At 33.2% G+C, this 142,137-nt stretch overlaps 10 protein-coding genes and 1 pseudogene across 26 annotated transcripts; 6 read left to right on the top strand and 5 right to left on the bottom strand.

The window, feature by feature from the left end:
• Positions 1–7,572: 7,572 nt before the first annotated feature.
• On the top strand, positions 7,573–13,008 carry LOC130951061 (acid phosphatase 1-like). Of its 2 annotated transcripts, none has more exons than XM_057879672.1 (4): positions 7,573–7,600; positions 9,909–10,334; positions 11,983–12,195; positions 12,743–13,008. In XM_057879672.1, exons 2-4 carry the CDS (start codon positions 9,934–9,936, stop codon positions 12,918–12,920), a joined length of 792 nt encoding a protein of 263 aa, XP_057735655.1. In that variant the 5' UTR covers positions 7,573–7,600; positions 9,909–9,933; the 3' UTR covers positions 12,921–13,008. The 2 variants fall into 2 exon arrangements, with proteins under 2 accessions (XP_057735655.1, XP_057735654.1); XM_057879671.1 differs by having other exon boundaries at positions 9,909–10,349.
• A 153-nt stretch (positions 13,009–13,161) lies between these two features.
• On the bottom strand, positions 13,162–17,793 carry LOC130950883 (uncharacterized). Its single transcript, XM_057879482.1, has 6 exons — positions 17,649–17,793; positions 16,831–17,019; positions 16,611–16,745; positions 16,142–16,258; positions 15,669–15,773; positions 13,162–13,935 (listed from the first exon to the last, which is right to left on the bottom strand). The coding sequence occupies exons 2-6, from the start codon at positions 16,978–16,980 to the stop codon at positions 13,771–13,773; spliced, it is 672 nt and encodes a 223-aa protein (XP_057735465.1). The 5' UTR covers positions 16,981–17,019; positions 17,649–17,793; the 3' UTR covers positions 13,162–13,770.
• Positions 17,794–20,697: 2,904 nt separating this feature from the next.
• Positions 20,698–29,690, top strand: LOC130949148 (xyloglucan endotransglucosylase/hydrolase protein 2-like; annotated as a pseudogene).
• A 4,661-nt stretch (positions 29,691–34,351) lies between these two features.
• LOC130951626 (xyloglucan endotransglucosylase/hydrolase protein 2-like) lies at positions 34,352–38,935 on the top strand. The gene is made up of 4 exons (XM_057880323.1): positions 34,352–34,583; positions 36,327–36,427; positions 36,720–36,913; positions 38,508–38,935. The coding sequence occupies exons 1-4, from the start codon at positions 34,406–34,408 to the stop codon at positions 38,890–38,892; spliced, it is 858 nt and encodes a 285-aa protein (XP_057736306.1). The 5' UTR covers positions 34,352–34,405; the 3' UTR covers positions 38,893–38,935.
• Positions 38,936–42,233: 3,298 nt separating this feature from the next.
• LOC130949147 (protein FAR-RED IMPAIRED RESPONSE 1-like) lies at positions 42,234–45,968 on the top strand. The gene is made up of 8 exons (XM_057877953.1): positions 42,234–42,257; positions 43,339–43,726; positions 43,966–44,080; positions 44,184–44,668; positions 44,760–45,019; positions 45,133–45,210; positions 45,411–45,515; positions 45,801–45,968. The coding sequence occupies exons 1-8, from the start codon at positions 42,234–42,236 to the stop codon at positions 45,966–45,968; spliced, it is 1,623 nt and encodes a 540-aa protein (XP_057733936.1).
• Positions 45,969–61,116: 15,148 nt separating this feature from the next.
• Positions 61,117–67,241, bottom strand: LOC130951012 (uncharacterized). Of its 9 annotated transcripts, none has more exons than XR_009073803.1 (13): positions 67,152–67,240; positions 66,632–66,712; positions 66,169–66,498; positions 65,439–65,714; positions 64,836–65,326; positions 64,549–64,763; positions 64,271–64,348; positions 64,118–64,183; positions 63,971–64,039; positions 63,452–63,517; positions 63,256–63,368; positions 63,084–63,149; positions 62,681–62,999 (listed from the first exon to the last, which is right to left on the bottom strand). XR_009073803.1 is itself a non-coding variant. In XM_057879623.1 (10 exons), exons 4-10 carry the CDS (start codon positions 62,675–62,677, stop codon positions 61,310–61,312), a joined length of 744 nt encoding a protein of 247 aa, XP_057735606.1. In that variant the 5' UTR covers positions 62,678–62,999; positions 63,084–63,149; positions 66,632–66,712; positions 67,152–67,240; the 3' UTR covers positions 61,117–61,309. The 9 variants fall into 9 exon arrangements, 2 of the variants coding, with proteins under 2 accessions (XP_057735606.1, XP_057735607.1); XR_009073802.1 differs by having other exon boundaries at positions 63,263–63,368; XR_009073799.1 differs by having other exon boundaries at positions 63,084–63,368; positions 67,164–67,241.
• A 1,947-nt stretch (positions 67,242–69,188) lies between these two features.
• Positions 69,189–88,125, bottom strand: LOC130951835 (zinc finger CCCH domain-containing protein 65). 5 transcript variants are annotated; one of them, XM_057880576.1, is made up of 9 exons: positions 87,863–88,125; positions 85,400–85,604; positions 84,759–85,002; positions 83,471–84,354; positions 82,831–82,896; positions 82,557–82,688; positions 81,981–82,031; positions 81,716–81,856; positions 80,049–81,163 (listed from the first exon to the last, which is right to left on the bottom strand). In XM_057880576.1, exons 3-9 carry the CDS (start codon positions 84,880–84,882, stop codon positions 80,261–80,263), a joined length of 2,301 nt encoding a protein of 766 aa, XP_057736559.1. In that variant the 5' UTR covers positions 84,883–85,002; positions 85,400–85,604; positions 87,863–88,125; the 3' UTR covers positions 80,049–80,260. The 5 variants fall into 5 exon arrangements, with proteins under 5 accessions (XP_057736562.1, XP_057736559.1, XP_057736560.1 ...); XM_057880577.1 differs by having other exon boundaries at positions 85,400–85,559; XM_057880579.1 differs by lacking the exons at positions 80,049–81,163; positions 81,716–81,856; positions 87,863–88,125 and adding exons at positions 69,189–70,998; positions 71,588–71,728 and having other exon boundaries at positions 85,400–86,292.
• Positions 88,126–97,124: 8,999 nt separating this feature from the next.
• Positions 97,125–99,192, top strand: LOC130951479 (uncharacterized). Its single transcript, XM_057880135.1, has 4 exons — positions 97,125–97,601; positions 98,012–98,146; positions 98,359–98,451; positions 98,901–99,192. The coding sequence occupies exons 1-4, from the start codon at positions 97,304–97,306 to the stop codon at positions 99,050–99,052; spliced, it is 678 nt and encodes a 225-aa protein (XP_057736118.1). The 5' UTR covers positions 97,125–97,303; the 3' UTR covers positions 99,053–99,192.
• A 212-nt stretch (positions 99,193–99,404) lies between these two features.
• Positions 99,405–104,277, bottom strand: LOC130951733 (uncharacterized). The gene is made up of 5 exons (XM_057880441.1): positions 103,726–104,277; positions 101,341–102,588; positions 100,584–100,730; positions 100,328–100,508; positions 99,405–99,785 (listed from the first exon to the last, which is right to left on the bottom strand). Exons 1-5 carry the CDS (start codon positions 103,963–103,965, stop codon positions 99,604–99,606), a joined length of 1,998 nt encoding a protein of 665 aa, XP_057736424.1. The 5' UTR covers positions 103,966–104,277; the 3' UTR covers positions 99,405–99,603.
• A 4,813-nt stretch (positions 104,278–109,090) lies between these two features.
• LOC130951660 (uncharacterized) lies at positions 109,091–118,156 on the top strand. Of its 4 annotated transcripts, none has more exons than XM_057880355.1 (11): positions 109,091–109,244; positions 109,402–109,521; positions 110,097–110,173; positions 110,506–110,585; positions 110,706–110,766; positions 112,084–112,151; positions 112,852–112,933; positions 114,070–114,162; positions 116,299–116,385; positions 117,143–117,262; positions 117,779–118,156. In XM_057880355.1, exons 2-11 carry the CDS (start codon positions 109,428–109,430, stop codon positions 117,953–117,955), a joined length of 939 nt encoding a protein of 312 aa, XP_057736338.1. In that variant the 5' UTR covers positions 109,091–109,244; positions 109,402–109,427; the 3' UTR covers positions 117,956–118,156. The 4 variants fall into 4 exon arrangements, with proteins under 4 accessions (XP_057736338.1, XP_057736339.1, XP_057736337.1 ...); XM_057880356.1 differs by having other exon boundaries at positions 109,097–109,244; positions 109,444–109,521; XM_057880354.1 differs by having other exon boundaries at positions 109,097–109,244; positions 109,421–109,521.
• Positions 118,157–120,742: 2,586 nt separating this feature from the next.
• LOC130951213 (uncharacterized) lies at positions 120,743–125,165 on the bottom strand. The gene is made up of 6 exons (XM_057879847.1): positions 124,619–125,165; positions 122,914–122,978; positions 122,539–122,804; positions 121,888–121,962; positions 121,706–121,768; positions 120,743–121,097 (listed from the first exon to the last, which is right to left on the bottom strand). Exons 1-6 carry the CDS (start codon positions 124,726–124,728, stop codon positions 121,053–121,055), a joined length of 624 nt encoding a protein of 207 aa, XP_057735830.1. The 5' UTR covers positions 124,729–125,165; the 3' UTR covers positions 120,743–121,052.
• Positions 125,166–142,137: the final 16,972 nt, after the last annotated feature.

The raw sequence follows: 142,137 nt of genomic DNA, 5'->3' as shown, positions 1-142,137 counted from the left end.
ACACCCACATCTTGAAATTAAAGAAGTGAAGGCAATCAAGGAAAGCACTGAAAAGGGGATTGTGACCAAGAAATAGAAGAAAATATCTATGAAGAAGAAAAGGTCAGTAAGAAACAATCCAACCTCTACCCTAACAAGCAAGGTGAATCAAGCTAATCACAATAAAAGAAAGCTTGTTATGAGGACTTTATATCAGGGGGCACTAATTTTCACCTCTCCCCCCTTGGAGACATTTCTTCTAACCAACTGGAAGAAGAGGAAGAAAATTCAACAATCAAGTGTCAAACTAGTGACATTAAAGAAGCGCTTGCCAGGAGGCAACCCGATAATTTCTTATCCTTAGTTATTTTTCGTAGTAGTAGTTTTCTTATTTATTTGATTTTTATTGAGTTTCTACTGTTTCCTTTCGTTTTACGTATATTTTGATCATGCAGCTATTTTAGAACAGGAACCGAACACTACAAAAAAAAGCACACAACGCGCAAGCGTCGCTGACGCGTACGCGTATATGTGTGTGCGTGAAAAATAAAAGTGAACAGAGAATTGCACGGGAGTGGCGAAGGAAGTGTGCCTTGCACACAAATATGCTCACGCGTACGCGTCCATGACGCGTGCGCGTCAATTGCGATTATGGCACTCCACACGTACGCGTAAAGCACCCGCACGCGTGGATGAGAAAAATCGGCATAAAAGGTGTTTGGCCAGAGAGTTATGCTGGTGTGGGGCTGGAACTATGCTGGGCGCACAAGCCCCACCACGTGGGCGCGTCCCTGACGCGTTTGAGTCGTTTTTCCCATCCTGGCCGTCCACGCGTACGTGTCACTTGAAATTTGAGCGATCCACGCGTACGCGTGCCTTACGCGTGCGCGTCGCATACGACGCCCAATTAAACCACCTAAGCGCCTGATTTCAAATCATCCACCCCTCAATCCTAATTCTCTCTTTGTTCTATTATCATTTTCTTCTTCTTTAATCATACTATTTGTTTTTGTTTTTAGTTCTTCTTTACTTGAGGACAAGCAAACCTTTAAGTTTTGTGTTGATGCTTCGCTTATGGCTTTTCTGTTTAGCACCAAAGGGAGATAAATGTTCTTCATGGAGGAATGGGATGGCCACCAGCATAACTGAGGTGGTTGAGTTTCTTTCATTCTATATTATTTTATCCCGTTCTTAATATTTATGTTCCGATTTTCTGCTATTTTGTCTCGTTTATTGCATGATCCTTTATTAGATAAATTCCTAGGTCCTAGTTTAGTTTTTTCTTAATTGCTTTAACTCTGAAAGATGCCTCATGTATTGCCTACTAAGCTTAAATTCAAAAAAAAAGAAGTGATGTATTGCATGAGAAATTGAGTTTACATTTAAGACTAGTCTTATTTACTTAAATGTGGTGGTATTATTTGTGATTTTGAATGCATGACATGAACAATGTATATTTGAATTTGAATCAAAGAATGTTGATGTATAAGGAACATGAATTTAGAGAATTATTATGACTTCTCTGAAATAAACAAAAATTTAATCCTTGAAGCAAAAGAACCAGCAAAAGAAAAAAATTATATAATAATAAAAGCAAGGTCCAAGGCTCTGAGCATCAATGACTAGGGAGGTCAGACATGATTAAAAGTTCAAAGAGTTGTTTCCCTAGTCATATGCTTGTGGTGTGATTGTGTCAAGTAATCCTTGAAACAGAACACTTAGAGTCAAGACCAAGTGCGTTTAACAGAGTATGCCAAAGGCTTTGAGCACCAATGTCTGGGAGTAACTGAAAGAAAAATCAGAACTTAAAGAGAGTTTCCCAGTTAAGTGCTTGTGGTGTTTCTGTGTCAAGTAACCCTTGAGACAAAATACTTAAAGTCACGGCTAGGCTCAAGGTGCAAAGCACCAAAGAAAAATGAATTAAAGAAAATTATGCTGTGTTCAAGGATTAAACTGGAGTATAAAGATCAGAGAATTCATAATATTATCCAGATTCTAATTCCGAATGACAATGACATCCTTCTGATTCAAAGGAGAGTGAGATGCTAAAACTATTCAGGATTGCAGTTGTCAACCCCATTATAAGAAGAGACATGAGCTTAATCGAACTCTCATTTTCATGCAAATTCACATCCTAAGCCTATATTAATTTGGTTGCTTGAGGACAAGCAACAATTCAAGTTTGGTGTTGTGATGCGTGAGCATCTTTCCTATCTTTTCTTAGTGAATTTGCATTTAAATTGTTGAGTTTAATCAAGAATTAATTATCTTTTAGCCACTATGGATGCTACTTTGAGTCTCATGCAATTTTGTTTATTTTAGGTAGCATTTGGCTGGATTTGATGGAGTTTCTGCAGCACATGAATTAAAGGAGGGGACAGCGAGGAGCGACGCGTGCGTACCTAACGCGTGCGCGTGATTTGGAGCTTTTCATGGCGACGCGTACGTGTGACTGACGCGTACGCATGACATGCGCCACGTGCAGAAAATGCAAAAAAATGCTGGGAGCGATTTCTGGGCCCCATTTTGGCACTCAAGTAAGGCATAACTCTTTGCCAAGTAAGGCGTGGATCCAGTGAAGCAAGTGGTCCCCATCCATCAATTGAAGACTTGCTGATTGCCATAATTAATTCTGATTTAAATTCAAATTTGATTTTAAATTAGGAAAATATATTATTTTAATTTTAATTTTAGAAAATTGATTTTTAAATTAATTAGGATTAGATATAAAAAGGGGAAACTTTTCTTCTAGGAGGGGGAATTTTCTTTAGGGGATTCTATTCGATTTTACATTCGGGATTCCATCTCAGACAATTTACTTGAATCCTTATTTTCTCTCAGAACCATGAGCAACTAAACATCCACTGTTAAGGTTAGGAGCTCTATCTATTGTATGGATTGATACTATTATTTTTCTATTTTAATTCATGTTTTGATTTATATTTCAAGAATTATTTTCGTTCTTTATTTTATGAATTTGGGTGGAACAGAAGTATGACCCATGTTCTAATTGAGTTCTTGTATAACTTGGAAAAGATCTTTACTTGAACAACAACTTGAAAACATATTATTCTAAATTTCTAACTGTTTGTATTTAACGGGATACGTGACTTATAATCCTCTTATTTTTGGATAATTAGGATTCTTGTGGCATATAAACTGGAATTTGATCATCACCCTCTAATTAGAATTAATTGACCAAGAAATTGGCAATTGATGAATTTTAGAGGAGACTAGGAAGGTCTAAGGAATTAAGGTCTAATCACATATAGTTTGCCATGAATTAAATCTTGCATGATTAAAATAGTTAGTAAGAAAAGTCAATCCAGAAAATAGATAACTCTGAAGCCTTAACTGTTTTCTCCCATATTTTATTTTCAACTTAATTACTTGCGTGCCTACCTTATGATATTTTGAAGTCACTTTTTAAACCTTTTGAACATCTCAAAACCATTTTCTTCTTGCCTAACTAAGTAAATCATTTAACCATTGTTGCTTAGTCCATCAATCTTCGTGGGATCGACCCTCACTCGCCTGAGGTATTACTTGGTACGACCCGGTGCACTTGCCAGTTAGTTTGTGGGTTATAAATTACCGCACCAGTGTACGCGGCCTTTGTCTGCATATGCGAGTTCCCCTGGATAAAAGCAATTGGTTGTGTCGCGTGTGTACTCGCGTACGCAAGTCCTCCAAAATTGTTAAAAAACTATTAAATTCTGTAGAATTCACTTTTACACACCAAACTTCCGACGAACATAACTTTTTCATAAAAAATCGATTTTTATTCCTAAACCATCAAAATCACAAAATCTCTCAATTAGCAAAATCTAAATCACAAATTGAAAAGGGAAGAACTGGATGAAAAAACGTGATTTTCATACCAAATTATTTAGTGAGTTTTGTAGAGAATTTCAAGACAATTGCGTGGCCGTTGACGGCTCGTCAATCAGAGCTCTAAATTGAAAGTTATGTGAAATAGAAATTTGAGTGGGGTTTAGGTGTCCCCCCTCCCCCCCCCCCCCCCACCTTTCCTTCCCCAAATGTTTCCCGCGTGTTTTCCTTTGATTTGGGAAAGAAAAAGAGCTTATGCTCTCATGTGTTTGTGAGTTGGGTTGGATCTTGGGCCTGTTATAGGTATAGTTTAACCGACTCGGTCCGTTCGACCTAATTTTAAGTCAAAACTTTTAAAATTGGTGTTGAAATTCGTATTTTAATTATTTCTTCCATTCAAAACTATAAAATTTATTTTTTTTGTTTTTTAAATAATAATTAATTTATTAGTTAATTATTTATTAATTCTTTAGAGTTTACACAATGCATTATTTGTAATGCATAAATGAATGGTGGAGAGAGATTTTTTTATCAAATTCTTTCTTGTTCTACATCATTTTTTATAATGTTAAGTTTATTTTATTTGCCATGAAATGATGCCCTAACACTTTGTTGTGTAAGCATTGTTATTATACAAACTTTTTACATTCCAAAATTAATACGATCATTAAACTGTTGAATCTCGAATTTCATGAAAGACATCTTTAAACAATTGGCCCAAAATTCAACCTCGAGCTCTGATACCACTGTTAGAAGACAGAACATGCAAACAGAAGTGCAAAATTTACACAATTGACACATATTAATATCAAATATTTTACTAAAAAAAATATATGATATATAACAAAGTTACAAAATTGGATAACCACTCTACCTTAACTAAATTTCTAATACATAAATATAAGGTAGTAATTTGGGACATTCCACCCAAGACTAAGTCCCAATTACACCAAAAATACTAAAGCAAATAATGTAAACATTCAACCTAAATATAAAGAGAAGATACTAAAAAAACAAAACTAATCTTTTTTAACCAAAAGAGTGACTAATGACATGGTATTTAAAACAAATGTGAAGATACAATACACAAAGAAAAATTCAATAATTTTTTCTTTAGCATTTACTAATTATGACTCATAACTCTTAGCAAAATGATATGTATAAATTTAAGATCAAGCTACCTATTTATACTATTCTTGGGAAAGTAAAAAAAAAAATCCAACCAAACTATTTGCAAACAAGTTGTCAATCCTAATATAAAAATTAGTTAATATTTTTAACTATATTATAATATGATACTTGTAACTAGATACTTGTAAATTATAATTTGGTTCATGATGATTTTATTATATTCTTCAATTCAATATTTGTTAAACTTATGCACATTTATTTTCAATACATTGACAAATTAAAATTAATTTTGATTTCTTTATTACAGGTAAAACATGGTGACAAAAATAAAAGAAGAGGCGAAAGCAAAAAAAAAGAGATATGGGTGAAGGTCAAAAGGAGAGTGACCGCAATGACAAGAGGAGAGTAGAGAAAGAAAGACAAAATACAGTGATAATTTTATTAAAAGTTTTGAGAAAAAAAAAAGATAGTTTGATTAGGTGTATTAAAATGAGGGTAGATTTAGAAAGATGAATTGCAAGTAAAATTGAAAATTAAAAAGATATATCATTAAAAAATATAATTAACTAAAAAAAATTATTAAACGAAAAGTATATTGAATTATTATAAGTGATGAATTAGTATTTGTTTTTGTAATAGGTAATAATAAGCTCTTGAGTTGTTGATAATTGTATTAGTTTTGTTATGTTTTGTTAAGTGTTTTTGGATGGTTATTATATCAAAGACAATGCTGAAAAAATATTTTAATCACACGTATTTTTTTTCTTTTTGTTTTTTTTTTAACTTTTGGAGTCGAGTCTATATTGAACTATATAAAAATAAGAAAATTTATTTTTGATACATTTTTATATTATTGATGAATGTAAATATTTAGTAGTTCACGACAAAAATAAGTTAAAAGTCCAAAGTGATATTTGAAATTGATAACATACAATAAAATTATTTTCGTGATTCTAATTATACTAATTAGGTATCTAAAATTGACAAAAATGTATTATATATTAATTTTTAACGGCATAATGAATTACTTGATGAAAAATAACTAGAAATTAATATGGTACATTTTTCTAATTTCAAATACATATTCAAAAATTATTTTAGTATGTACAGTAAATATAAAAAATTATTTTAAAATATTTTTTCATAATATCCTCCTATTCGTTAAGTTAAGAGAATTTATCAGTTCTAAATTTTATTTAAGTTTATTGCTGGTTAATGAATTATTATACATATAAGACAAAATTTAAATTATTTTTTAATAATTAATTAAACAGATTAATAAACTAAGTACTAATTCTATCCAAAGTAATTTTATTTTGGAGTTGACGTAAATATCAAATTGGTATTCGAAAGATTTTGACGCTGACAAAATAGTACCTGACTTTTGTTATGACAAAATGGTCTCTAAAAAATTTTAAAATTTGACAAGTGTGTCCCCAAGTTTGTCGGAGCCAATTTTTGGCAAACACAATACTGACATGGCCACTACGTTTTGATGACATGGCAAAACCCCTCTCCAATCCTAATCCTTCCCCTCCAATGCACTTCTCCTTCCCCCTCTCCAAAGCACTCCCCCTTTTCCCTTCGTGAATGCACTCTCCCCCCTCCCCAACCCTATTCCCTCCCTACCCCTCCCCCTCCCTAACCCTAATCTCCCCTCCCCAACGCACTTCCTCCTTTTTCCAATCCAAAATTCCCTCTTCTGAACCTTAATCCCCTTTCTTTATCCCTTTGAACTCTAATCCCTCCTTCCTAACGCACTGTCTCACACTCTCAACTCATTCTCCCTCAAAACAACAGTGGAGCTCAACTTTCTCAGTCTTACAGAGTCAGTATCATCGACACCGCACGGTTGTCATCTCGTCACCGGGTCTTCTGCGTCTGCCAGCGTCGTCTGTCTCTTCTGTCGGCATTGCATCGTCTGTACGCCTTCACCGCTATCGTTTTGCCTAAACCCATTTTCCGTCATTTCTGTATTTTTACTGTTGTGTTTTGCGGTGGCTCGTTTTCTTTCTTGTGGTCGAACAATAAAACAGACACACATAGTATTTTGGGTGAGTTCAGGGACACGCTTGTCAAATTTTAAAATCATTTAGAGTCTATTTGTCAATAATAAAAATCAAGTACTATTTTATCAGCGTTAAAATATTTTAGATACCAATTTAATATTTATTTTTTTTAAAGTCTAACTCGAAAAAAGTCGAAGTATAGTGGAATGTTGCACCCACTAGTACTGCTGCCATGTGGATTCTGACCTTATTTCCACTTAAGCTTTGAGGCCAAAATTCTTCCCAATAACCTTGGCGGTTGAACCCTTTTCATGGTGGTGGGTCATGGGGACCAAACATGTTATTTATTTTTTTGCTTTAATTTCTATCATATATTATTTTGGGGGTATCCACCTTATGAAGCAATTTTGCTCTCTGACGCCAAGCCCACCCATTTTCTTGAATATGCTCACATTAGTGTCTTCTATGAAAGAGAACTAGTGCCTTCGTTCCATAACCTTATGTTTTTAATTTTCCACCCTTTTATTTATTTATTTATTTTTCTTATCCTATGGCCTCTACCTACTGACTCTACTTCACTATAAATAGCTTAGCAACTTCATTGATTTACATGGTGCTTGGACACAATTTTCTTAGCTTCTCATAGTAGTGTAAGTGCATTTCTAACATTTTTCTCCTAGAGTTTAGGCAAGTTGGATCTTGCATTTTAATAATATAGATGACATATTGAATCAAATACGTGTTTTCTTCTTAAATTACTTTCAATATATGTGCTGATTCTAATTAAGATTGCCTCTATATGAAGAATATAATATAAACATAATTGTTCGTCTATCCATTATTAGCATCATACGTTATACATATATATTAATTAATTTATTATTATGTGGTTATTATATACTTCATTTAAAATAAATTTAATTATTTTATTAATCTCTATAATTTCACCAATTAAGTTTTTGTATTTTTTTTTCATTTAAATTTTAAAATTTTATAATTAAATTCTTATTATCATGACAAAAATATTTAGGTTAGCGAAATATTTCATTTTCAAATTTAAAGATACTATAAATATTTATTAAATTTCTAAACGTGACCCAACTTTTTTTCTAAAATGACAAAATAGCCCTCTTTTTTCCTTGTCATACTTCAGCCAAAAATTCTTTTCTCCCTCCTTTTTCTATGCTGTTTTATATCATGGGAGAAACTCAATTCCATCACTCGTTTTGTATTCTATGTTTTTTTTTTTTTCCATCGTAACCACCGCAAAGAATGGGTATAATAATAAATGAACACTTTATAAAAAATGTTTATCGTTAGTAGGAACTTAAGTATAAAATTTAAAATTGGTTTAGGAATCTAATTAAAAAATATATATAAAGACTTAATTATGAATTTAATAAAATTATAGAAGTTAACAAAAATAACTTAATCTTTAAAATAATACTTTTAATTTAATTATTAATTTGAGTGGTGGAAATATACCTACGAAAATTATATTATCCCCAATTATAATTTTACTTCTCTTTATTAGTAGAAATGTCAATTTATTTCAATAATTCGGATTATGCATCACGCCAATTATACATATATCGATCAAAATATAATACATTCAAGGGCCGGATTCAAATAAAACTTTTTTGTTTTAGATATTGCATTCAATGTCCTGTTTGGTTTCTTTTTTTTTTTTTTTTTTTACTAGTAATTCACTCTTTTGCGTAGAAAATATTATTAGCGAGGGTTAGAATATTAGCACTTGAGAATTCACGATCATTTGCTAGCTCATTGATATTTTCAAAAAAAAAAAAAAAAACGGGTTTATCACATATCTGAATATATTTTAAATATATAAAAACTTTGGAACCAATTTTTAACCAACTTTAATTTCTCCTTCTTTCTTTATCGCTCTCTTGCTAAAAGGAAAAAAAATTGTTTGAATTTTTTGTTTGTCGAAAAAAAGAAATTCCCTAGTTAAATTGAGGTTTCTAATATACACCCTTTTAACTATTAGGAGTAAATAAAGTAACAAGTAAATATTTTTAAATATGTAAAATCTTGAAAAATCATTACTAATAAAAAATATTTCAGAGGATTTATGAATAAGATAACTACTTATTATTTCTCAAGTTTTTCATCATAAAATTAAAAATGAAAAACATACATCCAACATACTTTTCATATTGACCTTTTATTACATGCACTTTTGTATTGGTTTTCAGCAAAAGAAATCATGTTTCTCTTAGCTTTATTTATTTGTTTATTTATTTATTTATTTATCTTCTTTTGATAAATATAATAAAGTGAGTGAACTACTGTACATAGCTTATAGCCTATGATGTACAGACACTGATACGGACACAAGATATGACACGACACGGGACACGCCGATACATGAATTTTAAAATCTTATATAACACAGGAACACGTATATATATAAAATATAAAGTATTTTTTAGATAAATCGTAGTAATATTTTTATATTTTTCTTGATATTAAAACAAAAAAATTATTTTTTATGTCTTATTTTAATTATATAAAGTATATAAAATATTTGTTTTTTTAATAAATAATAATATATACTATTTTTAAATTTATTTTAAGAATATATGTTAAGAATAAGATTGGACATGCTGACACATGATGATATTTAGGTCTGTCAAAGCGTGTTCGAAAAATTTTTTTATTTTTTATTAAGATACGGTTGGATACAACAGATACGCGTGTCAAACAAATATCGATGAGTATTGTCTCCAAAAATGTGTTTGACATGCAAACACAACAACTCAAGAAAGTGTGGTGCTTTGTAGCTTATAGCTTATTTATCTCCTATAAGTTACAAGCCATTAATTCTTTCAAGCTAAGGAAGCACTAAAGGACTTTCTTTCTCATTTATCCTATTTCATATAAAATCCACTATCCCATATAATTCACTATATAATTTAATTTTCTCTTCTTTAGACATAAAGTATAATAAGGATTAAAGATGGAGCAAGGATATAGGTTTTTGGTGCTTTTCTTGTTGGCAATGATGTTCTCAAGGGCAATGTGCATAAGACACCACAAAAGCACCAATAACAATAATGGTTCTTCTTCTTCTTCTTCTTCAAGCTCTTCTATTAATGGAAGCTTTTGCTTGAGTTGGAGATTAGGAGTGGAGACGAACAATGTGCTGCCGTGGCGAACGGTCCCAACAGAGTGCTTGCAATATGTGGAGAATTACATGATCCATGGCCAATATGAGCAAGACTTGGATTTGATCATGGAACAAGCTATGAGCTTTGTGAGCACCATAACACTTGCTGGTGATTCTAAAGATGCTTGGATTTTGGATGTTGATGACACATGCATCTCCAACTTATTTTATTACAAAAGCAAGAAATATGGGTACGTTTTACTTAGGTATAATTACTCTATTATTTCTTATAATTTTATTAAATTTGTAATTAAGTTTTTATAATTTTTTTAATGGGTTCTTATGCCATTTTAAATTTTATAATTAAATTTTTTTACGTCAAAAATATTAAAATTAATAGAATTTTTTTAAAAATATGTAATTAAAGATCTAATTAAATTCTTAATTATAGATATCTTTAATTTATATGTTTTTTATACTAAAAAATATTTAAGTAGTATAAGAATTCAATTAAAAATATATATATATATATATATATATATATATATATATATATATATATATATATATATATATATAATAACTTAATTGAAAATTTGATAAAATTATAAAATATAAAAAAATAAATTTTTTACTTATATTATTATTCGTATTTTTTAAAAAATTTTTACTTTTGGTATTAAAAGTAACTAATAAAAAGTGAAGAGAAAATAAAAGATAGTACAAACATCATTTATCTATACTTATATTAATACTCGTAATATTATAATATTAACTAATAATAACTTACGAGTATACTACATGAAAACCAGAAGTCATCACCTATCAGTAGTTCGTATAGAATAGAATAATTCTGTATTCATATTTATAATCGAATTCTATAAAAATTTAATCAAATTAGTAGTATATATAATCAAATTTCAAAAATAATACAATTAAAACAGATTTGTGTTTGTAATCAAAATAGGAAAAAATATATAAAAATACACTAATAGTCGGTAATTTATTGTATTTATAAGAATTTTAATTATTTTTCTACGAAAAAGTTTTCTTTTTTATCAAAAACATTTTCATTAAAAATTATGATCAAAACAGAGATAGACATCAGGGCCAATAGCAGTAATAAAGAATGGAATTTTCTAATAAAACACGAAATTATTTTACCATAAAAAATGGTAAAGTTTCCTGTGAGGCCTGCATTAACAAATCACACATGCACTGTCGGCATTGAATTAAATAATAGTAAAAGTATGTTTTTTTTTTTTTATGTTTGTAATTTTTTTAAATATTTTTAATATTTAATTTTATTTTTAATATTTTAGATGAAACTAATATTTGAAGATAATTTTAATACAAATAAAAAATATTAGAGATAAAATTAAATAAAATTAAACGTCATAAATATTAAAAAAAAAGACAAAAATCATAATTTATCTTTTAAATAATTACATCATTTCTTTACTTTATTGGTGTTGACTCACATCACGTCATCACTCTTCACATTATCTTTTTTTTTTCCTTTATTCATTCAAAAGTTAATTATTTATACAAAAATGTGTTTTAACTATATTAATATCTTAATAAATTCAAAAAATTAAATAGCCCATTTTTTTAATATAATTTGTTCAAAGCTCGACCCTCTGCGGAGAGGAGTATGAAGGGTACAAATAAAACAACACTTAAAGCATGTTAAGAAAAATAAGAACTTACTACTTAGTTTAAATCTAACCCTCAGTATCATCATCTCGTTATTATATGAAGCAACCTCATTGCTCCTTTGCCATATCACATAGCCATCGGGGCAAAAGAGAATTGATTACGTAGTTTTAATAATAATAATAATAATAATAATAATAATAATAATAATAATAATAATAATAATAATAATAATATATACAGGTGTGACCCATATGATCCATCAGGGTTCAGGGCATGGGCAATGAAAGGGTGGTGCACTGCAATTCCATCAGTGTTAGGGATGTTCAACAAGTTAATAGATAAAGGATTCAAAGTGATTATGCTCACCGGAAGAGACCAAGAGACTCTTGGTCAAATCACTAGGGACAACTTGCATAATCAAGGCTTTATTGGCTATCAAAGACTTGTCATGAGGTAACTAATAATAGTGTTTAGCTGATATTTCCTAAGGACATGTACCATTAGAATAGAAGTTCAAAATTGAAAGAAACTTTATTTTTTTCTATTAAAATGAATTTAATACTAAGTTGAAGGAATGATAAATATAAAAGTATGGACTTTTGTTTGTAACATTTGTGAAAAATGTCCATTGAAGGTAGACAAGGTAGATTTATAGTAATTATAGGAAAAAGTTCTTGATTTTTATTTTATTTTAATAAAGATATAATAAATATAGAATTTAATTTTTATATATTAACAGTGTAAAATATTTTATATAATTGTCTATCAATAGAAAAAATAATTTTTTTGATGTGACATACCTGATTTGATATACGTGTAATCCTATTTTACATTGATAATGTATCAAAATTAAATTAATAAATATATTAGAAACTTAAATTTTGCAAAATGTTTTATAACAACGACAACAATAATAATAATATGCATCAATGGATCAGAGCGAAATTTTCTCTTAAATGGATCGATTGATATTATACATACACATTTTGACCCTTTTCAGGACCGCCGCAAATAAAGGGCAAAGTGCAGTAAAGTATAAATCAGAGGTACGGAAGCAATTAGAAGATGAAGGTTACCGGATATGGGGGAATGTGGGTGATCAATGGAGTGATCTTCAAGGAAATTCTCCTGGAAACCGCACATTTAAGCTCCCTAATCCCATGTATTTTGTTCCTTAATGTTTTGTTAATGCACGGTTAATATTATTATAAGCAAATGTTCAACTATGTTATATTCAGCTATCAATTCAAAAGGCTGTTCCCTTCTCTTGTTCTTCGAAATAACATACAATTAGTCATCTAATTATATAATTCATCCATTATTTGAAATCATTTAAGTCATTGAATTTGACTTTTTTCTTTTTTAATTATAATATTAGTGCATACCAATTAAATTTATAAAATTTACGCCTAGAAAAAGTCTACCAAATAAAGGGATGAAGATTGTTCTCAAATTTCTATACTATGAGTTCAATGTCTGGGATTGAAATTTGTGTGTAGAAAGTTGATATTACAATTGATGTGTTTGAATTAGAGCATGAATCACACAAAGAAGATGAAACATATTCTGATATGAAATATTTAGTGAGTACAAGCAAAGATCAACAATCTTTGTGGAGGGTGACCTAACTAAATTGTTATGCCACAGCTCAAACTCATTAGCATTTGCAAAAATAGTAGGTACAAAAGCTTTGGATTGGGATTTTGATTCCCTAATTTTTCTCAAACATAAAAGTTAATTTGTATTGTCTTTTGATTCACTAATCATTAAACTTGTACCTAGAATACACATTAAATATCCTCTATGAAAATTAGGCATTTCTCATAAATTGGTGGTAACGGAATAGGAAGATGGTTGAAAAAGTATCTGCAGTTTCAATAAAAGATTTGTCTTCCTCTCAAATTGGTTATGAACATAACCATGTGATGCTCGATATAAATGATGAATTAATCTCAATACATCAATCCATCATCATACACCAAAACTGTCAAGATTTATTACTCAGATTCAACAAGCCTAGTAACTTATCTACTTACTCCTAATTTTAACCTTCAAAGTCCAATTAAGCTTGCCCTCTGGCAAAGGAATGGACCTTGGTAAACGCAGCGGCACCTCATATTCTCCGAGTGTTGCTAAAGGCACTGGGAGATGTAGGTTTTCAGGTGCAATGTTCACACATAGTTGTCTTGCCACCTAAAATTACCATAGCACTTAAGAGTCAGAAGTAGAGGGGAAAAAATGAAATTAAAGGATGAAGACTCAAAATTGGTCCCTGAAATTTGGGGTTCAGCTGAAACTGATCTCCCAAATTTTCGATGACCCAATTTAGTTCACATAAAACTTGTAACTAATTTGGTCCCTCGATTACTATTTCGTAACGTTGTTCCCTCATAAACCTACACCACCACCGCCTCCTCCTCTTCACCGCCAGCACCACCTCCTCCTCCTACTCTTCAACCCCAATCACCAAATGACACCAAGATGGGGTCCTGAGGGTCTGAGGTGAATGGTTAGAACTAGGTAGTGGTTATGGTGGTCAAGGTGGTGGTGAGAAAGAGAGAGAATGTGTACAAAGATAAAGTGAAAAGGAGAGGAAGACACAAAATGATGTCATTTTGGCCTTTAGTCAATAACACCACATCATCACTTCCTCAAAGGAATAATGATTGAGGAATCAAATTGAGTCACATTATTTAATTTCAGGGATTAAATTGGTCACCAAAAATTTAGGGAAAAAATTTAATCGATCCACAAATTTCAAGGACCAAATTGAATCTTTACTTGAAATTAAAGTTTGACATATATACATGTTTATAATCTCAAAGTATAAATAATTAAATATGGATGTAGAGCTTTTTATTCATCAAGTCGAAAGTAATACAATAACCCCATAACTTATGCAGATCCTAATTTTCTTTCATAAGAAACTAACTTTTTTATCAGTCATGTCTTGCAGCAGAAACACTAAAAACTAAAACTAAGAGAGTTCTTTCAACTGTTGAATTAGAATGTGCAGAGACTGAGAGTGAGAGAGAGCACAAGCCTGAGCTTATGTGATTAGTGTTGCATAGGAATAGATGGAAGTGACGAGGTTTTAATAGGTATCTATATTGCTGACGTATATATAGTTTAGTATACCATTCTCAAACAGATGAGCAGATAGAAGTGGTAATCTATCCAAGCAAGCATGGACTTCTTTCAAAGAAACTATTTATTACCAAGTGTCCACAATTTACTAGAGTAAACGAAATAAAATAGGTCATAGGTAATAAAGGACAACGGAGCAAAGGAAGGAATTGGACGTCAACAAACTTGCCTGTGTGGCAAGGAGGGAGAAGAAGGGAAAAAATCGTAAGAAACAAAGATAAGTGATCAGATTGGTAAGAATGAACAAACTCTCAGACCTCTTTAAGATTTCAATCTTTTCCAATTTTTCAATGAAATCAATAGGGATTCCTGCCATAGTATAGAGATAGACTCTATTTTATCTCACCTTCAATCACACCACCACCATGATAGCACAATGAGGTCTACCTATTTTGTTCTCAATTGAAAACGACGGGATTTAACATACCTAACCTAACCCAACCCTCTTTTCATGGATGGAAAGAGATGTTGGAGACTTGGGAGTACATAATGGTTTTAATATCACATCAAGATGATTAGGTACACAGGAATTCTGCAGCTATTGTAGTTCATACCAAAGACACAGGCAAACTAAAGTGAACCATTGGACAGACCAAGTTGCAAATCATAATGGTAGGAAACGTATAAAATATCCAAAATAAAATAAAGGGAACCATCAATACTAACTGCATTTTGTTTTTGGGGATAAAATAACTGGATTTTTTTGTTAACATGCTATATTCATGTTTCTTATTTTCATGTTGCTATCAAACATTTGACTAGTGCAGAGAAAGCATTACCTCAGCCACAAGAGCATCTTTTGTCATAGGTGAACGTAACTCCAAAGGGTCATCTTTTGATGCACGGGCCTTTGCTTTTTGAACATCAATTAATCTCCGCAAGACCTATCAGTACACGCAAATCCATATCAAAATGCCATATATCTATCTACATGAAAGATTTAACATGATAGAAGTAAATGTTTCTAATTTACAACCTTTACGAACTATGTACTTGGGAGTATCATCACAATACCTACTCTAAATTTGAAGTTTGAACCAGTAGCACATAAAAAGAAAATTCTCAAAATAATTCCTTTGTAATCAGTTTAGCCGACCCCACCTAGTGGGACAAGGCTTTGTTGTTGTTGTAATTCCTTTGTAATCAGTTAAGCTAAAATCAAATAACTAGAAAAGCTAAATGATAACCTTAAAAAGAATTGTGCATTTGGTTCCAAACAGCAGTAAAAAGCTTTTAAGAGTAAACTACAAACCAGCTTAGCTTTATCAAGACGAAGCGCAGCCCTTTCATACTCTTTCATCATATCTTTCTTTGACTCTTTAATTACTGTAACATCCTTTTGTTCTTCTCCTTCAATTGGCTGACAGATCTGAAGAATGGAAAACGCAGCACTAATGACTGTTGATGGTAGAGAAAGTTCAAAAGAGTTGGCAATATGAATATGCAATTGTTTACGTGCCAAGGTCAGAAGCATAAATCGTTGACAATGTACACAAGACATGCATTTACATAAACACAGATGGAAAGGGAAAGGATGCTGATATTTTAACAATGCCATCTGACAATATTATCGTCATGCTATTCGAGTAGATAGCAATGCATAGAATTGAAAAAATAGAAAAAAATAAACACGATGATAAATGGCATTGACCAAGTAATCACATAGTTGAATAAAGCAAAACTGAGGTCAAAGTGAAACGGGGTAAAAGCCTCTAAAAAACCTTGCGCTGCTCGCTTATGAGATGAGCAAACTTGTCAATATTAGGGACAGCAAGGAGCTTTGGCATTAGGTGGTTGCGAAAATATCCCGGGGCAACTTTGACAGTATCACCAGCCTTTCCCAGCTTATCTACGTCCTTTAGATAGGAAATTGGATATGTCAGTAAATCGAATTGAATCCATCAAGAAAACAAACATCAGACCCAAGAAAGAGACAATTACAGAGGTGAGGATGACTTGGAGCTTCCTCATGTATCGAAGTCCTTGAGAAGCATACCAGATTGGATTTACGGCAGTACTATCATAACTAGCATCTCTAAATCTAAGGACCTGCTTAACTCCATGTCTGCCATATCTAAGATAACAACCCATTTAGCTTAAGACTGAAATTCACAATCACCGTCTTTCTCTCTGTCAAAACCCAGAACAAATAGCTATTAGTATTGAAACAATAAAGTCCATTTCTTCAAAACAAGTTTGTTTGGTTTTCTGTAGACTAAAAAGAAATCAAATTCCATTTATGAAATAACAAAAGTTTCTATTAAAATAACACAGTCCTAAAATCAAACTTAAATATAATAATACAAATATCAATCACAAATTACATTAGAGTGCAATACATATCTCAACCCCAAAATACAGTGTCTTAATCACAAATTAAAGTAAGATACAAATCTGAATCCCAAATTACTGTATACCAAAAGAAGAAAACATACTTGACCACTTAAAATATGTAAAATGTTTGTAACTTATATTGATTATCCATAAGAAGCCCTCTTCCATGAAGTCTTAAAACTAGTCAATTGAAAGTATCAAAAACACAAAAATCATTCGTATTACATGACATGAATTCTAGTTATAATGTTTCTCTAATTGAAAAAACTATGGCTAAATACTTCATTTCTTTCAAATTGTCTACAATTAGTGAACTCGGTTCCCTGATGCATGAACGTGATCTTTACATACACAATAAAATTACCTCAAACATAAAACGAAATGAAAAAAAAAAACAGATATTAAAAGAAAATTATCAAGCTCACCTGGAAACAACGGAGACGATAAGGATGCCGGCGTCGGAGGGGATACGCAGACGAACGCGGCTGAGGTGCTGGAAGCACACCTATTGGCGTTTGATGTTAGGGTAGGGATATTTTCGGAATTCTACTTCGGTTAGCTATTCTCACCAAATCCATGTTGGGATTTACTTTTAATTTTAAATATATAAATTAAGGGAAAAGCTCTGCATATATGCTTTACAAGTTCATTAAACAATAAAATCAAATTACGCGCTGCTCCACGTACGACGCGCTACATCCCTTCTTTTTCTCCTTCTTTTTCGATCGTTCTTTTCTCCTCCGGTTTGTTCTTCGTCGTTGACGTTAGTTTTTCCACATACTGTTACGGCACATTTTCATTGTACCTTTTTCTTCTTCTTGCTGCACGTTCTTCTTCCTCTTCCTCTTCTTTTTCTTTTCTTTTGTTTCTTGCCTTCTCTTTCTCCTTCTTCATTTACGTGTTTTTCTCTCTATTTTCTTTCTTCGTTATTCTCGATTTCTATTGTTTTTTGACATCAAGCTCTGAAATCGTTTTTGAAGAAGAAGTAGCAGAAGATGAGGAGGAGAAAGAGAAAGAGTTCTGAATTATGCATGATTTTGGGTGTATTTCTTTAAATCCTTTGGGTGTATTTTCTGTAATCTTTTGGGTGTATTTCTATAATCGTTTGGGTGAATTCCTGTAACCGTTTGGGTGTATTTCTGTAATCTCTTTGGTGTATTTTATGTAATCGTTTGAGTGTATTTCTGTAATCTCTTGGGTGTATTTTATGTAATCGTTTGAGTGTATTTCTGTAATCTCTTGGGTGTATTTTATGTAATCGTTTGGGTGTATTTATGTAATGCTTGCCATTTTTTCTGAAATGAAAAATACACCCATAGATATCAGTAAGATACACCCATAGATATGAGTCAGATACACCCATAGATATCAATCAGATATCACTCAAATACACCCAAAGGGTTACAGAAAATACACCCAAAGGATTTAAGAAAATACACCCAAAATTCGTTGAATTACATCTTATGCATAATTCAGAACTCTTTCTCTTTCTCCTCCTCATCTTCTGCTGCTTCTTCTTCTTCAAAAACGATTTTACCATGAAAAATCGAAAAAAAAACGAGAAAACAGAGAGAAAAGACGTAAATGAAGAAGAAGAAGAAGAAGAGGAAAATGAGGAAGAAGAACGTGCAGAAACGAAAGAAAAGGAGAAGAAGAAGAGTAAGAGGAAGAAGAACGTGCAGCAAGAAGAAGAAGAAGAATTTCAGAAACTATGAAAATAAAAAAAAACGAAGAAGAAGAAGAAGAGGAAGAGGAAGAGGAAGAGGAAGAAGAAGAAGACAAAGACGAAGAAGAAGAAGAAGAAGAAGAGAAGAAGAAGAAGAAGAAGACGAAGAGGAACCGTTTGAGTGGGGCGCGTGTAGTTACGCTCCATTCAAAATGAGTTAATGCGCGTGTTAATGAAGTTTGGGCCGATAACTTGTAAAATTTGTACAGCCTTTTTACTTGTATGTGTAGCAGGCCCCATAAATTAAATTTCTTGTATTCAATTATATTTATAACGACTATAAAATTATTTTACATGTAAATCTAATTTACATCTAATTTTACATAATATCACATAAAAAATAATTATTTTTATATTAATGTAGCAGATACGAGATGGATTAGCACTCTCCTTAATTGAACAAGATAGTTGATAAATTTAATAATATGTCTAAAAGGATAAAATTGATGTCTCCTTAACTAAATAGGCAATTATTTACAGAAAAATAAAATTTCAAAAGTGAACGTTTAATTTTAGAAAAAAATGTCATTTTGAATTTTTAATTCAAAAATAAATAAATTTTTAATTAATTAAAAATATAAAAATAATTTTTATGTTTTAAAATATGAAATATTTAATTTTTTTATTTAAAATATATAAAAATAAATAAATTTTTACAAAAATTTAAATGTTTATCTTAAAAATTGAAGAATATTTTTATATTTTCAATTAGTTAAAAATTTATTTATCTTTCAATTAAAAGGTCAAAACTTTTTTTTCCTTTTAATTTTAAATGGAATGAATATTTGTATTACCTCGAAAGATTATATTCACTTATTAAAATGAATATTGTGATCTATCAATATTTATTTTACAGTAATTTTTTATTTATATTTAATAAAATCTAACTATCTATAAAAATATAACACATTTAATAAATATATAATTATTGTTTTTATTTTAGAGGCTAATTTTTTTTATATGAAAAAATTAGAGTTTGATATTAAAATAAATCTATATAAAATAATTACACTGATATAATGTCAGTACAAAATGTAAGTAATAATTTGCTCTCTTCAATTTTTAAAATTAAGAGCATGCAAAACGCAGGTTATATTTGGCGTTTTTTTTTTTATTTTTTAAACGAATAACTTGCAAAACACAGGTTGCATTTTATTCATGTTTTTTCTTTTAAAAACAAAAAACAGGTTGCGTTTTATGTTTCTTAATTTATTTATTTATTTATTTTTGAAAGTTGCAAAACTCAGCATGCATTTTGTATAGAAGAAAATATTTTAGTTGTCTTGCCTATAAATACTTTTATTCATTTTTCATACCAAACCCCATTCCTCTTTCTTTTGTACTTGTGTATTTTTTTATAATTAATAGCGTCAAAAAAGTTGGGTTAGGTAAAGTTGACATTATGGAATGTATTATAAATTTGTGGGTGTATTATAACGGTGAGATTATACCAAACACATACGAAAGGAGTGACTTTTGTTTGTAAAAGTCTATTTTCCTTTGCTATTCCATGCACCATGAATTTTATAGAGTTGTAAAATGGTCTTTGTGAGAACATACAAAGTCACGTTTTAAAGAAGGTGAGCAAAATTTTATACAGAAATCATATACAAGTATTTGGTGGGCTGATTTAGTTTCAAATAATGTCCATCACTGACGACGCATGTATCCAGCAGAAGTTTTATGTTTATCAATAAACCTGATTTCACGTGCCAACGATAGAGTTATACATTGAATTTGAACAGCATATGGGGCTAGACGTGGTTGGCGAGGAGGTGAATATGGATGAGCTCGAAAATATAGATTGGGAAGAAGGTAACAACGACAGTGAAGAGGAGTTCGAAGCCGACTACGAAGTCGATGACGAACACAATGACGGAGACAAGGCAGGCAATCTAGCAGTGAAAAATGAAGTGGATGCACTTGTAAACCAGCACCCCTTTGGTGTTCCGTCGTTTATGAGAATTTTGGATCTCGTAGCCATGCATGCTCGAAATTTTTTTGAGTATGCGAATATGGGTATGTTATGTTTATTAATTAAAGTTACCACTACCATTTCTTTATTTAGGTTTGACTGACTAGCGGTGGTTTGTATGTCGTAGGTGAAGGCAATGTTGCGGCAAAAAATGATAAATTTATTGTCGTAATAGAATTTGGTTCTAGAGAATTGGTGATCTTTGCAATCAAAAGCTATACTATCTCTAGAGGAGTTGATTACACTATGTATGAGTCCAAGCCGAAGATATTCTATGCAAAATGTAAGGGGTGTGGTGTAGGATGCGATTGGCTTATCCGAGTTAGCTTTACTCGAAAGAAAGGTTGTTAGGAGATTATGAGATATAATAGCAAACACACATGATGAGGACAATTTCACAAGATCATGCCAAGTTGGACTCATACACAATTGCAGATGCTATTAGGTTGTTCATTGAAGCAGACTCATTGATAAATGTGAAGTCTATTATTGTAAAAGTTCAATTCAAGTTCAACTATATTGTAAGTTATTGCAAAGTTTGGTTAACAATATATTAATAACATATTATTATTAATATATTATTTAGAACAATAATATATTACTTATATATTATTAATATTATTCTACTACTACTACTACTACTACTACTACTAATAATAATAATAATAATAATAATAATAATAATAATAATAATAATAAGGTTTAATTATTCTTTCGTTCTCTATAATTTTATTGAATTTTTAATTAGATTTTTTATTTTTTTTTTTCAATTGAATTTCTATACCATTTCAGATTTTATAATTAAATATCTGTCGTGACAAAAATGTTAGAATTAATGAAATATTCTGTTAAACAAAACAAATATGTTTAATACTTGACTTAATATTTTGTATAATTTAACAGAATATTCTATTAATTTAAATATTTTTATTACGATAGAAATTTAGTTACAAAATCTGATCTAATATAGAGATCTATTTAAAAAATAAAAAAACTTAATTAAAAATTTAGTATAACTATAAAATTGACCGAGTAATAAAACTTAATAATAATAGTAGTAGTTAATAATATGTTAAGAATAATAACAATAATAACGGTAATAATAACTGTATGTTCCGGTTACTTATACTAACAATAACATTCTACTAATTAATCATCATCATCATCATCATCATCATCATCATCATCATCAAACTAACAATTAACTTATATACCAAAAATTTTCTAATAACTCTAATAACAACACAAATAAATAAATTTATTCATAATTAAAATACAAAAAAATATTTATTTTAAACATATCCATTAAAAATGATCCAAATATTTAATAATATATTTTTAGATAATAAAAAATTACGAACTATTATTTAAGTTTTAAAGTGGTTCTTAAAGTTACACTCGAGCCTCAAATTGATCATTAAAATTAATAGTTACTCAATTTTATTCTGGAACTTGTACTCCGAGACTCATACTAGTCCCTAAGGTGCTTTCCATTCATTGAAATACTAAAAACGATGTCGCTTTGTATTTATTAAAAAAAGAAAAAGAAAAACGCGCTCCCCTTCTCCTTTCCCAACCCTTCCCCAATTTTCCTTTCCTTTTCTCTTCTCCTTCTTCAATCTGAGACCCTTCTTCTTCCTCTTCCCCTTCTTCTTTCCCAACCAGAGGCCCTTCTCTTTTCCTTTCCCTTCTCTAACCTGAGACCTCTGCCACCGCTTCTTGCCGACTTCCGTTATGGTGCTACCCCTTTCCCAACCTAGTCTCTCTTCTCTACCTTTTCTCTTGTATGGGTTCTTTTTTTCAATTTTTTTTTACTGCAATAGAGTTTATTTTGTTACTGGTTGCATAAAATTTTGAACTTGATAAATGGATTTGTAGTTTAAGTAGAAGATGACTTTAAATTGAGTTTGTTGAAATGGTGTGTATTGATGAGTAATGAGAATGTTTAGTTAATTCATCTATGAAAATTGATAATTGATTGTGTATGAAGAAAAACAGAATAAGGTAATTGAGGAATTAATTTGAGATCAGGGAGACTGATAGGAGACAAGAGAAGAGGGAGGGGCAGAGAGATAGAGATGAGACAAGAGTGTAAAAGACTAGGTTGGGAAAGGGGGCGTGCGACAAGGTGCAGCGCGGCATCATGACGGAGGCCAGTGAGAAGCAACAACAGAGAGAAAGGGGAAGGAAAAGGAAATGGGAAGGGGCTCGGGTTGGGAAAGGGAAGACTTGGGTTTTTTTTTTTATAAATATAAAACGGCGTCGTTTTCAGTGTTCTGATAAATGGAAAACGCATTAGGGACTAGTATAAATCTCAGAGTGCAAATTCGAAGAAAAAATTGATTAACTATTAATTTTAGGGACTACTCTGAGACTCGAGTGCAATTTCATAGACTACTTTAAAACTCAAATGCAACTTCATAGACTACTTTAAAACTTAACTCCTAATTTTACTCCACACTCACTCAACCTGCTTCCTCTTCCTAGGTTTTCTTCTTTTTTAAAAGCAAAACGTAGAAATGATACAAGGCTAAAGTGTGCTTACATGCCTTCTAAGCAAATGCAACACACGTTATAAAGACCCCTATCACCCTTTTCCTTACACGTGTCGCACATGCAAGCTATTTTTCTGTCAAACACAGGTCATGTTTGGTATCTCCCAATATGAACAAATTGCGACTTTAGTCTACATGCAGGAGATAGAGGAGACGTTTTAATATTTGGTTGTCCATCCTTACAAAACGCAAGCAACCATTTTCTGTTTTTCTTCCTTCGAAGCCAATCGTGACCTACGTTTTGCAAGTGTATGCACTTGTAGGTCCATATCTGTACATAATATACCATACAACAATATATTTAAATTATTCTATCTTTTACTCCATTATTAAATTAATTTATGTATTTTAGACATACCCGAGTGATAGTATCACACAATTGCTTAGGCTGCTTAATGAGCAATGGTGGGAAAAACAGTGAATGGGTATCGCTGGAACTCATTTAATGACTAAGGGATGAAAGACACGGATCAGAAGAACAGGGTAGCGTTGATAGCTTTAGAGGGAAGACGATTTTGAAGAGCAATGTCGAACGCCGAGAGACAATGGCGGAGGACGGCGAAGCATCAAGCACGACAAGGGTCCATTAGCTAACATCCATGGAGCACCGCCCCAAAGATTCAACTGAAGATGTCGTATCGGGTGGCGGGGCTGGATGTTTTGAGTCGAATCAGCTTGTTGACTTGGCCCATAGCAAAAAAGAAAGGATCCGAATGAAAACCAAAATAATTGTTTACTATAAACATGATAAAAATAACTCATTCTAAGAGTTATCCTTTTTCAAATAATGAGTAAAATATCGTTTTTGTTCCAACGTTTGGAGTAAGTCTCAAAGTTATTCTTAACGTTTTAATTGTCCTATTTAAGTCCTTAACGTTTTAAAATTGGCTCAATGTTGTCCTGCCGTTAGAGATCCGTTAACAGAATTGACGGCGGGACAAAATTGAGACGATTTTGAAACATTAGGGACTTAAATAGAATGAAAACGTTGGGAACAAAAACAATACATAAAAATAAATTTTAATTTTATCTTTCAATAATATCACTTTTTTATTGTATATAATATAAGTTAATATAAAAATATAAAAAAATTTATTTAGAATTAAAGTAGTGTGATTAAGTGTAATTTACTTAGATGTGATTAAAAAATAATTGAATATTATATACGGTAAAAAATTGATATTATTAAAGGCAGGGACGGATTCACTTATGTGGGTGTGGGGTGCAAGTGTCTCCACTACAATTTGAAATTTTATTGAGTAGTATATAATAATAATGTTTATTGCCCCCACTAAATTATTAAATTTGACCCGATTATAATTTTTTATTCAACTTTCGACACTTGATAGCCAATTTGAGAACTTCATATAGATATTCATTATAATGATCAATTTTCAAATTTAAATAAGATTGGTGTTTTTTTTAGAAATCGACTCGAAAGAATATTATCTATCCATTTGTGTTTCTTCTTTTAAAATTAGCTTTAGTTTTTTTTTTATAATAACTACACTAATTGAATGAACTTTTTCAACTATGAATATCATCAAGAGTAAATTGCATGAAAGTTGAGTTTTAAATAATTGTTTAACGATATATACAAAAAAAGATATTTTAATTATATTGTCAAGGTTTTTAAAATATGAAATACAAAAAATTAAATTTTAAATTATATGTTATTATTTAAATTATTATTTTAGTATTTTAATTTGTAATTAGATTTTTTGAAACATAATCATATTTTACAATAACAAAATATAATTATAACAATAATTATATTATGTATACATAAAATAATCACTTGTACAGAATAAATCTTAAAATATAAATTTTGAAATATAAAATACATATTAAAAATGAGTTAAATGATATATGTATTTATACACAAATTTATAGTAGATTATTTGATAGCTAATTTTTTATATAAACGTAATATTTTTATTATAAAAATTATTTTAATGTTATATATTTCGCCCCCACCATCAAAATTTTCTGAATCCGTCACTGATTGAAGGATAAAATTAAAATTTATTTTTATGTATCGTTTTTGTCCCCAACGTTTTCGTTTTATTTAAGTTCCTAAGTCCTAACGTTTCAAAATCGTCTCAATTTTATCCTGCCATCAATTCTTTTAACGGATCCCTAACGGCACGACAACATTGAACCAATTTTAAAATGTTATGGATTTAAATAGGACGATTGAAATGTTAGATATAACTTTAGAACTTACCCAAAATGTTGAAGGCAAAAACGATACTTTACTCTTTTAACATTATTTTCATGTATTTAAGATAGTGTTTGGTTAATATCTTTTAGACATAAATACATATATACATACATAATTATACACATACAAAGATATACAAATTTTTTTTATTGTATTTAGTAATGTTACATAAGACACAATAGTCTAAATAAAATATCAATTTTACCTTTCAAATTATAATCACTACTTCACCACCATCATCACCAATTCACCATCACTCTCATTTCTTTCCACTATTATCATAATTAATTTTCAATCTCAACCCAAAATACTATTATCAACCACTCTAATTCAATTATCAACTCAACAATTAATTAAAAAAAATTAAAATCAATAATTAATTAATCAATTATTTTTAAAAGAAAAAAATAAAATAAAAATCGAAGAAATTGAAACAGTGAGAAAAGGCCAGTGAACGTTCGGCTTACAAATATAATCTGTAAAACAAATGAAAAGATAGAGGGAGACAAAACGTAAAGGAAAAATGAAAAATACGTGATGAAGATAGATAGACACACTAGAACACAAGATGACAAGTACACAGAAGAGAAAGTTCATAACAGCACACGGCTAAGTGTGAAAATAAAAAGAACAGAAACTTGCGAGAGAAAAGAGAATAAGAGGTATTAAGTTTAGGTTGAGGATAAAGTTAAAATTTTGAAAAATAATCAAAGATAAAAAAATAAAAATTTATAACTCATAACTTATGTCTCATGTGTCATTAGGGGTGGTAACACTACCCGAACCCGCGGGTACCCACCCCGACCCTACCTGTTCGGGACGGGTAATTACCCGCACCCGCACCGGGGCGGGTTTTAGCGAGGCGGGTTCTTGGGCGGGGCGGGGCGGGGCGGGTTTAGGTTAAACCCGCCCCTACCCGCCCCGGTATATATAATAGATATATAAATATATATTTTTAATATATAATATATGTAATATATATAAAATAATTAGTAAAATGATTAATAATATTGTATCATATTTAAATTTTTACTTTAATTTAAGTTATGAATGTAAATAATGGTTATATAATTTTTAAAATTTTATTTTATTTTTTGGATTTAATAATTATTGGGGCGGGTAGGGGCGGGGTGGGTACCCGCAGGGGTGGGTTAGGGTTTAACATTTTACTACCCGCGGGTAGAAGCGGGGCGGGTTCGATGCGGGTTTTTGTTGAGCGGGGCGGGGTCGGGTAGAGCAAAAACCCGCCCCTACCCGCCCCGTTGCCACCCCTATGTGTCATAAATTTAAAGAGATACACAAAATATATATATTATGTATTTCTGTGTACTCCCATATTCATTCACATTCCGTGTTTCAGTAAACAAATATTAAAGCATTAAACAGTGATAACATGCCTTACTTAATTAAAAATTAATATATTATTAATTACTAATCACTCTTGTTCTTTGTCATGATTAGCTTTCCACCCTACATCGCTCCTACAACTCCATTTTACACGCGTTAGTTTTATGGTGAATTAAATGGAATATGTTTACGTAGTCAAATTGCATGTATATATAGATGAACTAGGTAAGGCCAATAACATTCATAACAAATTAAACCTTACCTGACAATTTCATAGATATGAGTTCTCTAATATTTGTTTTTCTTATTGTGCTCTTTACCGATGGTGTCCTTGTTAGAGGAGGAAATAGCGAAGTAAACTTTGATCAAAATTATAAGGTGATAATCATGTTGTGTCTTTAAATCAAGGGACAGAAATTCAGCTCTTAATGGATAATTCTTCAGGAGGTTAATTACTTAATTATACTAATAAATCATGCATATTTTTTTTAATTATTTAGTTTAAAATATATTTTTTTAAATTTATTTTTATGCTTCCTAACCCTCTTTTATATATATATATTGCATATATTTATATTTTTTATATGTAATGTGATTTGTATTTGTATTTGCATTTTAGACAAATAAAAGCTACGCCATTAACATATAATATTACGTAAAAAAATTAACAACTAATTTTAACTTCTCTTATCAAATATTTAAACCGGTCTAATACTTTGACTTTTGTCTTTATTGATTAATATTCTTGTCCCTTTTCCATGTCCTAAATAGATAGAGTACATCCCTTCAACTACAAATTAATGATGGAATTTATACTGCATTTTTGTTATTTTTTAGCAATATTATTACATAGTAAGTAATAATTTACACTCATGTTTATAGAAATTTTATACACATAAATTAATACAGTTTACATGTATATTTTTTAAAATTTACACGTATAAATTAATAAATTTATTTATTAAAAATTATTTAATATTTATATTAGTCAAATAATAACGAAAAATACTAAAAATTACTGTCTAACATTTTGTCTTGTTTGCCGGTTTCAATTTAATTTATTAAACATGAAGGAGCTGTAATTGGATCCAAGATGGACTATGGCTCCGGATTCTTTCATCTAAGGATCAAAGTACCTGGAAACGATTCTACTGGAGTTGTCACGGCCTATTATGTAAGTTTTGTAATTATATTTTCATATGTTTTTTTCATAGTAATTAAAATTCTATGATTTAACCAATAAAAAAAAGTGATATTTTAGTTATTAATAATCAAATAAATTTTATCAATTTAAAAACAATCACAGTTTTATTTATTTATATATCTTTCATAAAGTATAAAAATATATGTCACCAAAAAAATAAAGTATAAAAATATATACTACTTTATGGTAAAAACCACCTTATAACAGTACATTATTAGTACTGTGGCCACAATATATTTGAATTAACATTAACCAATTTTGTCTTTTTACAATAAAAAAATATTGGTTATCTAGCGTTATCATAGTATACTTGCGACTTAAAATGCAGATGAGTTCACAAGGAAGTTCAAGCAGTCACGACGAGCTAGACTTCGAATTCTTGGGTAACAGAGAAGAGAAGCCGTATATATTACAAACCAATGTATTTGCAGATGACGGAGGAAACAGAGAGCAAAGGTTACACCTTTGGTTCGATCCTAGACAAGATTTCCACGACTACCAAATTCTTTGGAACCAATATCACATTGTGTAAGATATAACCTATGCTATGCGAATTTGAAATTTGTTTTAAGTAAAAAAATATGTAAAATATTTTTTTAATATCTTGTTTTACAATTTTTTATTTTAGAAAATAACATTGATATGATATTTTTTTAATAGATATTATTTTGAAATTAATATATTTTTAATAACTAAGATTTTTTTGTTGTTAATTAAAAAATAATTTAAATATATAATTAATTGATAACAGTTATTTTAATACAAATTTTACAAATATTTTATGTAAATTATTTGTTATCAAATATAGAATTGTCAAAATAGGTCATCCGACCATCTAAGTATGTGGATTATACAAACTAATTTATTTATTTATTTATATACCTTAATTTTTAGGCTCATACTAGCTATTATGGTTAGTTCAACAAGTTGTATAGATTTTTTTTTTTGAAAAATATTTGAATAAAAATTTCTAATTTGAGAAAAAAAAATTTAGCCATATATATTATGATGTTATTTGCCAATAATAAAAAAATCTTGCATATTGTAGCTTTTTTGTGGACAATATCCCCATTAGGGTATTCAAGAACATGAGCAATATTGGCGTTAGCTATCCAACAAAGCCAATGCAAATACAAGCATCTTTGTGGGATGGAGATAGTTGGGCAACGGATGGAGGCAGAACCAAAATAAATTGGAGCAGTGCACCTTTCAAAGCATATTTACAAGGCTTTGATGTTAAAGGCTGTGAAGTTCAAGACTCATCAGATATTCAACATTGTGATTCTGATAAGTACCAATGGAATACCCCAAGCTTTTGGCAACTGGACCCTATAAGACAAAGGCAATATGAAGATGTGAAGACGAGATACATGATCTATGACTATTGTACTGATAGGAAGAGGAATCCCACACCTCCTTTGGAGTGTCAAAATTGAATTATTACAATTAAATTTCTAATTATTATTGTTACGGTTCTTAATAAATAGGGCTAAAATAATGAATTTTTTATTTAAATAAATAAAATAAAAATAATATTTACAGATATACATGTACTCAGTATTCACAAAAAATTACGTTTTTTTATTATTTATTTTATTGGCACAGAAAATAATATAATTATGAGTGCATCTCACTAGACTGTTAATGGGATGAATAAAGAAAATTTTCATGCATATCTTATTTGTTTAAGAAAAAATTTGTATCTTTTTAAAACATATCATTCAAACGAGATGCTTCATAACTATTTTGTTTGTATTGCGAATGACATAAAATTAGATTTTACAGTATATTTAGATAGATTTAGAAAATAAAAACCAATTTAAAAAATAAAAATTAATATTATTTTTATTTTACAATCTAATTTAATTTTATTAAATTAATTATAATTTATATTGTATCAATTTAAATTTTTTCTAATACAGTTCAATTTTAAATTTCTATTGGATTTTAAACTTATTTGCAAACAAATCCCTAAGTTGGTTGACCTTAGGAAATTCCCCTATGTATCTTAACTTGAAGTATGCTACATTGATGAGTTTTTTGGTTTTTTCAAGTAGTATACATGATGAACACTCGGTGGTTTCCATCCACTTCCATTATCACTTCACTTGTGCCTATTAAAAATTACTAAGGATTTCTTTTCTTTTGTCTCTCTCCCTCCATTCTTGCAAATACAATTGACAAGATGGGTTTCATCAACAAAGTCCTTCTATATTAGTTACGTTGTACAAATAGGATTCATCAATAGAGATAAATGAATTGCAAAACCTAAATGCCTTTACACCGGTTAGATCATTAAAGCCTCCATTGCAATATGGTTGAGTCGCTAATTGCACACATATATACCTTAAAAACAAAATGACTTGGTACAAATATAAAAGGGATGGCGACAGTCGGTATCGGGGGCGGGTATTCTTGCCTCGCTCCATTCTTATTTATAAAACAATAAAATTCTATCCAAATTTATTATCCAATCAAGTTGCTATAACCTAATTTATCTTTACATACTATTTTATCTTTTCTATGTGGATTTTAACATTTTTTTTCAAATTTTCTCAGCTTCACCCTTGTCATGCAAGTTCTCTTTCTCCTCCTCCTTCGTAATCTTTTTCTTTTATTATCGTCATCACCACTATCTTCTCTTCTTTCATCACCATCATCATCGTTATTATCATAATCTGTTATTATGTGTTTTCTTCTCATCATCGTTCTTTTATTGTTGTTATTATTACTGCATTTTTTTTCTCCTTTTCTGAGTGATTTTACAACATTATGTGTTTCTTCTTTTTATTTGAGTTTTTTTATTTCTATTTTTGTTAAGAGAATAAAACAAGAAGAATTATGAGAAGATAAAACAAAAAAATAAACAAAAAAAAAGATGATGATAATAATGAAGAAGAAGGATGAGGAGGAATTTGCTTGTGCGTAGTTATTATTAATTAATTTTTGTGAATTCTGGATTTAAATAATATGTACTTAGTCTGTGTTTATTTTGAATTGAATTTGTTTGTATGTCGTTATCATTAAGTAATTTTGGTATATTTTAGATTTAAATAAGTGATTTTGGTATATTTTAGATTTAAATAAGGTACACTTATTTTGGTCCGAGTATATTTGTGTATCGTAATTTCAGTGTATTTTGGATTTAATTTTGGTACATTCTGAGTTTAATTTCGATGCATTCTGGTTCTAATTTGTTTTAAACTGAGTTTATTTATGTGTCTTTATCATTAAGGAATTTCGATGCATTTTGGATTTAAATAAGGTGCATACAATTCAAAACTCTTCTTCCTCCTCCTTCTCATTTTCTGCTTCATCCTATCTTTTTTTTAATCTTTTTTTCCTTCATCTTCTCCTTCTTGTTTCATTTTTTCATAATTATTCTTGTTTAAATTTATTGAGAAGAATAAAATCAAGAAAAAATATTTCGGTCTATTTCTGCTAAAAATTTAATCCAATAAACGTGAACCTACATTCATTCAATTAAATAAAATTACATACAATATAGTACAAACATGTTCATTCAAGTCTAATATGAGAAGTAATGCTACTAAAAGAAGAAGTAGAAGTAACAAAAAAAAAAGAAAAGAAAGAAAAAAAGAAGAAAAAAATGTAGCATTAAAAAAGATATTTTTATCTTTTTGTAGCAAAATTTCGGTGCAAAAACTAAGATATTTATGTGTTACTGTTAAAAAATTTTGATGTTATTTTTCTAATAAATTCTACACAATTCAAAACTCTTCTTCCTTTTCTTTCTCTTCATCTTGTGTTTCATTTTTTCCTTCATTTTCATATTTTTTTCTTCATCTTTTTCTTCTTTTTTCATAATTTTTTTTGTTTTACTCTTTTAGAAAAAATAAAATCAAGAAAAAAAAAAGAAAAAAATAAGTGACGGCAATAAAATGAAAAAGAAGAGAAGAAAAAATAAAAACAAAGTGCAGCAACATAACAGTAGCACTAATAGAAAAAAAAGGAAGAGACGCACAAAGATAGAAACTGATCCGTCACCTTATAACTCGGTCTTTATTGTGTATTAAAAGTTATAACTCGGCCTTAATTATCATTCATTATGTAACTGACACCTTCGTCATACTATAACTGCTAGAAATATTATACTAAATATATAATTCAATAACTATTATATATCTTATTTCTTTATTATCAAATTAAAGTATGACCTACAAAACAAAATTCAGATATTCACATTTGGCATGTATGACATTCATATATGTTGTCTTCTTCTCTACAATTATCAACTTTCAAAGTATATTTTTTTACTTTGAACTATTTTACTTTTACAATATATATATTACTCAATATATTTTGCGACTTTATACCTATTCATTTTCTCAATTTATCTTATTCATGCCAGACCTTTACTATAAATTGTAAATATTTAATACCTAATTGCTTTGAGCGAGAAATTTATCAATAAGTTGTTGTGGGCCGAAAAAATTTCCAAGACAATTAACCATTATATCCTCGGATCATACAATCAATTCCGTCAATGGATATCTATCTCTGAACTTTTCAGTTCACATACAATCAAATGCTAAAATTGTTCTTAAGCAGAGAAGTATCCCCCATACAATTATCTTGATTGAATGACTCTTATCACTCAATTATTTTTTGAATAAGTGCCGACATAATAACCCGACTAAGCTTGGGGCTCACCATATCATTATTCACTTATCTTTTAACCGAGCTATAAATCATTTTATTTTCTAAGCTTAGCCTGAATCATATGATCGGCAGACAAAGCTTGGGTGCTATGATTCGTCACCTTATAACTCGGTCTTTATTGTTCATTATAAGTTATAACTCGGCCTTAATTATCATTTATTTGTAACCGACACCTTCATTACCGACTTAATAACCATTATTCTGACTTAATGATCAACAGTCATATCATCAACTCTATGCCTATAAAAAGGACCGATTTTTATATACACCGGACATTCTAGTTATATTCTATATACATTCTATATTCATAGAATTAGTATAATATACAACACATGATGATTTCTATTTCATGTCTTACATTCTATATTCATAGAATTATTCTTATATCTCTTAAACACTTATTGACTTGAGCGTCGGAGTGTCTTTCGCAGGTACTCACCCCTTGTTCTCTTCTTGCCGACGTATAACTCATCCCGACGAGAAGTTTGAAGACATTTATCGACAGACGAGCTATATACCGGCCAAACTCAGCAAGAACAGGAATCATTTTTCATATTTTTTGAGCGCGGCACGCAAAACTCTGTGAAGCAGGTGTTTCGTTTACATTAGTGAAGTGTTGAATGAAAGTAGTTTTTATTAGATTTAGATAAATTTAATTGGATTTGATAGTCAAACAAGACAGCTCAGTGTTTTCCATCAAATCTCTTTGGAGAAAAATGCACAGGGACCATTTTGTGTGACGGAATGGAGACAGAGACCGAAGCAGATCGATTTTATTTTGAGAAATCACGTTGTCATTCTTAAAAATAGACAGGGCCAAGTTGTTAGTTCACTCTATATTGGGCAGTATATGAAAAACTTGAGGGTCTAAATGTGGCATGATATTTTCATAAGACACAGCCCAAATTCTGTATAATAAGCTTCCACAATATATAGACATATTTTGATATTCAATGTATTATTCTTTTGAAATACATTGTTTTCCTAACAAACTAAAATTATTGTTTTTGAAGTGCCGCCATATGACCCAAAAATATATTTATATGTAGTAGTATAATGATTGACTTGACTTTTTGTATAAATTTATAAAAAAATTAATATTATCAACCTTATACATTTTCAGGATTTTTAGATGCTTTAATTTGATCATCACTTGCATTTTAATCAAGAATTTAACAGAAAACTAATGACTATGTGAAGGCACTTGAAGTCTCTACCAGCGTTCCTTCCAAAGCAAGCTAAGCCATCATAATGATGTGGTTTGTTATGGAGAATATTATTGATAAGTCAATAGCTTATTGAGAGGGCAATTATGGGATTCATGGTCTTTTATGCTTTTCTATATATATATATATAGAGGAACTAGGAAAGGCCAATATATTAATATATATTCATAACTAATTAAACATCTATATCTTGAGAGTTTAGGGTCCAAATTAAACCCTAGCTAAGGCAATTCCTTAGATATATGAGTTCTTTAGTATTTGTTTTTCTTATTGTTCTCTACTTTAATGATGGTGTCCTTGCTAGAGGAAGAAGCAGGGAAGTAAGCTTTGATCAAAATTACAAGGTGATATGGGGTGATAATCATGTTGTGTCCTTAAACCAAGGGACAGAAATTCAGCTCTTAATGGATAACTCTTCAGGTTAGTTATTATACTAATAATAAATCATGCATTTTCCTATGCTTTAGTTGCATATGCATCATTTTTTAGTTTAGATTTATTATTATTTACATTTATTTATATAATTCAGTACCTACAAAACATATATAAAATTAATAATATATTGTGATTTTAATCGTAAAATATTCTTTTTTACATATATAATGTGATTTGCATTGAATTTTAGATAAATAAAAACTACATAAAGGTATTAAATTCCTTACATAAAATTAACTATTAATTTTGGCCTCTTCATCAAACAAGTCTAATACTCTAACTTCCTTCTTCTTGCTTATTATTTCTTCTCACAAAGGGTAATATATATGAAACTTGCTTTTACTTTTGTGGTTTCTTTAACTAACGAATTTATTAGGGCGACAATTACTATTATAAACCGCAATTTAAAAGACTGCATGCTGAGAAATTGATTATTTAAAAAAAAATTGTTGATGTTAATTGCATTATTGCACTAACGGAAGTTTTTTGCATCTAGGTGTTAATTGCACTAATTGTATCAATTTTCTTATATACTTCAATTTCAATTATGGAGAGTGCTATACTGATTAAGTTCCACTTGGAATTTAACTTTCCAAGCTACAAGTTATGATTTAGCTGATGAGATATCAACATCTTATTACCAAATATATATATATATATATATATATATATATATATATATATAATCCATCAATTGCTAATTGCAAAACTCAATTGCTCTTTATGTGTTGGTAGTACTTTTTCATTGAACTGATTATTAAGCAAGAGTTCATAATGAAAATTGTCTTTATTAGTACGTTCTAGTCAATAAATTATTATGATCCCATAGATTATAGACTCACAAGCTAGAACTTTCATAGATTATAGACTCATAAGCTAGAACTTTAACTATACCTTCTCTTTTTTTTTTTTTTTGTTATTTACCAAACCATAGTAATTATTCATTATTCAACTGCCTTGCCATTATTTAGGGATATATACAAAGCAATTATATACTTGCATGGTAAGATACCATTACATACCAATGATATATATAACTAGAAAATAGGTTAAAAAGTACATTGATTTTCTTAAAAGTTTAGATGATACAAACTAATTTTTTTTCGAATAATGATAAAGGATCATCAGAATTTATTGTTTGTGGTTAACAATATTTAAAAGTGTTGGCTAAAAGTATATTATTATTAAACTACTAGACTACAAATTTTGAATTAATAGATAAAAATGTTGGCAAAAAAAATTACTGATTCTCTAGTATTATTCCTAAAAATCTTAAATTAATGGCTAAAAATATTAACAAAAAAAATTTTTTGTTGATCTTCTACCATTACTCTCTTTTTTTTTCTAAAATTAAAAATAAATGATGCTACACTTCATCTTTTTGTTGCAAAATGTAACTCTAATATGTTCAATATTTTATGCAATTATGTATATATTAAAAATTAATTATTAAATTAATTATTAATATAAAATATATATTAAAATATAAAATATACATATATATATATGATAATTAATTTAATAGTCCATTTTTAATATGTACATAATATTATTTAATGATATACAACATTTTCCTCATGAACAAAGCATTAAGAGAGGCTTGTGTAAATATGACAAAAACAATGAATGCCCTTTGTCATATCACATAATTTCAGCTAGAGATTCACCTTAGAAAATTACTAGTAAACTTTTTTTTGCTGATTTCAATTTAATTTATCAAACATGAAGGATCTGGCTTTGGATCCAAGAAGAACTATGGCTCTGGATTCTTTCATCTAAGGATCAAAGTACCAAGAGGCGATTCTGGAGGAGTTGTCACAGCCTACTATGTAAGTTCTGTAATGATATTTTCATAATGTCATTCTTTATGGGAATTAAAACTCTATGATTTGAGCAATTAAAAAAAAGTAATATCTTACTAATATTTAAATAAAGTTTACCAATTCAAAAACAATATTCTACATATTACCTTTGCCTTGATTAAGTGCTAATAATTTTAAGGATATACTCAATATAAATATACTTACTGTAAAAGATATAATTATTTATGTTACATATTTTTTTTATTAATTTAAATTTTTAAAATGAATAATTTTACGACACTTACGATTTGATGTGCAGATGACTTCGCAAGGAAGCAAGCATGACGAGTTAGACTTCGAATTCTTGGGTAATAAAAAAGGGAAGCCGTACATATTACAAACCAATGTATTTTCAGAAGGCCAAGGGAACAGAGAGCAAAGGTTACACCTTTGGTTTGACCCAACACAAGATTTCCACCATTACAGAATTCTTTGGAACCAACATCAAATTGTGTAAGATATAACTCTCTTAATGTATATAAAACTCATATCTTTATATAAAGTTGAGAGTTAAAAATAATTAAATAATAATTTAATTAAATTTATTAAATCATCTAATAATTCTTAAACATTAACTTCATACAAAAATAATTATATGTGAGATTTTACTATGTCATCTATGCTATGTGTGAATTTGAAAATTTTTTTGAAGTAACAAGGTTTGAAAACCATTATTTTATTTCTTAATGTATAATTTTTTTATTTTAAAAAATAATATGACATGATATATTTTTGACAGAAATTCATTTACAGTTAATTTCACATGAAATTATTTTTAAATTGCTAACACATGTTATTACTTAGTTTAATAAAAAAATTTGGTTTATTCTATATAAGTGGATTTTTGAAAAAAATTAGATTGGATAAATCAAATAACGACCTTATAAAGATTTTTTTTTTTCAATTTTTTTTCGTACTATCTCTAAACGATGAATTTGGTACATTTTTCTTCATCCTTCTTAACCAAAATTCTTTCTTTAAATTTATCTTTTATTTCTTTTATTTATTTAATTCTCGTGAAATAACATGGATATGGATTGTTTGAGAAGTAAAATTTAGTATTCTAAAAAAAAAAACTCACGTCTTTTTGTCTATCCTTGACAATAAAGATGTAAATGGTAAGATTCTTAAAATTATTGTCCAACGTCCAATAATCTCATCCTAAACATAAAATGGTGTGATGAGATGAACAGTTACATTACGTATTTATTAAATAATTTTTATAATTTATAAAAAATTGAATAAAAATAAAAATAAAAAAATACATTTGAAATAAGAAATTATATTAAGAAATCTTAATAAAAAGAACACACCCAATTAAAAATTTGACATTAATTTTGAAAAGTTGAAAGAGAATGAATTTTAAGAGTATAACAAAAAAATAATAAAATTAACTGTTTAGTATAACTTAAATCAGTCTTTTATTTTTTTAGGATACTTATTTATAATATATTTTATGTTTTTTTCTATTAAGAAAGACATAAAAATATTGGACAAAAATATAATTTATTTTATTCTATTTTTTACTTTTATGTAAAGTTAAGCACTTGAGGATAAGCACTTCAACAAATTTGGAAAAGCCAAATAAATAAATAAATAAATAATCATTATTACTGACCTTGACTCTTTTTTAAGTTACATAATTTATATTTTTTATGAGAATGAAAATAACATATTTTATATGGTGCCAACAACAACCTGATTGTCAACCTTCATACATAATTCATCGCTGGAAAGATCAACTCATTATTAATATTATTTGTAATTTAAATTAATATTTATTTTAAACATCTTATATTTAAATATGGAGACAACTACTAAATATTTCATTGCAATGAGAAATAAGTAAACGTGGTTGTGCACGCCATAATTTAATCAATAATTATAAATGATGTTATTAGACATTAAATTAAGGGTTCAAAACATATTATGGCTTTTAACACTAAATATTTACCAATAAATGAAAATAAAATAATCATAAAAGACAATGTTTTAAATTAATCGATCACTCTATATACACTATCTAATTATATATGGAATATTGTAGATTTTTTGTGGACAATATCCCCATTAGGGTATTCAAGAACATGAGCAATGTTGGAGTTAGGTACCCAACAAAGCCAATGCAAATACAAGCATCTTTGTGGGATGGAGATAGTTGGGCAACAGATGGAGGCAGAACCAAAATAAATTGGAGCAGTGCACCTTTCAAAGCATATTTTCAAAGCTTTGATGTTAAAGGCTGTGAAGTTCTTCAAGACTCATCAGATATTCAACATTGTGCTTCTCATAAGTACCAATGGAATACCCCAAGCTTTTGGCAACTAGATCCTGTAAGACAAAGACAATATGAAAATGTGAAGACAAGATACATGATCTATGACTATTGTACTGATAGGAAGAGGAATCCCACACCTCCTTTGGAGTGTTAAAATTGAACTATTACAATTAAATTTACAATTTGCAGTTCTTAATAAAAAGGGCTGAAATAATTGCTTTATGATTATCTTATTTCTAATTCTTTAATTTTATCAACTATTCATATTGTAATATTCTTTGTAATAACAATTCATCAATTTGAGTATTTTGTTTTTCTTGCACCTTTGAAATTGAGGTCAATGAAATATATCAGAATAAAAACAATTGGCAAACCGATTTGTTTTTGTCTTATTTGCCAATTATTGTTCGTTGAAATGGAAAAAAATGAATAGCAATCATATCCTAAGACGGATCTAGCTGAGAAAGACGGGATTTTTTTTTTTACCAAAAATAAAGAGATTCAAATCTGTAATTTCTAAGAACACTTTTAACGGTCGGTTTCATTTAACTTTTTCTGACACTTTGGAGAATCTATCATTAGAGCATATCATTATTGAGTTTCAGTGCACTGTTCAAGAAGAAAGAATTCCTATCTAGAGAGACTTATTGTAATAGCAAGTTATTATTAAAAATAAATAATTATATAAAAATTGAAATAATTAAATAATTATATTAAATAATTAAATAATAATTAAATTAGTAATAATTATAATAAATAATTATATTTCTATTTAATTAATAATTTATATTAATTATTTAAATAATAATTAATTAAATAATAATCAAAGAAATACCTAAGTTTAAAATAGGCAGCAACATAAATAACTGAAAGAGGACTTAATTGAACACATATGGCAATTTCACAATGCTTGTCGTCAACTATAGTGCTTAATTATGTTTTTTTTTTGTATTAAGTAATTTTACAAATTAATGTAATCCCAAATTATATATTGTGTATTATTATCATGTATGAATTTATTTAATATTAATATCTTTTAATAGTGAATTATTTTTAAATTTATAAATTTAAAATATTATTGAAAAATTAAATACATTAATTTTAAGTATTTTAATTAATTAATTAATTAAGTGGGATCACAACAGGGACTAAAGTTAGTTCCTCCTAATGAGGAAGAGAGATGCTTTGAGTTTCTATTTATTGTTTATGACGTAAAAGCTGATGTGGAGTTATTTTTTATGACAAGTGGGCCATAAATAGAGATTGGGATGAGTTCCCTGCTGGAGATGGTCTAAATAAGTATGGAAAAATTATGTCGTTTGAGCTATAACTCATTGGCGAAAAAGATGAGGGGATACTTGCGCCACTAAAAATTTGGAAACAAATTAACAAGTACATATAGACAAATATATGTTACTTTCTTATATTATCTTTGCCCCATTAAAATTTATGTTAAAAGAAATTTTATATTATTAAATTTAACATGAAATAATATTTACCTTATTTTAAATGTCAAAATTATAAATAGATACATAAACAAATTTAACATTAATAAATATTGGTAATATATTTTTTAAAACTAACCAAGTAATTAATTATTAAGTTGAAACTTAATTTTCCAAATATAAGTGAAATTATTAATTTTTTGTTTGAAAAATTGTTTAAGATAAGACACAATGTTATTTATCTATTAATTAATATTCTTTAATTTCATAATATATCAAAATTAAATTTAAAAAAATATATAAAATATAATATTTAATTATTTAGAATAAAGAGAGGAAACTATTTCAATTGATTTTTTATTATTTTAAATTAATATACTTTTCGGTTTTTATATATAGATCTAGATTTTTTGGATAGTTATATATAATTTTAGTTTCAAAATATAAATATAGCAATGTTAGTTTAATAAAATTTATTTTAGTATCTTTTTACTTTCATAACTAAGATATTTGGGTTTGTCACTAATCATATCACTCAGGGAAGATAGAAATTAAACATAGTTTTTTTGGAAGGTCGTTTCAAATCCAAATAGTTGTCATCCACAGAATTCTACAAATGTGACTACATAAAGCATCGGTAAAACAGCGCTGATAATTTTAACTAACTACCGTTAGAAATTTACAATTTTTCACAAAGGTTTATAACTGCTGCTATTAGCAACAATAGATGATATCAATATTTTGCAAATCATTACAAAAAGGATAACAGAAAACGATTACGATTTCAGTAGCATTAGATTTTTTAATTAGATAAATTATTCCTTTATAAATAATAACTTATATATATATACAAATATTTAAATATCAAATATTCACTATTTTTTTAAAAAATTCCCACCAATTCTAACATTGCATTTCAAAACATAATATATGTAGCAAATTTTACACAATTATTATCTTACAAAATCATAAACAAAACTAGGTTTTAGTATGTTTCTATAACATGTAAATTCAATAACATAATCCTAACAAAAGGATAAAATCACAATAATTTCAACTACCGAACTCCTTTTGAATGTTGAATGGAAATTATTCCTTTATAAATAATAACTATATATATACAAATATTTAAATATCAAATATTCACTATTTTTTTAAAAAATTCCCACCAATTCTAACATTGCATTTCAAAACATAATATATGTAGCAAATTTTACACAATTATTATCTTACAAAATCATAAACAAAACTAGGTTTTAGTATGTTTCTATAACATGTAAATTCAATAACATAATCCTAACATAAAGGATAAAATCAACAATAATTTCAACTACCGAACTCCTTTTGAATGTTGAATGGTCCAATTTATTGAGGTTTTACTCTAACACAACTGATATTTTACGGCGGTTAAACTAAACACTAGAAGATAAGTTGTGGATAAACAGTTAACGGCAATTTTAGCTAATCACTAGAATAACCACCACGTAATAAAAGGAAAAAGTTTGGTAACCAAAATTTTTCAGCCATAATCAGCCAAAACTTTCCATATTTTACTTCATTTATATCACTTAATAACAGTTTTATTTTTTACTTCACTCTCTTATCATTCTACTTATCACCGTTCATTCTACTTATCACCGTTCTTATCAAATCGCTAATTAATGATATTAATTAGAAAATCATATCCTTTTTATTAGGCACTATTGTAATCAATACTTAATATTCCTTTTTATAATTTGATTTTTATATATAAAAATACAATAAAGATTAATAATAATTATATTTAAGAACGGTAATTATAATATCAATTACATTAAATAATTGCAATTGATTCTTTGTCCGTTATGATATTTATCATCAATTATTTGAGATATGAAACATGAAACCTATCCTAATATATACTTTATGTTAATTCAATCATATTCATTAAAAAATCACAAGAATAACACCATTGCAAGCACAATAGTGTATAAGCCAAGAAATTTTACAAGAAATTATTTTTATCATTGTAATTTGTATGGCAATTGATTTCGACCTTAATACAGTACCTATGACAGAAGGTGTTGAAGAATTTGTACAATAGACGGACTCACCCAATGAAATTGTTGCCAGTCAATCAATTTTTGAGAATATAGAAAACTACACTAGCTCTGATGAGGTATGGTAATAACTCGGATTATTTTTTTTATGTATTTTTTAGCACTTTAGTTATATGCGTAACATTCTTGATCATTATTTGTTTGCTATTTATCTCAAAAAAAAAAATATTTGCACCGGCAAATAAGTTTTAGCATCATCACAAACAATATAACCAAGACTATCATATATCATCACGCTTTCATACACATAGCATTCATTGATATTTTAATTAATTTAGAATTTCATTCAATTCTCAAATTGTAAATTTTACCTTTAATTTTGCCAAAGAATTACAAAATAATTTTTTAAATCAAAATTCGAGTTAATAAAAATATTGAAAAACAACTTTGGACTTATTCTATAATCTAACTATTTAAAATAAAATGCTTTTTAGAGAAAATTTATTTGAAAGATTTTAAAACAAAATCTGGAGAAATAGAAGCTATGGTCCGTATTATGTCTTCCGTCTTATTCCTCTTTCATTTTCATAAATATGCCTTTTTTTTGTCGTTTATGCCTTTGATAATTGATATCTTTTATTATTATTATCATTATCATTATTATTATTATTATTATTATTATTATTATTATTATTATTATTATTATTATTATTATTATTATTGGAACACATAAGCAACCATTGCGCCTGTTCTCCAAAAGAAACGTTAGGACATGGATGTTTTCATCCTCTTGTTTGTGTTTTAATTTAAATGAGAGATAAATCATAGAAATAAGTATTTTGATGAACAATAACTTTTTTATGATATTTAATTTTAAATTACTTAAAATATAATAGAGAATTTAATTAAAAAAATAAAAAATATACGTAAATCCAAAAATAATTACATGAAGTTAACATCTACGTTAACATACATAATAAAACGAAATTAGGACCTAAAAGTATAGTATTGTGTTTTATTTGTTATACTCGATAGTGAAATTAGCCACTTTTGTATAGTTAACTATTATGTAGAGTTTCATTTGTTTTTTTTTTTCTTTCTTTGTTTTTTTTCCAGGTCATAAACCAAGCCATTGGTGACGAGGAGGTAGATCCCGAGGAGGGAATGTGCTTCGGCACATTAGAAGATGCGCGTGCATATTATTACCGATATGCGGCTAGGACTGAATTTGTCGTCAAAATAAGAACCACCGGCTGGGAGACCATAAACGATCAGAGGGTGGTTGTTAATCAAGCTTTGCATTGTAACAGAGATGGATACCGCACATCCCGTGTAAAGGCACTCCAGAGAAGGAAAACAGTGGCCTCAACAAACTGCAAAGCCCGTTGCTATTTGGCATTAGATAAAATGACAGGGCAATGGAGAATTTCTCGAGTAGAGGTATCCCACTCACACCCGCTTAATCCGAAGCTATCTGGAATGTTCTCAGCAAACCGTCAGCTAAGTATGCATGTGAAGGACCTGATATAGCAAAATGACCAAGCTGGCATTAGACCGAGTAAGACGTACCAGGCACTAGCCAATGCAGTTGGTGGCTCTGCCAACCTCACCTTTACAGAGAAGGATGTTAGAAATTACATTAGTCGTCACTTACGCATTTCCGGGGATGAGACGGATCCAAAAGAGTTACTTAAGCACTTCTCACGGATGAAGGACTCAATCCAAACTTTTTCTTTGAAATAGATGTGGACGAAAACCATAGCATTAGAAATGTGTTTTGGGCCGATGCTCGGTGTAGAGCTGCATGGGAATATTTTGGTGATGTCGTGACGTTTGACACTACTTACAAGACTAATAGGTATGGAATTATTATTTTTCTGTTGTACTTAATTAGACTTTTTTCCATCCACGGCATTTGGAGTTTCCACTACATATCATGTTTTTATATTTTCATTGTTCAGGTACGACATGCCGTTTGGGTCTTTCGTAGGTGTCAACCACCATGGGATATCTACGCTTCTTGGGTGCGCATTATTGCGGAATGAGGACACTCGTACATTCGAATGGCTTTTTCGTACTTGGTTGAAGTGTATGGGTAAGGCCCCTATATGTGTTATAACAGACCAATCGCTGCAGATGCGTTCTGCAGAGACCACATTACCACACACACGCCATAGATGGTGCATATGGCATATCCTAAACAAGATACCAAACAAGCTGGTAGGTTACCGTCATTTCGATCAGCTCATCACATGCATGAAGAGGATTGTGTTTGAATCCAAATCTAAGGACTCATTTGAGAGAGATTGGCACGATTTTATTGAAGAGTATGACCTCCACAATTCTAGGTGGCTAAATGGTAGTATAATCTTCTGGTTCCTTGCTGCCTCTGTGTGGCTACTTTATAGATGTTATTTTATAGTCATTATGGATGTTGCACTTAGAGGTTAACCGACGCTATTTTTGTTTTTTTGCATTTTTTGGTTTTTCCTGTTCATTTACAGATATGTTTGCTGACTGACACATGTGGGTGCCAGTATTTTTCAAGGACGAATTCTGGGCTGGCATGAGGAGCACACAGCGTAGTGAGAGCATGCATTCAGTTTTTGATAAGTACTTAAACAGTAAGAGCTCTTTGTTGCAATTTGTTCGCCAATACCAAAACTGTGTTATAGACAAGGAGCAAAAGGAGCTTGAGTGTGACGCTGCTGATTTAAGGGGTATTATCCCTTGTGTTTCCAGCTCACCAATAGAGAAGCAGTTCCAGAGAGAATATACAAACTCCATGTTTCGAGACGTTCAGGATCAATTTATAAAAAAGACCGATTGTGACATCTCCTTAATCAACCATCATGGCACAAGTATAGTTTGTGAAGTTGACCAACAAAAAGATGGTGTTTGACATGTCAGTGTACAGCAGATACCAAGTCGTGTATTGCTCGCAATCATCAGACGTTCAATGTGATTGCTTTATGTTCCAATCGAATGGTATTCTATGCTGCCACAGTCTTGCTGTTCTTCTACATTTTCGTGTGACAGCAGTGTCCTCACAATACATCCTATCCCGATGGAGTAAGAATGTTAGTCGGAGACACACATACATCAGGAGTAGCATTGACATGGACCGTTTTGATGAAAGCATGACAATTTTTAGGCAATTATGTTTTGATTTTTACAACATCGTTCAGGATTTTGTGGCTACTCCAGAGGTTGCTGCTATATTGCGTGATGCCATGGACAGTGCTCGGGAGAAGCTCAGAGAACACAAGGAATTCGAGCATCAAGCTGCACATGTACCAAGTGCGATTTACTCACATACGCATGATGAGTGTCCCGTTAGTATGGATGAGCTACATGGCCCACGTCGTGTTCCTACGCGAGGTCGTCCAACTTCCACCAGACTTGGGGCAGATCTGGAAAAATCTATTAAAAAGAGGGTACGCAAAAACAAGAACACTCACAATCACAACAAGGTAAATATGAGATCTACCCCCCTTTTCACGTTATTTGTTTATTTTAAGTTGGTTGAATGGATAATAAGTGATGATGTTATCTTTCAATATGATTTGTGTGTTAAGAGACCTAATGGTAATGCACAACCATCTCCTACAAATGTGGCAACTTCCTACAAAGATACGCAACCAGCTTGTTCAGAAATGACAGACAATTTGGCTATGCACTCTGGCTCCTTCATATCACTATTGAATTCATTCCATAACGCTGAACAATTGTGTATGTGTACCTAGTGTATTTTTCATAGCATTAATGTCATGTCCATTTACTAATTGTTCCTCTTTTGTTTGTTTTTAAATTTTTTTTTCACAGGAAGCATTCTTGGAGGATTCGAGTTTAACATCACTACATATCATAAGCATTAGAGTTTAACAACTTTGTACCGTTATTATTTGTTACTAATATTAAAAATAATAAATGTTTAGTTGATAATTTAATCATTACGATAATGTGGTCCAATACATGAAGTTTAAATTTGAATATCCAAAAGCATCTGTACATAATAAGGTCTTTCTTTTATTATTTAAAAAATTAGACATCAAAAAGTCATATCCAGACATGTATTTTATTTACATCCAATAACATCCTTTAATTTATTAGAATAACATCCACGATCGAGCATTTTTGCTTGGCATAAATATTTTTAGCTGCCTAAGCATGGATAATTGTATATTGGAAAGATAATTCAAAATTCAGTCAACGTGTTCTCGATTTGAGCAAAAACAAGCCAAACATGTATAAAAAAATAAACTAACAATTTAAAAACAATTTTTATACATAAATATTAACTGGGATATTGAATTATTGTATTTTTTTTATCCAGTCCAAATCCAAAACCTTTCGCAAATATTTTATGATAAAATCACGTAAATTCTGCAAGCATATCAACCGTAAATACACATAGCAACTCTAGTCCTAATCAATTGTTTGTGAATATATTTAACCTGCTACCCAATATAGGTTTCCCTTTAAAAAAGATGCACCCGGTTTTGGTTTATATCCGATAACATCCATCTGTATATAAAATACACCTCTAAATCCTGAAATCAATTAACAAAAAACACACACCGACCAACTCTAATCTCAATTTATGGCTTATAGTTCCGTTTAGCTTTCTTAGCCAGTTTTGCCCTTCGAACCAGTGATCTTGTCCGTGGGTTCGTCCAAGGATCTTCAAGAGTTTTTTTCTTTCCCCTATCCTCCACATGACGACATGGTACATTGAGTACACCATCTACCTCACTCCTAGAGACGTTGTCTTTGCAAATTAGAATGTCAGTTACAATTTCTTTCCGAATTTGTTGCAGCTGGGCCTGTGGTCACATACAGATGTATTTGTGTTTGGTATAGAATACACTAAAGAAGCAAATATAAATCCAGCCAGCATAAGTAGAATTCATCCAAGAAGAGTTATTTATCAATTATTAAATACGCAAATAAGCATCAACATATGTTTTGGATTTCACTAACCGTCGTCCAAATAGGCATATTCAATTCATCCTCTGTCAAGCTCTTTGGATCCCACATTTCCATCCATTTAATGACGTATACACCACAGTCCCACCTATGCAACACAAATGACAAAAAGTCGTGCCAACATATTTAAATTTGTGTGGGTTAATTTTTTAATCCCTTCTTTGTTTTCACCTCTAGACTTACCCATTAGGCTATTTTTGGAGCCTTGTTTCATAGCAACATTCATAGCCCTCAGCTGTGAATACTACATTCGAGTCTACAGTTGCTGCCAACTCTTGGAGAAGAAAGCCCTTTGACAAGCCAGAGAGAAAAAATTAGGGAGGAAAATAGAAGAAAAAAACATGGAAGGCAACACCTAACACCCGAAAAAATATGCGTCATCAAATCTATTCTCACTTACTACATATTTATCTATTTTCTCTCGGCGCTCCGAGTGTGGGCCATTGTGCATAGAGTCTAACACCCATAGGTTATCAGTCTTCCGGTGGAGTACATATAGCCACCAGTGATCATCTCGGCACACTGGAACAAACCACTTCATCGTTGAATAAAGCATGTTAGTATATAGTTATTTTTTCCATATTCTTGTAATGAAAAATAGATTTTGTGTGTGGATTAGTAAGTATAAATTACTGACATAATCAACTTTTTCGCTTTCTCTGCATCGAACCAGTGCTGCCCGCGGCCCATGAATTGCTAAGAACAGGGGCAAAACCAGTGTTTGTCCCGCAAATCGTTCAATGTTATCATCAGTCAATATTATGGCCTGTAAACCCATTTTGCATTAGTTAAACACCTAATAATTTAGAGTATCCTTCACCGAGACATTATGGTATTAATTAATATTAAGTGGGTAAGGAAAGATTGTACTAACCATTAGTCTCGGTGGAATACAGTAAATGCGTGCAAAACCTTGCGTTGCTCGAAGTATTGAACATGGCACAGCAGTCAACCACCTGAATAGAGTAAATATTACATTTTCATGGCACTTTAATGCATAACACACATAGCAATTTATTACAGTTTTTGTTTGCTCTTACCGTATCGCTTACTCTTCTACGCCATCCCAGTGATTGAAGATCCGCTCGCTGCAGCTGAACATCATCGCCATTGCGAATCCACGCAAGTGTGGTATTCTTTGCACCCCTCCAATCTGTCACCCACTTGTATATCCTGTTCATGTCATCACCTGTCGGCCGTGCAACACCCCCAGATGGCATTAGTGTGTCCACCACAGCTTTTGTTTTTATGTTTTCTGGTGATTCAGGTTTCGGAGTCGCATTTTGATCATTTGTTACCGGAGATCTGGGCAGTGAGTCTGGTATGTGCATCTGAGTGATGCCAAGTGAGAATGACGGGATTGAAAAGTCTACTTGAGCTGGGTCCTCTGGTGCAACATACACTACCATTGCAAGCTCTCCGGATTCCCTGCACAGTTATTAACAATTAAGTGCTCTTATCTGAGCCAAAACTAAAATAAAGAAAGTTGTGTAACCAGCATAAGATTATATGGATAACATCTATTATTGATTAAACATTTCACCTCAAAAGAAGGAAAGAGTCACAAGTAAAAGAGTCATGCAACTACTATAATCTTCAATAATTCGTATTATTGTTAAAATCATCTATCTAACTTGCCTCTTTGATTCGAAGGTCCTTCATCAACATTATCATCTATTCCGTTTTTCAACAGGTGTGTCAGACATTGTCTCATCCCCTTTGGGCATTTCAGGACATGTCCACCTCATACTCATAGTATTCCCCCTAATGGACCTGTTTTGGGACTCTTAAATAAATTAGAAGTTGAGCACCTATAAGTGATAATAACAAAAGACACCTGATACAAATATGAGTTAATCAAGTAAATGTAGTACGCTTAAATTCGTAAATGATGTTAAATCTAAAGTTTACCCAAAGCTTCTTCGTGCAGAATAAAGTAAAGAATGGATAGTAACATCCACATTGCCAACCAGTTAGCAACCATAATGCTAGAAAGATAACATCGGGTATGAGGCACGCATAACATCCGAATTTAAATGATAAAATATTAGATAATCAAACTCCAATTCAAGATAAATATACCAGTTACAACCCCTAATTTTGCCATTCTTCTCAAATAAGCACAATATTATACGTAGGTAACGTATATTAAAATTACTTTATATATGGTAAAATGTTATATGCAAACAAATATAATGATAAATTATGTCAACGCAGTTGCCCAAAAAAAATTATGCTAGTATATTATTACAATGAGGCACGTTAAAGCATTAAAACTTCATACGATAACTAAAAATTCAATAACTTGCCTTTCCTTTGAATGCCCGTCCTTAACATTATCATCTGTTGCATTTACCAGTGGCATGTCGGCCAATGTCTCCTCCCCCATAGGCATTTTGATACATGTCTTGTTCATAAACACTTTATCCCCCTCAATGCATCCGTTTTGTGAAGCTTGGCTACATTTTCTGTTTAAATAAATTGAAAAATGAACAACTATAAGTGATAATTAAAAAGGTCACCTAGCACAAATATAATCCAACCAAGTAAATCTAGTATACCCAAGTATAGTACAGAATGGTCAATAACTTCCGTAATTTAAATCAGTTAACATCCAGAGAGCCACACGAATAACATCAGGAGTATTATATACATAACATCCAAACTAATGAGACAAGATTTAGCTATTCGTAATACTATTTAAAGTCACTAGTATTGGCATTACTTAACAGGAGAGGACACATAGTCATCAAATTTATTATGTTATGGAATTAATGCTAAAACAGGAAAAGATGTATTTACATGTGTAAGGTCTATTGCCATGCTCAAAATAAGTATCTCCAACAGTTTTTAAAATATAGATTTACCAACTACAGCATCAATATCACACTTCTAAAATTAGATAAATAATGAATTACTCTATACATGGTAAAATTTTATATATGATTAAAAAGACACAAAATCTAAAAGATATTTATTTATACTATAATAATATTAAAAAGACACAGGTTAGAACAATAAAAGTTTATAACAAAAGTAATAAATCTTTGAATTGCCTTTTTTTGGAAGGTTGTTGATCAAATTCAGCAAGTGATGCATGGTCAGCCGGTATGTCGGTCTCGTTTTCATCTACCGTGGGAGCTTCTTTACGAGTCTTTCTATCAGACTTTGTTTTTTTCTTTCTTGATGCATCTTCTCTTTGATACACGATTGTGCTTTTTCGGTGACCCATACATCTTTCCAATTAAATTTAGAAGCCCCTACAGTGGACAACATATAAGTTTTATTCACGTTAGAGCTTAAAAGCAATGATCCGATTAACATATCTTTCACACTTATGTCTCACCGAGTGAGATGTGCTTTCCTCTTCATCCATCTTCTTCAGATCAACAAGCGACCAGTCTCTGATCCACGGTTTTCTCCCATTATATCTTCCTAAATCTCCATGCTTGTTAGCATGGAGATATATAATCTAAAAGTTATAGTAATTGCTATAAACAAGGTATACTATAAAATAACAAACAACAAATCAAAAGTTAGGGATATATGGCTCACCAATAATGCGAACATACATCCATCAACTGTTTTCTTCCTTACATCCTGAAACCTCAGAACTCCCTCAATTAAAAAATCATAAATGTACCTCGCCCAATACATCTTCCTTGGGTTCGATACATCAATGGCAGCGCGTATATGTATGTCTGAAACAGTGGCTTTCGGCGAGGGAAAGAAGAAACACTTGGCTATCAACATGATGAACTGTCTCCGGAAGTTGATTCTATCGACATCGGACTGCATCGAGCATGTGATAACATCCCTTTTCAAATCTGCTTGTGTCTTTCCTGTGAAGCTGTTAACAAGTCGATGCCCTGCTGCTGTTTTTGGACTTTTGAAACTATCCCCTGTCAAGCACAAAATTGAGTCGATGCAGTCCAAATATTTAATGACTAATTTAACCGAAAACATATAGTCAACGAAAGTACTGTGGATAATTTTTTCCCTTTTCTCCCTATTTTATTTGAGAATTGCGTACCATGGTTCGGTAGTCCAAAACACCGTGCAATTAATTCAACTGATATGGGAATTTTTCTTGTTCCGACGATCAAGGAATTCTCATCCCGACTATATGATGATGCTAATGCAACCATCATATCTTGGTTGACAGCCCATTCAGGCACATATTGCAGCCAGCCAAGTCCCATGTTCTGCACCTCCATTAGTTTCTCTCTGCCCGCGCCTGAGTCTAATTGCTTCATAACTGAAGTCATGCAACATGGCGAGCACCTAGATACTAGTGTTTTCTACACAAAAATTCATAATCAGCACAAAGTAACAACGAAGAAGAATGTGGGATTTAGCATTTACTATCAAAACACAATATCCCAAGTTTACAGTTAATTCACCGCTAACCATCCAAGGTACCTTTTTTGGTCCAACAATTTTTTTTTGCGATCTTCTTTCGGGATTGTTATTCTTCTGTGTCTCTTTTTTGCTCCTGGTACGAGCCATAGCTACTTCTTGTTTTTCGAACACCTGTTCACAAACAACTGCTATATATACTCAAATAACTCACTTAAATTAATCATTAACATACCAACATGTTTATCAATAGCATAGATACGCCAATATTATTATTGTTTATAATTTATTAGACATCACGATGCCCAAACCCATTTGTCAGATCCCTTTGGCACACTTCAAACCTGCTCTTTTGCATACAAAAAAATTTAAATAGCTGTATTCTTTTTCAAATTCTAATGTATAGAATTGCAAAGAACACAATTTAGGTGTATAATGAATATATAAGTCATAAATTATTAATTACTGAACTTATTATAGGGAGTTTTAAATTTCGTTGACAAAATCTAAGTCATCTGTCCTAGTTAGTACTTAAAATAAATATCAGATTCAAGTTTAAATGTTTTAACATTAACGCTAAGCAATGTATAACAATACAAGGGTTAAAGTTAATCAAAAATAAAAAATGAATAAAAAATAATAAAAAGTAGGAACGAAAGTAGAGTAACTAACATCATGTAAATTATTATAGAGAGTAAATAAACTTTATTTTATTTCAGAAGGTGTAATTATATATTTTGACTATATATATATATATATATATATATAACTAATAGTAATTTATGTTATTTAATTTGAATGGTCCCAAATTACACAACCCATACTTTCATATAGGAAAATAAACAACGTTATACGTACCATTTACAAGTACTGTATTTTTTCTGTATATTTCTTTTTATATCTAACATTAAAAATAATTAATAAAGAATAGAAAATGATAAAAATTTTTGTGTTTTATTCTATGCTGATGGATACAAGCATTGATGGTGGAAGAATAAGAAGAAATATAGACAACAATTTTTATTAGTCCCCATCATTGTCTATTATATTCTTCCCTTCCCCAATTCATTACTGCTCTCTGTCTCTCTCTTTGGTGATCGAGGGTTCTATGATTATTTGATTTTATTAGTAGTGGAGATAATTAAGAAATGGATGGAGGTCTAAAAATATTTGTTTGGAATTATAAGTTAGGAAAAGTGATTGGACTTGGAGAGTTTTGATAAGGTTAGAATTGCTCAAAATTTATCAACCGGTCATAAAGTTGCTATCAAGCTCCTAAACCGTCACAAGATCAACCAAATCAAAATGGAAGTAACTAATCAAAAATCAGTTTAATTTGTTTAACTACATACCATTACTTAAATAGTCATATATGTATGTATGTTCACACTAAAAAATTCCATGCAAAATTCCAACTCAACATTTTATAAAATTAAAGCAATTCAAACTAAAAAAAATCAAGGCATAACATCTCTATTGAACCGTATCTAGAAGGATTTTTTTTCTTTCACATGAATAAAAAAATTAATAAATTACCAATAACTTTAAGTGCTCCTAATGTACTCCCACCATAGTTAACTACCATAATTAGTCAACTACTAACAAATACATAATCTAAGTGACACACATGATAAAAAAAACCCCTTTTTTGGTGCCTTCTCTTCATCTCCAGCCCAAAATACCATCTTTGCAAGTTTTTCCCATTTTCAAAACCCCTCAAAGTGAGATAAAGAACAAAAATTTCATCGTTAACATCGTTAACACACATGAAACATAATTAATAGCAAGATAAAACTAGATAACATACCTAGAGGAGTCGGAGATAAGGCTATGAGATGCTCAGCTTTTCCAGTGGAGACTTTTGAACTATGGAGGCAACTTGAACGAAATGGCTGCTTCGTATTTGTCACTGTATTAATTTCTTGAAAGAAAGCACAACACCAAGTATGAAAAATACTTATTCAAACCACATAACATATAAAAAATCAGGGAACCATGACACACCAGAAAATTAATGTCTACTTATCACGGTTTGACTTAGCCTGATTTTAATGCTTAATCACAATGCACCCAAACAAGTTCATAGCATTTTTTTTCAATTGTTAAAAAAAATATTCATAGAAAATGGGGAATTAAAATATTGATATAAGGTCTTTTCATAAATAGATTGTCATATTGTATAACATCCATGAAAGATACACCAAATCCCATTGAGGAGTTACGACAAGAATTTTTGAATGGTGTCTTGCAATATCCATAATCAATTAAGAGGAAATATTCTCTTCTAAAATAAAAACAAAAAAATATACAACTCCACCTAACACACAGTATCAAGATTCAAGAGTAACATATACTGTAACATATAATCAGAGCATGTCATTCACATTGCAAAACGATTCAATGAGTTTCACAGAAAAAGCTTTCAGATAATCAAAGTCCAAAGCTCAAAAAGAGAAACCGAGTGAGCAAGAAAAGGGTTTTACTTACCGAGGAAAAACGCCAGTGAATGCGAATATGGTGAAGATGAGATTGTGAAAGTGAGAACTGGAAATTGCGTTGAAACCTTGGGTGCGAGAATGGCGCAGAAGAAAAAGGGATTAGAGGACGAAACACGAAACGGCGTGTTATTGCAGAACAGACGCGCCGGGAAACAACGAAAACACCCCTTTTCTGCTACCTTCCCTTCATCTTTACTCCCAAAACGTGATCTTTTTTCGGCTATTCCCTTTTCCCTATTCCCAAACCCATTACCATGAGATAAAAATCAAAACTTTCATCCTTAACATCAACTCCAACCACATGCAACAACAGATACTGTACTCTCAACATGCCAATTAACGGAAAAATTATACTAAATAACATACCTATATGAATCGGATACAGTGCTATAGAATGCTCCGATGATCTTGCTGCTGGGTTTCTCCTCCCTGCATCTTTTCGTTTTCCTGGTTTCTGGGGTTATGGAAGGAATGAGAAGGGTGAGAAAAGTTTTGATCTTTAACTCTATGTAATTTCTTCGTATATTTGGATGTTAATTTACTGGACTGAAATTGCATTTTATTAAAATTAAATGTTGATGAGAGATTTTTAGGGATTTGATTGAGATGAGGCATAAATTAATTTTAGGAATGAAATTAATTACTATAGGAATGAAGAAGAAGAAACGGTGATAAGTATGTTATTGATAAGCAAGTGGAGTACACTCTCTTATCATGAGAGTGAAATTTAGTTTGTACTATATCTATAATATACTCTTTTTTTTGGCTACGTAGCACTCCCCGTAATAAAAATGGTGTCACGGCAGTTACAAACCGCCACTAAATGACAGGAATTGAAAATGACATTTGTTTTGCGGCCGCCGCTTAATGCTGGAAAACATACAATATGCTAATATTGCAACGGTTAGAAACCATTACCAAATTCAAAATTTCCATTAAAATTCTAACTTTTTTTTATTATTTTGTCTCTTTTAAAATAGCATGTTTAAAACAAATAAAAATTCAAACCAAATTATATATATGCAAACAAAACTTATATAATAAAATTGTCACAAACAAAACTTATATAATAAAATTGTCACAAGTGCATGATTCTATATAAAGTAAAATTTCATAATTTAAAGAAAATATATATATATATATATATGCAAATAAAACTTATATAATGAGATTGCCACAAGTACATGATTTCATATAAAGTAAAATTTCATAATTTAAAGAAAATAAACATAAAGTACTAAACCAACTTAAATTCAATAATGTCTGATAACATTAATTGAAAGTCATTATTTTTGTTGCGGATCATGGTTGACAGATGAAGATGGCCTTGCGTGCAACAAGGTCGGTGTACTGCCTAAATAATCCAGCGCTACAACGTCAGCTGACAAATTGCCTCCATGCTGTTGGATTATATATTCCAAAACCTTCTCTATCGATGGTCTCTTCGCCTAGTCTTCTATCTTAAAAGTCAAATTGTCAATCCTCTACTCATACTCTTGATTTGGCTCACTAGAAACCAATGGTTGTCTAGCAGCGTTACCAAATACTTGGGTAGGACATAGTCTAATACCTAAGGCACGAACTCGTCCTGGATACTCCTTTCCAAGAACTTGTACTAGTGAATCATTTTGTGAAAGTACTTAGAAGATTCATCTTACCTCTCAACATTCGCAGTTCTTCCAACAAGTATACAAAAAATTGGAAAGGTATGATTTAAAATTAGCATAATATATACGGTAATCTATGTTTAAAATATTCAGACATTACTTACACTAACAATACGCGTATCGGGATGGATATACAAGCCCTTCTTTTTCTTATGATTGATGATAAACAACTCTCCTCTACCAACGGGCCTTCCTTGTTCTTTCTCCTATATAATTGATATCGACACACAATTATGTAAATAACAACACCATATTCAGGAAGATTAATCAAAATCTCAATGCAAATATAATTACTTATTACCACTTCGTCTTTTTTTTCTTGCCAATGTTTTGGAGCTCCTAGTATGTGTGTAAAGTTGCTTGCTCCAATTTAAAGTGTGTTGTTTACACTATTTTTATGAACAAATAACAGAACAAATATAACTGAGAATTGAACGTTGAACATAAAATGTAAGGGATATAATATGTATGCACAATATGTTTTTTGTGGAAATAATAAAAATTACCAATGCTTACTTTTGTTCTTTCCTTCTTACTTGAATGATGAACATAATGCATGTGTAAGAAAAAAAAAAGGAAATAATACTATAAAACACATAATCATCATAAAAGTATAAGAGCATCATATTGCAGCAATATAGATGATAAATAATAAAATAGAACATAACGCATACCAAGCATGCAAGTAACAAAATATAATTCCCTATTTTTTTTAAGGGTGACTTTTGTGTTTGGATACAAAATATGGGAAGTTCTACGGTGCCTATTAATTATTGCCTAACTTTTGTCTATCTTACCTTTTGTGGTAAGTTTTGAATTTTTAAAAATAATTTATTTTTATATTTTTTAAATTAAATATTGATTTTTAACCTTTTTTAGTAAATAGACACCACTTTTTAAGCATCATAACATTCGCCACAAAATATTTTTATAGAAAGAGAAGGAGAAAAATTAGTGTTTGAGAATGGTGATCTTCTATTTATTGGTATATTCTTATCTATATATTTCTGGTAATAGGTGTGACTGAGTTATTTTAAAATCAAAAGAACGACAATTGTTAAATTCCTATCCGTAAATTTAAAATTTTAAGCCTATCTCTTTAGTTGATTTTTAAATTTCAAATTGATTTTTTTGAAAAAGTGAGAGGCGGTTGTTACAGGTCTCGTGTGAGGGTTGTCATGTAGTTGCCATCTTACATATCGAATCACGACTCTGCCTAAGATGATAACACAATATATAACTATAGAACGCCACAAAAAAAATATTTTGCTAAACTAACTAACCTATTATTTTCATTTCAACCGGTGAACCAAATAAGTTTTTGCCATTTCGGTGCCACAAACATGTCCCGCATACCGAATCTGTACCGTTAATGAGTCACTAAAACATAAAAAAAATTCTGAAAAACTTCTATCTAATGTAGAAGGTAAGAGTGTGTCGATTTTTTTGGTTCAAATATTTAAAAAAAATCAAAAAGGGAGGATTGAGACGGGCAGAAATGAGAGATAGAAAGGGGACAAAGGTGACAGAAAAAAATTAAAAAGACAGAGACAGAAGAGCCCAAAGACAGACGACAAAAGGACCACAACTCAAATCCACATTGACAAAAAAGGGAAAAGCTCTGCATACAAGCCATTAGGGCTTGTATGCTTTACAAGTTCATTAAACAATAAAATCAAAATACGCACTGCTCCACGTACGTTGATTACACGCGCTATATAACATCCAGCGTATATCTAACTACCAAATTTAAAATATTTGTTTCCTTCTTCGTTTTCGTTATTTTGAGATTTGGTTGTTCTTCTTCTCGCGCGTCTTCCCTCCTTCTTTTCCATCGTTCTTTTCCTCTCCTTTTCTCACTGGTATGTTCTTCGTTTACGTTACCTTTTTCTCTCTCTGCAACTCAAGCTTCGTTTTCTATTTTGATTTGTTGTTTTCTGAAATCAAAGTTTGAACTCGTTTTGAAGATAATGGATCATTCAACCTCAGATTGTCAGCTGAATCCAGGCGAAGTGGATTATGAATTTGAATCTAACGAAGTTCCTGAGGTTTGATTTACATAGGATTAGTATGAATTTTCTTTCAGTAATTTGTATAGCATTGTGTAGTTGAAAAATTGCTGAACATTGACTGTGAAAGTAACACGTTAACATGAATCTGTCGATTCAATGTATTAGTTGTGATTAATTACCTGGAATTTATAGCAGACGCTCGGGTGTAGATCAATTCTTCTTTGGGTGTATTTTAGCTAGAAGTGTGAGTGTATCTACACTTTACTGGTTTTTTGTTATTTTAATTGAGTTGTTGTTGTTCAGGTGTATTATATCAGACATGATTGGGTGTGTTTTTAGTTTTTGACATGGTGTATTTTGCAGCCTGTGTATTTACAGTTTATGGCTTTAAAGGTCATTCTGTAGTTGAGTTGTTGCGGTTCGGGTGTATCATATTAGACATGATTGGGTGTATTCACAGTTCTGACACGGTGTATTGTGCAGCCTCTCTCGGTTGTTGATGACGAGCTTGTTCCGAAGGTCGGAATGACCTTTACCACCCTTGAAGATGCTGGAAAATTTTACAGGAACTACGCCAAGGCTGCAGGTTTCTCTACAAGAGTTCGGTGCACAAATAGGAAGGGAAACGAGATTAAAAATCAACTGATTACATGTAGCAGAGAGGAAAATGGAAATCTAAAATATCTCCGACCGAGAAGACCAATCCGATAGCCGGTTTAAACTGTCCTGCAAGAATTTATATACACACATTGAAGGATGTCGGTGCTTGGATCATTTCAAAGGTTGTGCTGGATCATTCACACCCCTGCTGTCCAAGCAAAGCAGAGATGCTCAAACAGCACAGGGAACTAAGTATGTCCATTCGTCGTACGATAGAGAATAACGAGGAGGCCGGTATCAGACCAAGCAAAACCTACCAATCATTTGTTGCGGCTGCCGGGGGTCACCACGAGTTAAATTTTATCGAAAATGACGTGAGGAATTACATTACCAGGGAAGTGCGGAATGTTTCCGAATAAGAAGATGCAAAGGAATTCGGGAAATATTTCTTAAGAATGAAAGAGAAGAATCTGAATTTCTTTTTTGAGCTCGAACTCGAGGAGGATCAATCGATTAAGCTGGCTTTTTGGGCCGATGCAAGAAGCAAAGCCGCCTTTGAGTATTTCGGAGACGTCATTTCATTCGACACCACCTACAATACAAACAGGTAACAAACTGTCCCTGTTTATGATGCTAAATTAATTTATTTTTACGAATCCACAGCAGAGGTGTATATTGGCTGTTTCATTGGGTGTATTCGAAGCATTTGTTGGGGTGTACCTAATGATTTTGCATTCTGGACCATGGTAATTTGTTTCAGGTATAATTTGGTCTATGGTTCCTTTGTTGGGGTGAATCACCACGGTTAGTCAACACTTCTCGGATGCTCTTTGATGAAGAACGAAGAAATTGAATCATTCAAATGGTTATTTCAATGCTGACTTCGTTGCATGGGAGGAAACGCTCCGAAAGGGTTTCTCACCGATCAGTGCGCATCAATGAAAAGGGCTTTAGAGGCCTGTATGCCAACAACAGTTCACCGCTGGTGTATTTGGCACATCATGAAGAAGATTCAAAGCAAATTAAACGGGTACAAGGGACATGCCGATATCGAACAAGAAATGAGCCATGTTGTTTGGAACTCTCATAGCGAAGACTCATTCGATAGGAATTGGAACGATTTTCTACTGAATTTTGGTCTTGCAGATAACAAGTGGCTTTCAGGTAATGTGTTTTTAAAATCTACAGTAGAGGTGTAAATTGTATGTTCTCTCGGGTGTATTTTACAGTCTGTGTTTGGGTGTATTATGCAGATCTGTACGAAGACCGTCACATATGGGTTCCTATCTATCTGAATCACCACTTCTGGGCAGGGATGAGAAGCACACAAAGGAGCGAGAGCATGCATTCATTTTTTAACAAGTACATCACCCGGAACAGCTCGCTTATTCAGTTCGTCAAACAATACGATAATTGCCTCGGAAGCAGGGAGCAAGCAGAGAGAGAATCAGATGTTGCAGATTTTCATACGATCATACCGTGTGCAACCAAATCCTCCATTGAAGCTCAGTTGCAAGATGCGTACACTCATGCAAAGTTTAGGGAAGTCCAAGTGCAATTCAGAGGAAAGGCGAATTGCATCACCAGATTAAAGAATTCCGCTCTAGGCTATTCAATATACGAAGTCAGAGAACAAGTTTCCAGCTCAATATTCAACAAGTTCGCGGTTACCTACGACTCAGTTGCAGCCGAGGTAAAATGCCAATGTTTATTATTCGAGTCGAGAGGGATACTGTGCCGTCACGCACTAAGCGTGTTAAGTTTCGAACAAGTAAGCCAAGTGTCCCCTAGATATATACTGGAACGATGGAGCAAGAAGGTAAAGAGGCGACACACACACATCAAGAGCAGCCACGACGAGCCACTAATGGAGCCAAGAAGCAAGAGGTTCGACCAATTGGTTTTTCGTTCGCAAAATATTTACGAATTTGCCTCCGAATCGGAGGAGCTGACTACATTCTGCACCGTGCGTACGATAAAGTCATGGCCGAGATGGAAGCATTAAAAGCCAAAAGGAAGGGGACATCTTCTTTATCCCACGAAGACGCCAACTTGGAATCCGTTAACGAGCTTCAAAGCCCGCCAAGGATTCGAACAAGAGAACGTCCAAAAAATAGGCTAGGTTCAAAGCTGGAGAAACAGATTGCAAATGCCACAAAGAAGAAGAAGACGAAAGTTTTAAGCGAGGTAAAAGTAATGTTCTTTAAATTTGTGGCGATTGAGTTTATTTTTCTCGTTAATAGTTTAGCTAATGTGTGAGTGTTATATTCAGATAAACCTGTTTGATGCTGCATCAGCGACGTATTCAAATTCCAGCCAATATCAAGGACACGTTATGAATTATCAGTTCAGGGTACCAGCAGCAGGGGATAACTCTTTGGGTGTATAGTTTTATAGAATATGGGTGTAAAAGCACTGTTCTTTTGGATGTATTTTTGTTAATTCACAATTTACATATAGACATATATATAGATACATATAGAACAAAAGCTGTAAAAATTCGCAGGTTATGAGTGTATATTTCATTTGATGTTTTTCTTCATATTTTAGTACATGTAATTCATACATTTTGAATACAGCACAGACAGTTGGATGTATATTTTATGCAATCTTGGGTGTATTATTAGACTTGCGTTGGGTGTAACAGTTTATAATTAGCGTTTATATATGCCTTGATTTTTTGCTTTATATTTTACCACCTGTAATACAGCTTTTGAATATATCACAGACAGTTTACCAGCACAGATAGTTTAACTATGGGAAAAAATATACATGGAATAGAAGTTGTTGATAAATGGCAAATATTTACATCATTTGTTCAATTTACAAACTACCCAGCAGTTGGATTACCCAGTTTCTATATCAGCAGAATTAATCTGACAAAACGGACTCAATAATACAGAGGATGGCTTCGACAGCCTTATAGCACTACTCTCTCTAATTGCCCGATCTCTCTGTTTATTCATCTCACTGAATAGTATCCGGGAAGCATACTCCACTCTATAGTGGTCCACCTCCTCCTACAATTAAAAAGTATATTCTGTTTAAACAGCAATATTAATTCAGTAAAGTAATACAGAGTTATATAGTTCTAAAGACAGTTACCTGTGGCCAATTATCCCATTCATACTTCCCCTTTTGATGTTTTCCGGCTCAATTAACTCAAGCCACTTCATAACGTAGATAGCACAGTCATAGCTGAAAACGAAAAAAATAAATTACAAATCTCATTTAGGAAAGTTTAATGTTCAGAGTCACAAATTTATACCTTGTTTTTTGGCCTGATATTTTAACATATGATGCTTTAATTTTCTTCTCGTTCTCCCCTTTCTCCAGAGGTTCCCTGCCGGCATATGTTATCAATCTTGAAAATACATATCCCTTAAATACCAAAACAAATCAGTAATACACTCGAATGAATGGACAAGATACACCCAACTGAATGGACAATATACACCCAACACAACTAACGAAATAGACCTATCTATTAAAGTAAAGAAGACAGAGACAACTTACAGTGAATTTATTAATGTCCTTTCTCTCATTGCTTGGAGCTTTTTTGTGTAGCGGGTCAAGTATTTGACATTTTCGCTTTGTTGTATTTATCAGCCATAACCACCAATGCTCCGAGTGGCAAACAGGAGCAAAAATCTGAAGGATTGCCACATTTCAACAGTGTGTTATTTTATTTGGCATATAAGTAAATAAGCGTACTAACAAATTTAGCAAACGAAAACTTACATATGGATGCGAAGTTAATTTTTTTCTATCTATGAAGGGAATGAAACTCGGGTAGGCTTCCACCCTGAATTCTTTTTTCATTTTCGGTGATATGAATTCCCCCTTTGGGTGATCCGAAAGTGCCATGCTCTGCAAGAATTGCGAAACAAGAAATGAAATACTGAAAATACACAACTTACACCCAATCGAACCTAAAAAATACACCCAAATCAATACAGAAAATACACCCAAAGTTCGTAGAAGTAACACTTACCACAATATCGGCGGGGAGACAGTATATTTGTTCCTGAAACCTCTTTTCATTTTTCTGGTTGAGGATGAGGCAGATGGCAGATACAATTTAGAAATATATGCCGAAATCAATTTTACATTAATAAACATTGTAGTTGACTTTGGTGTAAAAACATTAATGTTATTCTAATATTACCTGAGATTCTATATCACTTTTTGCCTGGAGGGATGCAAGGTGCATTCTCATCAAAATGTATTCTCCTTGGCCAATCAGAGTGCACATCTCCTCATACTCGTTAGTATTGCCATCTGCGTCTTCCTTCAGTCTCGTCCCCCAGATGTAGAACTTTTGTTTCATATCATCTGGAATTTGATTTATTCCCCCAGGAGTTTCAAACTTTGCAGAACTTTCTCCCCCAGTCTCCCTCTGAATTTGTGGACTTTCATTTTTTTCCCTTCGCCACACTGCTTGCTAATTTTTGGACCAAATTGTCTAATTGTTCTAGCAAATTTGCAGTTTCTGGAGATTTTTTCCTTTCTGTCTCCTGCGTTGACGCCCCTCCTGGCTTGAATCAGTCAATCCAAGGCTGAATGATGGCATCCCTGGATCTGTTTTAGGAACATAGGTTGCTGTCCGTGCCATCATCAACAGGGCAGCAGCGTCTTCTGCGGCTGGATGACTGCGTCATGATGTATAAGAATAAGAGTAAGAATAAGAATATACGGATGATAAGCAAAGATTGATTTTAGTCTGATGAACTTACATTTTAGTTGGAGCTGGGGGAAGCGTGGGTGTGGTTTCTTGAAGTTGTTTGGGGGGTTCAGGAGTGCTGCACAGTTACACAAAATTAATCATGGCGTAAAAAAAATTAATCAGGAACAATATACACCCAAACTGTTAGCAAATATACACCCAAACTCTAAACAAATATACACCCAATACTATTTCTTATATTTCTGTAGTCCCTTCAATCCGTAGCATAGGGGTTGGTTCAAAATCTGTCTCAGTAGTTGTTTGGGATGCCGGCACAAAAACCTGGATCGGGACTCTAAACAAGAAGAAAAATGAAAGGTTAACAACGTATTTGAAAATAATAAGGTTATAAGGTTGAAATATTCTTGGAAAACTCACACTGCAAGCGCTTCCGACGGTGTTTGTTCCCTCACAACCATCATATTCGAATTAGTCGGACTCAACCTAAAATACACCCAAAGAAGGTCAAAAAATACACCCGAACAATTCAAAAAGAAGACAGGCTTTGTTTTTTGAGAACTTACATACTTGCAGTTTTTACTTTTTTTTTGCTGCCTTTTTTTTCTTGAATAAAATAATAAAGGGCTTTTTTTTCTAAAAAAATATATACAGAATTAGAAGTAGAAGGTAATAGAAGAACAAAAGTAACGGTTATTTGAAAGAGAAATTACATGCTCTGTGACGGCTGGTTTACACTACTCTATTTTGTGCGTCCTTGAGAGGAATGATCATCACTTCCCAAGTTCACAGCCGATAGTCTAAACAGATTTCATGTTATTCAGACAAAATAAGATACAGGTATAAAATACACCCAAATGAATACACAAGATACAACCAACCGAATGGACAAAAATAATTACGATGATAGACCGTAATATAGCTTACGAGGTACTGTACCCGTCAAAGTATTGATCTTCTTCAGGAGGTGAATCCTCCACAATAACTTTTTTCTTTTTTTGTTGTGTTCTGGTTGAAAAAAAAAGAGTACCAATCAGAAATAAAAAATTAATTTTATCACAGAATATTATCCAAAGAAGTGCTTACTTTTTTGGTGTTTTTTTTGTTTTTTTCTTTTTCTTCTCCTTCTCCGCAGGTGATGATTCTTCGCTCCTATAAGTTAATAATAGACACTTCAGTTAATACACGAAATCTTTATAATGAAGCCAAAATAAATGAGTAATAATTTCAGAACATTACTCATCACTTGGTTCAGATTCAGATTCTGAATCAGAATCTGACTCCTCTTGCCTCTGCTTTCTTTTTTTGGAGTCCATTCTGGAAGGCAAATAATCATCATTTAGAACATACTAAAAATACACCCAAATGAATTCACGAGATACACCCAACTGAATATACAATATATACCCAACGCAGCAAACGAAAAACACCCTGCTTAATAAACTACATACACCCAACGTGATCAAACAAAATACACCCAACTCGAAAAAGAAATTACACCCAAGTATGGTACTTACTTTTTCCCCTTTTTGCTGGGGTGTTTTCTTCCTGAATCCTCTGAGTCTTCTTGAGCCTCAGACTCAGAGGTAGAAGTGTCACTTTCAGTAGTTTCTATCTCCAAAGACGATGTTGGACTCGCGTTCCTTTTTTTGTTTTTCTGATTTCTTGTTTTTTTCTTTTTTTTTCTTTTTTTTTTCATTTTTTCTCTTATCTCTACCATCTTCACAATCCCCTGAAACATGAGATATTTTAGTTAGCAGCAATCAGGTAAATAAAATACACCCAACTTATTATGTTTACTTACCAAAATTTCCTCTCTTTCTGCAGTCATTCTTTCCACCAACTGCTCCTTAGTCCAGTTGGCAATTCAGGGCTTTGGTGGTCTTTCAGCCCTGTTCTTGCCTTTATTTTTTGAAAGATGAAAGTAGATTATCATCAGGGCGAAAAGGCAGCCATTAATTGTCTTTTTCATCTTCTTCTGGTAGTCTGTGATGCCCTTGACCATGAAGGTCAAAACATGCCCCCTCCAGTTTCTCTCCGATATGCCGTCCATCTTAAAAATTGGGGCCAGGTGCACGGGCGATATTTTGTTTATCGTCGTTGGCAAAAGGAACGCCATCTGTATGTAGAGGATGAATATCCTCTTGAACATCAGGCGTTCCTCTTCGTTGCCAACGCCGATTTCCATTATTTCATCGGTAAGACTTTTGAGGGTCTTACCCTAGAATCTTCTATAAATTATTTTGTCATCATCAGAAAGTTTCTTATACTCAACTTTCTCAGAAAATAGATCTCCTACAAAAAGGAAGACAACAAAGTATCCAAGTCGGTTCAAATACACCCAAGCATCAACTTAAATACACCCAAGCAACAACTTAATATACACCTATAATTTTAAGCTAATTACCTGTTGCATTGATGCCAAGCGCATGACCTATTTTTTTTTGTGTTATTTGGAAAGAACCATATCCTGTCTTCAGTCTGTTCTCCCCAAGTTTGAAGTTGTTTGCCAGCTCCCTTAAGAGTTGGTGATTCACCCTTAGTGGTGGGATGTGCATCAACCCACCGAATCCGAGATCCCTCACAATCACCTTCTTCTCCTCAGTCATGTTTCTGAACTTATCACTCAGGAGATGTGTGGCACACTTAAGGTCTTTTGTTTGGTTTCTTGCTGCCATTTTCTCTGAAATGAAAAATACACCCAAAGATATCAGTAAGATACACCCATATATATGAGTCAGATACACCCATTAATAACAATAAGATACACTCATTGATAACAGTAAGATACACCCATATATATGAGTCAGATACACCCAAAGATATCAGCAAGATACACCCACTGATAACAGTGAGATACACCCATAGATATTATTCAAATACATCCATATAGATATCAGTCAGATATCACTCAACCATGCTTCAATATCAAGCCACATTACAAGGTTAAGCAGTATACACCCCCAATCTACGGAATAAACCCCCAAAAATCAACAACAATAGCAGGAGAACTTAGAACAACAACATAGAACGACGTAGAACTTAGAAGAACGACGTAGAACTTAGAACAGTGTAACAAAGAAGCAAGAATAATAGTAAACCCTAGAAGAACAACGTAGAAGAAAAGTAAAATATACAAGAATCTTAATGAACTTATGTTGAGTATTGTTGCTTTGTTTTCTCTTCAGATTCTTCACGGAGAGTTTGATGGTGTTTTGATGGAGGTTTCGAATAACGATTTGTATATTTTGAACTTTAATTTTCGCTCGAAAATGAGAGGGCTTCCTTGTTTTCAAAGCGCTTTGAGAAGTGGAAGAAGTGGAAGAAGTGGAAGAGTCTGCCTAACCGTTTGAGTGTTGAGCGCGTGATTTTGACGCGCCATGTTATCTCTTTTCATGCGCGTGAATTCTATTTGGACTGGGCCAATGTGTAGCAGGCTCCGTAAATCTAATAGTAGGTATCGAAGTCTGAAACATCATTCAATTAGATCGACATTATACTAAGATAAACAACATGCTATTCAAAGAAACAAAATACATAATAACTAAATAACACATTTTTCAAACAAGATATGAAATATTTAAAAATAAAAGTTCTCACCTTTAATCAAAGAAATCACAGTTGTTGGATGATCAATTATTGCCAACTATTTCCATCATGAAAAAGCTTCCGCAACCCAATCTATGCACCAAATTAACAGACAAATCCAATTAGACAATTTCTAAAAACAAAAAGAACATTCTAACCTGTCATCAACGTCGGGCTTAATAGAACAAAAACACTACAGGAAACGAGCTCTCGACGTATTATACATGAATAAAAAGGTATGCTTTTATTGGATAAATCAATTAAATCCCAAAAATTATCATTAACGCTGTCAAATTTACTAAAAAAAATACAAAACTAAAGCTAAATTTCATATTCTAATTGATAACTTATATAGTATCAAATGCTTGAAGGCTACTAGTACAAGGATGAGCAAGTTCTTTGACTTATAAGTTATGACTTCACTTTTTATTTTTTAACAACAGGAATATTCATCATAGACACAACATCAATGGACTAAGAAACAGTAAGAGTCGAAGAGAGAAAGAAAAGGGTAGAATGGGACAGTACGAACCTCACAACTTACATGAAAGATATGGCAATGGATGTGAGAACACAGAACGGCGCTGCCGATCTCACAAGAATGTCTTAGGGTTTGTTAAAGTCTTCATTAAGTTGCTTTTATAGCTGGTGGAGTGGAGGATAAAATTGGAATTATAAAATACAGTAAAAGATAAAATTTAAAAAAATTATCCATGATATTTTTAATCGGACAGCATGCCTAAGATGATATTTAAATTTTTAACATTTATTTAATTAAATTAATAAAATAACTACTAAATTAATAAATTAGTTAATTATCTTTAAAGTTAACACTAATAACAGTATAACAATATCATATAAAAAATGTTTTTAATAAATATTTCTGTAATATTAATATTTAAGTAATTTTAATTATTATTTTTAATTAATATTATATATTTTATAATCAAGATCAACACTTAAAATCACTAAAACAATAGACAATAGTAATAATATTCCAAGAACAGTTAAAATTCTTCCTTATACTATAAAACACTATCATAGTAAGAGTAAGAAACACTATGTATTAGTACTAGGGTCTCAACTGCACATCTCTTATTGTGTCGTTTTCTATTTTTGTATGATCATGTAACTTGTTAAATTAAATTTTGAAAATATGTAATATAACTGATAAAAAAAGTAAGCACCCAAAAAATGGCTTAATACTAGTGAATTTGTAGCTGAAATATAAATATCCTATGATTTATTACTTGTGTAATTGTTTACTTAAAATTCAAAATTTGGAAAAAAAATAAAAAACTTGAAAATCTTTTTTTTTATTAATGGACTTTAAAATCATTAAAAAAATAATTATTTCATAGCAATATAAATTAGAGTAGTGAATTCTATTACACAAACACAGAAAAACATTTTTTGTATAGAAATACAAATTTAATATTTATAAAAATCATTATTCTATTATGACAAATTTTATTAATCTATTATGAAATATTTGATGATTTTATTACTAATTTATATATAGGAAGAATTATTTGAAGCATCATATATAAATATATAAATATATATTGGCTAATTTTATAACTAAATTTTTATATTTACGGAATATCTTTATAAGACAATAGCATATAATAGGATTTGGGGAAAAAAAAGTATTGAATAAATATAAGTTAGATGTTGACATAAAAATAGGTTAAATGAGTTAGGTGAGAATAGATAACACCTAATAATTAAAGCTGCGTTTGAAAGAGAAATTGAAATTAAAAGATAGAAATATAAAAGTAGAGACTAAATTAAATTTTTGTATTATACTTGGCATAAAATTTACAAAATTAAATTATATCTCAATATCCTGTTTAGTTTAAGATAAATATAATTATAAAAATAAATAAAATTATTAAAATACTTTTTTTTCTCCTTTCTCCCTCTTTTATTTTCTCCTAAAATTTCTTGGTTGTTAACTTGTTATTAACATCCTTCAATTTTTAAATATTTTCTCTTAAAATAAAGTAAAAGGCATAGAAGAGCTAGTTTAGACAACACAATTCAAATGCCTTTTGTCCCAATTCTAATAAATCTAAAAGGTCTCCATCCATCACTACCGTCAAATGGAATCTTTGAATCAATGATCAAACACATATTATACCTATCATAAATCTGAAGTTGACTTTTCACTTTGTTGCTATATGCTTTTTTCTTTCTTTTTTTGAATATCCTTTGGATCAAAGTTTCAGTCTTAACCACCATGCATAGGTGGAAGTGGAGCAATAACGGCAAAAAAACCCTCTTATTTTTCACCATTTGTGTTGTTCTTAGCGACTATCATAGCTTTCTCAACCCTTCATGGTGAGTATAGCATTTACCAAATCTATGATAACAAATTAATATAATTTTTCATGCAAAAAGAACAATATAAGTTCTTATTGAAGTCATAAAATGAAAGGCTTCTCATATTTGACCAAGGTCACCCAAATATCTGGGGAAGAGGAGGGGAAAGAAAACCAAAAGCAAAGAAAAACGGGAATGAGGATAATTTTGAAAATAAATATTATTAACAATGTAAGAGTCTAAGAGTGTATGTGCAACGCACCTTTCTTCATAAATCAAATCCATACAATCCTAACAAAAAAAACTACCAAAATTTTTTAAAACCCTTCTTCTAATTCTAATTTTATTCCTAAATCCAATCCATTTCTAACCCTTGGTCAACTCCACTCTACTGCCACAAAGTGATAAATTTTGCTTTTGACTCTCGATGCCATGTGAGAAGAAAGAAAAACACGAAAAGTCTAGACTACATGAAGAAGATTAGTTTATACAAGCATGATGAAATATATGCATATAAATTACATTATATATACAATTAATTATCATATCATTAACGGATTATTCAATACGGACAACTTTTGGACAAACCACAAGGTTGTTACCTTGGCTAGAATCACCGCCAAAAGACTTACAGGTTTACAGAAAACGAAACAATACCTTTAGGTCTCTCCGAAATTGCCTGTGTTGGGAACTACCGATAGGCAATAGTTTTAAGTTAATTGTGATGCAAGCTTGTATCTGGACTCAAATTTAGCGAAAATTGGGCGTATTATTAGAGATTCTAAGAGAGATTGGATCTCGGACTGCTCTGGAAGCATTCCCCCCTAGTCTATCATCAGATGTAAATTATTTGCTGCTTGGAAGGGGCTGGTTTTAGCTTGGGATTGCGGTTTGAAGGATATTATATGTGAAACGGATTGCCTTGACATTCTGCCAATCATGCATGAGCTTACAAGTGGGTATACATCTGAACTAACAGATTTGGTTCACAAGATTCAAGAGCTTTTATCTCGTCCTTGACTTGTTCACGTTGAGTGGGTATCCCGAGAAGCAAATAGAGCTGTGGATTGGATGGCTAGATATGGTGCCAAGAGTAACTCCAACAAATATAGCTTCTTTGTTTCTTTCCATATTTAGACACCAAAAAAAAATCATTAACTGATTCTATAATATCCTAAATACACTTAATGAAAGGAGCTAACAACCTTGAACTGCTATTATTGTATTCCTTACTCTCAGTTCTCACCCAATTATGCAGGTTGAAGTGCCAGCAGAATCTTTCATCTTGATACCTGATTCATGCGCTGCTGCAAATGACAATACAGTTCACAAGATCTCCTTTCAAGATGGTAGCTGTTCTGAAGATGAAGGAGAAACCAGACGCATAAATGGCGATGGTATTACAGTGGGAATTTGACAAGAATCAAATTCCCCTCTTGCCTCTTGGACTGGTGTTTACTTTCGTTGTATCCACATGAGAGCTACCTTGTAAACCAGTTGAAGCATCAATCATTGAAGCTTTCCTGGAAAACTCAATTTTATACTTCCTGACCAAAAATCTCACTGGAGACTAAATCAGTCTGTGGTACCCTTCCTTTTGTTACATCTTTTAAGGTTGAACTAGTATGATCAAACAAACTGAAACTTAACTGCACACAGGATCTTTCCCAAAAGCAAGAAAGTTAATTTCCATTGGAATCCTAGCTGGCAATTTCTTTGGAATTTCCACCAAGGTTTGATTTGTTCCAGATGTACTTTGGTCAGAAGAGGATGAGCCAACTTTGGTCGTTGGTCGTGCCTTCCTTTGGCGTAGTAGTTGAAGGCAACGATAGCTTTGCAACATCAACAAAGCTAACTCCTTTAGATGCAAGCTTAAGCTGTTTCTGTACTGTGTTGCTTTATGTTCCGAATTGATGTCAGAATGAACTCTTGAAGGATTGATTAAATGGTTTTGTAGGAGGCATGTTGGAATTTGTGTTTCCTGAAAAGTGTGGAGATTTCATTCCTAGTTTGTGAATCCTTGAAGGCATAGCAAAATTTTCTTTGGCTGGTGACTGCATCAATAAAACCCATTTTAAATGAGAATAATTAAAATTATAATAATACACATACATGCATCTGAAAATACCGATTGATAACAACTGAGATTCAAAAACGAGAAAGGCTTTTAAAATGCGTGTTTCAACTACAGAGAGAGGCTAAATTACATAGACACTAAGTATGAAACAAATATATATATATATATATATATATATATATATATATATATATATATGAATATACAGTTTCACTAAAAACATAATGCAGGAAACCACAAACACACAGAATAGAAGTATTATAGTATCATCCAGACTCATGAGTCTAGAATCTTAGATCAACAGTTGAAGAGAAGATAAAAGAGAACTAGAAACAAGCAAAGGGAAACAGGGCACTCAATTCTCCCACTTCCTGATTCTGCTTAATTACAAAACCATCCCTGAACCTCTTGCGCCTATATACCTGCTGCCCTTTGGAAAATTTTCCTCAAAGTTAACACATAATGCACAACCTAATTATCCTAATTATATATGCTAACGAAAACCTTTGTATTTGGATTGAAAACACAAGCATTTTACAGGAAGAGATATAGAGTGAAAATGGTACCCGGTGCGAAAACAAGCATGCATCACCTCTGACACAAAAACCTCCAGACACTGAGCTAACACAAGGATACTTGGAGAGTTGATGATCAAAAGGGCAGTCATCCCCTTTCATGCAGGAGTGACGAGCGAAAAAGGAGCATGACTGCAATTTCAAAATCAATATCGTTCAACAGCAATTAGAAAGCCTATTCACAGGATATTTCTCAAGTCCTGAAATGTCTTGATGAAAAATCAATAGTTAGTAACTTATAGATAAGAATAGTACATTTGATTTGGTAAAATGGACTGTATCATGTGAAAGATGGCACTTGTCGCCCTGCCAAATTTTTGTATCAGATGAAGCAAAGGATGCGTAAATAATATGATAATTTTGAATATAAAAATATAGCAAAGGGCAGTCATCCCCTTTCATGCAGGAGTGACGAGCGAAAAAGGATCATGACTGCAATTTCAAAATCAATATCGTTCAACAGCAGTTAGAAAGCCTAGTTCACAGGATATTTCTCAAGTCCTGAAATGTCTTGATGAAAAATCAATAGATAGTAACTTATAGATAAGAAAAGTACCTTTGATTTGGTAAAAGGCACTTCTACCAAATTCTCTAATTGTTCTAACAAATTTGCAGCTTCTGGAGATTTTGCCCTTTCTGCCTCCTGCGTTGACGCTCCCTCCTGCGTTGATGCTTCTTCTTAGCTTGAATCAGTGAGGCCAAGGCTGAATAATGGCATCTGATCTGTTCTAGAAACATACGATGTTGTCCGTGCCATCATCAATAGGGCAGTAGCGTCTTCTGCGGCTGGATAACTGCGTCATCATGTATAACGTATTATAAGAATAAGAATATATGGATGATAAGCAAAGATTGATTTCAGTCTGATGAACTTACATTTTAGTTGGAGCTGGGGAAGCGTGGGTGTGCTTTCTTCAAGTTGTTGGGGGGTTCAAGAGTGCTGCACAGTTACACACAAATTAATCATAGCGTAAAAAAAAACTATTCAGGAACAATATACACCCAAACTGTTACCAAATATACACCCGAACTGTAACCCAATATATACCCAAACTCTAAACAAATAATACTATTTCTTACGTTTTTGTAGTTCCTTCAATTTGTAGAAGAGGGGTTGGTTCAAAATCTGTCTCAGGTGTTTCTTAAAATTCCGGCACAATGGTTGTTTGGGACACTGCCACAAAAACTTGAATCGGAACTCTAAACAAGAAGAAAAATGAAAGGTTAACAACGCCTTTGAAAATAATAAGGTTGTGTTATTTTATTTGGCATATAAGTAAAGAACGGTACTAACAAATTTTACAAATGAAAACTTACATATGGATGCGAAGTTAATTTTTTTGCATCTATGAAGGGAATAAAACTTGGGTAGTCTTCCACCCTGAATTCTTTATTGGTTTTAGGTGATATGAATTCCCCGTTTGGGTGCTTCGAAATGGCCATGTTCTGCAAGAATTGTGAAACAACAAATATAATACTGAAAATACACACAAGTGAATACTATAAATACACCCAAATGACTACACAATTTACACCCAATTGAACTTAAAAAATACACCCAAATGAATACAGAGAATACACCCAAAATGCGTAGAAGTAACACTTACCACAATATCGGAAGAGACAATATACTTGTTCTTGAAACCTTTTATCATTTGTCTGGTTGAGGATAAGGCACATGACAGATACAATCTAGAAATATATGCCGAAACCAATTTATATTAATAAACATTACAGTAAACTTTGGTGTATCATGTGAAATGGCACTTGTCGCCCTGGGAAAGGATGCGAAAATAATATGTAATTTTGAATATAAAAATATAGCATGTATTGCATTAATTACAAAAATATACTACCCATAAAACAATCACAAGCATGCTACTGCACAAATTTACATGGCCATGTTGCCGTTTTTTTCTCAAAAATTAAACCGCTATCACAGATAATATTTTGTGTTCCATTCACAATCAGTTCCAACTCGTCCATTATTTTTTGTTGCTCTTTATCTACATTGCTACCACGTATCCTCAACTTCTCCTACGATCAACATTAAACTAAATAAAATGACAAAAACAATGTCAAATTCATTTTGTCAATAAACTGAAACTAACATGTAAATCTAACCGTAAGTATCAAAGTACGAAACATCATTTAATTAGATTGACATTATACTAAGACAAAAACATGTTATGCAAAGAAACAAAATAAAATAATATCTAAATAACACATTTTTCAAACAAGATATGAAATATTTAAAAATAAAAGTTCTCACCTTTAATCAAAGAAATCACAGTTGCTGGATGATCAATTATTGACAACCATTTCTATCATGAAAAAGCTTCCACAACCTAATCTATGCACCAAATTAAAAGACAAATCCAATTAGACAATTTCTAAAAACAAAAAGTACATCCTTAACCAGTCAAAAACGTCGGGCTTAATAGAACAAAGTCAGGAAAATCAACAAACAGTACGAGCTCTCCACGTATTATACATGAATAAAAAAGGTATGACTGTACTGGATAAATCAATTAAATTCCAAAAATTTTCATTAGAATTTCACTAGGGAGTCAATAGAATATTTGTACAATGTATACAATAGGCTATTTATTTGGTCTAATATGAGTTAAAAAATAAACATCGAGAGTAAAATACTAATAATTTTTCAAACACAATATATCCATACTATCTATAATAACCATTTAGATAACATATCCTACTGAATCGAACATCCCTAAACTCCCATTGTATACATTATATAGATACTCCATTCGCTCCCTATACTTCCTCTTTTCGTTAACGCTGTCAAATTTACTAAAAAAATACAAAACTAAAGCTAAATTTCATATTCTAATTGATAACTTATATAGTATCAAATGCTTGAAGGCTACTAGTACAAGGATGAGCAAGTTCTTTGACTTATTTATGACTTCACTTATTTTTTAATAACAACAGGAATATTCATCATACACAGCCAAATATATATATATATATATACAACAACAATTACATAGTACAACACAGTGAAACCTAATCTCCAAGATAAAGTGCGACATTCAGTTTCTTTTTCTTTTTGAAAATACAAAACGCACTCAAAAGACACAATATCAATTGACTAAAACAATAATAGTCGAAGAGAAAGAAAGGGAAAGGTAGAATGGGACGGTACGAACCTCACAACTTACATGGAAGATATGGAGATGGATGTGAGAACACAACGGCGCTGCAGATCTCACAAGAATGTCTCAGGGTTTGTTAAAGTCTTTATTAAGTTGCTTTTATAGCTGGAGGTAAGGTAAGGCCGTAAGGGTGTACACGGTCGAGTGAAGCTGCCTTGACTTGATTCGGATTTGATCTTAAATAATAATTAATTTGAGATTTTTATTTGGTCTTAGATATGATAAAATTATATTATTTTTGGCTCACACTAAAATGGAATCTAAATTGATGGAGTTCGAATCTTAATAAATTTTTATGTCAAACAAATTTTGATATATTTATTTATTAAAAAAATATATTTATTATCGAGAAGTTAATATTTATATTTGAATTTGAATTTGTCTATAAATTTTAATTTCATGCTTCTTTGATCTATTTTCTAATTCAACAAGTGTAATTAAAATAAAATAATAAACTTATAATTAATATAACATAATATTGAAATTAATTTAAAGTATATATACCATTTTTAATCTCCTTAGGATACATATGAGTTGGATGAAGTTAGGTTCGCCTTGATCCGGACTTAGTCCTAAATGATAACTGAGTCTATTTTTGAGACTCTTATCCGATCCTAAATTCTGTAAAAATCATATCAAATTAGCTCTTAAAGTGTTTGGATTCGGATCGAACCATGTACACACCCCGAGCTGGAGGAGTGGAGATAGGGGTGGCAACATGTACCTTAAGCACAGGTACCCATCCAACTTGCACATTATATATGTATATATTATATACTTATATAAAAATATGTTTCATGTGGATGTTGAATCAATGATCTCTCACTAAATATAAAATATTATTAGCCACTAAGAAAATTATTAATTGATAATTTAATACGCTTTTCTTTTACATAAAAATCAATTTTATTTTAAATTATCATCAAGTTATAATAATGTTACATCTTTTTTGTCAATTGCAAGTAGAGTCTGGTATCTACGGATAGGATTAGATACACGCGTATTAAGAATGATAGAGTTAGAGTTGGGATATTCTCAACTTACGGGTAGAATAAGATTGCATTTATATAAAAATTCATAATTCTAAAAATCAGATCAATTATTAAACTACTTTAATTATTGATTTATTAATTTATTGATCTAATTGGTCCAATCGTAATTCAACAAAAAAAACTATTTTAAAATAAAATAATAATTAAATTACAAATAAACATCCTAATACAACAGGCACAAGCACAACTCACTTTTTATTTCATCATAAAACATTAATGCAAACCATGAAGAAATATGGCTAAAATGTAAGCTCATTCGAGGATAGAAATATATCTTGGTATTGAGTTTTGTGTCTCCACTTCAACTCATTCGACCATCCTTGTTCACCTCTAATGGATCTTAAGTTTGTTTCTTTGTCCTTGCAAAATGGTAAAGATTTCAACAAGTGACACCTGTATATATTTACTTGCTCTAGAAAAGACCATCTCAATGTCATGTCTATAGTTACAAATATAAGTCTTGACAAGTTAGCTGGCAGTAGTACCTCCAATTTTGGAAGAACATCCTCATTGGTCTTTGTGATTGGAATAAGTTCTTTTAATTTAAAGCAATTATGAAATTTCAATTTCTGAGAGATATTGAATAGTCCCATTGTAAAAAATGGTTCTTAAAAAGGGCAATTTTTTAATGTCAAAACCTTTAATTTGAAAAAGAATTCAAGATTCAGAGGACTTTGAAACACACAATTCAGTTCAAGCAATTTGTTTAACAATAACAAAAGTTAAAAAACAGCAATAAATAATCACCCTAAACCCTAAAATTAATAAATTTATCAACAAAAATTTAAAAATAGTAGACTCAAAAATTAAAAAACAACAACAAAAGCATAGCAAAACCATTTTTATCAATAATTTTAACAACACAACTTATCAATGATTATTCAAAAATCAAAAATTCAAAATAGAGTACAAATGATGCATTACAGTGCCATATTACATGTGTTTTGTGCATAAAATTTGATTGTGACCATCTTAGAGTTAGAATTATTGTTCACATTACAAGACGCTATTATATTATTCTGATTTGAAGCTTTGTTGTTGTCAGCTACTCCACATTCTACAAACAAATGCAATTGCAAGATATTATGAACTAGAAAAAGGATAAATAATTAACTTACAGTGGTGATATCACTCATATACATGTTAATAAAAAATAAAAAAACACATAAAACAGCAATACAACAACACACAAAACAACAATTCTTTTGTGAACTCTCTCTTCCTCTAATTCTAATTCCCGACGGCACGGACAGCGTCCCCCCTTTTCCCTCTTCTTCTTTTCCCTGATCTTCCCTTCTTCCTTTTTCCTCTTTCTCCCACCCCCATTCTTTTTTTTATTTTATAATTTTTTATTAAGAATAATTTAATAATAAAATTAAAAATTTTATTAAAAAAACGATTTTAATATCAAACAAAACGTTAAGGACGATTTTAAATCCAAAATAATGTTGGGGATAAATTCGATTTTAATCTTAAATCTTAAAGACCAAAATAATACTTAATAAAGATATTTTTCTAAATTAGTATAATTATGTATTATTCATTAAATATTAATTATAATATAATTATAATATTGTAATATAATTATAATAAAAAATTAACACCTCATTTTTATTAGTTGATAATGCATTAAATATTAGTTTTATTTAATTATAATAAAAATATTTTTTTAAATTAGTATAATTATGCATTATTCATTAAATGCTAATTGTAATATAATTATAATAAAAATATTTTTTTTAAATAAATTTAAAAGAGAGAATAGTGCTTTCATTTAAAAAAAAAAAAGAGTTCATGAAAAATTGACATCTCACTTTTATTAATTGGAGAAAAAATTCAATTTTAATATATTAAATAGATTGAGATCAACAACTAAAATCGCTCAAACAATAATATTCCAAGTTAAAATTCTTCCTTATACTATAAAACACTATCATAGTTAGAATAAGAAACATTATGTATTAGTACTAGTGTCTCAACTGCACATCTCTTGGATCGTTTTCTATTTTTGTGGGATCATGTAACTTGTTCAATTAAATTTTGAAAATATGTAAATATAACTGATAAGAAAATTAAGCACCCGAAAAATGGCTTAATTTAGCGTATTTGTAGCTCGAATATAAATATCCTATGTTTTATTACGTGTGTAATTTTTTACTAAAAATTTAAAATTTGAGAAAAAATTAGAAAACTTGAAAATCTTTTTTTTTTAATTAATGGACTTAAAAATCATTGAAACAATAATTGTTTCATAGCAATATAAAGTAGAGTAGCGAATTCTATTACACAAACACAGAAAAATAATTTTCTAGAAATACATATTTTAATATTTATAAAAAAAATTTATTATGACAAATTTTATTAATCTATTATGAAAGAGAAAGTATACGGAGTCAATGAAATATTTGATGATTTTTATTACTAATTAATATATAGGATAAATTATTTGAAGCATCATATATAAATATGTATTGAGTGATTTTATAACTAAATTTTTATATTTATGGAAATTCTTTGCAAAATAATAGCATTTAATAGGATTTAGGAAAAAAAGAATATTGAATAAATATAAGTTAGATGTTAATATAGAAATAGGATAAATGAGTTAGGTGAGGATATATAACACCTAACAACTAAAATTGCATTTGGACCAGAGACAAAAACATCAAGGCTACATTTATTTCTGAAAAAAAGACAGGACAAGACACTGATGGACATTGATGGACAGAAACACAAAATTTTATATTCTTATCTTTTGTTTGGTGATAAACTAGAACAAATTATAAAAATTCAATTTATTCTTATTTTTTTTATTCAAAAAATTTGAGATGAAAAATATAATAATAAAAAATATAATTATGAAAAATCAATAAGAATAATGAAAGAAAAATTGAAAAATAAGTTGTATCCCTTGTTAGTGTTTCTATGTCCTTCCTGTCAAGATGGACACAAAATACACTAATTCAGTGTCTCTAAACACATTGTCTATGCCCATGTCTCTTCTGTCAAACACGATTTTGTGTCTCTGTGTCTCTATCTTAGTGTCCTGTCTCTATAAACAAACGCAGCCCAAGAGACAATGACTAAATTAAATTATTGTATTATATTTGATATAAACTATAAAGTATATAGAACTAAATATATCCCAATAACCTATTTAATTTAAAATAAATACAGAGACAAAAACAACTAAATTATTTAAATATTTTTTTTCTTTTTTCATTCTCCTCTTCCTTTTTTTCTCTTCAAATTTCTTCGTTGTTATTAACATCCTTCAATTTTTAAGTATTTTCCATTAAAATAAAATAAAGGACATAGAAGAGCTAGTTATGACAACACAACTCAAATGTCTTTTGTCCCAATTCTAATAAATTTAAAAGGTGCCAATCCATCACTACCGCCACATGCACTATCTTTGAATCAAACACATATTATACCCATCATAAATCTAAAGTTGATTTTTTCATTTTCAGTTGTTATATGCTTTTTTCTTTTTTCTTTTTGAATATCCTTTGGATCAAAATTTCAGACTGTACCACCATGCAGAGGTGGAAGTGGAGCAATAGCCGCAGAAAGAAAACCCCTTATTTTCCACTATTTGTGCTGTTCTTGGTGGCGTTCATGGCTTTCTCAACCCTTCATAGTGAGTATAGCATTCACCAAATCTATGATAACAAGTTGATATAATTTTTCATGCTAAAAACGAACAATAGAATATCTTATTGAAGTCATAAAATGAAAGGCTTCTCATATTTGATGAAGGGCACCCAAATATCTGGAGAAGAAGAGATCACAAAAAAGAAAAGGAGAGGGGACCGAAAACCAAAAGCAAAGAAGAAGAATGGGAATGAGGATAATTTTGGAAATAAATATTATTAAAATTTCAGTTTTCTATATTTTCAAAATATTGAAGAGGCTGAAATTTTAATTCTAACCTTTGTTACCAAATACAATATTAAGTCCCAATCTTTCAATTTCAGTCTCAGAAAACAATGGCTACATAAGAGTCTAAGAGTGTACCTGCAATGGACCTGTCATCATAAATCAAATCCATACAATCCTAACACCAAAAAACTACCATAATTTTTTAAACCCCTTTTTCTAATTCTAATTTTATTCCTAAATCCAATCCATTTCTAACCCTTGGTCAACTCCACTCTACTGCCACAAAGTGATAAATTTTGCTTTTGACTCTCGATGCCATGTGAGAAGAAAGAAAAAGAAGAAAAACACGGAAAGTCTAGACTACATGATGAAGATTAGTTTATACAAGCACGATGAAATATATGCATATAAATTACATTATATATACAATTAACTATCATATCATTAACTGATTCTATAAGATCCAAAATACACTTAATGAAAGATTCTAACAACCTTGTTACCTTGAACTGCTATTACTGTATTCCTTACTCTCAGTTCTCACCCAATTATGCAGTTGAAGTGCCAGCAGAATCTTTCACCTTGATAACTGATTCATGCTCTGCTGCAAATGACAATACAGTCGACAAGAGCTCCTTTCTAGATAGTAGCTGTTCTGAAGATGAAGGAGAAACCAGACGCATAAATGGCGACGGTGTTGCTGTGGAAATTTGAAAAGAATCAGATGCCCCACTTGCCTCTTGGACTGGTTTACTTCCGTTGTCATCCACATGAGAGCTACCTTGTAAACCAGTTGAAGCATCATTCATTGAAGCTTTTCCTGGAAAACTCAATTTTATACTTTCTGCCACGGATTGATTTTTACCAGAAATCTCACTGGAGACTAAATCAGTCGGTGGTACCCTTCCTTTTGTTGCATCTTTTAAGGATGAACTAGTATGATCAAGCAAACTGAAACTTATATTCTGGAGAAAATCAATACTATTTTCCCCAATTACAAGGGAGTTGACAGAACTCTTAAAACTGCACACAGCATCTTTCTCAAAAGCAAGAAATTTAATTCCCTTTGGAATCCTAGCTGGCAATTTCTTTGGAATTTCAACCAAGGTTTGATTTGTTCCAGATGTACGTTGGTCAGAAGAGGATGAGCCAATTTTGGTCGTGCCTTCCTTTGGCGTAGTAGGAGAAGGCAACGATAGCTTTGCAACATCGACAAAGCTAACTCCTTTAGATGCAAGCTTAAGCTGTTTATGTACAGTGTTTGTCGCTTTATGTTCCGAATTGATGTCAGAATGAACTCTTGGAGGATTGATCAAATGGTTTTGTTGGATAGAACTACTGCCATGAATGTTAGGTGGCATGTTGGAATTTGTGTTTCCTGAAAAGTGTGGAGATTTCATTCCTGGGTTGTGAACACTTGAAGCTGGAGCAAAATCTTCCTTGGCTGGTGACTGCATCAATAAAGCCCATTTTAAGTGAGAATAATTAAAATTATAATAATACACTTACATGCATCTGAAATTACCGATGATAACTATTGAGATTCAAAAATGAGAAAGGCTTTTAAAATGCGTGTTTCAACTACAGAGGAGAGGCTAAATTACATAGACACTAAGTATTAACTATTAAACAATGGAATACATATGAATATACAGTTTCACCAAAAACATAATGCAAGAAACCACAAACACAGAATAGTAGTAGTATAGTATCATCCAGACTGATGAGTCTAGAATCTCAGATCACAGTTGAAGGGAAGATAGAAGAGAACTAGAAACAAGCAAAGGGAAACAGGGCACTCAATTCTCCCACTTCCTGATTCTGCTTAATTACAAAACTGTCTCTGAACCTCTTGCGCCTATATACCTGCTGCCTTTGGGAATTTTCGTCAAAGCTAACACATAATGCACAACCTAATTATCCTAATTATATATGCTAACAATAACATTATTTGGATTGAAAACACAAGCATTTTACAGGAAGTAATAGAGTGGATGTGGTACCTGGTGCGAAAACAAGCATGCATCACCTCTGACACAAAAACCTCCGGACACAAAGTTAACACAAGGATACTTGGAGAGTTGATGATCAAAAGGGCAGTCATCCCCTTTCATGCAGGAGTGACGAGCGAAAAAGGAGCATGGCTGAAATTTCAAAATCAATATCGTTCAACATCAGTTAGAAAGTCTAGTTCACAGGATATTTCTAAAGTCCTGAAATGACTTGATGAAAAATCAATAGATAGTAACTCATAGATAAGAAAAGTACCTTTGATTTAGTAGAAGGCACCGTATCATGTGAAAAATGGCACTTGTCACCCTGCCAAATTTTTGTATCAGATGAAGCAAAGGATGCCAAAATAATATTATAATTTTGAATATAAAAATATAGCATATATTGCATTAATTACAAAAATATACTACCCATAAAACAATCACAGGCATGCTATTGCACAAATTTACAAAGGTTCATGTCAATTCATGTCACATAAAAGAAATACTGGAAATGAGGAAATTTTACAGAATTTCTAACTCAACTTTCTAATATAGAAATCTTGCATAACAAAACATCTATTTCATCATAGGATTTTGTTACCATGTAATGTGTTTACCATTAGTCCCAAATATAAATGAACCTCGAGCAGGTCGCCATGTTATAAGAAATGAATATCAAAATTATCATCTAGGATCACAGTTAATTATAGTATCAAAACACATATAAAATTTTCTCATGCTCTCATGCAAAGTTTGACAGTAAAATATGAAAAACGAAAAAAAAATGAAAATGGAAACAACTCGATGCAAGTATAAGGGGGAAAAAACATTTTATTGTTACACAACAAACCTCATAGCATCTTCCAACAAGAAAATGGCGACAATAAGAGATGGTTTTTGGTTTCTGTTGTACTAGAGACAACTTCAACCTTTTAACACCAAGTTGTTTGTTCTTTTTTGCCCGTTTTTTCCGCTCTTTTCTCTACATAATTAAGTTCAAGAAAGAATGGGATCAGTCACTAGTTAAAAAGACAGGTTTATGAATTATTCTATCCAAATAATGTAAAATTGACTAACATTGAGGTGACATAAAAGGATGGGAACTCAATATATTAGAAGAATACCTTCTTTTTCGCTTTCTTTTCAACAGAACCAGGGCCACGCTTTTTTTTACAGCTGACATCAACCATCTGTTGATGAAAAAATTGAACAAAAGAGAAAACTGAATAACCATAATCTTAAGCCAATACAAGTGCCTATTAATCTACCTTTTTTATTTATTTTATTGTTAATGTGTAAAATAGTAATCAATATGAGAATACTCAAGATGGCAAGATCTTTAATGTCAATGGTATTGAATTCAAATCCTATTTATATATAGGTATAGAGAATATCAGTTTTAAATTAATAATGCTTAATATCCTAAATAGTTTCAAAAAAATCAACAAAGTTCATGATAACTGAGAACTGGAACCAATTTTCGGATACACACATTACTTTTTGAGGTTTATGGGAATGGAATGGAGATTGAATCACATTGTGGTCCGGGCACAAACATAACTTGTTATGACTTTCTTTGAAATTGCTAAACTTAAAAAATAATAACGGAAGGGTGATCATGTCATGATTGTTGTCAAATGAGATTCGTTATTATCAGTGAAAACTAAGAAATTAATTGACATTATCAATAAAAATAAGGAATGATTGTCATTTAATGCCGTAGAAGTGGGCTTAAGCGGTATTGCACCCAGGTAAAGATCATACCTCTGATGCAGCAGGGTTTCCATGATCTTGGTCAGAGTCCTCTTCCAATATGGATTTGTGCAAGACTGGATTTTGAACATAATTTATTGGCACGTCAGTAACCAGTTTACTACCTATTTCTTTGCCTAAACCTTCTTTTTCTGTATTCCCCATATTAATACTTTCGGGGTTCTGAACCTCATCAATGTTTGTTTGAGGAATAAAGGAATCTGCAGTAGGCATGTCAAATGAATTACAATCCACTCCAAGGTCTCCAACAAGCTCTCCCTCTTCTATGTCCTCATTTTCAATCTGAATATTTGAAGAAATTGATGCATTGTTTACACAAGTTGACTTTTCTAAATTTCTTTCATTTTTCATTTTACATTTATCTTCCAAATTATCATAATCCAGCAGCCTTTCATCTTCATAATCCAGCTCTACCTTCTCAACTTCAGCTTCTTTAGAATTTGGAAGAGAATCCGTTGAGCCTTGTACTTGCATCTCAGCTGCATTGCTGCCATTCTGTTCCTCACCTGACACTGCACTCAAAGAGATTAAACCACTATCACAAATGATATTTTGGGTTCCATTCACAACCAGTTCCAACTCATCCATTATCCTTTGTTGCTCTTTATCTGCATCGTTACACCTGTCCTGCAGCAGAGTCCTCGAAGTATCCTCAACTTCCTCTATTCCCATCATCTCCTCTATATCACCCAAAACAATATCATTGACAACACACACCCTGCCCTTGTTTCCAGTCCCTTCAACAGTCTCGTCAAACTCCTGTATGCTTTTGATCAGGACAGCATTCTTGGGATGTATAAAATCAGAACCAACAGATTCAGGGAACCCGGGTCCCTTTTCCTTTTTTTCTGGCTTCTTTCTACCGTTGCCATTATCTTGGAAGAGAAATAACCATAATTTAAAACAAATATGATAGGGGCAAATAAATTTGAAGAAGTGTATAATCAAAGTGAAACCAACAGGAAATTGATCCCTATCCACAAACAAACTTCCATGATTTCTCAAGCAATAGGTAAGCTAAAAAAGTAGAGACAACACTTGATGAGTAAAATGTACACTTTTGGGTTCAATTTACCAAAATTCAGATTGGATTAAGGGGGAAAAAATGTGCAAAGAGGTTAAAATAGTATCAAATTAAGCAAAAAAACATAACAAAAAAAGAACAAATACAAAAACCATATGATCCAAAGCACAAGAATAACTGCAAATTTTTAAAACACAACTAATACTTGACCAAAAGAACATGCTACAAGAAACATTTTGATTTAAAATAACGTACCAGGTGTGGCAGGAAGATGAGAGAAAATTCGAGTAAGAGTGAGGTATGTTTCGCTGCGTAAGTGTGATCGGCGGTAAGGAGGAAAACTCGGTAGTTTTGAGGTATCCAATTCAGCTTGCTCCATTGGAACCGACAAAAAGGTTTCAGAGTTGCAAAGCTCTTATTGTGGATTTGGCAAAGAGGCAAGAAGCTGGCTCACCACCTTATAGGGGATGGTGTTGTGGTGTGGCACTGCAACCAAAACCTTGGATAAATCTGAACGAGTCAATATAAAGAGTAAACCCAAAACCTGAGTAGTTATTAAGGGAGAAAAGGGAAAAGAAATACCCCCCAAAAAAATAATTAACGGAAAACCAAAAAATTATTAAAAGTTTTTTGAAACACAATAGAATTGAAATTTATTTGATACATATAAATAAAAATAAAGCTGTGAAGCCAAATATTAAATGGAACAGAGAACTAGCCATTTTTAGGAGATCCATAAAATGTGTCACTTTGAACAAAACATAAACTTTATTTGGTGTACTACTCCATTATTAATGATCAACTACATAATGTATCAGAAAAATCAATGGAGCAAATGAATAAGTAAATAAAAAGATTATATAAATGAAATACAAACTTGCAATCAATCCATATACCTGTGCTGAGAAGATCCGGTTTTTATGAATAAGCAAATGGTTGAAGTTTGACCTAAAAGGTCTATGAACATCAAGAACTGAGGGAACAAGGAACTTGAACTGTAGCAATATGCTGCGCGTAGCCAGGTACAATTCCCTCGCTCCACCGGAATTCAAAGAGCTACAAGGTACTTCAGTTACATACATGTACAAACAAAATTTCGCACTGTAACGCAAAAATTCAAGTTTAACGCATCAATTTGGATAAAGTTTCACAAAAAATAATTACTTCTAAGAATATACACTCAAAGCAGCTCCTGAAAGGGATAGATATCCTATAACTAACTTCTCTTTACATTACTACTGAATACTGATGCACCCTAATATCAATTTTCGAATTACTTTCATACGCTCCTAAATTCAAATATCTTAGCCATATGCTAGGAAAATTTGAGCCTTGAAATGTAAATTTTATACGAAGAAAATAAATAATTTTGCCTTTTAACCAAGGTTCTAAACACCGGATCGGTCATCGAACCATTTTAATTACTGGTTCACTGGTTTATTAATTTAATCAGTTCAACCGTAGTTCAACTGGAATAACCGTTTTAGAAAGTAAAATATAAAATATAAATAAATCCACTAAACGTAATTATAGTTTAATTTAAACCTCAAAATGTCATACATAATTACAATTCATAAACTATATTAATAACTTTTGTTCTCATCAATTATTAATAATTTATCACTCATTATATCACACTATTGAACTCATCAACACAGTGACAATAATTTATGCACAATTTTTATAAGATTGTCAGCACAAAAATTAACAAAGATTAATGAGGATAAACTGATTACAATGAACAAGTAAAAGCTCAATAAAGCTCATGGAATATCATCATTGTACAAATCTCATGAAAGATTAACAAGCTTTGCCAACTAACTATACACCATCGTAATTTTAACAAGGATTTGAGCAAAAAAAAACACAGCAGTGAGGGAGACACAACACAGCACAAAAAAAGCACATCACAACATAATTTTAACAAGTTTTTCCAACAGCACAGCACAGAAAGCACAGTAGTTAAGAACACAGAGTACTAGCAGTGACCAGAGAAGGATGAACACAGCAGCAGTGAGCAGAGCTAATCAATAATCATTCAAAATGGTTTCTGAGCAAAAAATTAAAAAAACAACGAGCACTAGCAGTGAGTAGATAAGAACGAGCACAGCAACAATGAGCAGAATTAATCAATAATCATTCAAAGTGGTTTCTAAACAAAAAAAATGAAGAACGAGCACAGAGGCGGCAATGATAATCAATAATCATTCAAACTGGTTTCTGAACAAAAATTAAAAAGAACAAACAACGACCACAGCAACAATGAGCAGAGTTAATCAATAATCATTCAAAGTGGTCCGAGCCCAAAAAAAAAAAATGGAAGAATCAGGCAATCAGGAGATCTGAGCAAAGTATGAGGGAAAGCGGTTGAACGCGACGGAAGACGGCGACCAGGCGACGAGAGCACAATGACGGAAAGGGGGCGAAGGGCGGCTGAGTAGGATGAGGGGTTGGAGCACGCCAAGCTCGAGGAAGCAGCTGCAATTGGTAAATGAGGAGAAGGGTTGGAGCCAGATGACGATGGAAGGTCCTGAGCGTGACGGACAGTGGTAGTGAGAATAACGGCGGCAGCGGTGGTGGAGGCTAGATGGCTAGGGTTTCTTTTGAGTTTTGAGGGAATTTTGTGCAGAGGAGAAATGGAGAAGGGTGTTGGGACTTGGGCGTATTCCTCACAAGGTTGCGAGAACCGAACCAGTCAGTGAACCGGTAGAGTGACTGGTTCAATGGTTCAAGGGTTCAACCAGGATTCAACTGGGGTTCAACCGAGATTCAACCGGTTTAATTAAATATAAAATAAAAATGATTAAAAATTTAATATATAATTTAAATATTTAAATTAATGATTTTTAACTTAATAAAATTTAAAAATTTACAATTTTACCTAATAAATTATCCATAATTTATCATTAAAAGTTCACAAACATCTTCAAACATAAAATTTATAACTAATAAAAATCAAAATGCGCATAAATAACAAATCGGAATAAGAAAAATCAGCATAAATAAGTCAATCAGCAAAATCAAAATAAATAAAGAAAAATTCCAACATAGCTCTGCACCACAGTATCTTCAACAACTCAGATCAGAAAAATAAACAACCAGAATCAACAAATCAGAAAAAATAGCATAAACAATTCAAAATCAGAATCATAGCATAAACAACTCGGAATTGATTCCAGCACAGAAATCAATGAATTGAAAGGGCTAAGTTACATGTGTATGCAATCTCTATCAGTCCAGTCCCACAATATCTGTTTGCAACATTTATAAACCCTGAAATGATTAATTAACTTAAAACATACATGATTGGTGATTATCAATTGCCACCAAATTAAATAGCACATGAGAGCCACACTAACCTGAACTAAAAGGATTTTGTATGATATTGAGCAGTGCAGCATAGAAATCAATGAATTGAAAGGTAGAACCAGAAAGTGCGGCTTGCAAAGAACTAACAGTCGATGCTAATTGACCATTGAATAATTGAGCTTCTCCATTGACAATATCAGAACACAATTTTAAAGATCCTCCTACTGCAGTTCTACCTCCCGGCAAGCACGCCAATGGCAATGTACTCAGAAGTCAGAACCCACACTTTTCTTGCTCCGGCATAGTATAGTTGCTTCATCATATAATCATCAATTAACCAATTATGAAAAAAATTAACTAAACAAAATTAACTATTATCAGAGGGAGCTCATTTATTAGTAACAAAACTCCAAAGTAAAACCAGCAACACAATTATTAGTTGGAGAAAGGGGGCACCGGATAAAGAGGGCCACAGAGGAGAAATGGTACACAGATAACTAATTAACTACTATCACTGGCTTACCGGCGGCGAAGAGGAAGGAAAGTGATAGCGACGACGGAGGAGCGAACACAGAGAGAGAGAGAGCGCTCGAACAGAGGAGAGGAGATGCGATGGCTGTGGGTTCTGCGGGGAAGGTGGGTGCGCGTGCTGCGGTGGGTGCGGCGGCTGCAGTGGCTGCGTGCTACGGGGCTGGCGGGCTAGTCTGCTAGGGTTCTTTTTATTTTTGTTCGTTCTATCAATTTTGAAATTTTGAGAGGAGAGGACAGGAGAGGAGTGGGACGCGGGTGGTAGAATATTTAGGTTTTTAAGGTGAAAACGGCGCCATTTAGAGGGGATTCCCAAAACCGGAGACCTCTAAAAAACCGGTCGATTCACCGATTAACCACCACTTCGACCAATTTTTGACCGATTTTTTGCCAGACAGATTTTGAAGCTAACCGAATTGCTCTGGTGACTGATTTCCGGTTAATCTGATTGAACTGGCTGGTCCGATACAGTTTTCAGAACAATACTTCCTCAACCCCTATTGCTGGACCGGACCACAAAGACTTTCGGTTCCCGGTTCAACCGACTATTGTTAGCACTAGTAGATTGTTATCAGCAATTGCTTCTTAATTAATACAATTATCCATAACTGAAATTAATAAATTATTCACAAAATTAAAAACAGCAGACCACACTAACAACAGCTCTCAAAGGATAAATCCAATCAAAAATACCATTACCAACAGCATTCAATAATAAAAATTATCATTCAACAGCAAACAACATTTGATTTTATTTTCATTTTTAGCATTCAGAAACAAACATTACAAAACAACAACAAATAATCCCAGCAGCAAGTAATCCCTAATCATATTAAACCTGAAGTTTCAACAAACATTACAAAAGAGCAACAAGTAGTCTCTAATCACAAGTAAACTTGAAATTTCAACAAACATTACAAAACAGCAACAAGTTATCCCTAATCCCTAAACAGGAATTCCAATAATGATTTAATTTCCATTTTTTGTAGTAGCAAGAAAATTTCAGGAATTAAAAAAAGAGCAGCAGCACAAAATTAGCAATTTAACAATTTCACATTAAAAATCATCAAACAGAGCATAAAAGGAAGAGAAGAATTGACGAAGTGAAAGCAGTGCCACTAACCTTCAACAGAGACACGAACGGCGACCTGGGAAATGACGGCGAGCAATGACATGGCAGTGAGCTGCTCCAAGCCTCGAACAAAGAAGCCACGGAGGACGGAGACAGGGACAGGGGAAGGGGGATGCCGAGCTAAAAGAGAAGGCCTGAGCTTGAGACAACAAAAGGAGGAAGCCGCGGAAGCGCCAACAACATGGACGGCGGCGGCATTGCGGCAGATCCCTTGTAGGGAGAACCTGTGATTTTAAACTTTGCTTCAGAGTTCAGAGGGTCATAGTGTTTCACGATTTGGGGGGACCCATAGTTATTAAAATTGGACCGGCCAGTTCGACCAAAAAACCAATGAACCCAACCCTATACCAATCCGATACTTGAATTGTATAAGACAGAGAATTGATACAAATGGGTCAAATCCGGAGTGAAACGGTAAAAAATCGGTCAAACTCGGTGAAGATCGGTCCGACCGAACCGTTTGAAATTTAAAATTTTCTCAAAATGCTTGAATTAAGTGGGGGTTTGAACCCCTATCCTCAATGAGAGGAATGCCATTCACAGCCACCAAATTGTCATGCTTCTTGTTAATATATTTGTAAATTATAATACATATAGATATCTTTCATCAAATATTTTATTTCTATTTAATTTATTTTAATTTTAGCTATAAACTCACTCATTCTTAAATTAATTATATTTTTATTTAACAATAATTATAAACTCACTTATTTTTTTCATAATTATATAATATTTATTAATATTATTTTTCAATAAATACTTATAGTATATAATAGTATAATAGATATAAATTAATTTTTAAATTATTAAAATTTAAAAATAATAGTTATTTTAATATAAAAATAAAATAAAATATTTATGATAGAGTAAATTAATAAAATACTTATTGTTCCTGTTCCATATTATTTTATAATAGTTAGATATTCTTAAAATGTTAGTGAGAATATGTATTATATTTTAATTTTAAAATTTTGACTATTTTTTATTTTTTATTTACATAGGACCAGGTCAACCGGTTCAACCCGTGACCCACCAGTTGAATCAGTGACCATATAATCCAGTAGCTTGACCAGTTTGATCACTGATTCGGTTCTAACAACTATGGCTGAACCATGATTTTTTCTTTTTTTTTTTAAACATCAAAACGACACCGTTTAACAAGAACAGGCCAGTTACTGGCCTGGTTCAACCTGTCGGTTCACAACCGATTCGGAGGTTTTACAGCAGTTCACGAGGGAGCGATAATTAGTAGCGGACCGGACCGTTTTCATCGTCGGTTTTTTGTTCAACCGGCTGGTCCGGTCCGATTTTCAGAACATTGATTAAAATATAACAAGACAAAAGTAGCTTGTCACGGAAAATTTTAGAACGTTAGATTTAACAGTGTTTGTATAATTTTCTGGAGTGTTTGAGAATGCTCTAGATGGTTCCAGAATGTTCTAGAAGGTTTCGATACCCTAGAAGGTTCTAGAAGACTCTAGAAGATCATAGAGTATTCTAAAAGAGTGTGGATGTATATAGGAGTATGAAGAGTAGTATGGAAGAATCTAGAATTATTTAGAAAGTAGTGGTAGGATAGATATTTGTAAAGAAGGTTCTAGATGATTAATCTGGACCGTTGATTAGATATAATCCTAACCATCCATTGAGGAGGTGGAAGGCTATAAATAGGAGGTAAGAGTTAGTGTGAGTCATGTGTGAATTATTTGTAACAAACACTTGAGCAATAAAGTGTTCTTCCACCAAAGCTTCATTTCTTTTGTGTTCTCTTGTGTTCTTAGCTTTCTTGCTAAGTATTGAGGGTTAAGCTGACTTGGTCTTAGCTCAAGAGGTTGAGTAAGTTCAAGTGTCGGCACGTTAGCGTTGGAGAATGTCCAAGGCCGTGACAAGTTGCTTCTTATCATGCTTTCGCTTTTTATCTCTAATTTTTATTTTTTAAAAATATTTATTCAATCACCGCCATATTTCACAACAATAATGATAATTTAAAAACAATAATGGACTTTTAGAATTAAAATCAAGGTTTACCAAATTACCAGTTACCTGCTAAAAGGCTTTTCCGCTAGTAATGAACGACGACGGTGATTAATGGAGAATCGTGGTGGACTAGTGGTGACTTGTGAGGCTGGCGGGCAGGAGAGAAAGAAAGGGAAGAAGGGAATAAAGGCTGGCTGGCTGGTACCAGGTGGCTGACCGGCTGAAGAACGAACAAAGCAGTGAAGCACGAAGAAAAAGAATGCAGGGGAGGCGGGAGCTATGCGGACCTGCCTTAAATTTTTTTCAACGAATTAGGTGACATGAACTCCGAGTTAAACCCCAAAATGGTCCCTGAGATTGGCGTCGTCCACTGAAATCGTTCCTAAAATTTCTATTGCACTAATCACGTCCCTGCGATTGACAAAAGTGCACTACATTAGTCCCTGACCCATTTTCTATTAACGACGTGATGACATGGCTAGATAGGGTTGTTAGTGACACGTGTCACTCTATGATTTGGCCACGTATAATGGTAGGATGACGTGGTGACCAGTGACATGTGGCATGCTGATATGGATGGTTGTACCATGTGTCACAATGCGATTTGACCATGTGTCCGTTTGTGCCACATATCGCAATAGTATTCGTCCACATGTCGTCCATTATGTCATCATTGTAGATGCACTAAATTAGTCATTTACTTTATATTAAGTGACTCATTTTAGTCCCTGAAATTGAATGTCATACACCAAATTAGTCTCTTCACCAATTTTTTCTCATTTTTTTTCAAAATTTAAAATTTTCAATATCTTAAATGCACTAATTTCAATTCTATTTTTTCATATATTGTTTAAATACAAGTGTTTTCATAAAAAAATTTAAATTTTAGTTTTAATTTTATAATTTTTTTCTATAATAATTTAACATTGGTAAATTTGTAATATATAAGTATGTTATTATAAAAAAAAAGAATTATATGATTGATTATATACATTTTTTCATAAAAAAATATGTATTTTTTAAAAAGAAATCAATAACTAAAATAAATATTTTTTTGTACTTATGAAATACACGTTTCCATTGTGTGTAATGGGTTAGACTGAAGGCACTTCAAGCACCCTCACTATTATCTCCGATCTCTTCAGTCCAGACGAAAGAGGTCGGAGATGGTAGTGAGGGTGCTTGAAATGCCTTTGCGTTAACTCCAAGACGGCAGTTAGGGGTATCCGCAAGAGAAAAAATATATTATAAAAACACTCGTATTTGAATAACATGTGAAAAAATAGAATTAAAATTAATGCATTTAAAGATATTGAGAATTTTGAATTTATAGAAAAAAATGAGAAAAAACTGGTAAAGAGACTAGTTTGGTACACGACATTCAATTTCAGGGACTAAAATGAGTCACTTAATGCAAAGTGAGGGACTAATTTGGTGGACAAATACAATGATGACATAATGGACGACATGTGAACAAATACGGTTGCGACCCGTGGCATAAACGGACACGTAGCCAAATAGCATTGTGACACATGATACAACCATCCACATAAGCATGCCACGTGTCACTGGTCACCACATCATCATACTATTATACGTGGACAAACCATGGAGTGACACGTGTTACTAACAGCCCACGTCATCAAGCCATGTCATCACATCGTTAATGGAAAATGGGCAGAGACTAACGTGGTGCACTTTTATAAATCTCAGGGATGTCATTGGTGCAATTGGAATCTCAGAAATGATTTTAGTGCACGATGTAACGATCCAATTCCCAGTAAGTCATGATCATACTAGAAATCAAGTGTCACCAACTTGTTCACATGAAACCTTTACTATGTATTATTAAGCCTGTAATCGGGTTAGCGTACTATCGAGTTTTGGATAAACTTTTATAAGAAAACTTGCAAGGACAACTAATTAAACATACACAAGCATAAGCATACAAGTATTGTCGTGTGTATATATATATATAATATATATATATATATATATATATATATATATCATAAGTTAGCATACCACCCTTTAGAAATATATATGTACAAATCAACACTCTGGGCCCTGGTTCATACAGAAAACCCCTAAGCTGGCGCCCGAACTAGCCTAGTCAAATGTACAACCTACTCTCTCAGTGAGTCTAACCAAAAGTGAGAGAATAACACAAAAGCTAGGCTAATACAAAAAAAACTATCAAAAGGCACAACTGCAGCTCCCAGGCCTCAGGTATCATCGTCAGAGGAGATCACAACCACATCAGAACACTCCTCAGGGTCCTCGTCCTCGTCATCGGAAATCTCTATAATCTCAGGAGGGGCGCTGGCACTCGTGCTACTGGTTTGACCAGCACTCGCCGGTCCACTAATAGAGGCGATAAGCGGCTCCTCAAAAGATGGCTCGGATGAAGATACTGAGATCTGCTCCACTGGGATGTCCTCCTCCGGTACATGCTCTGGAAAATGCTCCTCCATGGACTCAGGCTCAGGGTCTGCCTGATCCGCAGGCTGATCGGGATGCTGGTGAGGCACCGGCCCATCATGAAACGGGTGAAATGGAGCATCCAGGTAGAGCCACTGCAGTGGAAACTCATAGGGCATGTCGGGGTTAAACTGTGGAGTGTCAATCGGGTGATGGAAAGGATGATCACGCAGAATGTACATACGAGTCCTAATCTCCGCAGCTACTACATAAAACCTATGCTGTACAATATCCTCGTATATATAGGGAGGGTCCATCTCGTAAAATATAACTCCGGTCTCCATCTGAAGGGGAGGAAGAAAAGGGGTAAGAACTGGGGGGTTCTTAGTAGGATCGAGGGTAGTTAGTTTAGTCAGGGTTATCACAATTCAAGTAATTCACAATGAACTATACAAGAATTACAGAGAAGCATCTAATTACCACAATTCAGAGTAACAGTGAGGAATGCAAACAGGAAGACAATCACAGATAATTTCACCATATCAAATAAAATGCAAATGCACAACAAGGATGATGCATGTCTGGTCCTATCGCAGGTAATGAGCTCATTTGTCGGTTTCGACCCGCGTCCGACGCAATCCGACTCGCAAGTCAGATAAGGCATTCCAGCGGCATAACCTCTGCAAGTTTCTACTTCTTGCAGGCGCTGATTCTCCAGCTGAAGTATGCCGAACATGACCTCTGCAAGTACTTGCAGGCGCTGATTCTCAGCTGAAGCATGTGCCACTTTCTCCTGGAAGCATTCCATACACGGGATTTCTGTACAATTACTCACACATCAAGCCCACGGCTTAACTTTTTCACAACGACACTATAACTATTTACTCTCCGTCACCCTCTTGTGACCTTTTAATTATTTCATAGTCACACGTGCCGGTTTATCTTCTCTCTTTCTTTTAAACCAAAACTAATCCCCCTTTTTATTTTCAAATCAAACTTAAACATAGTATTTTTTAAAAATAAATCAAAAATCAAATAATACCATTTCTCGAATCCAATCTTTTTCTTCTAAATAAATTTCAAATCAATTCTTAAGATTTATAGCAAAATTTCGACAGCACCTCCCCTAAAATTCGGACTCTGCCACCCTTCTCGGGTTCCATCCAAACTATTTTCCACATTCTTTTCAAATCATTTTCAATAAATCAAACCGGCAAATTTTAACATTTTCAAATTATCCTACTGTAATCCAGAAATCACAATCATCAGAATAACTCAGTTCCTGGCTGCACTTAAACCCTCCAAACCTCAAACTTATCACAAATATCAATATAAATTCAACCGACAAGTAATCACGACATCAATTCACTTATCAAATATCAATTTAACCGATGAAAATTTACCAAAACCCTACCTTCGTACGTAATCGAAATACTCGAAACTCTAGAGAAACTTTCTGACCGTGCTGCTGAAGGAAAAAACGTCTGGAATCCTCCGTACCTCCTAGAATTCCAGTTGGCCAAGCTCAAGGGGTAGGGGAGCTACGTCACCGTCAATTTCCATCGGACAAAGGTAACGCCAATACGTAGAGGAGGAAGATACGAACACTTTTATCGGATTAGATTTTTTATTGGGGTTACGGATCGCAAGAAATCGAACTCAAAAGAGGTAAGGTTCCATGGTTTCTGATTCCTCTCACTCACGGCTTACTCTCTCTTTTTCTTTCAAAGTTGGTTCGGTGATGCATGAAGGAAAAGAAATATAAGCCACGACCCTTTATTTCTCTTTTTCTTTCTAAAGAGTTCGGCTATAATGAATAAAAGTGATAAAAGAAAATGATGCTAATGAATGATAGTTTGTAGTGTGAGGTATTATTAAGTGTCATGAGTATATAAGTATAATAGCATGCAAGCCACGTTCTTTTCTTTCTTAGTCCTTAATGACATTATTATATATATATATATATAATACTTGTAAATGAGCCACATTTGGCTTTTCTTTATTCTTCTTTTTTTTTTTTAATGGCTTCGGCCAAAAGAAAGAAGTAACTAATAATAATAATAATAATAATGATAATATAATATAATAATAACTATAAAAAATTAACTTAATTTTTGTCTATCAAAAATTTTAATAAATAGTTTAAATTAATAAAATAAGTTATATTTAAATTAAACTTCAATAATCATAATTTTTATTTAATTATCTTGTTATAAAAAATAGATTTCTTAAAAACAAAATCTCAATATAATATGATAACTTATAAATAACTAATTACTTAATTTAAAAAAAAAATCCGAGATGTTATACACGATGCTATTTCAGGAACCATTTTGAAATTTAATTTCACGAATTCCTATTAAATGCTGATAAAAATATACTAAAAATTTAAAATGATAAAATATTTAAATTTTTTTTTAATAAATGATAAACGGATTTTTATTTAGTAAAACATTTGTACATTTAATTTTAATTTTGGTAAAATATTTAAATATATGTATAAAAATCAAAGTAAAAAATTTGTTTTAACTTTATTCTTTTTTTTATAAAATTATCAACCATTTAAATAATCGTAAAATATAGAATTCATTTTGTATAAAATTATCAAATTTTAACTATAAAATATCTTTTTTAATTAAATTTACAAAAAATACATCATATTCCTATATCTAATTTTTTTAAGTACATCTAATATTTGATTATATTTTTTATATTTTTAAGTCTGTTTATCTTTTAAAAAAAACCTTACCAATTTTTGTATCAATAAATTAATTTCTTAAAATTTAATAAATTAATCTCTTATCTTTTGAAATTTGAGAGAATTTAATCTATAAGAGAAAAAATTAAGGACTTTGTAATTAAAAAAAAAATACTGAGCTAATACAGTATTTTAAAAAATAAAATTTAATTTTTAAATAATTTTATTAAAACTAATTTATCTAATATAAAAATTATTACAAATTATTTTAAAGTAAGACTACTTATTTTAAAAGGGAGGATATATAAGAGTAACAATTAAGAATACTTGTTCATCTTTTTAATTATCTATTTAATTGTTTTTTTAATACTTAACATATAATATTTTTTAAAAACATAAAAAATAAAAGATTCAAAACTTTTTTCAAGGAGCTAAAAAAAAAGAATGAATTAGGATATTCACATCATTTTTTAATGTATGATAATAAAGGACCCGTTGGCTTCAAAATTAAATAACAAAGTACCCGATCCACATAAACCGATCCACGCATGGCAGCTTTAGAGTTTTAGAGACTTCCAGAAACAAACAGAAACCTTTGGCACTCAAAACTGGAAACAATTGCAAGTTAGAACTTAGAACACACTAGTGACACTACCACACACACTAATCAAGTCAGAAAATCACTCTCAAACTCCTTCAGTAACATAAATATCACATTTGAGATTGCTTGTTGCGATGTCGAAGAACCCCAGAGAGATAAAGCTTCTATGCCCTTCATTGTCAAAGGTAGCAAACATAATTGCTTGGGACGAAAACAAGATTGATCTTGGGGCCATAGCAAAAGCCTTTGGGATAGAGCCGTCAACGTTGAAGCTCAACGGTCACTTCATAAGCAGAGGAGTGGACCTTATTTCTTGCTCTGTTACTTGGAAGTCTCTCATATCTTTTTTCTCTTCTAAAGGACTCTCCACTGGGAACAACCTCGGTGATGCTCTTCTTGTCACCGGCAAGTTCTGTAAACTTGCCAACAAGCGTATGTTACTTTCCTTTTCCTTTTCTTTTTGATAATAATCAATTCGTTGCTTGAGTTCAACCGCTAATCGATTCGGTCTACGAGGTTTCAAACCGATCAATTTGTTTAGTTTTATAACCATAAATCAAATTAATTTCTTATAAATTCTGTCTTGACAATGTGATGGTGACGATGTCTTTTAGCAAAAATGCTACGTGTACATTAAAATTCAGCTGATAATTAAAAAATCAACTACCAAATCAGTCAGCATCAGTTTATTTGTGGATAAATACTTGTGTAGTTTATTATCTTTGGTAATCTGTCTGTTTAACTAGGATCTGCATTGTTATAAATTGAAATTGCAATCCATAAGTATGCTTTTTCGCCATCGCTCCATATTTCTGCTTATATACTCATGTTGTGACTCGCAGGAGAACATGAACCTCAAGATTTTGAAAATGGGAATGGTAAAGTGATTGAAAGTGAGAATTCTTGTAGTGGAAAAAGGACTCGATTGGAAGCTTTCAACTTGCAATGGAATAAGAAGTTGAAAGATGGCAACTCAGGTATGTCTCAGGAGACTTGTGGAGAATAATATATGACTAAGAATTGGGTTGATCTTTTCTTTTCAAGAACCAAAGAGCAATTGAGTTAAGTAAATAAATAAAATATTTGGATGATTAGTTCAGTACGAATTATGTTTGACCATGTGATGGTATATTTTCAACTTTTCTTGTGACTAATTTTGTTTAAGCTTTTCTATTTACTTTACAAAAAGGTGAGACTTTGGATGACCTATGCTGCAAGAGAAAGCAACCGTTGGAAGGTTTCAATTTATTTAAGAAATTGAAGAGCGATAACAAGAAGTCAGGCATGTTCTTGTTCTGATCTGCTTTCTCCTCTCTGTCTTAACTGGCTTACTTTTTCATAAAGAGAAATTCACCAGGGTTGGTCATATCTAAATATAGGGTGCATTTGTTTTCGTTTCATATGGGCAAAATATCAATCTTTTAACCAAGAAACAAATGTCAGTTTTTATTTTTATATTTGACCCGTAAAAAAAATTCTGCTTTTCATGTCTCCACCTTTTAGAACAAGTAGTACACTAAATTTGTGTCTTAAGATACATTATTTCGTAGCTTCAGCTCCAGACATAGTTTTGTTTTTGTTTCAATGCTTATATCATGCCTCAACTACTAAACTTGTAGCATTGGTTTCTTCCCCAAATGTCTAATAATGCATTGTCTCATACTCTCATGGTTGTGGCAAGCTTCATCTACAAAAGCCTCAATATTAACACATTTGGAGGACTTCCTGCAGGACTTCCCCCAGATACTCAAGATAAAGGGGATAACCTCTCCGGCGGCATTTCTCGCAGCCCATTCACATGCAGTCAGACGAGCAAGAATCAGAAGCGGATTAGAGATGATGATGATGCAATTGTAGCAGCTCAGTGCAAAAGGACGAGATAAATTCTGTGGGTTTCTATACCTCTTGATACAATATATGTTTATTAGCAGTGGACTGTTTTTGCATAGTCATTTTTGGATGCTGCCGTTGTATTTTGTTACGTGAATGCTGTAAATTCTCTCTCTCTCTGAATGGTGTATATAAATAGATTTTATTTTAATTAGAAAGATTTTAAATTAACATCTAATGGTGTGCTTCACATCATTTGTTAATTTTGTGACAAAATGTGAAATCAATGGAGATTAAACATTGATTACTCAAGCTTTCATGATCATATTTAAGAAAAAATTGCTTGCCAGATATGGGAAACATTACCCATGATGAATGACAACACTAGTACAAAGAAGCAAAACAGCAAAAAAGGTAGTGTGACTTCTACTTTGTCATAATAATCAAAATTAACATCAATCGTCAAAATTTTGATACAATCAATTTGGTGATGTACAAACGTTAACTTGATCAAACAGAAACATAGATATATGAATGAAGTACATTTAGCAGTGGAAGTAAAGGCTTGTAATGTACATAATTTAACACCGAAAGTAGTACCTAGTTATGAGTAGTATTGCCATGCAACAGCAATTCCTGCAACTAACAGTACTCTAAGAATCAATTTTGGGCTAACGAGGGATGATGACGACGATGATGATGGCTGAGAGGACACTGATGATCTCCCTCTGAACTTGGAAGATAATTTACCTAGTACTCGATTAAGAAGCGCGTCTTTCTTTCCGCCTACAAATAGAAAGATACAGACACATCAGAAACTTTAAGCAATAATTACACACAAAAATAAGAGGCGGATTGGGAGAAGTAATATAGAAAGTTAGACATGTAAGCTGTAAAATGCAGTATGAATATAATAAAAGTGCAGGTGTTGCAATATTTAAGACGGGTTTCACTAATTATTACGTTTCCTTATAACTAAAGGTTGGCACTGATCACTGATTCCAGTCACAAACACCTTCTCTATCAATGGCAGTAAGCATATTACATCCGTTTGATCCTTCCAAAACCCAAAATAGCAGAAGCCTCATGCTCTAGGGCATCATTCTTTCAAAAAAAAAAAAAAAAAAAACGCAACCCTACCCCCCCCAAAAAAAAATTAAAAAATAATAAAAGGAAAAGCAAAACCCCCGCATTTTGTGGCTCTTAAGCCACATCGCCTATCATTTTATCAATTACACAGGCATGATTTGTAGAGGGCTCATCCATAGTTATACGAAATTACGTTACTTGTGTCTTAGGATGTAAAAACTAGAAAAGTTGAGTGTTACCTTTATCATTCAGGCGCCTTTCCTCCTCTCCAACACGTCTCCGGAGTGCATTTAACAAAGATCCAAAATACAATGCAAAAACTGTGCATGTAATTGTTATGACATTATAAGGCATACTGAAGTCCGGGGTTGTCAAGGGTACAAGCAAAACTTCCGTGTATGAGATAACAGGACTCCTTTCCTGCATTATAGATTCAGAATTAGATATGAAACAAACGTTTTTATGTACCAGAGTCAAGAGTGCAATTCAATTAACCTGTAACTTGGACAACATTGGGGTCTTGCTTAGAGAGTTATCAGAAAATTGCAGGCCAGCATTGAAGTCAGGAAAGCTTATTATTGCTGATGGAATGTCAAATCCTTGATTAGCATCTGGAGGGTACTCATCAATGTGCAAGAAGCCCTATTCACACCAGAAAAAAGCAGTCAAAGACCAAGTTTATCTAACCATGAAACTATTGTTTAGAATTCATCCATCCTAGAAGTGTCTAAACTGAAAAAAAAATCAAGTAATAGCTTCTACCAACTTCTGAAGTCAATCAAGGGGGACACACAAAATACACTACTTATGCCCATAACCACTATGTGTTATGCTCTACTTGAAGTATATTTAGGTACTTTTGTTTATTTATATATTTTTCATGCGCTACAGCTATCCCTACTGATTAAAGATTCAATCAATTATAGAAGTCGGACATTTTAACCACCCAACTGATCGGCTCCTACAGAACATTGCACAAATGCATTTGATGACAAAGCTGAGATAAGAGATCAGTTCCAATTATGAAAAGTTACATTATTAAAAGCACATAATATATTGCATTCATTCATTACATTCCGGAAATCCGAGCCTAATTATTTACCAAGAAAAATAATCATTAATTGATTTCCATATTACAATTTGGGTTTTTTTTTTCTAATTTAACTTGCAAGGAGGTTGATGTATGTCAAACAACAAAATGTGAGGCAAAAACTCAGAAGAAAAATAAACATTAATAAAAATATGAGCAAACCTTATCAAACTCTATATTCAATACTGCTGACTTAACCTCACAGGGCAATTTGAGGACCAGTTCCATCAACCCTGGTGATACTTTGTCTTCAGAAGGTGAAACACGCATTCTCTCAACAAAGTCTGTGAGTACTTGAGGCTTTTCATCCACAAATAATTGTAAAGTGTGATAATACACCTTAATATACCAAGGCACAATTTGAAGAACATTAACTTGAAAATTACATCTCTGGTCAACATAATTGGCTGCAACTAACCCTTGAGCAGATTCTGTTGACTTCATGCATATTGCAATGGCACCCCTTTCGTTTCCACTGCCCATTAGAAACCTACTGGCATATAAAGGCGCATGTGGGGTTGACCAAATAACAGGATGCTTCCATGTAATGCCTAAATCAAATTGCTCACTGTCTTTGTGCACTTTGATTGGATATTCATACAGAATGGAGGAGCTCTTTTCCACCTCTTTAAGTACCCTGTCAGGATTAACAGATAATTCAAAGCCAACATTCCTTCCAAAATCATCAAGATTTGTGCCATTGGCAGCAAATGTAGCAGTACTGCTCTGGAGATTCTCAAGTTGTGTAACCAGACCTCTCTCAACTTGGAGATAAACATTACTTGATTTGGCAAGAACACATTTTCCATTGATTTTTCTTCCAAATATTGAACTCAGAGACCAACTTGGTTGCATCTTTGCTTCACTAACATAATTAGTACCACCAGTCAGAATATTGGGATGAAGTACAACTGTAAGTGTTTGCTCTAGAACAACTCTTGAATTTTTCGGATCTGCACCAGTCTTGGCTTGTGTTAAATGCAACCGCTGGGAGTGATAAAAGCTTTTGTATATAGACGGTCTATCCATTAAGGCAGAGAGTCCAGCTTTGTCTCTACAAGGGAGGAGTTTTAACCAAGGTGTAAGGTTCTCAGTGCAGACAGCTTCTCGTGGCAGAGTCCCATATCTTAAACTACCTAAAGCTGACTGAAATGTCCATTTTGGAGCAGAATAAGTGGTGGAAGACTCTAGGAAGTTGATTGAAGCACAAAACAGACCTGACAGTGCATGGGTTAAATCTTTCCAAGAAGCATCAACTTGATGTGGAGGAACATCAAAGACTGCCCACAATTCAACTCCAGGAGGCTTTGCATTATGGCTTGATATTGGATCAAATCCACCCCACCTTTCATAGTTCCACCGACCTTGTGTGAATGATAACTCCATGGCTTTAATATGAAATTTCTTAACCTGTCCATCCAACACTAATTCGCATGTTATTTAGTATAATCAGAAAAATAAATTGAAATCAGAATGTAAAAATAAACAACAGTTGGTAGAGACATGCTTCTGAAAGGAACAAACAAAAGCATTAAACCATAGTATAACCAAGGTTCCTTAATATGATGTCAATTGCTTTAACGCTTAATGTTTTAGCAGGTAAAGTTTGTGTTGTAGTTAGAGGCACAATACTTGGTATCTTACATTACATGCATTACTACAAAAAAAATAAAATAATAATAACCATCAAAATGAACTTAAATGGCCTAGAAATAGAAAAAACAAAAAAGCATACAACTTTAAGCTTGTACTTTATATATGTAAACGTTTTTGTACTAATTGAGGGGCTATCTAAGTGACTCTCAGCTCTTCCACATAATGACATGATTCTTCAATAACATTGCAGACTCAAAGGCACTTCTAACATCAACAAACTCCAAAATTTCCCTCTGCTCCACCCAAGAAATGTCCCATTAGTGAATTTTCTGACTTATATAACTATGTGGAGCATAAAACACAGGGCACTCACATCTTACTATACTTAATATTACAAAGACAATATCAAGCAACTAAAACTTTATTCTCTATCCTTAAAGCTAAGATAAGTCGCTGTCATTGTTCTCTCCCTCTTGATTTTCACCTTCCAAGTCTCTTTGTCAAATGATCACTCATATGCAGGGCATGTTCTCATCGAACAAGAACACCGGAACAGTAGAAGCAGAACTCTTGATTCTCTGCACACTCTATCAGATTATTGCTCAAGTTATTTGTTTTTGTTACTCTTTTTTTTATCATAAAGAAGCTAATTTGACTCAACACAGAGAAGATAAGGACAATACATAACCAAAAATACAGCTTTATAAATAATCACCAAATCAATTATTCACACTAACGAAACGAGTAAGCTTGGCAACCTTTACATCAAGCATTTAATTTTTGACAAACTTCAACAATAGTTACGTGACGTAGAAACTTTCAATAACTTGAGTCATCAGCATCAGTATCAATAATTCAATATCAAAATCCCAGCAAAAACTCTCAAAAAATAAATTTTTGTTATATCATTATAGAAAGAAAAGGTAAAGAGTGGAAGAAGTGAGCAGGCACCAGCTGAGCGATGGATTTCGGGAAGAGGTGATGGTGACGGGCGAAGGAATCGGAGAGAGGAGCCTCATTCTGGAAGTGAAAATGTGAGAGCACTTTGCGATCGGGCAACGGCTTCAGTAGCAGCTCTTCCCAGAACTCTTCTTCTTCTTCTCCCGAACCATTAGATGCTGATGCCGATAACAAGAAGATCGAGAACAGAAAGAGCAGAAAAAGAGTCCCTTTCCGAGAAAGAAGAGCCATTTGCGATGCGAAGCTACACTGAGTCACTAAATTCTATAGTGATTCCGCCATCAACACCACAGTTGTAGTGCTGCGGCGGCGACGGTGGCCGCAAACCTCGAGTCACCACGGCGGTACGCCGGCGGGAGGCGATCCAGCTGACTATTTGCCGTTTTAGGTGGTGGCGGTGAATGATTCAGTTGCCTGCCTTCGCACTTTACGGCGGCGATGGATGGTGGCAGCGGCGGCAGCGTTAGGGCAAGTGAGAATTAGACAGAAAAGTGAAGGGTGAGAGACTGAGAGTCGGAGAGCGAGAAACGAGACGAACAAAGAATTTACGAGACAGTGGGAGAGCCGTAAAGGGTGTTTTGGGGTTTTTACTTATTTTTGCGTTTTATGGGGATTGCATTTTAGTATGTTACGGGCCGGGGCTAATATTTTTGGATTAATGCTCTTTTATTGGATGTTGGTGTGTTTTGCAAATTTCTTGGAGCCAATAATTTACAGGGGACAAATTGCTTTAACAAGAATGCAAGATTTTTTTTAAATACAAAAATATAATACAAAGGAGACGTATTATATTAATTTAATATTAAACTGATAATATAAAAGAGGTGTATTGTCAGTATATAGAAAAAATACTTTGAGTATTATAAAAGGAAGAACAAGTTTATTAGATTGAGTATGAGTATGAGTGTGAGAGTGTTTTATTTTGTTGAGAGAGTAAGAGAATAAAAATAGAAAAAAGTGTTAGCTTAAAAATATATTATAATGATCAAATTTTTTTTTAAATATTTAAGAGTGAATTTTGCATGTGAAAATTTATATGATGTTGTTATTCTTTTTGTAATAATATATGAAAAATTTAAGAGTATATTTTATCAATATGTTGATAATTAAATATTAAAGAGAATCATAAATATTTTATATAGTCAACCTGTTTTAGTATTGGTGGTTTCTTTTAATTTTAAATAATGTATGTGGTTGACGATACAAGTATGTAAGGAATGTTTTCGATCTACCAGCAAATACAGGCACAAGTGTCAATTATCGAGTTATATGTTGAGTTTAAAGAATTAGTTGAGATTGATTTATCGGTGCCTAACATTGACTAGATGGTTTATAACACTGAAAATGAAGAAGAATTTGAGGACACTTATCATATTATTGTTGGTCCAATTGAAGATATGGACGAAGATGATATCATAGTTAAGCGTGACGTTACAAACGTGACAAATGCACTAACAAACCAACATCTATCTGAAAAACCTTTTTTTATGCACATTTTGAATTTAGACGCTATAAATATACCAAAATTTTTTGAGTTTGTCAATGTAAGTAATAGTCTTTTTTATTGTTATTAATATAATAATAATTATCATTAGCCTTTTATTGTATTAATTTAATACTAAACTGACAATATAAGAGAGTGTATTGTCAATAGGCAAGGAGCGAATTGACATTACAAAGGGAGTGCATTGTATTTTTCAGATTAAAAAATATACCTTGAATATTATAAAAGGAAGAAAGAATTTGTTAAATTGAGTGTGAGTGTGAGAGTATTTTATTTCATTAAGAGAGTAAGAGAATAAAAATAGAAGAAAGTTTTAGTTTAAAAATATATTATAATAGTCAACTTTTTTTCAAATATTTGAAAGTGTGAGTTTTATATGTGAAAATGCATATGATGTTGTTATTTCTTTTGTAATAATATATAAAAAATTTAAGAGTATACTTTGTCAATGTGTTGATAATCAAGTATTAAAAAGAGTCACGAATACTTTTTATAGTCAGTCTGTGTTAGAATTTGATGGTTTCGTTTAATTTTAAATAATGTATGTGGTTGACAATGTAAGTATGCAAGGATCTTTTCGATCTACCAGCAAACACAGGCACAAGTGTCAATTATCGAGTTATACGTTAAGTTTGAATAATTAGTTGAGGTTGATTTATTGGAACCTAATATCGATTGGACAGTTTATAACACTGAAAACGAAGAGAAATTTAAAAGCACTTATCATATTGTTGGTCCAACTAAAGATGTGGACGAAAATGATATTATAATTGAGCATGACGTTGCAGACGTAACAAACTAATACATTAGCGAACTAGCCTTTTTTTCATGCACCTTTGAATCTAAAAGCTATATATGCACCAAAATTTTTTGAGTTTGTCAATGTAGGTAAATAGTCTTTTTTTTTTATTATTAGTATTATAATAATTATTATTATCCTTTTATTGTATGCATTATTATTATTATTATTATTATTATTATTATTATTATTATTATTATTATTATTATTAGTAATAGTAGTAGTAGTAGTAGTAAGTCTAAATTATTTTTTATTATTATTGGTGTAAACCTTGTTATTGTTACAGATGGTGAATTTGTCATCGGTATAGAGTTTAGTTTTAGAGAAAATATGACTGCAGCAATTAAATATTATATTATTTGTAAGTGTGTGGATTATCGAACGGATGAATTTGAGCCAATCACATTTTATGTTAAGTGTATACAATATAGAATAAGTTGCGAATGACTTATCAGTATTAATCTTATTAGGAGAAAGTTTTGTTAGATTATTAGGCGGTACAATGATAGTCACACATGCATCAGAACGACAATTTTTTATGATCATACTAAACTAAATTCAGACATAGTTGTAAAAGTGATAAAGTTACTGGTTGAAATTAATCCATCTTTAAAGGTAAAATTTATAATTGTTGAAATTCAATCGAAATTTAACTATACGATAAATTTTTGCAAAACATGATTGACTAAATAAAAGACAATTACAAAAGATTTTGATGGTTGAGAAAGTTTTTATAAAATTTTGTCGTCATGGTTTGAAATAATGTACAAAAAAAAATCCATCGGCAACAGTCAATATCAAAACTGCACTAATATACTAAGAAAATAAGATAGTCCAAAATATTAGAATATTGACACATTTTTTTAAGGAGAATGTTTGATTAAAAGACATTTAAAACTTTTTAGTATTGAGATTACTTGCATACTATTTGATGACTATACTAAGCAGTTTTGTCCTTATGTTCAAACATATTCTAGAAGTTTTTCCGATATTGTGCTTCAATTTGTCAAAGATAAGATCGTTGATGATTAATTTTCTAAAATCTATTATATATCTTTAATTTTATAATTAAAATGTGTCATATATTATTCTTTTAATATAATTAAATTTTTTTTTTAAATTAAGGAATTTTTTTTTTTATTAATTTTACAACTAAAATGTGCCACATGTCACTCATTATAATTGAAATTAAATCTTTCTCTCCAAAATTAAAAAATTCTTCCATCTTTCTTACTAATTTTACAACCAAAATGTGTCACATATCACTCTCTCATTGCAATGAAAATAAAATATTTTCCTCCAAAATTAAAGAGTTCTCTCCTCCTCCATCTTCTTTTTTCTATTTCTCTCATTTCTTCAACCACTCTATCTATTTTATATATCATTATTAATATCAATGACTAATTTGACAATCAAAATATGAAACATGACATTCTTTAATTGCATTAAAATTAAAATTAAAATATTAAAATTGAAATTAAAATATACATATATTATGTATCATATATTACTATTTAATTTAATAATTAAAATACTCTCTTATTAAAATTGAGAGAAAATATTTTTTTTCAAAATTAATAAACTCCCTTCCTAAATTCACTCATCTATCTCTCTCCATTTTTCTATTTCTCTCTACTATTTTTACTCTATATATAATTTATATTTTATATTAGTAATTTGACAAATTAAAATATCTCATCCGATATTTTTTTACAATTAAAATAAAATTTTTTCTTTTAAAATTAATAAACTCTCACTATCATTCTTCATCTTTATCTTTCTCTCTCTTTTCTCTCATTCTCTATTTTTTCTATCTTTCTCTTCTACAGAAAACAAAATTAACAAAATAATATAATTTAAATAAAAAATATTATTATTATTGTTATTATATATATAGTTTTTTAGTTTTTTATTTAGTTTTAAATTTTTACCGCTTATCTTTCTAATCTATATTATCATTTCTCTTCTTTCAAATATTTATTACATATAATTTGGATACAAATGTTATAATTAAAAGTTAGAATCAAGATTTAATTGTTTTAAAAAAATTAATTTTGAGTTAATTTTATAACTATCAGTATAATTTTTTTATGCTTAATTATAATTTTATATATATAGAGAAAAAATATTATTTTTAAATAGCAAGTATAAAAATTAATTATTTCTATTTGTACAACAGACTTAACAATTAACACTTAATTAAATGTAAAAGTATACACGTTAAATAATTTTAAATTTTAGATAACAAATATTAATATTAATTATTAATAAAAAATTAGACTTTTTCATATAAAAATAATAATTAAAAATCTTATTATTTAATTTTTTATCTATAGATATCTGGGTCTTTTTAGTCAGAAACTTTTGTTAATCTATAAATTTTTTTTATAAAAATAGTTTGATTTTATAAATTTTTTGTATTACGCATAATATATATTTTCAGAACAAAGTAAACCATAATTTTAAAAAATTTATATTCTCGTAATATTATTACGAGCAAAAATACTAGTAATTAACTATTTTGGACACTCATCTGTCATATAGAAACAACCATTGATAATGCGAGTACAAAATTGACTATTGGTTAAAAAAATACAGGTGAAATCCGATAGATGGTTGAAAACTCGTTTAAAAATAATATTTGAAGAACTAGTTTCAGAAATTTTTTTCTTTTTCTTTTAGGTCAATGCTACTATAGCTTCGTTTATTTATCTGCTCCTACTATATATTTTCTTTTGATTAGAGTGAAAAAGTCTTTTGATTAAAAAAATTATAAGAAATTACCTTTTAAGTAGTTAATATCTGATAACTTTTTTGTTGGAACCAACTTTTTTAACCTTTATTGTTAGAGAATATAGGATTTAGGATTAGAATTTATGGTATAAAATTTATAATTAAAAAGAATTTTGGTTGATATTAACTAAAAAATTAGTATTATACGAGGATGTCAATTATTTTGGCACAAGGTTCTTTCCTTAGCAGGCAAGAAAACAAATCCAAAAGGAAAAGAATAAGAATGAGTTTGAACAAAGAAAAACGTGTGACAAGTCAGAAGAACCTCGAACTTGGTGGTGTTTAGGTTTCTCAATTTCTCTTTGTTCCTTGAACCCAATGGAAGTGTTATTATACTTTGAGCTTTCCATTTCATAAGCTTCTTAAGCTTCTCCTCTTCTTTCACCATCCAACACACCCTTCCACTTGAATACGGTATATTTTTTACCATTTAATTTTTTTTAATTGTTGTATTATGGTTCCAAAATCCCACGCGGACTGAAATGTTTATCTTAAATCCAGTTGTTAAAAGTTAAAACATTGCATTGTTCATAATTTTTTTTTTCTTTTATTACTATTTTTTCGGTTGAAGTACATAACTCTATTGATAGAAATACAATGGCTGTCCCAAAAGTGAATGAAATGTTGCTTCAAGACCTTGAAGAAATGGGATTTCCACGGTCACAAGCCACCCGGGCACTTTATTATTCAGGTCAATTTATTTATAGAAATATTACGAAAAATGTTAGAAATTCATTCAAATTTATTATTTTTATCCATCAGTTCGTCATTAATGTTTAAAAGTATGTGATTAGATTATTAAACCGAAAAAATTTAGACTGATAACTAAAAATATAAAGAATATTAAATTCTGATAATTTTCTAAAATTTTTTATATTATTGAGATAATACTCATTTTGTTATACTCTACATGTGTGATTTAATAAATCAAAATAGTCATAAATAATAAATATGACTTAAATTAATTTTCGTATTTTAAGACTAATTAATTATTTAAATAAAAAACATCTTCACATATTATAGTTAAAATATGAATACATATTATATATTAAATAATTTAGTGAAATATATCAAATAAAATCATCTTTATTTACGAGATCCATCCCATCAAGTGGTTATCTTTTACACAAGACACATGCAGTTTTTATATATCTATTAAAAAGATGTTTACTTATATTATTACATGCCTTCAAAATCATGTTCTTGTAAATATATATATCTTTGACAACGTTCTTTGGGCTTAACAAGGATGTTTTTCTTCACCAGGTAACAAGAACTTAGAGGATGCAATACATTGGACAATTGATCACGAAAATGACCCTGATATTGATGTGATGCCACTGGTATTTAATTTTTTTTTTCTTACAAGTTATATTCATTTGAAGAATTTGGATTTTCGAAATTTTAGATTTTTATTTTAGAAGATAAAGTGAGATCTCTTACTATTGAATGTTTTCTTTTTTCTATTTTTATTAGTTCTACCTATATAAAATAAATGGTAATAGATTATATTTTATCCTCTAAAGTGAAATTCAAAATTTAAAGGATCCAAATTTGTTTATGTTACCATATTCAATTTTATGATATAGAATTCATTTATTGCAAATAAAGCAAATGAGAGAGAAAGCTTCAACACATTTATCATTAATTAACTCAATTGTTTAAATTTCAACAGGTAGATGTAGACATTGATATTGATTCTCCTCAATCCTTCCCTATCACGGAAGAAATCAGAATCAAAGCTCAGAAGTTAAGGTTTTTTAATCTTTCTTAATCGCTTTCTTTCTCTTTTAATTTCTTTATTTCCCTTTCTTTGTTAATCAACTATTTCTGAGTTTTCTCTTCATAATTTCATTTAATTTTTTGTTATTATAGGGAACAAGAGCATAAGAAAAAAGAGGAGGAACAAAAAAGATTGGAGAGAGAACGGGAGAAGGTAAAACCACTTTCCCAACGTTTGATCCATATTACCGACCCTATACACTGTTGACAATGCTTAAATTGTTCTTGTTGTATTTATTATTTGTTTTTTCTCATCTTCTAGACTTGACCTTATGTTTGCTTTATGAGGTTGAACCATGATTGTAGCTACTAGCTAGTGTCAATGGAGAATAGTTACCTAAATAAATCCAAATCCAACAGTGAAATGTCGAAATTAGTGGTTATAAATAAAAATGTTAGAGTATCATTAGAATTTATTTTTTTTATCATTAGTTAGTTATTAATATTTAAAAGTATAGGATAAAGTATATTATTGAATTAGTAGACTAAAAGAACTAGACTAAAAGAATTGAGTTGATAACTAAGTGACGATAAAAAATAATAAATTCTGATGACTCTGTAACATTTCTCGATTACAAATATACTATCAACTTTAATAAAAATACTAGATTTTGGGTTATACTTGTAGTCCTAAACTCCACGTACATAAGATTTAATTACAATACACAACACATTGCAAATTGAGAATATTAAGTTTTAATTGGTGTTTATTTTTATTTTTAATATTTTTATTTTCAAATTTTTTTAAAGTAAACATTGAAAGTAAAAACAAAAGGTATTTAAAATAAAAATAAAAACAAAATTTTGCAATTACCTTCAAGTTTATCTTGGTTTACAAGAAATCCACATTATTGCAGACCTAGGGTTTCAAGCTTATTAGGTATCCTCCAATGTTTTATGGGAAACATATTGCAAATTGATCAATTTATGAGGGAAGGAAAATTTTGAAGGTGGCTACTTTAAGATATTTTTATGTGAAGATGATATTGTTAACCGTTATATGATTTAGTCAAACAATATGATTCAGGTGGCAAGGTTTACTATGAAAATTATCATGTTTAGCAACGGTTTTCCACATATATTCCTAACTCACATGTGTTATTCTCAAAGGATCAACAGATTAATTTAGCTAATATTTCCCAGCTCTCACTAATTCAATCCAATTTATTAGATGTTAAATAATAAGTTATCAGAATAATCATACGTGTCATAGTAGAATAATTAAATTTGAAATAAACAAATAATCAAACTTGTTTACAGTAGTATAATAAAATTTTTTATGAAATGTCAAATATATATTTCTATACACAACATGATCGAAATAGCTATTTTCTAGGCACTAGAACCTGTTGTTTTCCACAAGTGGAGATTTTCTGGGGCTTTCTTTGCTGTCTTATGTCTTCGTTAATTAACCTTAGACATGGCAGCATTGATTTTTATAAAAAAAAAAAAATTAATTGCTTTATTGCAGGAGAGGATTGAAGCAGGTAAGAGACTCCTTGAGGCAAAGCGAATTGCTGAAGAAAATGCAAGACAAAGGTATCTTAATATTTAAAAGTTTTCTTTCTTTTATATGCAATAAAAAATAGTTATTCTTACTTTGGTAATGTTAGAAAAAAAAAAGTTTAAATTTATTTTATTTAATATTATTTATTATAAAATATATTAAATAAAATAAAAATAATAAATTTTGATAATTTCAAACATTTTCACTTCTTACTTTATGACTAAGGGTTGTTTAAGATCCGATCCGGTCCGAAATTTGGCTCGGACTCGAGACATATTTTGTCGAGTTCATATTTTTATTTTTATCCGGTATTATTTTTGGGTCGGATTTGAATTTTGCTTCGAGTTATTCGACCCCATCCAAAATTTCTCTTTACAATATATATATATATGAGTTAATTAGTAATGTTATATTATATTTTTATAATTCAATTAATATTTTTTATATTATACGGTATTATTTTTGTTTTAAAATAATTTATTTTGATATAAATATGATCTAACATTTGTTAAATTTATTTTTTAAAAGTAAAATTTTATTATTTTAATATATAAAATTTACAAATTTGTATATATTAATGATTCATCAGATCGATTCGGTTTAACTTAATTTTTTTTGGATCACTTTAGATCGAATCAAAATAGACTCGATGTCCTTTTAAAACCGGATCTAAGTCTACTTAAATCCGGCTCACAAACACCCCTTTACTTTTATGTCCTATTTTATTGTCAGGAATTTAGCCTTGAGAAAAGCAGAAAAGGAAGAAGAGAAAAAGGCAAGGGAAAATGTTCTCCAAAAACTACAACAGGACAAGGTATAATAGAACTAATTTTCTTAAATATTGACACTAATGGAAAATTTCCTTCTCATATTATTTGAAGTCTCGGACAGCCCAGCTATTATTGGCACTATTATCATTACCTAAAGGCTAAAGCTAAAATTTGTTCCCAATTTATCATTACTATGTCAAATGCTGCTCTCCAATGTCAGCTAATAAAAAGACGAGAAATTTTAGTAAATTGCATCCACTTCTAGGGTATTAGTATCAGTTCGAAGAAAATATAAACTAAACATCGGTCAAAAAGTTGTTAAACTGGTTCAATCGATTTGGTTTTTTAGAAGACAACCGATTTAAAACAATAAAATACAATAATTTTTTTATTTAAAATATATTTTTTATATAACTATATTAGTTTATTCTTCCCAGTTTAACTTCAATTAAATCTTTATGCTTTTAGACTTTTAAATTTTCCAATTTTGATAATCGTTTGGTTTTTATTTAAAATATAGGGTAAACCACTAAAAATACACTTGAATAATTTTGTCGTTGACAAAAAATGCACTCAAATTTGGTTATCGATAAAAATACTCTTAAATAATTTAAAAACACGACTAAAATGACCAACATAAAATATGTATTCTCAAAAAATATTTTACAAATTGAATTTTGATGCGATTTTTTACAAGCATGATTAGAAAAATGAGATGCTTTTATTATTAAAATTTGATCATTTTACTAAGTATATATTTTTTGTGATTTTTTTTATTAACAACTAAAATACTTTTAAAAAATAAAATGAAAATATAGAGATCAAATTTTATCCCATTTTTTATATATTTTTTAAATAATTATCTAAATATTTCTATAAAATTTTATATCAAATACATAAGCTGATAAGCGATTTGTGAAATATAGAAATCGTTGGTTACTTACAAAAAAAAATAATTTTTTTAAATATTTTTGTCGTATTTTTAAATTATTTAATGATATTTTTTGTTAATAATAAAATTTAGATGTATTTTTGTTCGTGACAAAATTATTCGAATATATTTTTGGTAGTTTAGCCGAGATATATTTACTTGTTTATTACTTTACAGCCAATATTATTCTGGGTATTGTCCATTATGGACAAAACTTACAAATTTAGTTATATTTCTCTATATTAACAGATAAATAGAAGATCTAAGCATGAATCAATATTGCCTATAGATGGCCTAGCCAATGTCAGATCATCTGCTACTACTTTCGAACAGCAAGATAAGGTATCATAAATTAAGATAAGTTTCATTTTAACCCTCAAAAGACTTAAATTTTAAAATGGTCCTGACATTGGCGTCCTATATTAAATTCGTCTCTAAAATTCTAATTGCACTAATTACGTTTTTGAGATTAAAAAAAATGTACCATATTAATTCCTGACCCATTTTTTATTAACGACATGGCATGATAACATGAACTTTTAGTTACACGTGTCACTTCATGATTTAGCCACGTGTAATGGTATGATGATGTGGTGATCAGTGACACATGGCATGCTGACATAGATGGTTGTGCCACGTGTCACAATGTTATTTGGTCACGTGTCCGTTTGTGGCACGTGTCATAACAGTATTCGTCTACATGTCATCCATTATGTCATCGTTGTATATGCACCAAATTAGTCTCTCACTTTGCATTAAGTGACTCATTTTAGTCCCTGAAATTGAATGTCGTGCATCAAATTAGTCATTTCACCAGTTTTTCTCATTTTTTCTATAAATTCAAAATTCTCAATATTTTTGAATACATTAATTTCAATTCTTATTTTTCACATGTTCTTCAAATAAAAGTGTATTTATAAAATATTTTTTCTCTTGCGAATACCTTAACTGCCGCCTTGGAGTTGATGTGAAGGCTTTTCAAGCACCTTCACTACCATCTCCGACCTCTTTCAGTACTTCTACAAAATAATTTTTTCTTGCGGATACCCCTAATAACCGCCGTCTTGGAGTTGACATGAAGACATTTCAAACTTCCCTCATTACCGTCTCCGACCTCTTTCGTCTAGACTGCAGAGGTCAAAGATGGTAGTGAGGATGCTTGAAATACCTTTGATCTAGCTCATTTACACATAACGAAAACGTGTATTTCATAAGAAAAAAATATTTATTTCAATTATTAATTTCTTGTTAAAAATACATGTTTTTTATGAAAAAAATGTGCCTAATCAATCATATAATTATTTTTATAATAACATACATATATATTACAAAATTTATCAATGTTAAATTATTAAAAAAATTATATAATTAAAACTAAAATCTTAAAAATTTTTATGAAAGCACTTGTATTTAAACGATATATGAAAAAATAGAATTGAAATTAGTGTATCCAAAATATTAAAATTTTAAATTTAAAAAAATGAGAAAAAATTGGTGAAGGGATTAGTTTGGTGCACGACATTTAATTTCAGGGACTAAAATGAGTCATTTAATGCAAAGTGATGGACTAATTTAGTGCATATACAACGATGACATAATGGATGACACGTGGACGAATACTATTGCAACACGTGGCACAACCATCCACGTCAGCATGCCACGTGTCACTGATCACCACATCATCATATAATTACACCTGGCCAAATAATGAAATGACACGTGTCACTTACATTCCACGTCATCATGCCATGTCATCACGTCATTAATGGAAAATAGGTTAGGGACTAATATGGTGCATTTTTTTCAATCTCAGGGACGTAATTGGTGCAATTGAAATTTCAGGGACGATTTTAGTGCACGATGCCAATTTCAGGGACCATTTTGGGGTTTAACTCATCAAAAGATGATATAATGTTGACAATTAGACTCTATTTGTTTATAAGTACGAAATACAAAATTATAAAATTATATTTGACATAAATAAAAATATTATGTCTAGAAATATTAAATTAATATATTTTGTATTTATTCTAATAAAAAAACATAGAAATATTAATAAAAAATAAAATTTAATTTTTATTATTTTTATTATTTTTTTATAATTATATTTTTTATTTTTTTTAAATTTTTTTAAATAAAAAAATGAGAATAAACTAAATTTTTATAATTTATTTTAATTTATTATCAAACAAAATATAAAACACTAATTTTTATATTTCTATCTTTTGTGTTTTATTTTCTGTGTGTTCTTGTCTTGTATTGTTCTAACAACCAACCGCAGCCTTTAAGTCTCTAAAAGAAAGAAATGCATTACTAGTCCTCCAAATGTGAACAATGTTTGAAAACAATGCCCCTTACCAAACATTATATATCTTTGAAGGTTCAGGGGCATGTTTATTGCTTTTGGAAGCTAAATTATTATTGTTGCAGAACATGAATTATCTATACTAAACATTTGTGTGTCTTTTATGTTGGTAGATATTGCAGAATCCAAAACCTGTTTCCACAATTGAAAAGGTTGATTACTTAAGGGAATGTTTGAGGTCTCTCAAGCGTAAACACCAGGTGAATCATTCATATATTCTTTTATTTAAAATATTTTTTAAGTTTAATTATTTTATTGATTTTTATAATTTTATTGAATTTTTAATTAAGTTGCTATATTTTTTTCTTTTTAATTAGGTTCTTATACTACTTTTAATTTTATAATTAAATAATTCCTAGTGTAAAAAAATATTAAAGTTAATTGAATATTTTTCTATAAATTAAAGGTATCTATAATTAAGAACCTAAGTAGATTTTTGACCACATATTTTTTGAGAAAAATATTCTGTTAATTTTAATATTTTTGACATGAAAGTATTTAATTACAAAATTAAAAATAATATAAGAATTTAATTGAAAGAAAAAAAATATAAAAACCTAATTACAAATTTAGTAAAACTATAGAAACCAATAGAATAATTAAATCTATTTTTTACAGCTTTTTATCTAATAAGGGATCATTCTGTTCATAACTATTCTTATAACTACACAGATGTGTTTTGAATAAACCATCATTTTAAGTTTTTAACACTCCAAGGATTAGTTTACCAATAAAACAGAGAAAAATGATTTTGTTTAATACATAGTTAGACAATATTTGTGTTGTTAATAATTTAATATTCATGACATAGCTGTGTTATAGGTGTTCTTGATAAACAAACTTAACCTGCAAGATTATCAATAGAATATAACATGTATTTCATAGAACTGAACTACAATGTTGTTTTGTAAGTTTTTCTTTCCCCAATTCTTTTAACAAATTTGAAATTCTTTATAGGCCGAGCATGGGAGAGTCAGAAAGGCCTTCGAAACACTTTCAATTTATGTTCGAAATGTTGTCAAGAATCCAAACGAGGAAAAGTACAGGAAGATCAGACTAAGCAATCCATTATTCCAAGTATGAGAACTTCATCACATTAAACTACTCTCAAAAGATTCTATTATAATTCAATTAGGTAGCATTTGTTTTGGACTAAAATTTGGGGACTAGGATTTAGTACTGTAATTGGTGGTTAGATATTGAAATTAAAATTTCGGAATTTTTTCAGTTCTTTCAATATCTCTAGAAACTGAGAATAACAGAGAGTAAAATCTTTTGGGATAGAGACGAAAATTTTAATAATATTTTTTTTAAAAATACTTTCATTTAACTTTTTAAATTCTAAATGTATCCCACAATTTTTATATTTATCCTAAATTAAATATCATACTCAGACATAAGTATATTTTATATCAAACATAATACAAAAACTTAATTTAGTCTCTAAAGCAGCCTTATAGAATTTCGTCACATCATGCAGCATCTACATCAACAAAATCATCACCATGCTTAAATTAGGATTCAAATATTCAATAATTAGCATCAAGATTCAGGAGTAGTGATCCATTTTTTTTCGCTACAATGTTTAAACAGGAAAGAGTTGCAAGTTTGAATGGAGGTGTGGAGTTTCTTGAACTCTGTGGTTTTGAAAGAACCGGTGACTTCTTGTATCTACCTCATGAAAAGTGTGATATAGCATTACTAAATTCAGCTGGTGCTGTGTTGAATTCTGCAATCACAAATCCTTTCTTTGGACTTCTAAGTACTTAGATCTTTTCTTTATTATTTTTAGTGATTATCATTCAAAATTAAAAATAGTTCAAGAAATTAAGTGGCTTCCCAATATTGTTAAAAATGAACTTATATGTTTGTCAAGTATTGAATATTGTTAGTAAACAATAATAGCTTGGGAATGAACTCAGCTTACTTTGTTGATAGAACATCGTTGTTCATATTATTGTTTATCTTGAATTGGATGGAGAACCGAATAAATAGCAATAAAAAACTTACACAAATGGTGCAATGGGTGCAATGTATGAGAAAGTATTGGCAGATTTCAATATTTTTATAATTACAAAGCAGAACAATTTATTAAGTAAATTGTTGTTAAAAAAATAATTTATTAAGTGAATAATTTATACATTAATATTATTTAAAAGATATGCAGTTTTTATTGAATAAATATGGAAACATTTTAAGCTAAAGAGATGCCGCTTATTATTTTTAGAAAATATGTCCCATGTGCTTGTGTATCACAAAAAATTAAAGCAGAGGATGTGATTTTTATGGCTATGGAGTTCAAAAAATTGGATGCGCCGATTTTCTTTTTGGTTATACGGTAGTGTCCAAAAATCATACTCAAGTTTTTTTTTAAAAAAAAATTATAAATGGACGGTCTGATTTTCAATTTAAAAAATGTAAAAATTTTTAACATTAAAATCGAATTCTCAAAAACTAATTTGGGTTGGTCGAGTGGTCAGCTCACTCGTCCGCTTAAGCAAGTGTATCCTCCATCTTGTACATGCAGCAATCCATTGGCCAGTATCAGATCCTTAAATGAAGCTCAGATCCGCAACTGATTAATTTTTGACTGTCGAGTTGGGAGATACCGTGAGAAGATTTGTAGATTGTCCTCCCTTCTCAAACAAATCAGATGGTCTAATTTGATTAATATTAACTTAAAAAAAATTAACTCCATCTCAAAGTAAAACATCGAAATTTCCGATAACAAAATACTACACACACGTTTAATCTATAAGAAAAGAAATTAGCCAAGAGATGCAGCATCCCCAGTAACCTTGACGAAATTACCGTTTGAGTTTTCATGAATCATAATCATAATGATGAAAAATTCAAAATAGGATGTCTCCCGAATTCATTCCATACACAGCAGCATAAATCAAACTCCATACAAAGTATTTTCTCCATGAGTAAAAGTCGAATTGTAAATTGTAAATTTGGTCTTTTATGAGATATTGTATACTACTATTACATAATTTAAATCAAATACTTTATGTCAATAGTAAATTTAAGGGATAAGTACTTTTTTCGTCCCAAGGTCTAGGGTCGAAATCAAAATCGTCCCCGATTTTTTTTTTTATTAAAATCATCCTCAATGTTTAAAAACGCTTTAAAATCATCATTTCTCGAATTTTTGGACTAAAATACCCTTATCATCATCATTCTCCTAACCCCCCTCCCACCCCTCACCCCACCCCCACCCCCACCCCCACCGCCGGTCTCCCCTCCCCTCCTCCTCCCCCTCCCCCTCCCTTCCCGCCTCCCCCACCCCTGCCCCCACCCCATCCCACACCCGGTTTCCCCTTTCCCTCCTCCTCCCCCTCCCCCCCCCTTCCCTCCTCCCCTTTCCGCCATCCCCCCCTGCCCCCACCCCTCATCATCATCATTCTCCTCTTCACCTTCACCACCACCACCACCACCACCACAGACACCACCACCACCTTCACCACCACCCCCACCCCCCACCCCCTCACCTCACCCCCACCCCTCAACCCTCACCCCCTCAACCCTCACCCCCACCCTCACCTCACCCGCCACCCCTCACTGCCTCCCCTCCCACCCCTCAACACCTCACCCGCCACCCTCACCTCACCCGCCACCCCTCACTGCCTCCTCCCCCACCCCACCCCTCAACACCTCACCCACTCCTTCACCCCCCACCCCTCACCCACTCTTCACGGTCATCATCATCATCAACAGAAAATTCAGATTTCAACAAAAATTTCACAGATTTCACAGAAAATTCACAGATTTCACATAACAAGAAGAAGAAAAAGAAGAAGAAGAAGTGGTGGTGGGTTGATGCGGTGCGGTGCGGCGGCGAAGCAGCGGTGACCGGCGCAGCTCGTGGCTCCATGGGTGACGGCGTGAGGCGCGGATCTGGCGGCGAGGCGCGGTGGGGCGCGGCGCGACGGCGGTGCGACCGGACGGCGTGGAGCGCGGCCCCCCTTCCCCTCCGATTTTCTTTTCCCCCTCCTCCCCCTCCCCTTTTCTCGCGGACTCCCCCCCCCCACCCCCTTTTCTTCTTTTTATTTATTTATTTTATAATTATTTTATTTTATAAATTTTTAATAATAAAGGGTAATTTGGTAAAAACAAAAAAATAAAAGTAGAAAAGGACGATTTTATAACATTTTGTAACGTTGAGGATGATTTTAATAACAAAAAAAGATCAGGGACGATTTTGATTTTGACCCCAGACCTTGGGGACGAAAAAAGTACTTATCCCTAAATTTAATCTTTTATTTTAATCATTTTCCCCTTTGTACAAATTAAAAAATAAATTTAAACTAAAATTTCATAATTTTAATTGTTAATTAATTAGTTCCAATCAAGGTTAAATTCCAGTTCTCGAATTCCATAGATAGATTTCCAACAACTACCAACTATATCAGATTGTATTTTACAATAATATATCATTTTACATACTTTGTCAAACCCAAATAATAATAATAATAATGCTTTTTTTCATGAACCTTTTTTTCTTTCATTTTGTTCCAATTCATTTTCTTTCTTCCATTTTTTACTCAACATGCAAAAGAAAACAGGCAGTCAGTATCATTTTTCTAAGTGCACTTCTTAGGTTCAAATCTTGGACAAATTCTAAAGGCAAATTCCCCTTAAATGCATTCATTAATAGGCACATGTATAATAAGCTCCAAAAGGTTGACAGGTTTTGCCAACATAACTCCAAACTAACCTGCTTCATGTCTAAGATTTTGGGGAAATAATATTACAAAAGAAATTGAAGACAGTCAAAAGAGCTATGCTATTACACTTGGCTTTCAGACGCTGATCAATCCACCACCATTCCATGAACATGTGCTTCAAGCTTAGAGTATCAATATTAGACCTTTGACTCTAGCGCTAAAAGTATCTTCTTTCTTGGCCCCTGGAACCAACAAAGCATGTTCATAATGTGTTCAGGTAAAAAGCAGACCATGTATACTACATAATAACACCTGAAACATACACTATCAGGGAGCTAAAACCCAACATGACCAAAGTGATAATACCATAATCACAAAAATAAATGATGAGCCAATGTGATTTCATGGTATTAAGCCAACCAGAAGCACTGCCCTTTAATGGACCTAGCTTTCCAGAGGAAAAATCATTATGGCACCATAAAATTCTAGGAACACAACAAATCTGACTACTTCACCCTTTATGGGCAATTACAAGGCAAATGACAGTCAGCTACTTCTGATTTGTGCAATGAACAATAAGTTTGAAAGCTAAACTTACAGCCATCCCCAAGGACAAGATCATTTCCATTTTAGTGTGTTCCAATTAGGGTTTTAATCTCACCAGCTACCAGATAAACTAACTAATGAGGATTTAGGTTTACAAACTAACTAAACTATTTGGATCAACATTAACATCAAAAGGGCCTTAAAATATAAAAAGATGCCATTTTCAAGTTACACAAGTCCACATGACTGATGCTACCGCAAATTATTGCTGCAAGAAACAGAAACAGACTAGTTTGATGCATACCATTGGTATACCCATGGCCTTGAGATCCTCATCAGTCATATGATTAAGGGCTGCCATATCAACCTGAAGAAACAGCTTTTATATGTCAATATGAACTCTTATTGTCAAATTAAAACCCAGTTACTTTCAACAAGAGACTTTCATAATGAGGCAAAAAAGATATAAGTAGATGCAGAGCATACTTCTTCTGCCTGAAATGTTATGAGATACTTTTCGAGACCCAATGATTGCAAGAAATCATCCACCGAAATATCAGCCTGTATGGCAAGAAGTTATATCTCGTTACTTTCCTTTAATTAACAAAGAAAAAAAATAATTACATAACAAAGGAACAGGCAAACCAAATTTAACAAAATTAACTTGGTTTTTCCTTGAACATACATTAGGAAATTTCATCCACTTAGAGTGAATGTACATGACTAAACACAAAATGAACCCCACCAAACGTATTAACAGTTCAGCACCTATGGCTACTATTATCTCACTTCCATTAGAATAATAGAATACTGAAGAATCAGGCTGCGTCAATTGCATGCATAATAAAGCCAATGCTTCATGCACTTTCAACTTCTTCCACTTGGAACACTGACTGCTTCTTTGCAACATTACAACCCAACAACAATTATATCACATCCCCAAGATCAAAGATGGCTCGCCGTTATATGTAAAATTGAGAAAAAATAATAGCCCCCATGGCAATCAATTCACTAATGCTCTTGGCCCATGAAACTAATTATCATGTAGTTTACCAAAAATATTTGTAACCCATAAAGTACAATAGAGGTACACTAGCTAAAAATTGTCATCAAATTCTAGTGAGAAAATAACAATACCTTCTGTGGCAACTTTTTAGGGACTGAATTAGATGGTCTCTTGGCCTGTACTGCAGGAGCCTCAACACCGACACTTTTACTGCTTGGTTTGGCTACCACCTTTGACTTTGGTGGATCAATGTTTTTAGGTTGCACAGTCATTGTCCCTGATAGCCTTTCACGAAGATCCCGCACATTTGGAGCAGAACTCCTTCCACTCTGAGTTGCCGGTTGAAGACCTTTCTTTTGAAGCTTAAGACGAAGATCATGAGAAGTAACTTTGCGATCTTCACAAGCCATTAACAAAAAGAAGTTAAAACCCAAAAAAGAAGTACAGGAATCCAACAAGAGTGGCAACTTATACTTGCATATGATAATAACATAATCAATCCATACTAGTGATCCGGGATCCATCATCATCATCAAAGAGATCATGTTCCCACTTGTCATCTTGCCTTTGCCTGCAAAAGTAATGACCATAAATATATCATTAAGTTTTCCCTTCGTTAAGCATTCAAACATCCAAGATGAAATTGCAACATTGGAGGTACAATGTAACTAACTAACTGAAGCAGTTATAACTATCCAGTCAAATAGAGAACATTCTGGAGACAGAAAGGCAGTAGCCAGTATCTCTCCGCCAGTCAGCCTTCTAAATTCTCATGACTTTATTTCATCTTTCTTCTTCTTTATCTTTAAGCCGCATAACTACCATTTAAAAGACATTCAATACACGCTCTGAATATCATTTTCACCAAATTTAACCAGCAAAATAAAAATGATCCTATGGAAGCAGATTTAACTTATGCAAAAGAATTTTAGATCGATGGAACATGAGATATTCAACAATACTCCAGTACCTTCCACGCAGTTGAATGAACTAAATGAAAATGAAGTTATCCTAAAAGTTTAACCTCATATACTTATGCTTTAAGGAACTAAATTAGAATCCTATGAAAACTTGAACTTAAGAAGTTTGGGAATTAATACATATGGATTATGCCTTTCTTCCCTATCATGGAGCTTCATGAGGTATGCTGCTAATTTGGGACATGAGTCGCAAAGCAAGTGGAAGGTACTAGTTGTTCTTTCTCTCGTTTAGTTCTCTTAAAGTCACTTGACAATGGTAACTGGTGGTGCACCTCGGCGAATGGTCTGAATAGGCATAGACTTCATTCTTTCTGTTGGGAGGAGCTAAGATATCCTTTTGTGGTTTTTGTTCTCCGTGTTAGTATGAGGGTAATGATGTTAACCATGTGAGATTTCCTATTGAGACTTAGGTGGAAGCTATTACTGTTAACTTTCATTTACAAATAGTAAATGAAATAGCATATCATGACTCCACATGCCAGTAAATTGACAGAAAAACCTAATAATTAGAGCTCTCTCCTACAGGACCTTGAATTAACATTGGCAGCTACAAAATCTCCATATCATCACTAAAACTTTACATCAATCAAACATTACATTGGCAAACAAGTCTGCTAAATTTAGTTTATTCCACTACCATGTGACCTTACAAAGTGGCGTAACCAAAAGCCAATTGAGTAATGTAACCCAAAGACAATCCTTGTACAAATCCTCACCGGTCTCTACCAATGTCTACAAGGAATTAAGCCTTAGGGCGGAGAGTTTCAAAGCATCCCATCAAGGTACCACAAAACAGCACCAATTCCAGTGAGTAGCAAATGCCTGTTTCAACTCAAGCAGGTCCCCTCCCTCACAGACCCAATCAAATACACTTCTCACTTGCCTCCACATTCACTTGAATCCAAACACACCGAGTCCACAAGGAGACGTACAATTAAGAACATAAGCAACGCCCAATACTTTGCATTAACTTCAGTCAATTCTTTTATCCCTCATTGTAAGTCTTGAGTGGGTGCCGAAGCTAACCCTACTCTCTCCCCAACCCAAATTTTTTGGCAACGATACAAATTGAAACAGACCCTTGTTCTACCATAGCCTCTAACAAGCAGCACATGCATGGTGGAATTAATGCGCACTAATAATTATACTACCCAAATGTGAGTTCCAAGAACAAGCCAAATCCACGAACACGATTATCAGCATAAAGGGGAAAATGAAAAGAAAAACAAACCTCTTGCCGGTGATTTGCCGTTGCGGCCGTGAAGAATCAGTGACGGTGTTTCCGTTAAGGCGTTCCTTGGCGGATCTCCTGACTCCACTGTCCACCCGATCAGCATACATCTTGTCTATGATTTATTCACTGTTCTCGGAATCGACGGAACAATTAGCCCCAAAAGCTACTACGAACCCTAATTTCGCAGCAAATCGGAGAAAGCAGATTCAATGGTAGGGAAGGGGGCACACCCCAGTCGCCCACCGAATGCTGAAATGGAAGCAGTGGCAGCGAATCAAAACCCTAAACCCCCCGGTCTCCCTTTTACTATTTCTCCTGTTTCCTCTTCCGTTTATGTTTGGGTCGGCGAAGAGAAAACAGAGCTTGAGAGAAGTTGAATCTTTGCGTCAGCAAGATTATCTCGGTGCGTTTGCGTTGGAGAGAGAGAGAGAGAGAGAGTAAAAAAAGGGCCTCTTCGCTGATTTTGGCCTTTTGGAGTAATGGTTTTTGGCGCCCCACAAGAGAAATGGACAATCCGGAGTGTTATTTCAGCAGCAGGAAAATGTAAATATCATGCAAATGCAATGGATTCATTGAAGGTAGGCTGTTCACACGGTCAAACCTAAAACCATTTAAATTAAATTATTCATCTAATTTAATTCAAATAGAAAACTAATTAAAATTATAATTTTTAAAAAATTGCATTGAATTGAATTTGGATTTATTTTTTAAAATTGATTCAATTTAATTTAATATAATATAACATAATTGTTCATACCTGGTCCAAAATATAAATCAAGTCCAAAAATAGAGAAAGCCCAAAATACAGCTATTTATAGTCGACCTTTTCACAGGTCAGATAAAAGTGCTGCATAGTAACACCCTTCATCTCTGAAGGAGTTATAACCAACCCTTAATATCTCTCCCCATTTTCAGAAGAGGGATCTCAACAAACCCTACAAAAAAGATATGGCTATCCACCACCAAGAGTGGAACTAATTCAACGGTGGTTATTGGCTCATCATCTATAAATACACTGATACTCTCAGGTATACTTAAGTTCCAATATACTAAAACTTGCTAAAATCCTTGTTGACTTAGGCATCAGAGTGTTTTGCAAGTACCGCCCCCTATCTCCTCACAAACAACTCGGACGACGGCTGCTTGTTGCAGGCTAAGTCGGAAACCACCTCACTAAGAGCTTGGACCTCACGTTCAAACCCAAACACGATCCAGTTTCAAGTAACCCTCGGAATATTGGCGCCATTGTCGGAGACTTGGGAATCAGCACTCCATGGCGGCGATCACCTCGAAGACGGACGTACAGCGTCGGAGTCAGATCCAGAGTACTAAGACACGGTTAACAACGACCAAGCCCTCGTGGTACCTCCTCCAAGAATGGAGGAACCACATGGTGAAGGCACCTCAGGTGATCATCATCATAGAAGAATCCTCTCTGAGGTTTGTCACCTGGAAGGAGAAGACCAACCCCATTCCACCGACCTCATGGGGCTGCTACATGGACATCATGGCCAACTCGAACAACTAGAACATGAGTTAGAACGACAGCGGGAGGCAGAGAGAAATTTGAGGAGAGAAATTAAACGGCGAAGAGAGCTAGAAGAAAAGCTCTCAAAGCTAGAATCTGACATCTGAGGCATGAATTCACATACAACTCGAGAAAACACCCCGTTGGGAGGAGAAGATCCTTTCACCAAAGACATTATGCAGGCGAGAGTTCCTAGAAACTTCAAAAGTCCAGACATGAATTTGTATGATGGGACGACCAACCCGAGGCACCACCTAAGTAACTTTAAAAGTCAGATGTACTTGGCTGCACCTCAGATGCTACTCACTGCAAGGCCTTCCTGACAACCTTAACAAAGTTGACCATGAAATGGTTTAACAGCCTGCCACCTAGGTCGGTTACTAGTGTCAACGACCTTGCTCGAAAATTTCTTACACGGTTTTCACTTCAAAAGGAAAAGGTCAAGCACGCACCTAATCTACTTGGAGTCAAACAGGAAGTCAGCGAATCCCTCAGAGACTACATGGAGAGATTCAACAAGGCATGTTTAGAAATCCAAGACTTACCCACTGAAGCAGTAATAAAGGGATTGGTCAATGGTCTCCGAGAAGGTCCCTTTTCCCAGTCTATCTCAAAAAGACACCCGACCTCATTGAGTAATGTACAAAAATGAGTTGAAAAGTACATCAATATGAAAGAAAATTTCAGGCTACGAGAACCAAATTGGTGACTAGGATATCCTCATCCGGCACGGGAAAAAGAAAAGGAGCCCAAGAAAAAAGAAGCATTTAACTCGACGAAACCAAGCAGATATCACAACTACACTCTGTTACGAGTTTTTCCGTGGATATCTACACAAAAATTTGTCATACTGAGAAGCTTCCCCTCCCTCCCCCCATGCGTCCAATCAAAAATAAAAAGGGAAAAGCCGCAATGAGTATTGCGAATACCACAAGCTGTATGGGAATTCTACAAATGACTGTTACGAACTAAAAAATGTGATAGAAAAACTGGGTAAAGAAGGTCGGTTAGATAGATATCTCATGAAAAAGTCGGATGGCCATAGAAAGAGGAAGAGAGATGACGAAGAAGTCGACTCGAAAGAGATATTTGAAGGAGATCTATTACGTCAAAGAAGAGACCACCGACCTCCCAACCATCTCTTTCGCAAAAGACGACGCGCAGGGAATTGCATATGGGCATGATGATCCTGTAGTAATTACTATGATACTTGCTAATGCTTTACATAGGACTTTGGTGGACCAAGGAAGCTCAACTGACATACTGTTTAAGCTTGCATTTGACAAGTTAGAATTGGAAGAAAAGGAATTAAAATCCTACCCGAATACCCTTTTCAGGTTAGAGGATACGCCGATTAGACCATTAGGGTTCATCTCCTTACATACTACCTTTGGGAAGGGATTGAAGTAAAAAACCCTAAACATCGGCTACATTGTCATGGATGTAACTTCAGCCTACAATACCCTAATTGGCAGGATAACTCTAAACTGACTATGAGTTGTTGTTTCCACTTCTCACCTCTGCATGAAATTCCCAACACAGGATGTGCTACCATTAAAGGAGATCAGAAGCTGACAAGAAAGTGTTACAATGTAAAAGTTTGAATCTACGAGGTAAAGGTAAGGAAGTCAATTTGATCAAGCTCGGAAGAGTCTGAGGAAGAAGTGAACTGCGACCACAGCCTGAAGGGAAGATCAAAGAAGTCTAAATCGGAGAAGAAGTCGAAAAAAACACCAACATAGGAGTTAATATAAGGATAGATTTAAAGAAAGAACCCGTAAAACTCATGCAGAAAAACTCTGATCTCTTCGCTTGGAAGACCGCCGACATGCCAGGAATAGACCCCGAGCTCATGACGCACAAACTGGCGGTATATCCCGGTTTCCAACCTGTCCAAAAGAGAAGGCGCAAACTCGGACTAGAACGAGCTCAAGTGGTCGAAGAGCAAGTTTAGGCACTACTAGAAGCCGGATTTGTCAGGGAAGTCAGGTATCCGACATGGTTAGCAAATGTGGTGTTGGTAAAAAAGTAAAATAGAAAATGGAGGATGTGTGTCGATTATACCGACCTCAACAAAGCCTGCCCAAAGGATTCGTATCTCCTTCTCAATATCGATGCTTTGGTAGATTCCTCTTCAGAATATCAATACTTATCCTTCATAGATGCATACTCGGGATACAATCAAATCAAATCCCGATGTACAAGTCAGACCAGGAGAAGACATCATTCATCACACCCAGAGTGAATTATCGTTACGTGGTCATGTCATTTGGATTAAAAAATGTAGGGGCCACAAATCAAAGGTTGATAAACAAGATGTCCGTACCTCACCTCGGAAACTTAATGGAGGTATATGTGGACGACATGTTGGTAAAAGCCAAGGATGAGGCAAATCTCCTGTCCAACCTCTCACAAGTCTTCAGCACCGTAAGAAGACATGGGATGAGACTAAATCCCACCAAATGCACCTTTGCAGTAGAAGCAGAAATTTTTTTGAGATTTATGCTCACATAGAGGGGAATTGAGGCCAATCCTAACAAGTGTAGAGCAATCTTAGAGATGAGGAGTCTGACTTTTTTGAAAGAAGTCCAACAGTTGAATGATCGACTTCCAGTCTTGTCCAGATTTCTAGCAGGATCGGCTTTGAGATCCTTGCCACTTTTCTCACTACGTAAAAAAGGATGCCAATTCAAGTGGACTTCTAAATGTGAAGAAGCCTTTCAAGAATTCAAGAAATTCTTAAGTCAACCACCTATCCTTACCCGGCCAGAAACAGGAGAAGAGCTCGTGTTATACCTAGCTGTCGCTGATAAGGCAATAGCCTCAACACTAGTACAAAAAGATGAAGTTGGACAACATCTTATTTATTTCACTAGTAAAGTCTTACAAAGGCCATAGTTAAGTTATCAAAAAATAGAGAAATTTGTATACGCTTTGATCCTGGCATCTAGGAGGCTCTGACCTTATTTTCAAGCGCACACCATAAGAGTCTAGACGAACCAACCCATGAAGCAGATTCTTCAGAAAACGGACATAGCACGTCGAATGGTACAATGGGCCATAGAACTATTCGAGTTCGACTTAAGGTATGAAACTCGGACAAATATCAAAGCTCAATGCCTCCCAACTTTATAGCAGAATACACAAGTGACAAGAATAAAAACTCCACGACCTGGAATCTTTATGTAGCTGGATCCTCCAATATGGTCAGAAGTGGTGCGGACATTATACTGGTCAATGAAGAGGGGAGTCAAATAGAGCTTTTTCTGAAGTTTGAACTCCCTGCTTCCAATAATCAAGCCGAGGTTGAAGCCTTGATTGCAGGACTGAAACTCACCAAAGAAATTGGAGCAACCAAAAGTGGTATTCTTCAGTGATTCTCAGATAGTAACTTCTCAAATTAATGGAGAGTACCAGGCAAAAGATCCCAATATGAAGAGATACTTGGAGAAAACATTTGAGCATCTTCAGCAATTTTTTGATACCGATGTCCGACATATAACTCGAGAACTTAATAGCAGATCAGATGCCTTTTTTAAATTGGCGAGTACCAAACCAAGAGAAAATAACAGAAGTTTGATACAAGAAACTCTCAAGGAGCCCTCAGTTATTAAGTCAGATAACAAGTCGAACATTCTACCTATCTCCGGCTTAAACCTCGGATGGTGGACTCCCTTTATCAAATATCTAAAATTCGACATCCTTCCCAAGGAGCAGAAGGAAGCCAAGAGAATTCAGAGGAAAGCACAAAACTACACCTTGGTACAAAAATGTCTTTTACAGAAGAGGAGTATCCATACCTTTGTTGAAATGTGTTCCGACTTACAAGATTGAAGAAGTCTTAGAGGAAGTACATAATGGCATCTGTGAAAACCATCTCAGAGCACGGTCTCTAGCTAGAAATTTGGTCCGAGCTGGATTCTTCTAGCCGACCTTACAAAAGGACGCGATCGACTTTGTTAGAAAGTGTCCACCTTACCAGATGCATACCAGCTTCCATATCGCTCCCCCCGAAGAGCTCATTAATTAGCGTAACCTCTCCATGGCCTTTGAAAAATGGGGTTTGGACCTACTCTGACCTTTCCTCTAAGCCCTTGGACAGGTTAAGTATCATATTATGGGAGTGGATTACTTCACTAAGTAGATAGAAGCAGAACCACTAGCCACTATAATAGCTCAAAGAAGTCAGAAATTCCTGTACAAGAATATCATTACTTGGTTCAGAGTTCCTCACTCCATTACCACAGATAATGGTACCCAGTTGACCGACTCTATATTCAGAAAATTAGTAGCTAGTATGAAAAGCAAACATTAGTTCACATCCGTGGAACATTCCCAAGCTAATGGACAAGCAGAAGCAGCTAATAAAGTCATATTAGCTGGACTGAAGAAGAGGTTGCAATATGCAAAGGAAGCTTGGGTAGAGGAGCTCCCACAAGTGCTCTGGGCTTACCGAATAACCCCTCATTCCACGACTAGGGAAACACCCTTCCGACTTACATACAGAATAGAAGCGATGATCCCTATCAAAGTAAATGAACAAAGTCCAAGAGTCAGATTCTATGATGAGGTTGGGAATGTTCAAGCCCAAAAAGAAGAGCTTGAACTCTTCCCTGAAATCCGAGAATAAGCCCATATAAGAGAAGTAGCGTTGAAGCAAAGGATGTCAGCCAGATAAAATAAGAAGGTCATACGAAGAAGCTTCGCTACAAGCGACCTGGTCCTGATAAGAAATGACATCAGGGTAAACAAGTCGTGCAAAGGAAAGCTCACTGCTAACTAGAAGGGACCTTTCAAGGTGACTGAAGTCTTGGAAAAAGGCTATTACAAAGTGTCCGACTTGAATGGAGTCGAGCTCCAAAGGTTGTGGCACGCATGCAACTTAAAGAGATATTATAGCTAGAAGCGCACCTTGCTCCCTGATGTACTCTTTTTCATGGCTTTAAGATTTTTTCCCGAAAAGGGTTTTTCTGGAGGGGGTTTTAACGAAGTATCAAAGTGAGGACTAGGGGCAAGAAAGTTATCACCCTTAGTAGTAAAGCATTTTTTACTCTTCATTAATAAAAATATCTTTCAGATTCCATTGTTATTTCTATGATACGCACTGACTTAAACTTGAAAAAATGCGAAAATCTGTTTCCCGACCTATATGGTCGGCAAGATGAAGTGACGAGGTACAAGTCGGTGTAAAGAGGCTATAAATGATGATCATGCCAGCTCGGAAAAAATTACTAATGACTTAGTAGTCGGAAAACATCCGAGCAACATAAAATGCATCGCAAAAATAACTTAAGTTACAAAAATGACCCAAGAACAAAACGGGTCGTTCGAACTAAGTAATGGAAAATCCTTTTTAATCTAAATCCTAAGGAAAATGATATTTATTAAAGGCTTTCGCAAAAGCCTCATAAATAGTCATAAAACCAGCTCAATAACAGATGAGTTGTCCAACTTATACAATAAAAGCAATCATCCTAAGGCAAAAGCAAAAACTAAAAGTTGTTAAGATCCTTTAAAAAGGACCAGAGTCAACAAAAGTACGCAAAAGTATACACAAAAACATAAAATAAAAGGTCCCACAAGCCAGGCCTTAATAAAAGTACTAAACATGGCCAATAAATGGATTTTGATCTTTGGCTACAAAGGAATCAGGTTTGGCGGAGGAAGTCGGAAGGTTCTCCTCGATGGGACGACTTCTGACTGAGGGGAAGAACTCGGTACTGCCTCCTTGAAAGTAACGACTTCTGGGGTAGGAGACTCAACCAAATGCTACCCAGCATTCTTGAGCTCAGAGTTGGTGGGATGACGAGGGTGACATATGATCTTCCTATCAACTACGACCATGTCAGGGTTAAGAGGAGGCAAGTCCAAATCGGGAGCAATAACCTAGACTTGGCTCTTCAAAACCTTAAACACCTCCTCTGTACCCTCAGCAACTGACTCCTCTAAGTCAGCATACTCATCTTTAAGTCGCTTTACCTCCTCCTTCAAATCCAAGTTCTCCCCATAAACTTGGATATAGTTCTCTTTCCCCTTCTTCAGTAACCCTTTGGCCATAGCACAGGAAGCCGAGGATTACTTCTCCTTCTCATGAGTTTTAAAAAGATTGGCTTCCAGCCTTATCTTCTCTTTCCGCAGTCCCTTCTTTGCCTCTCGAATAGAGACCACCTCGGCCTGAAGGATTTCCAAAGAATGCTGAGTAGCATTCAAAGGAGTCCACTCCAAATCTTTTAGCAAAGTAGAGCATACATAGCAGTTTGGATCCCACATCAAATCAAGAACTGGAGGTGGTTTTTGACGGAAACATCATCCATAGCAATATAGCTCTGAGGGAGGATGTGTTTCTCGCAAAAACTCACCCCATCAAATCCAGTGTCATAAACGTTAGAGCCACTGGATTCTGAGGTTTTTCTCTTCACTGAACTTAGTTTCGAAAAAGGGAGGAACATGAGGGGTAGTAACAAAAGGAGGAGGAGGAGGAGGAGGAGGAAGAGGAAGAGGTTTTACCGACTTGTTTCGAGAAGGGGTACCCGAATCAGACTTAGTCAGAGAAGGAGTATCCGGCCTCCCGCTTTGGAGCCACTTTTCATTTTTTCTGCACAAAGAACAAGAAATATCAACAAACAAGTCGGGGAAACAAGCAGTTGTTTATAAACAGCAATAAAAACTACCTAGCTCGGTATTGACATAACTTGGTGTTCCAAGAAGGAACTTCTTAGTATCAAGGTTTGGAGCCCGTCCTCAAACCTCTCGGAAGAACTCGACTACAGCCTCCTCGACTTCGTCCAAGTCTATCAACCTATATTTCTCAACAGGGGCAGCCTCTATCCAATATAACTGGTAGTGAGGCTCATCATTTTCATTTAAACAGAAGGGGTGGTGTCCCTCGGCAGCACGGACTTTAAAAAAAGTTCTTAAAATTGTGAAATGATTCATCAAAAATAGAGAAAATCTTCTGACCTTTAATAGCTCGGAAGGAAATCCATTGTTGTTTATTCGAAGCTCTGAAAGGCTTAGTAAGATGGAAAAGATAAAAAAAGGTTTTCAAAGAAATTGAAAAGCCGAGCTCACGGCTTACGAGTTGGTAAATCCTCATAAACCCCCAAGAGTTCGAATGTACCTGGGAAGGAGCAACTTTGTAGTAAGACATGATTTCTATTTTGAAGTCGGAAAAAGGGAAAGTTACTCCAATTCGGGTAAAAAGATAGTCATACATGAAAAAAAAGATGCTTTAGACTCAACAACTCACCTAAAACAAACTCGGTCTTCAGGGTTAGAGGCCACTATCTCGTATTTTACTTCATCCTCTCTAGACCTACAGATCCTATGGTTCCTATGGAACTCCTCTACAAAAATGTTATCAAATAGAGGAACTGAACATAAAATCAAAGAGTCTACCCATTTCAACAAATCTTCAGGAATCTTAGAAGACATTTTTTAGGGGAACGAGCAAGACATATAGAAGAAATATACCTATATTACAAAAAAGAAGTTGTCACTACCAGTCGAAATAAGGGAAACCCCTTTCACTGACCAAAATAATAAACAAACACAAATTAAAGGGGGTATCTTTAAAAAAATGTAAATGACATTGTTCTCAAAAAGCCACAGCAATCTAATTTATGGGCATCTTAATATACAAAGAAGATCATGACAACACAACAACAAAAGTACAACGAAATTACCCTAATGAAACTATCAACAGTCACAGGCCCATTGACAAAGATTCTACATTCAAACAATGATTCCTAATATAGTGAAACACAACACAAAGCAGAAAAGAAAGCTAACCTCTTTTTTGAAGAAGCCGAAGAAAGATAATGGTGCGACAAGGGCAACAAAGAAATTTCCTCAAAGAAAAGCCCCACGTTCTTCAAAATTCTTTAGAGAAAGAACGAAACTCCAATACGAGAAGGAGGAAGGACTGTTGAGAAAGGAAAGAGCGCAAATTTCATAGAGGGGAGAAGAAACAAAAAATAAAGAAAGAGAAAGGGAAATGAGTATTTAAAAGACCCAAGGAAAAAACTTTAAAAACTCCTCCCCTCTTTTAAAGAATGTGAACGGTTACCCATGTAAGGGCACTCCACGTGTCATGAAAGGAAGCCAACAGACGCAACAGTTGGCATTCCAAAATCACGTCGGGCTTCCAACTTGAGAACGAAGGCACCAAAAAACTTGACGTGATAATTCTACTTCTCGGCACTGATTTGGATTCATTCATACTTGACCCAAAACATAAGTCGGGCTCAAAAACAGAGAAATTCCAAAATGCAGCTATCCATAACCGATCTCTTCACAAGTTAGACAAAAGTATTGCATAGGAACACCCTTCATCTCTGAAGGAGTTATAACCAACCCCTAATATCTCTCCTCACTTCCGGAAGAGGGATCTCAACAAACCCTACATAAAAGGGACAATTATCCACCACCAAGAGTGGAACTACTCCAATGGTGGTTATTGGCTCATCACCTATAAATACACTGATACTCTCATGTATACTTAAATTCTAATACACTAAAACCTGCTAAGACCCTTACTGACTTAGGCATTGGAGTATTTTGCAAGTACTACCCTCCATCTCCTTACAAACAACTCGGACCTCACGTTCAAGCCCAAACACGATCCAATTTCTGATAACCCTCGGAACAATAATATTATTTTATTATTATATTTAAAATTTTATTTATAATATATTTAATTTATTATATATTTTTATTTTATTTATGTATTATTATTGTTTAATAAATATTTTATGAATTTAACATAAAATTTATCTATTTATTTATTTTAACTAATTTATAATTTTTTTATTATTTTATTATCATGGATTTTTTAAAATACTATTTAACTTATTATGTCATTATTTATTATTTAAGATTTGATATTGATATTTATTATGTACATTTATTTTTTGAAAATTTATAAAATTATAAATTCAATCAAATTTAAATCGCAACGTAACTAAAATTTAATGTTTGGATCGGATAATTTTTTGACATAAAATCAATCTAAATTGCACAACAAACACTCCTAATTAAAGGATAGAGGACTAGATGGCAATTTAGCAATATTAAAATGGGTAAATGGTAATTTTAAAAATTTTTATTTTTGATTAAATATTCAAATTAATTTCAAAAAATATTACATTAAATATTTTGGTTCTGACTAAGGGTGGCAAGCAGAGAAACCCGTCCCGTCCTGTCAAAAGTCTGTCCTTTGGCGAGCTGGCCCCCTTCACCCCGCCTAATGAGGCGGTCCTGAAACTTCACCCCAACCCCGCCTAATGGCGGGCTAGCGAGTCAAGCCCACCAAATCTCCTCTTTTTTTTTATTATTAAGTATTAAATAATATATATAATTTCACAACTATTTTAATAAATTTATCATTTTTAAAGATATAAAAAAATTATAATTTCTAAATTCACAAATATTAAATTTTTTATAATTATAAATATGTAATAAACATAATTATAAATCAAGTTTTTTGGAAAAAGTTGGGTTTTGGGCCAAAAAATTGCAAAAAATACCCTTGGCCAAAAAAACACCGAGCCCGCCAAGGAAGCCCGTCCTGCCCCGCCAAAGTCCACGGTTTAAGAAGTGCGAGTTAGGCGGACTTTTGATGTGTGGCGGTATCAATTTTTCAGTCCAATCTACCTTTTTGGCAAATTATGTGAACCGACCCGACAAGTTTAGGCCCATTTGCCACTCTTTAATTCTGACAGTGTTTAAGACGAAGGATTAGTTTGCTTTTTAAAAGATAAGTTATAGGTATTTAATTATTTTATAATAATATTTAAAATACTAGTCCACTTAAATAGATGTTGGGGATTTGAATTCCGTTTTATATATGCAGTAATTTATTGGTTAGTAATAAATATCTAAATTAAATTTTGATCTGTTACGGCCCGGCCCAGAACCAGCTTTGGGCCGACCCGACCCATGTAACACCCGACCCGGGCACGCGCCCTACAACCGACCCGGACACGCGTCCTGTACGGATCACACACGTGCTGCAGGACAGCGTCCTTGGGAATATGGGCCTGTCACGTAAGGGGCCCACTACTGACATGTATATAAGGGGAAGATTGGCTCTTCCCCCGAGGTACGTCACATTCTCTCACCCCATTATTCTGCCCGCCTGCACATTGCTGACTTGAGCGTCGGAGTGTCTTTGCAGGTGGCACCCCCCTCGTCCGTTCGCCAGTACAAGTGCTCGCCAGCTCGGCAGACCCACCATCAGTGCGACCAGGACTAAGACATCCTCACCTATCCATCTTTGCATCTTCTGTCCACCCGACCTGTTCGGAAGCCGACTAACGAACATTGGCGCCGTCTGTGGGGACGTCTAAATGGAAGCTGTACTGGGTCTTGGCGACCAAGGCCGGGCTGCCGGAGCGGAGGGGGCAGCCTCCGTCGCCTCGCAAGGGGGGCGGCGAAGGTCCCCCCATCGACGCACGGGGACACGACCATTCGGAGGAACGGGCGGCGATAGCGCCATAATAATGCAAGAGCTGCGCCACCGAGTCCAGAACCTGGAGCGGCAGCTTGCCGACCGGGAGCGGGACGGACGCTCTACCGATCCGAGCTATACCCCGTCTCCCGGAAGCGAGGAGGAAGACTCTTACCGAAGCCGCCCGCGGACGGAAGCAGAGAGTTCGCGGGAGGAGTCACCCATAATGAGGAGACGAAATGACACGATCATCTACTCCCGAGGCAGACCGACCCATCGAGCGACAAGAGGTCGCGAAGACGGAAGAACACGACAACCTGTGATAATGGGCGCCACCCCGTTCCACCGATCTATCCTCGAGGTCCGGCTGCCGAAACACTTCGACAAGCCGACGGACATGAGGTACGACGGAACTCAAGACCCTCTAGAACACCTGACGGCCTTCGAGGCCAGGATGAATCTAGAGGGGGTAGGCGACGAAGTGAGATGCCGCGCCTTCCCGGTGACCTTAGCAGGACCAGCGATCAAATGGTTTAACGGCCTCCCCCAAGGTTCTATCTACAATTTCTCAGACATCAGCCGCGCTTTCCTGGCTCAATTCACAACACGAATAGCAAAGGCTAAGCACCCCATCAACCTTCTGGGGATAACCCAGAGACAAGGAGAATCGACGAGGAAGTACTTGGATCGGTTCAACGACGAATGCTTGGAAATTGACGGTTTAACCGACTCAGTGGCCAGTCTTTGCCTAACGAACGGCCTCCTCAACGAGAACTTCCGGAAACACCTCACCACGAAACCAGTTTGGACGATGCATGAAATCCAAACAGTGGCCAAGGAGTATATAAACGACGAGGAAGTCAGCCGAGTCGTGGCTGCCAATAAACGGCAGTCCGGTTACAGCCAAGCACGGCAGCCCGTCGACGGAGAGAGAGCAAAGGAAAAAGCTAGGGAAGAGGCGTCAAACAGGGCACCTCGACCATTCCCCAGGGTCGGGAAATTCAACAATTACACCCCACTCACTCTCCCCATCGTGGAGGTCTACCAACAGATAGCGGAGAAGGGAATCCTCCCGAAGCCCCGAGCACTTAAGGACCGAACAGGAGGAAACAAGAACCTTTACTGTGATTACCACAAGGGGTATGGCCATCAAACACAGGACTGTTTCGACCTGAAGGATGCACTAGAACAGGCGATAAGGGAAGGAAAGCTAGCCGCGTTCTCCCATCTCATCAGGGAGCCGAGAAGGCGTTATCGCGATCAAGATGAGGAAGCCAAGGCGCGCTCGACCAGGCGGCGGCAGGAACCCGAAGGCGGGGACCATGGCCTCACCGTGATAAACGTGGTAACGGCAAAGAACGCCGCACCAAAATCCCGGTCGGCACACAAAAAGGACGCCAAGGTTTTGGCGATCTCATCTCCACCCGTGCAGAGTACCAAGAAACCTCCGTCCATTTCTTTCGACCCAGAAGATCAATGGTTCAGCAACGCCCCGGAAAACCCTCCTATGGTCATAATGGCCAGAGTGGGAACCGGCCTCGTCAAACGGATCCTTATCGACACCGGGGCTGATTCAAACATCATGTTCCGCAACGTGTTCGACGCACTAGGGCTGAAGGATGCCGACCTGACGACCCACCAGCACGGGGTTATCGGGTTAGGCGATCACTTCATCAAACCAGACGGAGTCATTTCCCTACCGATCTCGGTAGGACAGTTGCAAGGCCGAAGATCGGCGATGGCCGAATTCGTGATCCTTCGAGACTCCACAGCCTACAACATCATCTTGGGAAGAAAGACAATCAATGACGTCGAAGCCATAATCAACACCAAGCTACTAGTTATGAAGTTCGTCACCGATGATGGATCCATAGGGACCTTAAGGGGAGACCTCGAGACGGCGGTCGCTTGTGACAACGCCAGCCTTTCCCTCAGAAAGAAGTCCAAGGAAGCATCTGGCGTATTCCTAGCCGACCTCGATGCCAGAGTAGAAGACAACCCGAGGCCGGAACCAGAAGGGGACCTGGAGAAATTTAGCATCGGTGACGAAGGGGAAAAATTCACGTTCGTTAACAAGAACCTCCCACATGAGTTGAAGAAGCCTTTGATTGAAATGATAAGGGCCAACAAGGACCTGTTTGCATGGACGCCAGCCGACATGCCGGGCATCGATCCACAAATCATTTCACATCACCTAGCCGTCAAGCCGGAAACACGACCAGTGGCTCAGCGAAGGAGAAAGATGTCGGCAGAAAGAGCAGAGGAGGTAGCCAAGCAAACGGCCGGCCTCCTAGAAGCAGGCTTCATACGAGAAGTGGACTACTCGACGTGGCTCTCAAATGTGGTATTAGTGAAAAAATACAATGGCAGATGGAGAATGTGCGTGGACTACTCTGACCTTAACAAAGCATGCCCCAAAGATTGCTTTCCCCTCCCCAACATAGATGCACTCGTCGACGCCGCGGCGGGGTACCGGTATCTGAGTTTCATGGACGCCTACTCCGGTTACAACCAGATACCGATGCACCGACCAGACGAAGACAAAACGGCGTTCATAACGCCAGGAGGAACTTTCTGCTACAAAGTAATGCCGTTTGGCTTGAAAAATGCAGGGGCGACATATCAAAGGCTGATGAACAGAATATTCCACGACATCATAGGGAAAACGGTCGAAGTTTATGTGGACGACATCCTGGCAAAAACAACACGACCTGACGACCTCCTGAACGACCTGGCAACTGTGTTTGCGTCCCTCCGTCAACATGGTATGAGGCTGAACCCCCTCAAGTGCGCCTTCGCCATGGAAGCCGGCAAGTTTCTGGGATTTATGATAACTCAGAGAGGGGTAGAAGCCAACCCGGAGAAATGCCAGGCAATACTTCAGATGAAGAGCCCGGGCTGTGTCAAGGACGTCCAGAGGTTGGCAGGGCGATTGACATCACTTTCCCGGTTTCTCGGGGCCTCGGCGACAAAGGCCCTGCCATTCTTCAATCTCATGAAGAAAGGGATGACGTTTGAGTGGACACCCGCGTGCGAAGAAGCCTTTCAACACTTCAAGGAAATCTTAGCGGCACCTCCTGTCCTAGCAAAGCCAAGGGACGGGGAACCACTGTACCTGTACCTCGCTATAACAAGCGAAGCCCTGGCCGCAGTTCTAGTGCGGGAAGACGGGAGGACCCAACAACCGGTCTACTTCATAAGCAGGGCCCTACAAGGAGCACAGTTAAGATATAGCAAGTTGGAAAAGCTAGTCTTAGCACTCCTGACTTCCTCGAGAAGGTTAAAACAGTACTTCCAGAGTCACCAAGTGGTCGTCAGAACGGACCAAGGGATCTGGCAAGTTCTCCAAAAACCCGACCTGGCGGGAAGAATGATGACTTGGTCCATCGAACTCTCTCAATATGACATACGGTACGAGCCCCGGCAAGCCATCAAGGCGCAGGCCATGGCGGATTTTTTGGTTGAAGTAACAGGAGACCCAGGCGAAGACATGGGTACACGGTGGAAGCTCCATGTGGACGGAGCCTCCAACCAGACCTTCGGAGGAGCCGGGATCATCCTAGAAAGTCCAAACGAGGTCGTATACGAACAGTCGGTCAGATTCGAGTTTCCCATCTCGAACAACCAAGCAGAATACGAAGCCCTCATAGGAGGCTTGACCCTAGCAACAGAGGTCGGCGCAAAAAGGCTGGAAGTATGCAGCGATTCCCAAGTCGTCACTTCCCAAGTAAACGGCAGCTATCAAGCCAAGGACCCCTTGTTACAGAAGTACTTGGAAAAGGTCAAAAGCTTGAGCCAAAAGTTCGACGAGGTCACGGTCCAGCATGTACCCAGAGAAGGAACACACGAGCAGACCTCCTATCAAAATTGGCCAGCACGAAGCCAGGGGAGGGAAACCGGTCTCTCATCCAAGGCATGACGAGAGAACCTGCAATTGCACTACACATAACAACCCTAAGTCCTTCGTGGCTAGACCCCATCACCAACTACCTAGAACACGGCCAAGTCCCTGGTGACGAAAAAGAGGCAGTGAAATTAAGAAGAGAAGCGGCCAAATACGCCGTCATCCAAGGACAGCTGTTCAGAAAAGGGCTCAGCCAGCCCCTACTGAAGTGCCTACACCCCGACCAAACGGACTACGTCCTCAGGGAAGTCCACGAGGGCTGCTGTGGGCACCACATCGGAGGAAAAGCCCTAGCAAGGAAGTTGATCCGAGCTGGGTACTACTGGCCGTCGATGATGGCAGATTCCAAAGAGTTTGTCAAAAAGTGCATAAAGTGCCAACAGAACGCCAACTTTGCCAAGGCACCGGCAAACGAGTTGAGCTTGCTGACGACCTCCCGTCCATTCGCTCAGTGGGGAATCGACCTCTTAGGGCCCTTCCCTGTCGGCCCTGGGCAGGTCAAATATCTCATAGTGGCAATTGATTACTATACCAAGTGGATAGAAGCCGAACCATTGGCTAGCATATCCTCAGCCAATTGCAGAAAATTCATGTGGAGGCAGGTGATAACACGGTTCGGGATACCGGAAGTCGTCATCTCGGACAACGGCACACAATTTGCTGACAAAAAGTTCACAGAATTTCTCAACGGCCTAGGTATAAGGCAAAGGTTCTCTTCGGTAGAACACCCTCGGACGAACGGACAAGTGGAGTCCGCCAACAAGGTTATCCTTTCGGGGCTAAAGAAGAGGTTGGACAGCAAAAAGGGTGCTTGGGCCGACGAGCTGGCATCGGTCCTCTGGTCTTATCGGACAACCGAGCAATCCTCCACCAAGGAAACCCCTTTCCGACTAACGTACGGGGTGGATGTAGTAATACCCGTGGAGATCGGTGAACCGAGCCCGCGATTGCTTTTGAAAGGAGTAGAGGAAACTGTAGAAAAGGACCTGATTGATGAAGCCCGGGAAATGGCCCATTTGACGGAAACAGCGCTAAAACAAAGGATAGCCCTGCGCTACAACACCAAAGTGCTCAAGAGGGACTTTGAGCCTGACGACCTCGTCCTGAGACGGAATGATATCGGCCCACCGACCCCCGGAGAAGGCAAGTTAGCGGCGAACTGGGAAGGCCCTTACAGAGTAAAAAAGGTGATGGGAAAAGGAGCCTATAAGTTAGAAAGGCTCGATGGCAAGGAGGTCCCGAGGGCATGGAACGCGGACAACCTGAGAAGATTCTACTCCTAAAAGGCGGAACGACATGCCGGCTAATCTAGCTAAGTAGTCAATCCGTCATTTATAGTAACTTTCAAATCCTTTATGTGATTACCGAATAAGATATACTTGTGCAAATTCTCCACCATGTTCTATCTAAGTTTTTCAGATAAACCGTCCCATCGTGACTGACAACGACGTGCGACCCGGGACTGATCACCCCGGGAAGTCGTCAATCAACGTCTTAACAAACAACTACACGAAAGGCCACGGGCCGCCAGTCTAAACAACTTCAAACCAAAAACGGTTAATAGGAACGATAACACGAGCAAGCGAGTAAACGACGAAGTATAAACCAATACGGTTAGAAATGATAACGCACTC

Source organism: Arachis stenosperma, chromosome 9, assembly GCF_014773155.1.
Source record: "Arachis stenosperma cultivar V10309 chromosome 9, arast.V10309.gnm1.PFL2, whole genome shotgun sequence".
NCBI classification, from domain to species: domain Eukaryota; kingdom Viridiplantae; phylum Streptophyta; class Magnoliopsida; order Fabales; family Fabaceae; genus Arachis; species Arachis stenosperma.
Note: the sequence above shows the minus strand (reverse complement) of the source record. Positions and strands in the feature narration are given on the sequence as shown.

Excerpts from the sequence above, each read along its gene's own strand:
- LOC130951479 (XM_057880135.1), top strand. The coding sequence starts at position 97,304 with ATGTCGAAGAACCCCAGAGAGATAAAGCTTCTATGCCCTTCATTGTCA. Across the intron at positions 98,147-98,358 it reads GTTGAAAGATGGCAACTCAG|GTGAGACTTTGGATGACCTA; the intron begins GTATGTCTCAGG and ends CTTTACAAAAAG. Across the intron at positions 98,452-98,900 it reads GAGCGATAACAAGAAGTCAG|GACTTCCCCCAGATACTCAA; the intron begins GCATGTTCTTGT and ends GACTTCCTGCAG.
- LOC130951213 (XM_057879847.1), bottom strand. The coding sequence starts at position 124,728 with ATGTATGCTGATCGGGTGGACAGTGGAGTCAGGAGATCCGCCAAGGAA. Across the intron at positions 122,805-122,913 it reads TGATGGATCCCGGATCACTA|ATCGCAAAGTTACTTCTCAT; the intron begins GTATGGATTGAT and ends TGGCTTGTGAAG. Across the intron at positions 121,769-121,887 it reads TAACATTTCAGGCAGAAGAA|GTTGATATGGCAGCCCTTAA; the intron begins GTATGCTCTGCA and ends CTGTTTCTTCAG.
- LOC130951012 (XM_057879623.1), bottom strand. The coding sequence starts at position 62,677 with ATGAAACAAAAGTTCTACATCTGGGGGACGAGACTGAAGGAAGACGCA. Across the intron at positions 62,218-62,341 it reads GTCTCCCCGCCGATATTGTG|AGCATGGCACTTTCGGATCA; the intron begins GTAAGTGTTACT and ends CAATTCTTGCAG. Across the intron at positions 61,368-61,452 it reads AATGGGATAATTGGCCACAG|GAGGAGGTGGACCACTATAG; the intron begins GTAACTGTCTTT and ends TTTTAATTGTAG.
- LOC130951660 (XM_057880355.1), top strand. The coding sequence starts at position 109,428 with ATGGCTGTCCCAAAAGTGAATGAAATGTTGCTTCAAGACCTTGAAGAA. Across the intron at positions 112,934-114,069 it reads AAAAACTACAACAGGACAAG|ATAAATAGAAGATCTAAGCA; the intron begins GTATAATAGAAC and ends CTATATTAACAG. Across the intron at positions 117,263-117,778 it reads TAAGCAATCCATTATTCCAA|GAAAGAGTTGCAAGTTTGAA; the intron begins GTATGAGAACTT and ends ATGTTTAAACAG.
- LOC130951835 (XM_057880576.1), bottom strand. The coding sequence starts at position 84,882 with ATGGAGCAAGCTGAATTGGATACCTCAAAACTACCGAGTTTTCCTCCT. Across the intron at positions 84,355-84,758 it reads TCATCTTCCTGCCACACCTG|ATAATGGCAACGGTAGAAAG; the intron begins GTACGTTATTTT and ends TTCTCTTCCAAG. Across the intron at positions 82,032-82,556 it reads TTGTTGGAAGATGCTATGAG|GGTGACAAGTGCCATTTTTC; the intron begins GTTTGTTGTGTA and ends AAAATTTGGCAG.
- LOC130949147 (XM_057877953.1), top strand. The coding sequence starts at position 42,234 with ATGACAGAAGGTGTTGAAGAATTT. Across the intron at positions 42,258-43,338 it reads CAGAAGGTGTTGAAGAATTT|GTCATAAACCAAGCCATTGG; the intron begins GTACAATAGACG and ends TTTTTTTTCCAG. Across the intron at positions 45,516-45,800 it reads TCGAGCATCAAGCTGCACAT|AGACCTAATGGTAATGCACA; the intron begins GTACCAAGTGCG and ends TTGTGTGTTAAG.
- LOC130951626 (XM_057880323.1), top strand. The coding sequence starts at position 34,406 with ATGAGTTCTTTAGTATTTGTTTTTCTTATTGTTCTCTACTTTAATGAT. Across the intron at positions 36,428-36,719 it reads GAGTTGTCACAGCCTACTAT|ATGACTTCGCAAGGAAGCAA; the intron begins GTAAGTTCTGTA and ends TTTGATGTGCAG. Across the intron at positions 36,914-38,507 it reads TGGAACCAACATCAAATTGT|ATTTTTTGTGGACAATATCC; the intron begins GTAAGATATAAC and ends GGAATATTGTAG.
- LOC130951733 (XM_057880441.1), bottom strand. The coding sequence starts at position 103,965 with ATGGCTCTTCTTTCTCGGAAAGGGACTCTTTTTCTGCTCTTTCTGTTC. Across the intron at positions 102,589-103,725 it reads CGAAATCCATCGCTCAGCTG|GTTAAGAAATTTCATATTAA; the intron begins GTGCCTGCTCAC and ends TTGGATGGACAG. Across the intron at positions 100,509-100,583 it reads CAATGTTGTCCAAGTTACAG|GAAAGGAGTCCTGTTATCTC; the intron begins GTTAATTGAATT and ends TCTATAATGCAG.
- LOC130951061 (XM_057879671.1), top strand. The coding sequence starts at position 9,934 with ATGGAGCAAGGATATAGGTTTTTGGTGCTTTTCTTGTTGGCAATGATG. Across the intron at positions 10,350-11,982 it reads TATGGGTACGTTTTACTTAG|GTGTGACCCATATGATCCAT; the intron begins GTATAATTACTC and ends TAATATATACAG. Across the intron at positions 12,196-12,742 it reads TATCAAAGACTTGTCATGAG|GACCGCCGCAAATAAAGGGC; the intron begins GTAACTAATAAT and ends GACCCTTTTCAG.
- LOC130950883 (XM_057879482.1), bottom strand. The coding sequence starts at position 16,980 with ATGGGTTGTTATCTTAGATATGGCAGACATGGAGTTAAGCAGGTCCTT. Across the intron at positions 16,259-16,610 it reads TCATAAGCGAGCAGCGCAAG|ATCTGTCAGCCAATTGAAGG; the intron begins GTTTTTTAGAGG and ends TCCATTCTTCAG. Across the intron at positions 13,936-15,668 it reads AAGATGCTCTTGTGGCTGAG|GTGGCAAGACAACTATGTGT; the intron begins GTAATGCTTTCT and ends TGGTAATTTTAG.